At 51.7% G+C, this 136389-nt stretch overlaps 11 protein-coding genes and 1 long non-coding RNA gene across 19 annotated transcripts in view; 6 read left to right on the top strand and 6 right to left on the bottom strand.

The window, feature by feature from the left end:
* The window catches only part of LOC121444092 (actin, cytoplasmic 2), a 2839-nt gene extending 1729 nt beyond the window's left edge, over window positions 1-1110 (bottom strand). Inside the window, exons 1-3 of the mRNA XM_041645849.1 lie at window positions 999-1110; window positions 527-655; window positions 200-439 (exon numbers count right to left, since the gene is read on the bottom strand). Coding sequence (XP_041501783.1) covers window positions 200-439; window positions 527-649 — 363 coding nt within the window. The 5' untranslated portion in view covers window positions 650-655; window positions 999-1110. The remainder of the gene's footprint in view (window positions 1-199; window positions 440-526; window positions 656-998) is intronic.
* Window positions 1111-1289: 179 nt separating this feature from the next.
* LOC121444093 lies at window positions 1290-4480 on the top strand. The gene is made up of 3 exons (XR_005973740.1): window positions 1290-1425; window positions 3548-3785; window positions 4302-4480. It is a non-coding gene; the product is annotated as an uncharacterized LOC121444093 (long non-coding RNA).
* Window positions 4481-16407: 11927 nt separating this feature from the next.
* Window positions 16408-24162, top strand: LOC121444051 (fascin-2). Of its 2 annotated transcripts, none has more exons than XM_041645791.1 (5): window positions 16408-17233; window positions 22731-22887; window positions 23334-23455; window positions 23709-23876; window positions 23957-24162. In XM_041645791.1, the coding sequence occupies exons 1-5, from the start codon at window positions 16408-16410 to the stop codon at window positions 24160-24162; spliced, it is 1479 nt and encodes a 492-aa protein (XP_041501725.1). The 2 variants fall into 2 exon arrangements, with proteins under 2 accessions (XP_041501725.1, XP_041501724.1); XM_041645790.1 differs by having other exon boundaries at window positions 23631-23876.
* On the bottom strand, window positions 23556-34647 carry LOC121444050 (Fanconi anemia core complex-associated protein 100). Of its 2 annotated transcripts, none has more exons than XM_041645789.1 (10): window positions 34483-34647; window positions 34261-34379; window positions 32826-33781; window positions 31579-31735; window positions 30388-31157; window positions 29576-29712; window positions 28698-28814; window positions 26823-26909; window positions 26410-26545; window positions 23556-24133 (listed from the first exon to the last, which is right to left on the bottom strand). In XM_041645789.1, exons 1-9 carry the CDS (start codon window positions 34645-34647, stop codon window positions 26414-26416), a joined length of 2640 nt encoding a protein of 879 aa, XP_041501723.1. In that variant the 3' UTR covers window positions 23556-24133; window positions 26410-26413. The 2 variants fall into 2 exon arrangements, with proteins under 2 accessions (XP_041501723.1, XP_041501722.1); XM_041645788.1 differs by lacking the exon at window positions 23556-24133 and adding an exon at window positions 25521-26221.
* A 1604-nt stretch (window positions 34648-36251) lies between these two features.
* LOC121444123 (nuclear protein localization protein 4 homolog) lies at window positions 36252-84736 on the bottom strand. The gene is made up of 17 exons (XM_041645906.1): window positions 84528-84736; window positions 80191-80271; window positions 76877-76989; window positions 71639-71815; window positions 68691-68739; window positions 67906-68000; window positions 65761-65884; window positions 63527-63706; window positions 61896-61982; window positions 60020-60091; window positions 59205-59331; window positions 54314-54474; window positions 46195-46266; window positions 43309-43404; window positions 42525-42641; window positions 41021-41123; window positions 36252-38333 (listed from the first exon to the last, which is right to left on the bottom strand). The coding sequence occupies exons 1-17, from the start codon at window positions 84540-84542 to the stop codon at window positions 38176-38178; spliced, it is 1827 nt and encodes a 608-aa protein (XP_041501840.1). The 5' UTR covers window positions 84543-84736; the 3' UTR covers window positions 36252-38175.
* A 4211-nt stretch (window positions 84737-88947) lies between these two features.
* On the top strand, window positions 88948-93368 carry LOC121444063 (tetraspanin-10-like). Its single transcript, XM_041645805.1, has 3 exons — window positions 88948-88983; window positions 91013-91644; window positions 93041-93368. Exons 1-3 carry the CDS (start codon window positions 88948-88950, stop codon window positions 93366-93368), a joined length of 996 nt encoding a protein of 331 aa, XP_041501739.1.
* A 1275-nt stretch (window positions 93369-94643) lies between these two features.
* Window positions 94644-98951, bottom strand: LOC121444135 (retinal rod rhodopsin-sensitive cGMP 3',5'-cyclic phosphodiesterase subunit gamma). 2 transcript variants are annotated; one of them, XM_041645928.1, is made up of 4 exons: window positions 98829-98951; window positions 96774-96995; window positions 95632-95672; window positions 94644-95190 (listed from the first exon to the last, which is right to left on the bottom strand). In XM_041645928.1, exons 2-4 carry the CDS (start codon window positions 96917-96919, stop codon window positions 95114-95116), a joined length of 264 nt encoding a protein of 87 aa, XP_041501862.1. In that variant the 5' UTR covers window positions 96920-96995; window positions 98829-98951; the 3' UTR covers window positions 94644-95113. The 2 variants fall into 2 exon arrangements, with proteins under 2 accessions (XP_041501862.1, XP_041501863.1); XM_041645929.1 differs by lacking the exon at window positions 98829-98951 and adding an exon at window positions 98335-98353.
* A 1964-nt stretch (window positions 98952-100915) lies between these two features.
* On the bottom strand, window positions 100916-102111 carry LOC121444127 (oxidoreductase-like domain-containing protein 1). 4 transcript variants are annotated; one of them, XM_041645914.1, is made up of 2 exons: window positions 101903-102111; window positions 100916-101470 (listed from the first exon to the last, which is right to left on the bottom strand). In XM_041645914.1, the coding sequence occupies exons 1-2, from the start codon at window positions 102071-102073 to the stop codon at window positions 101069-101071; spliced, it is 573 nt and encodes a 190-aa protein (XP_041501848.1). In that variant the 5' UTR covers window positions 102074-102111; the 3' UTR covers window positions 100916-101068. The 4 variants fall into 4 exon arrangements, 2 of the variants coding, with proteins under 2 accessions (XP_041501848.1, XP_041501849.1); XM_041645915.1 differs by having other exon boundaries at window positions 101933-102111; XR_005973744.1 differs by having other exon boundaries at window positions 101331-101555; window positions 101933-102073.
* A 37-nt stretch (window positions 102112-102148) lies between these two features.
* LOC121444112 (coiled-coil domain-containing protein 137-like) lies at window positions 102149-106760 on the top strand. Its single transcript, XM_041645892.1, has 6 exons — window positions 102149-102327; window positions 102634-102767; window positions 103481-103706; window positions 104875-104957; window positions 105173-105252; window positions 105481-106760. Exons 1-6 carry the CDS (start codon window positions 102197-102199, stop codon window positions 105694-105696), a joined length of 870 nt encoding a protein of 289 aa, XP_041501826.1. The 5' UTR covers window positions 102149-102196; the 3' UTR covers window positions 105697-106760.
* A 5298-nt stretch (window positions 106761-112058) lies between these two features.
* LOC121444121 (ADP-ribosylation factor-like protein 16) lies at window positions 112059-114352 on the bottom strand. Its single transcript, XM_041645905.1, has 5 exons — window positions 114262-114352; window positions 114087-114145; window positions 113522-113635; window positions 112854-112969; window positions 112059-112721 (listed from the first exon to the last, which is right to left on the bottom strand). Exons 1-5 carry the CDS (start codon window positions 114320-114322, stop codon window positions 112559-112561), a joined length of 513 nt encoding a protein of 170 aa, XP_041501839.1. The 5' UTR covers window positions 114323-114352; the 3' UTR covers window positions 112059-112558.
* Window positions 114353-114515: 163 nt separating this feature from the next.
* Window positions 114516-131180, top strand: LOC121444100 (hepatocyte growth factor-regulated tyrosine kinase substrate). 2 transcript variants are annotated; one of them, XM_041645870.1, is made up of 22 exons: window positions 114516-114651; window positions 115908-115992; window positions 116872-116947; window positions 117506-117598; window positions 119141-119264; window positions 120357-120409; window positions 121481-121549; window positions 122235-122359; window positions 124391-124469; window positions 124549-124647; window positions 124744-124839; window positions 125471-125509; window positions 125809-125952; window positions 126046-126105; window positions 126539-126746; window positions 126999-127171; window positions 127245-127385; window positions 127464-127638; window positions 129796-129929; window positions 130009-130128; window positions 130283-130369; window positions 130637-131180. In XM_041645870.1, exons 1-22 carry the CDS (start codon window positions 114615-114617, stop codon window positions 130745-130747), a joined length of 2328 nt encoding a protein of 775 aa, XP_041501804.1. In that variant the 5' UTR covers window positions 114516-114614; the 3' UTR covers window positions 130748-131180. The 2 variants fall into 2 exon arrangements, with proteins under 2 accessions (XP_041501804.1, XP_041501803.1); XM_041645869.1 differs by having other exon boundaries at window positions 114517-114651; window positions 126536-126746.
* A 103-nt stretch (window positions 131181-131283) lies between these two features.
* LOC121444088 (39S ribosomal protein L12, mitochondrial-like) lies at window positions 131284-136162 on the top strand. Its single transcript, XM_041645843.1, is given in 7 exon segments — window positions 131284-131335; window positions 131899-131954; window positions 131957-132201; window positions 132691-132877; window positions 133106-133195; window positions 135530-135667; window positions 135792-136162. Coding segments are annotated over 7 exon segments (885 nt in total). The 3' UTR covers window positions 135909-136162.
* The last annotated feature ends 227 nt before the right edge of the window (window positions 136163-136389 follow it).

Raw genomic sequence — 136389 nt, 5'->3', positions numbered from 1 at the left:
ATGTGAAGGAAAAAAAAAAAAGGAACAGAACGCAGGCAGAAACACAAACAGAAACCTGGAGGCCTCAGGGAGGAAATGCCAGGAGAGGAGGAACAGAACCCTGGAAACACCAAAGAAACACTTGAATGTCAGGAAATGAGGCAGAACAGAAAATGGCTCGTCAGACGCAAGGACAGCACAGGCCTGGGTCGAGGCGTACCTGCGTCATCTTCTCTCTGTTCGCTTTGGGGTTCAGGGGGGCCTCGGTCAGAAGCACCGGGTGCTCCTCAGGGGCCACACGCAGCTCGTTGTAGAAGGTGTGATGCCAGATCTTCTCCATGTCGTCCCAGTTGGTGACGATGCCGTGCTCGATGGGGTACTTCAGGGTCAGGATTCCTCTCTTGCTCTGGGCCTCGTCACCCACGTACGAGTCCTTCTGGCCCATGCCCACCATGACGCCCTGCCAGAAGAAAGGCGGTCACGCGTGCCCCACCCGCCGCGCACCTGGGGCCCAGGGCGGACTCCGGGAGGTCGCCTCGGCACTCACCTGGTGTCGGGGGCGCCCGACGATGGAGGGGAACACGGCCCTGGGGGCGTCGTCGCCAGCAAAGCCAGCTTTGCACATGCCGGAGCCATTGTCAATGACGAGCGCGGCGATTTCTTCTTCCATGGCGATCTGCACGGAGATACCACGGCGTCAGCGCAGCCCTCCCCGCGCTCCGAGACCCAGCCCGGGAGGGGCGCCGCTCCCTCCCCACCACCCACCCAACTCCCGGGCCCGCGTAACCGTCGAAAACCGGCGGCCCCCCGGTTCGGCCGCGGCGCCGAGGGGCTGCGCACTGCGGCGGGCCCCGCCCTGCCCCCAGCGGGAGCTGGAGCCGCGGATGCGGACCTCGGTCGGTCCACCGGCCGCCAGGGCCCTGCGCTCCGTGGAGGCGCGGGAGAGTATCCCGGGGGTCGAGCGGGCCACGGAGGGGCACTGGGCCCGGCTGCGAGCGCGAGGGGCGCGGGCCGCTTACCAGCGAATGCCGGGGAGACGGAGCAGCGGGAAGACAAGCAGCGCAAACCGGCGGCGGAGTGTGAGACCGACTGTGGCCTCCCCCGCCGCTATTTAAGCGGGAGCGGGCCGCGCGCGCCGGCGGAGGCGCGCGCGGCCCCAGAACATGTCCATATATGGCGATCTTTCCAAAAGCCGGGCGCCTATTGGCTCGCCCGCCAGGGACACGTGGGGCCCGGGGCCCGCCCGCCCCTAGCCCGCGCCTCCGCCAACCGCCCCGCCCGCGCCGCCCCCGCGTGCTCGAGACCCGGACGCGGGCCTGGCCTGCGGGGGTCGCGGTCGAGTGGCGTGCGGGCGATCGGCCCTGCCCTGCCCCGGTACTGCAGCAGGGAGGGCCCGGGCTGCGCCCCGAAACTGCCAGGCCCCAGGGGGCCGTGCCCCGACCTGGGGTGAGTCCCGTGGCCCCCGCCCGCCCGCCCGTCTGTGAATTCTGCACCCCGCACACCCCCGGGCGCTTTCCCTACAGGCTCGGGGCAGATCTGGGCCTCGGCAGCTGCTGCCTGGCTGGGGAGGGGCCGTCAGGGTCCCTGGGGGTCCGGGGAGCGGCCATCGCTTCGCGATCACGTGGGAGGGGGGTCCCCAGCTCTTGCATGCCGGCCACGTCCGCGTAGGCCCCTGCACCGGAGGAGGGTCGTCCCCCACGCAGGCCGGGACCGGTTATCACCAGACATCCCTGTCCACGGAGGGCTGGGGTGGGGGGGCCTGTGTCGTGCTGGTCTCCCGAGGACGTGGCAGGGAAACTGAGGCAAGGGAGGACTTCTGACTTTCAGAACGGTCCAGCCCCGCCCCCCGTCTCGGGCAAGCTGGGCGAGACGTCTCTGCATCGATAATGAAGCCCGGGTCAAACTGGTTTGGGGCACTGGATGCCTGGCCTTAGTCCGCCCCAGACAGGCGCGCGCGTGGGGGTCGGGGCGGGCATCAGTGCCCTTCGCCCAGGCTCTGGGAAACCTGTCACCCTTGGCGGGGTCGTGGACGCACCTTCCAGTGCTCGGTCTTGGCGAGAGCCGGAGGGAAAGCCCCGTAGTTTCCCGGGTTTATCTGTGAGTTTCTGCAATTGTTCAGTGTGGAACTAAACCGAGGGGCGCAGGGAAGTAACGGACCCCAAGGTCACAGGACAACCAGCTTGATCCTAGCGGCTGGGGGCTCTGCCCCACTCCCCACCAGCCCTCTCCCGGGCGCGCTCCGTGCGCCCTCAGTCCTGCAAGGTCAGCTCAGCCGTGGGAGACGTGAACACGGGTCTAAGAGGGCCAAGCAGCCCGGCCAGTTTACCTGCTGTGCACAAAACCCGTGCCAGCAGCCAGTCACCTTGTCGCCAGGCCGAGAAAGAAGGGCGCTAGGCCCGCGAGCAGCCTGGTTTTAGAGGTGGCCAAATGTGAGCATCACCAACGAAGGGGACGCATGGCTGCAGAAACGCCTCCATGACCTGGGTGGAACCATGAGCCAGCGGGGGCTTCCACTCCTAGGTGGGGGTGGGTGGCCCCAGGATGGGACAGCGCACCCCGAGTGGCACAGGGAAAGTGGGAGGTTTCGGGAACCACTCTCAGCCGGTGACCATCTCTCGCTCACACGCCCATGGTACCCAAGTGCTGCCAAGGGCGGGGCGCAGTTAACCCCGGCTCTCTAGAGCGCCTTTGTCTGTGCGCTCAGGAGGCGCTGCGACTCGGGAACGGCTTTGTAAGGCCGGGCGCCTTCTGACGCCGGCGGGGGCGCCTCGTCCCCCACCCCCGGCGGCGACGCGCGCGGCGGGGCCCAGGTGCGGCTCAGGTGTGCGGATGGGGGTAGGGGCGGCGGGCGGCGCGCGGCCTTATTTGGCGATTTCGCCCCGCGCTCCGCCCGCCGCCTGGAGGCCCGCGGCCGCCCTGAGTCACGGGGGCGGACGTAACGGACGAGGCGCTCCTCGCCTTATTTAGTCAAGCAGGCTACCCATTGGCCCGCGGGACAAAGGGGCGGCGGTCCCGGCCGGTGCGCACCGCAGACCCTCGGCTGTGTGTGCGCTGGGGCTCGGAGACGCGGCCCTCCCCGGGGACAGCGAGGGAGGGGCATGCCCCGGCGGAGCTGAGCGGCGAGCGGCCAGGCCTCCTAACGCCGTGCATCCTGTGCGCGGGACGCAGGCGCTCTGTGTGCGCTGTGATTTTTCTGCTTTGCAACCGGGCAGTGTGAGGCTTCACCCAAAGTCAGGTCGGGGCCGTTCTTGACTGCTGCGGAAGTTGGCGGCCCCACCCCTCTAGGAGCTGGAATGGAGGAGGCCTGCCAAGAGCCTGCAGGCCAGGGGCAGCGATTGCAGGTCTGCCAGAAGTGGGCGTGTCCTCCCGTGGTAAAGAGAGACTCAGTCTCGAGAAATGACAGGAATTTTTCCCCCTTTGCTGGCTTTGGTCAGTTTTTATTGATGCATCTTATTTCCTATTCTGGTCGTTTAATGGCTGAGAAAACAGCAGTTCAAAGGGGAGTTGGAGAGTTTTAGTACAGGCTGCCCCGACCCTGAAGCAACCGGTCAGTTCCTTCTCCCTGCAGCCTCTTTGGATGCTCCCTGGACTCCTGGCCACCTGTGTACTTTACCTCCGTCCTCCAGCACCTGCTCCATCACCTGGGCGCTTCATACTTCCTCCTAACAGGCTGCCGTGTTAGGCAAACAGAAGGAGGAAGGAGGAACTTAGTCCTGGGCCTCCACTCTTGGGCTCTGCTATTCCTGCCGTCAGGAATGTCAGCCTCACCCTGAAGCAGAAGAGACTGAAGAAGCTGTGACATTCAGGTCAGGTTTGGAACCTTTCGGTGAGGGAGGGCTGCCACACTGTAAGATGCTAGCATTAGGGGGTAATGGGTGAGCTCCTCCTCTGTCCTTGAAATGTTTCTGTAAGTCTAAAAACCCACAATAAAAAGTAAAGCATTGCCAGGTGGTGGTGGTGCACACCTTTAATCCCAGCATTCCAGCATTCAGGAGGCAGAGGCAGTTGGATCTCGGAGTTGAATGCCAGCCTGGTCTACAGAGCGAGTTCCAGGGCAGCCAAGGGATACACAGAGAAACCCTGTCTCAAAAACAAACAAACTGGCCGGGCTGTGGTGCCGCACGCCTTTAATCCCAGCACTCGGGAGGCAGAGGCAGGCGGATCTCTGTGAGTTCGAGGCCAGCCTGGTCTACAAGAGCTAGTTCCAGGACAGGAACCAAAAGCTACGGAGAAACCCTGTCTCGAAAAAAAAAAAAACTGTATAATGTCTGAGGAAAACAAAATCTAAACACCCTTTTAAACATTTCACTTTCTTGTCCTAGGCCTTTGCGGACACATTAAATGCAAGTGGGTACTTCCTGTCTGTCCAGTGCCAGGACTGGCGCTGCCCCTGAAGGTGAGGCCCAGTGGCAGGGTAGTGAGCCAGGACTCAGGCACGTTACAACCATGAAGGTGAAGGTTCCGCAGGGCATCGGGAACAGGCACCACGTGACATAGTATGTTGGCCAACTGTGAGGCTGCCCTCTCCCTTTGGGGAGGACATCTGCCCAGCCCGAGCTGGTACCCAACTGCTCCAAGATCTTCCCAAGTATTGTTTTCACTTAGTGTCCTTGTATGTCAGACCTGAGGCTAGAGTAGGCAGGGCTGCCCGAAGGATACACTCACCCCCAGCCAGCTGAGACCCCGGAAAAAATTCTCCCCCAAGCCGGTGTGGTGGCCCCACCTTGATTCCATCACTCCAGCAGCAGAGGCAAATGCAGGGGGACATCTGAATTCAAGGTCAGCCTGGTCTACAGTGAGTTCCTGGACAGCCAGGACTATACAGAGAAACCTGTCTCAAGGAAAAGAGAGACTGGTACTCCCCTGGGCCTTGCTCCCTGCTGGCTCCATGGAGTAGCCCTATAGGCCAGATGTTGTCTGCTCTTCACTGCTCTGTGTGGTGTGTGGTCCTGGGGGAGCCCTGCTGAGGACCCGCTGCCCCTCCCTAGAGCTCAGCCCATCCTAAAGCCGATACTTCCCTGTGGTTCTTATTCCCAGTGCTCTCCTTCCGAAAAACAGAAGACACAGTCCTCTGAGCTGCCAGAGTGTCTGGCCCCCACAGTGAGTTCTGTGTACCCCATCTCTGTTGCCAGCACTGCCTCATGCTCTGAGCCCCATCCAAGGGCCCTGGGGCTCTTGTGTGAGGTTGAGGTTGCCAGTTCCATCCCTGCTGACTGCACCTTGGCTCCTGACCACTCTTCCACCTCTGCCCCCAAGTTAACTGACTGCCCCAAGCCCTGGGCCCAGCGGTCTGAGGCTTCCAGTTATGTGCAGTTAGTCTGAGTAGCCACAGAAGTCCTTGATGAAGCTGGACACCCATACAGACGGGTAGGAAGTCAAGTGGAGACGTAGGGTGTCCAACCCGTCTGTCCAGTGTGCCGTCCATCCTGTGCCCCCCTCCCCCACTCTGGAGGAGGCAGAAGTGGGCAGGGCCTGGACAACCAAGAAAATGGGACAGTTTCGGTTTCAACTCCCTGACCTCAAAATGCAGGGATTGGCGCACAGGGAGCGGAGAGCCCCATTCTCCATCCTTTCCCAGGGTCCCTTGCTATTTCCAGTTCATTGCCATCAGCTCTAGTGACCCCCGATAGGCCGAGGGCTGCAGGGGACAAGACAGGCTAACCTCCCCACCGTACCTCTGCTACGACTGGCGGCTGGCTGCAGGGAGTAGCCGCAGAGCTAGTCAGGAGGCTGGGAGCAGCGCCTGACTAGGAGGAGGCCAGGGCTGGACAATGGGCAGAAAGCAATTGCTCTGGCTGTTCTGTGCCCTACAGCTGTTCCCCCTGCCATAGCTGGCATGCACTAGAGGAGGTAGGTGGAGGGGAGGTGGTCCGGAGTTCTGCAGGGCGCTCAGAAGGGGTACTCTGACTACCACTGCCCTCCCCAGGGAAGGAGGGAGGCGTGACCTGGGCGCGGCCCAGTGGGAGTGCGCTCTGCAGGGCGTGGGAACCTGTCCTCTGAGCCCGGCTTGCACTCAGAGGCCAAGTCCAGTGTCTGGCCCACGGTGATGGTGTGCGGACCAATCCAGCTGCTAGCCGCTCTCCATCGGCATCCTTGGAGCCAGTTCACTCTCCCCTTCCCTCTTTAGGGTCAGCGCTGGTATCCCGCGGAGAAACCTGTCTTCAGAGGGGGCAGTGGACCTCGGAAGGAAAACCAATGGGGTGGGTGGTCGGGAATGTGAAAAGGCTGCCTCAGACTTCAAGGCATGGAAAGCTTGCACCCCCTACACACACACACACACACACACACACACACACTCTCTCTGCAGACAGGAGGAGAGCGAGGCACGCTCGGGCTTCACCTCCCCTTCCTGAGACCTCGGCCTGGGGCGGGGCGGAGCGGGTGAACGCTGGGCTTTCCTGGGTGGGCGCGAGCTGGGGGCAGGGACGTTTCCCGGGGGTTCGAGCTTGGAGTACAGAGCCCAGCAGATGGCGCCCCTGGCAAGGGCCATGCGGAAGGCAGGGTCAGTGGCTGATCCGTGTCATTCCCGTGTGAACCGCCAGGTGGGTCCCGATACTGGGACTTACTGAGGTTGAAAGGCGTGGAGCGCACAGGTTCCAAGTCATCCTCACTTCAAAGGCCGAGAAGGACCCTGAAGTTCCTAACCACGCAAGGCTAGGGCTGGCCCGCCGCTGAGTCACCTCTGGCAGGGTAACCACGGCAGGGTTGCCGCCAAGCAACGGATGACCTCAGCTGGCGCTGATGCACGGGGAGGAGGTGGGGCAGGGGCAGCCAGCACCCAGAACAGCTGGGACTCACTGCCAGAGAGGACCAGACCATCGGATATCCGGGAGCAGATGCACACATAGCTGCTCTGTAGACCAGGCTGGCTTCAGATTCATAGAAACGTTAGGACTGAAGGCCAGCACCACCTTGCCTTGTGGTTTTTGTTTTGTTTTGTTTCTTTTGGTTTGGTTTTTCCAGACAGGGTTTCTCATAGCTTTGGAGTCTGTCCTAGAACTCACTCTGTAGACCAGGCTGGCCTCGAACTGAACTCACAGAGATCTGCCTGCTTCTGCCTCCTAGTGCTGGGATTAAAGGTCAACACTACCTTGCCTTGTGTTTGGGTGCGGGGGTGGGGGGGGGTGGGGGGGTGGGGGGGGTGGCGGTGGCTTTAGTTTTTTCCAGACAGGGGTTTTTCAGTGTAACAGTCCTGGCTGTCTTGAAACTCCATCTGTAGACCAGGCTCATTGTCTTTTTTAATGGAGTGGGTATGTGACTGTTTCCTTGACTTCTAGCACTTGGTGGAATTTTTCATTTTTTACAAAGAGTCATTTGTGTGTAGTTGTGTGTTGTGTGGATGCAGGTGTTCTCGGAGGCTGTGTGGATGTGTGTGTGTGTGTGTGGATGTGTGTGTGTGTGTGTGGATGTGTGTGTGTGTGGATGTGTGTGTGTGGATGTGTGTGTGGATGTGTGCGTGGATGTGTGTGTGGATGTGTGTGTGTGGATGTGTGTGTGGTGTGTGTGTGTATGGATGTGTGTGTGTGGATGTGTGTGTGTGGATGTGTGTGTGTGGATGTGTGTGTGTGTGGATGTGTGTGTGTGTGTGGATGTGTGTGTGTGTGGATGTGTGTGTGTGTGGATGTGTGTGTGGATGTGTGTGTGGATGTGTGTGTGTGTGGATGTGTGTGTGTGGATGTGTGTGTGTGTGGATGTGTGTGTGTGTGGATGTGTGTGTGTGGATGTGTGTGTGCGTGGATGTGTACGTGGATGTGTGTGTGTGGATGTGTGTGTGTGGATGTGTGCGTGGATGTGTGTGTGTGGATGTGTGTGTGTGTGGATGTGTGTGTGTGTGGATGTGTGTGTGTGTGGATGTGTGTGTGTGGATGTGTGTGTGTGGATGTGTGTGTGGATGTGTGTGTGTGTGTGGATGTGTGTGTGTGGATGTGTGTGTGGATGTGTGTGTGTGTGGATGTGTGTGTGTGGATGTGTGCGTGGATGTGTGTGTGTGTGTGGTGTGTGTGGATGTGTGTGTGTGTGGATGTGTGTGTGTGGATGTGTGTGTGTGTATGTGTGTGTGGATGTGTGTGTGTGGATGTGTGTGTGTGTGTGGATGTGTGTGTGTGGATGTGTGTGTGGATGTGTGTGTGTGTGGATGTGTGTGTGTGTGGATGTGTGTGTGTGTGTGGATGTGTGTGTGTGTGGATGTGTGTGTGTGGATGTGTGTGTGTGGATGTGTGTGTGTGTGGATGTGTGTGTGTGTGGATGTGTGTGTGTGTGTGTGGATGTGTGTGTGTGTGTGTGGATGTGTGTGTGTGTGTGGATGTGTGTGTGTGTGTGGATGTGTGTGTGTGTGGATGTGTGGGTGTGTGTCGTGCGGATGCAGGTGCTCTCGGAGGCTGTCAAATACCCTGGAGCAATTGTGAGCTGCCAGTCCCGGATGCTGGGAACTGAACTTGGGTCTGCTGGAAGATCAACAAGTGCTCTCTCTCGACAACTGATCCTTTCTTCAGCCCCCTCACCTTTTTTCTCTAATGTTTTTCCTGTGTTGTTTGTTTTATTTTGAAGTAGGGTCTCCCTATGTATCTCTGTCCTGGAACTTGCTCTGGAGACCAGGCTGTCCTTAAACTCAGAGATCTGCCTGCTTCTGCTTTCTGAGTTCTGTGATTAAAGGTGTGCACCACCATACCTGGCCTGAATTTTTTTTTCATTTTTAACATTTGTTCTAAAGTAATAGCAAATATAACTGTTTATAAGCATCTTGCCTACTGTTCCCTGCCTCATTTCTGAGACATTTTACAAGGTTGTCCAGGCTTGATGTCTTAGCATCCCATCCTCTTCACAGCACAGTCATCAGGAAATGATGCTACGATAATCTACAATCTTAAGGTTCCTACTGCTGCGAAGAAACACCATGATCATGGCAACATTTATAAAGGAAAACATTTACAATTTCAGAGGTTTAGTCCACTATCGTCATGGTGGGGAGCATGGCAGCGTGCAGGCTGCCGTAGTGCTGGGGACGGAGCTGCTACACGGTGAAATGCAGGACATAGGAAGTAGACTGAAACACAGGGTGTGGCTTGAGCATATGAGCAGCAAAGCCTGCGTCTACAGGGACACACTTCCTCCAACAAGGCCACACCTCCTTAGAGTGCCACTCCCTTTGGGGGCCATTTTCTTTCAAACCACCACATCTACAGTTTGTATATTAGTGATAAGAACATTTTTTTTTTTATAGATCCAGCCTGGACCATACATTTCATTTTTTTGTTATAAGCATTCATACTTTTAATTCTCAAGACCTCTCATTCTGTGCCTATTCAGAAATTAACTATGACTGGAGAGATGACTCAGCAGTTGGAAGTTCTTGCTGCTCTTCCAGAGGCCCCCAGTTTGATCGCCATCACCCTAAGAGGTGTGACAGCAGCTCCAAGAAGTTCAGTTCTGGGTACTGCCACGCAAGCCACGCACATCGCACACACGGGTCTTTTTTTCCTTTTCAAGACAGGGTTTCTCTGTGTAGCCTTGGCTCTCCTGGAACTCACTCTATAGAGCAGGCTGACCTCAAACTCACAGAGATCCGCCTGCTTCTCCCTCCCTAGTTCAGGGACTAACGGTGTGAGCCACCACTGCTCAGCTATAATTAGATCTTTTAATCCCAGTGCTTGGGAGGCGGAGGCGGAGGCGGAGCAAGCAGATGGAGCTCAGTGAGTTTTTAATTAGTGACTGGTGCGGAGGACCCCGCCCACTGTGGGCGGTCCGTACTACCTGGTGACCTGAGAAAATGGGCTGAGCATCAGCAATGGAGAACAAGCACACTGTGGCTTCTGCTTCATCTGTTGCCTCCAGGTTTCTGCCTTGATCCCTGAACTGACTTCTCTGGATGACGGGCTAAAAGATGTCAGGTGAAATAAACCCTTCCTCCCCAAGCTGCTGTTGGTCCCCGCATTTACCACAGCAGTAGGAATCCTACCTAAAACAAGTAGGTTGCAGCAGTGTGTGCCTGTGATCCTAGATCCCAGCACTTGGGCAGAGGCAGTGGAGGGGGGGGGGGGAATCCCTGGGACTTCCCGCTCAGGAGGGAAAGGCGTTTGTCATGGAATATGCTGACCTGAGGTCGCTCTGCAAGGTGGGGAAGAACTGAATCCAGAGTTGTCTTCTGGTCCGCACACACACATAATAAATAAACAAGTAGGAAGATGGAGTGGTGTGAGACAAATGTCTGTATTCTGTCAATTATAATAATACACGCTGATTGGCCAGTAGCCAGGCAGGAAGTATAGGGGGAACAACAGAGAGCAATGGAAAGGTACCCAGCGTCAATTTTTGTTCAGACCTCCAGATGTTAGGAATATTTTCTAGCACGAGCTCTGCCCATGCAAAACCCCAATCAAAACAAACCAAATGAAAAGATATCCAGGTTTAATTGGACTCCTGTGCTCTCTGGTGGCCCTGAGGTGAACCAGAAAGTTGCCAAAGTGACCACCAGGGGGAAAAGGGGGAAACCATGTTGTTTATTTTGGGGAGGATCATAGCCTGGGGGAGTGGTCTTGACCTTTTCTGGGGAGGGGTCAAGGTATGGTGGGCTACCTTGACCCTCCTCAGGGAGGGGTCAAGGGGCACAGGGGTAGGGCCTCCAGAGACCAGGGATTTACACTATTCACATACAACCATGCTTACACAAAGGACAAATACACACACATTAAAAGTGCATGTGACTTGCCAGACATACCTTCAATCCCAGCAGTCCAGAGGCAGAGGCAGGCAGATCTCTGTGAGTTCAAGGCCAGCCTGGTCTACAGAGCAAGTTCTAGGACAGTCAAGACTGTTTCACAGAGAAACCCTGTCTGGGGGGGAGGGGAAGCACCTGTGACTGACGTAAGGAGGGTCTAGTTTGTGGAGAGCAAGCTGAGCTCGGCAGGCAGAAGTTGCTGTGTAACTGGGCATGATGTCTGGTGGCCCCTGGTGTTGAGGGCTCACCTTATCCACACAGGCACCTGTCTCCTAGGAGCAGACCTAGTCCTCAGTGAATCTCACACCTTCAGGGACTCAGGAATGCTCTCCCTGCCCTGAGGTTTGAGGTTGGGGGATGACCTGTGATCACATGCTTGCTGTGATACCCTCCCTTCTGTCCTTATTCCTTGTGGAGACTCCTAGCCTTGCTGGAGCCTTGGATTCTCGACATGGCAGAGTCCTCTGGTCTCCCCTCTCTTGTGAGGCATCACCACCGCTTTGCGGTTTTAAAACACTGAGAGGTGGTAGATCTCATGACTTCTGTTGGTGAAGGGGGCTGGGGTGGCACAGGAGTTGACACACAACAGATGTTTCCGTCACTGTTTTGTGCTCTGGTGGCACCTGGAGATAAACCCAAGGGCCTCGTGTCTAACAGGTAGGGAAAGAGTCTGTCACTGAGCTATACAGCAGCAGTCGAAACTGCTCTTTTAGCCAGGCATGTCTTTACACGCCTGTAATTTCTTTTTTGTTATCTTAAGTGCATTGGTGTTTTGCCTGCATGCATGTCTGTAAGGGTGTCCGTGTGGGTGCTGGGAATTGAACCTGGGTCCTCAGGAGGAACAGCCGGTGCTCTTAACCGCCGAGCCATCTCTCCAGCCCACATACCTGTAATTTCAACCCTGGCGAGGTAGAGGATTTCCCTATACAACACAGGGAAATTAAAACAACAACAGCAGCAGGGTAGTAGTGGTGCACACCTTTAATCCCAGCACTCTGGAGGCAGAGGCAGGTGGATCTCTGTGAGTTCAAGGCCAGCCTGGGCTACGAGAGCTAGTTCCAGGATAGGCTCCAAAGCTACAGAGAAACCCTGTCTCAAAACAAAAACAAAACAAAACAAAACAAAACAAAAAAAAACCCAACAATCCAAAAAAAGGAGGAAAGGCCATGAATTTGAAAGAGTAAAGGGTGAAATCTGGGAGGGTTGGAGGAAGGCGAGGAAGACATGCTCTAATTATATCATAATCACAAAAATAAAATAAAAAATGGAAAACAGCAACAGAAAGAATCCCGGTGCTTCATGAGCTGCCTAGCTCAGGCAGGGGTCAGGGAGGAGAGGGAGGAGGGGAGGGGCGGGGGAGGTGAGGCACTCCCTGCTGTGCAGGCAAGAGACTCCCTCCCCGTGCTCCTCTGTCTAGCATGACTCCCCTCCCTCACTGAGCAGAGCCTGTCACCCTAAACCAGGCCTGCGGGCCTCAGTAAGTGAACCTAGGAAGAGTCCACGATGTGAGGCCCCTCCCACTTTGCCCTGTGTAAATGGAACTGCAGAAAGCCCAGCATGAAAAATTAATTCAAGAGCCCAGGGAGGGAGAGAACGGCAGGAGGCGGGGCCTGGGCCTCTGCCAAACTGGACCCTGGGCAGGAGCAGGCGCCCTGCACAAGGGTGAGACAGTCAAGGTGTGGGCAGTGTTGGGCAGCATGGGGCCAGTTGGGTAGCCTGCCATTTTTGCAGCGCCAGGGAGCCTGGGAGGCCAGGAAGGGACTGGCTACAGGGGTTGGCAGGACAGAGATCTGAACCTTTGCCACGGCTGAGGGGTGGGGCTGGAGAGCATCTCTGGAAGTGTGAAGTCCCAGGGTTTTCTGGTCTCCCTGAAGGGCTGTGAAAGGCCAGCTCTTGGCCACAGGTCTGTCCAGCTGCTTCCCAGTTCCCAGGGCTCTGGGCCATCAGCGGGGGAACACCCACCCCTGACAAGCCTGTGCCAGCTCACACCACCAGCTTCAGCGCTGCTGGGCACCCAGCCTGGCCCACATGCTGGTTGCCATGGCAGTAGGTAGCACGCTAGCAGGAGACCCAGGTTGAGCTAATCTAGACGGGGGTGGGGATTTATCTGGTTCTGGGGTACTATTAACACTTTCGGGGGCAGGTTTGGGGACTAGGGCAGAGAGGCCCTTTAGTGGTCAGGGAGACCCATCCCCCAGCACTCAGAGAGAGGTTTCCTAAGAGCTAGGTGTGTGGTGAGTACCTTGAGTCTGGGGGCCTCCAGGGTACTCTCTGCCCATGGACTCTCATGGAGAAAGGCATCAACTCAGACCCTAGCCTTGCCATAGCCAGGCTAAAAGCTGAGGTGACCCTTGCCTTTCAGACTCAGGTTAGAATGGCTCCCTGCTGGGTCCCCTCACAGTGTACTGTTCTCTGAAGTAGGGGTTGGGGCATTGCTCACCCCAGTGGCCTCTCAGAGCCCCCAAAGGTGCTCCTCTGCCAAGACATACATCAGGCGGTCATCTGACATCGGGGCCCAGGCCTGGTGCAGTAGCGTCAGGCAGGCACACTGGGCATACTGTCCTCCCTTCTGGGTCTAGCTGGCTCAGGGTAGATAGATGGACTCCTAGAGGACATTCCCAGGGTGCAGCCTGGACAGGTCACGGTGTCAGACACATACACGGACCCAAGATAAGAGGTGTGCAACCTGGGCTGTGGTGGCCCATGCCTTTAATCCCAGCACTTGGGAGGTGGAGGCAGGTGAATCTCTGTGAGTCTGAGGTCATCTGGCCTATATGCAGAGCGAGTTCCAGGACAGCCAGGGCTGCTACACAGAAACTCTGTCTTGAAAAACCAAAAAAATAAAAATAAAGGGTATGTATTGGGGCTGGAGAGATGGCTCGGTGGTTAAGAGCATTGGCTGCTCTTCCAAAGGACCCAGGTTCAATTCCCAGCACCCATATGGCAGCTCACAACTGTCTGCAACTCTAGTTCCAATGGCTCCAACTTTTTCACACAGGCCAAATACGCATAAAAATTAAATGAATAAATAAATAAATAAAAAGAAGGAAAAAAGAAAGGTGTGTTTTTTATCATCTCAGTACCCTGAAGATGGACCAGAGGATCAAGCCTGCCGTAGACTTGTGTGTAGCTGGAATCTGACCTAAACCCTGAATAGGGGAGCCTTTAAGTGGATTATGCCAGCATCCATAAGAGGGTTCTGAGCTGGCCTCTGGGGCAGCATCTTCAGAGGCTGGGCTGGCTCACCAGGTGACCACAGTGACTCAGCCCAGCCCCTCTCCCTGTGAACCTTCACACGCACCAACAGCAGTCTAACTTCCCACAGAACCGCAGCTCATAACACAGGGACAAGACCCAACATCAGTCGGACACCTAGGCATCACCTACTCCGAGATAGAACCCCTGATGGGATCTGGAACTGAGAGACACCCTTTGGAGTCCGCAGTGGAGGTCTGGACGGTGAGACCCAAGAGCGCTGCCTCCCTCTAAGGAGACCCTCCTCACCACCCTGGAGCCCAGGAGGCCCTCATCATCACACAAACGTCAATGCCAATAGCTCTGCTGCATCTGAGACTGTCGGGGGAGTGTCCCCAAACCGAGCAGCCACCTACACTCCTGCTCTGTTATCAGGAGACTGTCCAGAGCCAGGCCACTTAGTGCCTGGCGGCCAGACCTCCTCCCGCTAGGCATCTGATGCCGGTGAACCCTGCCAGCACCAGTCAGGCTAATGAAGCCGTTATGCCAATCAGAGGGACTAGACACCCAGGGCTCCTCTGCAGCCTGGCTGGGCCACACTGAGCACAGCTCTCAGCAGTCCCCAGTCCCCAGTCCCCGTCACAGACCAGCAGAACTAGCCCCTGGGACCCGACTGAAGTGGGACTGCTCCAAGCCAGTGACACGTCTCTGCATGGACATCACGTCACCTCGGGCTGTCTCTAGGGCAGTACCGGCACACGGCCTGACCACACTTTCAGTTGGTGCCTCATCCAGGGGTGTGGTCACAGGGGAGAGTGTGCACACGCTCTGTCGTGAGTCCGATCCTGAGCACTCCGTTGAGGCCAGTTCCCTTCCTTCCTCAGTGTTGCCGTGTGCTGGATGGCTCTGCCTCACCCTCTGCACGCTCTGCCCGCCCCTGTATGAGTCCCCGACCACGGTCACTTGAGGGTGAAGAGCCCAGGAGGATGACAGGACTGGGGCCGTGGCCGGAACCGCTCCACATCCTCCTATGACTGACCCCTAGGAAGGCCTTCACACGCTGTCGTGGGCTTCCCAGTCCACAACAGTCATGCCCCGTTATGAGGAAGAAGACACCAGTTCTGGCTCAGGCCCAGGACAGGCTGCACCTGCTTGGTACTGGTCCCCTGAGGCAGGTGCAGCACACAGGAACGTGGGTAAAGCTAAGCAGGGCCACTGATGCTCTCCAAGTTTCCTCAGATGCCGGATGGAGAGGGTGCAGCCAGGGGGTCCCAGGGTGAAAAGGAGTCAGGGGTCATGGGTGGCCAGCTTCCAGAATCTGAACAAGTGCACGCCCCATCCCCCCTCTTGGATTCCATGCGGCACTTTTGGAAATATGGGGGAGACTGTGCCCCACACAGCCCCCTGTTCTCAAGTCTGTAAAGGCCACAAGTCAAGCCCGCATCCCCCTCTGATCTAAGCAGCAGTAATGGGGTCCCCAGATCTGCTGAAGGCCCTTGAAGCTAGATTACCTTGTACCCCCCTGCACAGAAGGGAAAAACATCACACCCCAATAGTTGGCAGAGTACATAGGAACCCTGGTACACCTGGTTCTTTGCCTGCTACAGGGGTGTGTTCCCGCACAAGGCAGTCCCGAATGTGAGCATCACATGGTCTCCCTAGTGTTCTATCTGAGGCTGCTCTTTCCAAACCTAGAGGACCAGGAACATCAGGGCACACTGCCTGTCTCCGCGTTGCCATCCCTGGTCAGGGTCAGGGTGTCCCAGCCTTACTACTGGTCCTTCCACCCTTCCTGCTGCCTTCTAGTCCACGGACAGGGACAGCATCAGACCCAGGGCCGCACACGAGGGTAGGAACCACGGGCCAGGATGGGGCTGCATGCTACAGGGGGCCTTCCTGCTCCTGGCAGCAGGAATCAGAGATGCGGTAATTGGATCCTGCAGAGGATCTGGCTGAGGGTGGAGGGCTGAGATCAGGTTGCCGCCCTGCTGTGAGTTTTCCACTGGCTGCTTTTTCTGCCTTGGGAAAGAGCTGGGCTGGACTGGGGGTCTGAGCTGGGGAGTGGAAGGCCCTGAAGCAAGAGGCAGTAAGAAGAGAAGCTAAGAGGAGTGGGACCCACAAGATAGGATATAGGACCTAGGCGGCCGTGGGTGAGGACAAGGAGGTGGTCAGTCTTGCTCTTGTCCTCCTGGGCTTCAGGCCCTGGCCCTGGTGCTCTCCAGGAGCCTCTGAAATCCAAGCTGCGGGTAAAAGCAAGAGGCTGCTCCTTCTAGTTGGTGCGTCTCTGATCCGCCCCCCTCACCCGCCCTCGGCTGCCCACTGGCCATGTAAGATCTGCCTGGGTGGCCAAGGCCACAAGACAGAGGCAGCATTGGAGCAGGTAGTATCCATGTCACTGGCTAGGCTTGGGGGCCAAGGGACAGCTAAACAGAGCTGGGCCTCTGTGGGGGCCACAGGGCCCCTGAACACTTAGAGAGAGAGCATCCCAGGCCCCTGAAGCTGCGTGACTAGCCTCGAAGATGCCAACCAACGGGCTGCACCAGGTGCTGAAGATCCAGTTTGGCCTCGTCAACGATGCCAACCGCTATCTGACAGCAGAGAGCTTTGGGTTCAAGGTCAACGCTTCAGCGTCCAGCCTCAAGAGGAAGCAGACGTGGGTCCTGGAGCCTGACCCAGGGCAGGGCACCGCTGTGCTGTTCCGCAGCAGTCACCTGGGCCGCTACCTGTCGGCAGAAGAAGACGGGCGTGTGGCCTGCGAGATGGATCGGCCAGGCCGTGACTGCCGCTTCCTGGTCTTGCCGCAGCCTGACGGGCGCTGGGTACTGCAGTCGGAGCCTCACGGCCGCTTCTTTGGCGGAGCTGAGGACCAACTGTCCTGCTTTGCGACGGCGATCTCGCCGGCAGAGCTGTGGACTGTGCACCTGGCCATCCACCCACAGGCTCACTTGCTGAGCGTGAGCCGTCGGCGCTACGTGCACCTGTGTCTGCAGGAGGACGAGATGGCGGCCGACGGTGACATGCCGTGGGGTGTGGATGCGCTGCTCACCCTCATTTTCCAGAGTAGGCGGTACTGCCTCAAGTCCTACGACAGCCGCTACCTGCGCAGCGATGGCCACCTTGTCTGGGAGCCTGAAGCCCGAGCCTGCTACACGCTAGAGTTTAAGGCGGGAAAGCTGGCCTTCAAGGACTGCGATGGCCGCTACCTGGCACCCGTGGGACCTGCCGGCACACTCAAGGCTGGCCGCAACACGAGGCCTGGCAAGGATGAACTCTTCGATCTGGAGCAAAGTCACCCACAGGTGGTGCTGGTGGCTGCCAACCACCGCTACGTCTCTGTGAGGCAAGGTAGGGTGCAACCGTGTGCAGCTGACGTTGTGTTGTGTGTCACACGTGTGCTGGGTTGTGTGTGTGCATCCGTGTGCAGCTGACGTTGTGTTGTGTGTGCCACGTGTGCTGGGTTGTGTGTGTGCAACCGTGTGCAGCTGACATTGTGTTGTGTGTCACACGTGTGCTGGGTTGTGTGTGTGTATCGTGTGCAGCTGACGTTGTGTTGTGTGTCACACGTGTGCTGGGTTGTGTGTGTGTATCCGTGTGCAGCTGACACTGTGTTGTGTGTCACACGTGTGCTGGGTTGTGTGTGTGCATCGTGTGCAGCTGACATTGTGTTGTGTGTCACACGTGTGCTGGGTTGTGTGTGTGCAACCGTGTGCAGCTGACATTGTGTTGTGTGTCACATGTGTGCTGGGTTGTGTATCTGTGTGCAGCTGACATTGTGTTGTGTGTCACACGTGTGCTGGGTTGTGTGTGTATTGTATGCAGCTGACACTGTGTTGTGTGTCACACGTGTGCTGGGTTGTGTGTGTGCAACCGTGTGCAGCTGACATTGTGTTGTGTGTCACACGTGTGCTGGGTTGTGTGTGTGCATCGTGTGCAGCTGACGTTGTGTTGTGTGTCACACATGTGCTGGGTTGTGTGTGTGTATCCGTGTGCAGCTGACATTGTGTTGTGTGTCACACGTGTGCTGGGTTGTGTGTATCCGTATGCAGCTGACTTTTGTCGTGTGTCACACGTGTGCTGGGTTGTGTGTGTGTACCGTGTGCAGCTGACATTGTGTCGTGTGTCACACGTGTGCTGGGTTGTGTGTATCCGTATGCAGCTGACATTGTGCTGTGTGTCACACGTGATGGGTTGTGTGTGTGTATCCGTATGCAGCTGACATTGTGCTGTGTGTCACACGTGATGGGTTGTGTGTGTTTGTGTGCAGCTGACATTGTGTCGTGTGTGTATCACCTGTGCTGTGGTGGGTGTGTGTCCACTGAGATGGGTGTTTCCACAGACAGGGTAAGCGCACAAGCCCACTGAGGTATGCTGGCTCCAGGAGAGCTCATCACTCTCTGGACGCCTGGCGGATGCCCGCTGGGCTGCCACTGTCTCTAAGACTGGAGGGGTGCAGTGAGACATCGGCAGAGTCTGGGGCAGTGGGAAGGTCGAAGAGGCTGGGGAGGCCCCGCTCTTTCTTGCTCTTCTGCTGCCCCCCTTTCTGCTCTTTGGGGGAGATAAGGGAGGGGCCAGGGCAGGGCAAGGATGACTCTCATATGCGTGACCAATGGGAACCTTGTGGTGCCCCAAGAGCGGGAGAGTTCATGGTTATCTTCAGTGTTAGTAGACACAAGCCAAGGCAACCTTGCCCGGGACCTGGGTTTCTAGGGCAAAGGCGCCATCTCCACCTGCGGGGTGTGGCTTGGCCACTGGTCACTTGTGTGACACCTGAGTAGTTTGGGGTAAACACGGTGTTCCTACTGCCCCAGGAGGAAGCCAGAGGTCTGAGAGGCCCTAGGCTACCGGCATAACCCTGGTCCAGGTCAGAAAGTAGAATTGTTTCCATCATGGGTTCTGAGCTCATGCACCCCAAGTACTGAGACACACCCTGACCTGAGAGCTCTCTATAAGCTCAAAGGAGGGTGTGAGGCAGGGAATGCCCCTCCCTACTCGCTGAGACCCCTTTCATAACAGCACTTGCCAGAGAAAGGGCAGCACCCATGAGCCTGTATGCTAGCTGCTATAGTATGCACATAACCAGTCTCCATGAGCCGATCACGCCAGTGCTATAGTATGCAGATAACCAGTTTCCATGAGCCGGTCATGCCAGTGCTCACTGTTATAGTATGCAGATAACCCGTCTCTTCGGGCACCTTATGACCACCCATGTGGGAGCCCAGCCTGCCGAGGCCCTCTGGCTTTCAGGCCAGTCTGGAGCAATGGCAGACACAGTCACCAGCATGTGGCCCTCTTCCCCAACACCAGTCCCGCTGTCCAGCCACACCATCTGGCCCAGAGAAGGCTCAGATGTCCACGGTCCTTAGCTAAGCAAGATAGCTGGGGCAGTGGTGGTGGAGTCCTTCCTGGGGAGGAGGAGGAGGAGGAGGAGGAGGAGGAGGAGGAGGAGGAGGAGGAGGAGATGGAGGGGCAGACATGGATGGATTGTAACAGAGACCCCAGAAGGAGGGTGCCATTGGTAGTGTCAACACTGATGACCGTGCTATAGGGTTGGTGGTGCTGTTCATGGTGACAGAGGGTGAAAGTGGAAGAGATGGTGATGAGATGGTGGTGGTGAAGACGGTGATGGGGGAAATGGTAAAGGGCTGGAGACGGTGATGGAGATGCTGGTGGTAATAATGGCGACTATAATGATGGCATTAGGAGCTGTGATGGTGGTGGAGATGGTAGAGGCTTGGGAGGTGGTGGTGGTGGAGGTGGTGGTGGTGGTGGAGGTGGTGGAGGTGGTGGTGGGATGCGGGCTGGAGAGATAACTCTGGGGAGCACTGGCCTTCTGTGTACAACACCCTGAGTTCCATCCCCAGCACTAAAGAAAAAAGTCAAGGCACTGGGTAGGATCTTGTCTGTGTGGATTACTTTTCAGCCTTTAAGATAAAAAAGTGTGTGTATATGTGCGCACGGGAGGGGTGCGCGCACAGGAGGGGTGTGTGCACGGGAGGGGTGTGCGCACGTGAGCGCAGGTGCCTGCAGAAGCCAGAGCTATAGGTGGCCGTAGACAACTGGGTAAGGGTGTTGAGGACAGGACTCTGGTCTCTGCAAGAATGTAATGTCCTTAAACCCTGAGCCGTTCTCCAGCCTGCTTTTTAGTCTTTTAGCCTTTATTATTAGCTGGGTGTGGTGGTGCACACCTTTAATCCCAGTATTTTCAAGGCAGAGGCAGGTGGATCTCTGTGAGTTTGGGACCAGCCTGGTGTACACAGTGTATTCCAGAGCTACACATGAGATCCTATTCTGAAAAAAATAAATAAAATTGTGTGTGTGTGTGTGTGTGTGTGAGAGAGAGAGAGAGAGAGAGAGAGAGAGAAGGAGAGAGAGATGGGCACACAGCATGCCATGACACACTTGTAGAGGTCATTTTTCTCCACCCACTTTTACATGAATCCCTGGACCAATCCCAGATTGTCAGGTGTTCGCAGCGAGCACCTTGTCTTGCTCAGCCACCTCACTGACCTCTTTTCCACATGTTGATGAACCTGTTATGAGTCCCTCCCTTTCGTGGGTGATCTCCTAAGCTTCCCTGGGCTGGTGATGCTGCCAGCTGTCCCAGCCTTGGGACGGATGTGTCCGGGTGGAAGTGATTCTGGGTTCAAGGTAGTCTAAGTGGTGGATTTGGGTCTATTTGTCCTGGCCCCAAACTTGTCTCCAAGTCAGGAGCTGCCTGTGAGTCATCAGTGTGCAGCTTCCCCCATTGGACTTTTTTAAAAAATATCTATTTATTATGTATACAATATTCTGTCTGTGTGTATGCCTGCAGGCCAGAAGAGGGCACCAGACCCCATTACAGATGACTGTGAGCCACCATGTCGTTGCTGGGAATTGAACTCAGGACCTTTGGAAGAGCAGGCAATGCTCTTAACCTCTGAGCCATCTCTCCAGCCCCCACTGGACTTCTTTACTGCCCCAACCATAGCCTCCACCTGTCCCTGCCCTCATGGTCACAGCAGGGCTCACGCGCAGCGCAGCTATGAACATTGCTTCTGCTGGCAACAGACAGTCTCAGCCCCTCATGAATCCTATCAGGCATGCCCCACACCCACCGTCCAGGCCGTCTGGACTCTGGGATCGCCCACTGCCGGATCAGCTCCCTAGAAGCAGGTGACCACGAGGAGGAAGATGCTTGGTAGCATTCTGTCTGCAGAGGGTGATATGGGGACACAGCACCTTGGCCTGTGACACGGACATGTGGCAATGGCTGAAGACAATGAATGTGCTAGTTGGCATGCCCAGCTAAGTCCTTTGACCTGGTTCTGCCCTCTGTCCCTGCAAGAGGCTTTGTTGAAAGGCCACTTGTCCTGCGCCCTGTTGCATTCATCCATGAGACTCATTACCCAGACTTTCCCATTGACTTCTGTTCACCATGTGGTTCATGAGGTTAGGGGTGGCCTTGGTTCCAGCTGTCCAGCTCAGCAACTGTTACTACAATGCTGAAGCTGGCAGAGATGGGGACAGTAAAAAAGACAGTTGGGCCAGGTCTGGAGAGACAGCTTAGGAGTTAAGAGCACAAGCTGCTCTTCCAGAAGACCCAGGTTTGATTCCCAGTACCAACTCTTCTGACCCCTGAGTTCACTACACACAAGTGGTACAGACATACACACAGGCAAAACAGTCATGCACATAAAAACTAAACCCTGTGAGTTCAAGACCAGCCTGGTCTACAGAGCTAGTTCCAGGACAGGCTCCAAAACCACAGAGAAACCCTTTCTTGAAAATCAAAAACTTAAAAAAACAAACTGCTGGGGGCTGGAGAGATGGCTCAGAGGTAAGAGCACTGACTGATCTCACATACGGACTCACATACAGAGGTCCTGAGTTCAATTCTTAGCAACTACAAGGTGGCTCAAAACTACCTGTAATGAGATCTGGTGCCTCTTCTGGCCTCCAGGGGTACACGCAGTCAGGACATTGTATACTTGGTAAATAAAATATCAAACAAACCAAAACGAAACAAACTGCTGGGCCCTTTCCTGGGATAGGCTGGCTGCTTTTCTGCAAGGAAGCAGTGATTCAGGATGAATATGCCTGGGCACAGTTTCCGGGAGTAGAGAAAGGCGGTAGATCTCATAGATCTCAGGGTCTCCACTAGGAGCTGCTATGGTTGTTCCCCTTCTCTCCAGCAGAGCAGGGCTGGCTCTGATGTGGGCCTACAGTCAGGCTTTGTCCCTCCCTCCTCACTTGTTACCCCTTGAGCCCTAGGGCTCCTGGAGGTTCTACCTGCCATACTCTTCAGAGTATCCGGTTGCCAGGAACCTGATGGGTTTGTGGGAGGGGGCCAGAGCTTAGGGATGATCCTGAGGAGGCTTTGGTGCCTGCATGCTGAACCAGGACATGGAACACTTGTTCCATTACACAAACCCTGGGCGGGCCCTGGGCAGCCTGCCTTCCCCTAGGGCTCCTGTGTAGGCGGTAGGTAGGCTCCTAGTCCCTGGCTCCAATCTAGGTCACCTCAGGGGGAAGGTCAGAACCCCCCTGCCCCCAGCAGCATAAGAGCGAATTATAAACGGGTTGCTGTGAATCCGGGGTCCAGAGAACAGCAACGAGCAGATTGCTTGCTGATTAGCAGAACGGGGATTTGCCGACATGAGATGCTATCCAGGCGAGGGAGGGAAGAGCTGGGTCAAGAGTCCACCAATAGAGGCAGCGTGTGGGGTGCACTGGTCCCTGGATGGTCCTTCTCTGACACCCGGGAGCTCTAGCTGAGACTCCCTCTGGCTTCGTGCCTCCCAAAAGTTTCCCCATCTCTTGCCTCCCAGGAGTTGTGAGGAGCTTCACTGTCTTCTCCCTCCAGGAGTCAACGTCTCAGCCAATCAGGACGAAGAACTGGACCACGAGACCTTCCTGATGCAAATTGACCAGGAGACAAAGAAGTGTACTTTCTATTCCAGCACTGGGGGCTACTGGACCCTGGTCACTCATGGGGGCCTTCAGGCCACAGCCACACAAGTGTGAGTGCACCTGTCCTTGTCTCTACCGTCACTGCCACCATCACCGCCACTCACAAACATGACCATCACTACCCCTCCCCCTTTTATTATTTTTGAGACAGAGATCACTGTGTAGCCTTGGAACTCACTATATAGACCAGGCTGGCCTCCAACCCAGAGGTGTGCCTCTGCCTCCCGAGTACTGGGATTGGAGGCACGTGCGTCACTGCCCCCGGTGACCTCGACCACTTCTGTCACCGCCTCCACCACCGTCATCACCACTGGCACCCTGAGCTATGAGACTAGCAGCCTAGATAGCAAATGTTCACCGGGGTGGGGAGTAGCTCCCAGTGGCCATGGGTGTTTCTGCAGAGGGCGGGCTTCTGTCTCATCCCTGGAACCCATGGAGGAAAAGGGGACCAAACTCCGCTCCTCTCTCTCTGAGATCTTGCCTGCCCTTCCCTCAGTTCTGCCAACACCATGTTTGAAATGGAATGGCACAGCCGGCGGGTGGCACTTAAAGCCAGCAACGGTCGTTATGTGTGCATGAAGAAAAACGGGCAGCTGGCCGCCATCAGTGACTTTGTGGGTGAGCACTCTCTGCGTTCTGTAAGTTGGGCAACTTTCCACCCCGGGTCAGTGCATCTGAGGTCCCTCCCCATTTCATTCATCAGGGAAGAAGTCAGATCCAGGGTGTCTTCTCCTTTACTGTCTTTGGGGAACTCAGGGTGCTTTCTCAACACCTGTACATTAGCAACATCTAGGGACCCCCGGAACCCCAAGTCCGCAGCCTGCATATGGTAGCCAGGGACGAGAGTGGTCCACGCTGCCATCTCCCTTAGGTGGAGACGAGCTGTTCATCCTCAAACTCATCAACCGCCCCATCCTGGTGCTGCGTGGCCTGGACGGCTTCGTCTGCCACCGCCGGGGATCCAACCAGCTGGACACCAACCGCTCCACCTACGATGTCTTCCACTTGAGCTTCAGGGATGGCGCCTATCAGATCAGAGGTGCGGGAACGCAGGCTGTGGGGAGGCAATGGGGGGCAGGGGATGCCCGGGCCCCCGCCGACCTCCAGCCTTGCCCCCAGGCCGCGGAGCTGGCTTCTGGTACGTTGGCAGCCACGGGAGCGTGTGCAGCGACGGTGACCTGGCAGAGGATTTCCTCTTCGAGTTCCGAGAGCGTGGCCGCCTCGCCATCCGTGCCCTCAGTGGCAAATACCTGTGCGGCGGCGCTTCAGGGCTGCTGCGCGCTGACGCGGACCTGCCTACAGGGGAAGCTCTTTGGGAATACTGAGGACTCACAGGGGCCGACCCCACAGCCCCACTGACCCAGCATTAAACCTTTGTTGCGCAGCTGCCGTGGGCTTTTCGTACCCTAGAGTCTCAGGGTTCCGTCTGCTCAGCCCTGGGACCCCACCCATAGGAAACCCTTTGCCCTTTTGAGCAAGGCTCTCCTCACTTTCTACCGACCTAAGAGGCAGGGCCATGGCTGGAAGCGGGGGCTGCTAGACCCCTCGCCTCACCTCGCTCCAGCTTGCCAGGCTTTGGGTCAGAGATTAAGGAAGACCATCCTAACCTAGGCAGACCTGATCCTGCTTGGGACCCTAACGTCCTCTCCAACCACCCAGGCAAATGAGACCCACAGAGAGCTGCAAGTCTAAGACAAGAGCGTGTGTTGGGGTGGGGAGGCAATGTATAGCTGCCGGGAAAGGCAGGAGGCATGCTGGAAAGGAAGTTATGGCCAGACCCCCACCACCCCTTCGTTTACCCAGAGCAACCAGGGTCACACATCAGGACACACCCCTATTGACTCTTGGAGCTGACCTAAGCGGCTTGCCCGGGTCCAGGCCTGCGGTGTCGCGGACGTCAGGCATTGTCTGGCATGAATGGAGGACAGGTGTTGGACAAGACCGGGGGGCCCTGACTCCATGATGACACTCAGGTGAGATCCTCAGCTAAGCCTGGTGTTTCTTCAGCTCCAGTAGCCGTCTGAGCCTGGTGCCGGGCCCTACCAATTCTCAGTGCCAAGAATAACAAGTCCAAGTCCAGATGTGTCCAGGGACCCAGGGAGGCTGATGAGGTGACATCACCAGCAATCCCTAGGACACGTGCCTCAGCTCCCAACCTGCTGGAGTTTAGGCTAAAGACAAACCTGGCAATTTCTGAGGACTATAACAGCAAGTAGGGGACACCAGAAAAGTCAGCTGTGACAGACAGAAGCCAGCTCAGCCCGGGAGACCCTCTCTGCTCCCAGGCAGGCCGTCCGTCCTGTGGGCTGAGCCGGCCTCTCTAACTTACTCAGAGCAGACACTCATGCACGCTACGACCCAGCTAGAGGCTCCCACGCAGGAGGTGGCAAGGGTAGACTGAGGGACCAGCGAGAGACAGGGCTCTTAGCAGGTCAGCAGATGAGCTAGGCCGGCAACCCTGGCGGGGAGCACCTTGTTACAAAAGACTTGTACAGCGGGCAGTGGTGGTGCACGCCTTTAATCCCACCACTTGGGAGGCAGAGGCAGGCGGATCTCTGTGAGTTCAAGACCAGCCTGGTCTACAAGAGCTAGTTCCAGGACAGGCTCCAAAACCACAGAGAAACCCTGTCTCGAAAAACCAAAAAAAAAAAAAAAAAAAGACTTGTCCAGACTCCGGGCGGTGTCAAGAGAGGGCATTCCATCTCCTAACTGCCTCCTCCATGGAGGACTCTGTCCTGGAGGATGGACAAATGCCCACGTAAATACCCTGTGTTGTGACGGTGGCAGCTCAGTGTCCAGACCTTGAGGTGCAGATCTCGGGCCCCAAGTGGCCACAGGAGCCCCGGGGGAAGGTAGCTGGGAAGGGCTGCCCACCACCGGCACAGAGCGCAGTGGACTCTGAAGAGGGTGAGGGGCGGGAAGGGAGCAGACGCCAGCTGACACGGGGGACATCAGGAAAGGGCAGTTTGCCGGCACACCACGGCACAGACGGCACTCACAGCAGCTCTGCAGACACGCTCTTCCCCCATAGTGAAAACAGCACCAGCAGCAGGGCACGGCCCAGCTGGGGGAGGAGGCAGCTCAGGCAGCGGGCAGTTTAGGGGAGCCCTCCCTCGGTCTTTGTGCTTTGGTTGCAGTGAGCACTCTGCCCCCTGGTGGCTCCAGAGAGACGGCCAGTGCTCCTGGGGTGTGGTGGGGTCAGCAACCGAACAGTCCCACACCCTCAAGTCTGAACTCCAGTAACCCTGTGTCTCCATGGCCCAAGTATTTGGGCACCGATCCTTTCCATCGGAGGTGCAGAGGTTCCAGTACAGGGGTGCAGCCCAACAAGCCCCAGAACTCAGCCTGGAGCGTGTCCCGCAGTGAGGAGAAGCTGGCCAGCAGCTGTCCGGGAGGAGGCAGACATGAGAGGCGGCCAAGCCTTGTGGGTTCAGACACTGCCTGAATCTATCTCACACCCCATTTTTTCAGCCCTCCTGGCTGAGCCGGGGAACTGGGGCATCCTTCCCCACCCGGGCAGAACCACAAAGTTCAGCACACAGAGGACATGTGGACAGAGGACTAGGACATACCTGGTCACAACAGGACGAGGCTAGGGTTGCGGAGCTGCCTGTAAACCTGCAGCAGCTTCTGGGCTATACTGTAGGAGCTGACCTCATCCTCCGTGCACAGCTGGTCACGCAGGGTCTGCACCTCGCGCAGCAGCTCCTGCAGACAGCAGCGCGGCTCAGCCTGTGCCCCACCTAGGAACACCTTGTGCTTGGGAGGTGGGAGATGGGTCACAGGGCCTTAAATATGTGACACACAGCCACGTGGGTACAGCCAGGGAAGCAGGAAGTGGACACGCCCTATACATCTTGACCCCATCCAGAGAACCCAGCCCACACTGAAAACTGGGCAGCCCCACAAGGCTGGTGCCCTCCAAGTCCTGACTTCCCTACACGTCACCTGGGGACACTCCTCATACCCAGGAACTGGGGCTCACCTGGTGATTGGCGTGGATCTGGTGTAGATACTGCATTCGGAGGTCAGGTGGGCTGGAGCCTTGGGCAGCTTGTTCTGTGACCATAGTCTGGGGGACAGAAGGGTTGGGGGGCGAGAACTGGAGGATGCTTCCCAGAGTGGATGCCTGGGTTCAGAGGTCAGGATCTTCACGCCCCTTAAGTAGCAGTGACACGGTGACCACTCCTTATCTGTCCCACCCTGTTCCCCAGGACTTTCCTCCTCAGAGCAGCAACAGCCCCCACCAATAGTCACTAAGAGAGACGTTTCTGGAGTTTAAGTCGGGGCCTTAAATAACTCAGAGGAGCCTCAAACTTGCTATGAAGCTTAGGCTGGCCTTGAATTCCTGATCCTCCTGCCACAATCGACCAACTGCTAGGATTTTGGAATGTACCACTAGGCCTGAACAAAGGGACCTAAATTTTTGTTTGTCTGTTTGTTTTTAAGACAGGCTTCTCTGTATAACAGCCCTGGCTGTCCTCGAACTCATGGAGATCCGCCTGCCTCTATCTCCCAAGTGCTGGGACTGTATGCTACAACGCCCACCTTAAAGAGCCCTTTTAAACACTTGTCTCACTTCTGTGGCTCAGACAGACTTTGGGCTGGGCCTTAGGCAGAACCCATCTGATAAATTTGCTCATACCCTCTGCAGGCTCACTCAGGGCTGGCGTTCATTCTCTCTTCCTGAAAGCAGTCTAGCTTGCTAAATGGCCTTTTCAGATATGAGCAAAGGCTCCCAGAGGCAGACCTGCCTAGGCTGAGCATCCACCTAGGGTTCTAGAGAATGCTGTCTAAGGGGAAGCTAGCATCAGGCAAGGTCCTGGTGGTTGTGGGAGATTCCTGTCTACAGACCATGGTGGTGTTTGGCTGAAGCTGCCCTGCAGTCTGGGGGCAGCTGCGCCATGTGATTCCCTACCAAGGATCGACTGTGTCCCCCTGAAATCACAAACCAAGTCCTGACGCGAGTTCCTCTGAAGGCAGCTGTTTTGCGATGGGGTCTTTGCAGAAGACCACGATAAAGTCACTAGGGTGGCCTTACTCCTACGTGACTGTGTCCTTATCATGGCAGAAGTTCTTGGGGGCTGGCTGGTGGCGCCACTGCTTTGGAGTCTACAGCATGGGGCCTGAACTCCCTACAACACGAAGCCTCAACCTTGCTACGTCCAGTTACTGTTACACCGCTCACTTCACAACTGGCCCATGACGAGGCTGGGTCATGTGCTAGGGCTGACCTTCCAGCTCTGAGAGCAGCTAGCACCTGCACCTGGCTCTCCGTCCACAGAGCACCTGTCGGCTCGGGAAGCAACGCTAGGACACACAGGGAAGGGTTCCAGGGTGAGGCTGGAGGAGGCTACAGCCAAGAGCTAACTGCAGAACTGCCGGTGGCCACTGCAGACCCTGCCTTGAGCCCAGGCCACACCAGCTTCAGGTGGGGGGGGGGGTGGGTGCTCTGGACAGAGCCATGCGGACGGGCGCCAAGGGAGACTCTGTGCTCAAGCGGTTCTTTCTGAACCTAGGACCTCGCTGGGCAGTTCCTTGGCCTAGGATCCATGCACGGGTGGGGTTTAGCCCAGACATGACAGGTAATGACTACAGACTGATCAGACACAGACTCAGCCATTTCTGAACTTCCAGGGGACGCGGGCTGATGCCACCCCTGGAGGGTAGTGTCGTTTGCGCAGAGGTAGCAAGTTCCATGATGCTTGCAGCAGCCGTGTGGGTCCACAGATGAAACCCAGATGGCTGCCTCCACCTGCAGAGCCTGTTCCCGAGCGCCCCCCCATCCCGCTGGCTGCAGTACCTGCCTCCGCCTGCAGAGCCTGTTCCTGAGCCCCCCCCATCCCGCTGGCTGCAGTACCTGCATGCGTCTGATGATGGCGTGATGCGCCCTGCACATGTTGGCCAGAGAGGAGCTCTCCACTTGGATCTCCACGGCCTGGATGGGCCCTGCAGGGCTCAAATCAGTCACAGCTACCTGCAACACATGAGGCCTTGAGCGGCTGCGCATTTTAAAGGCGGGAAGGCTGGGGAACCCGAGTAAGAAGCCTATTTGCTGCAAGGGGCAGCCGTATGAGGACGACTCAGAATCCAGTCCTGTAGGAACCACCTCATTCTGAGCTGCACCAAGACCTAAGCTAAGCTTGGCTCTACGCTAGGAACGGAGTGAGGGCTAAAGTGCCTGTCTCTCAGCACCCTCCAGGGGTCCTGATGGTGCTGACTCCACAGGCTAAGGCTGGGTAGCCCTGGCCTGCTCTTTACACAGTGGCGTAAGACCAGAGCCTGGGGGCTACAGAAAGGTCTTGGCCATCAATGTAAGCATGGACTCTGTCCACTGGCCAGGACCACTGCTCATTCTTAGCCTTGGCCAGTGAGGTAAGGAGTCTGGAGGACAGGGCCTGATAAGTAACATTCCCTGAGTTCTGGGAGTAGGGCCCACGGCTCTTGGCAGACACGGCTTACTCTCCAAGAGTCTCCATTGCAGGGGATCCTGACTGCTAGGAGGACCCCAAAAAGAGGGTGTAAGAGAAGGAAAGGCCTGAGGGGATGGGCTGTCTCACTTAAGGGTCCTCAAAGGGGCCCGTCACCCTCTGGTGGTCCAACAGGTGGGCTGCTACTGGCTTGGGATGGTCAACCAACAATACTGTCCTTATTGCCCACTGTGACCCTAGCGGGGCCTCTGATGGATTAGACAGGGCTGAGGCCCATCCCAAGCACACAGAAGTGACCCCTGCTTGCCTCTCGGACGATGAGGTTGACATCAGTACCATCTGGGGCTACGCCCTGGATAGAGGACAGGGTCTGGGCCCTCACGACAGCTGCGGCGGCGTTCTCGGCAAGGAGCCACTGCAGCGTAGCACTGCACAGGTGGAACCCTGGAAGAGAAGGCGCCCGCTGGGGTGTAAAACGGCACCCGTGTGGCTTCCCTCAAATGTCCCCTTTCCAATCCACCTAAGTGTCCCAAGGGCCCACAGTCCCACCACAAGCAGGGAGCTCAGCCAGTTACCCAAGAGGCAGGGAGGCATAGGGGGTCATCAGGAACCATGGACCCAGAAGCCCACTTAGAAGCCCACTCGGGGAGGTCCTACATGGCACAGGCTACAGTCCTAACTGTGCCCTGGTGCACAGACATAAATGCTGTACAAGACGGCTTCGGCTCTCCCCAGGACAGAGACACAATCCGACATCTACTAGTGGCGGGACAGAGGTGCCAGCAACCAGGACACTTCTGTCACAGACCCAGCACCAAACAATACAGACAGTTCAGCACACTGTGGGAACAAAAGCCCGGCCAAGTGTTCTCGCAGATCTCAGACAGACCGCTTCTGGTGCTCCATGTGTGAGAGCTCACCAAGCTGTTCTTTGGTGGCATCTGCCACCCGCTTAGGTTGTACCTCCGCACAGGTTTTAAAAAACACCCAAGACCTGACACAAGACTCCTACAGCAATCAGGAGGTAGCGGAACTCATAGGAGCCACAGGGAGAGGAACATCCTGCTTCCACAGGCTGCAGGGCCCTGAGGCCAAAGTGAAGCCAGTAGTGCCACCAACCTGAGTGACCGTCCTCCAGGGCGGTTCTGAGAAGCACCGCGGACACCCTGATGGACGCTGTAGATGGAGGCAGGTACTTGGCCCGGAGGGAGGCAGCGCCAGTTGGCTCACTGCCGGGGGCTTGGCAGGCCTTCAGGAAGGTTTCCACGGGCTCACAGGCAGAGCCAGGCACGCAGGGCGCCTGCGCGGGTTGTGAGGCCACGCCAGGGAAGCGCAGACACTGCAGCATGTCCACCGTGCGCTTGCACAGGGGCAGGCAGACACCCTCTTGCTTAGGAAGGTTGAGAGGGAGCTTCTCCAGATAGGGGACCTCTAGAGGGTCGGAGGGGGCCAGGGCCCCACCCACCACCTCCTTGAGGCTATAGTAGAGCCAGCAGGACATTGTCACTGGCAGGTCGAGCATGCCACTCTCGCTAGGACCCAGGGGCAGCGTCACTTCCCGCCGACTGCCTGGGCCAAGTCTGTCCACTGGAATGGTGTAGGTAAAAGCTGAACCAGCCCCATCCAGGTCTAAGGCGGAGGAACTAGTAAGCACCTGGATACACAGGGTCCAGCCCTGGTCCAGGCTGAAGCTGCTGCTATTCTCCAGTGTACAGGTGGCCATCAGCATGTCTCGCAGCTCCAGGCGGCTCCAGGAGGTAGCGATGGTGCACGAGATGGGCCGGGCGCCGTCCTGGCTGGACAGCAGGGCACAGCTCACATTCATGGCCTCGTTGAGACTTGTTATGGCCTTGTTGCGCTGGTCAACAGCCTTCTTCAGGAAGGACACTCTGCAAGGCACAGACACGACACCTAGGAGATTGAGACCACAGCAGAGGGAGCCATATCTGGGTAAAGCTCTCGGAGCACGGAGCATGGAGCACGGGAGTAGCTCCTCGGCCCAAGGAGCGGGTCTTTCCCTGTCTATAGGAGACAAGACAGGATGGAGGAGACACTGAACCAGTTTACGCCTGTTACAGATGAGTTAGCCCTACAAATCACCCCGTGTGCACAAGAGTGGCTCCCTCTTCCCTTCGCGACACTCCACAGTGACAGTATGACAGACAGTAGCCGGTAGGCCTACGGGAATATCCTCAACAAGTCACAAGGCTGTAAGGCCCGCAGACCGCCAAGCCTGGATCAGTGCCACCCAGGATGCTGCTTCCCAAGGACAAGACACAGGCTCGGCTTGAGCCCGAGCCCGCAGCTCACCTCTCGGAGACATCACCGATGTCCAAGAGTAGCTCCTTAATTTTCTGGCCTGCATTTGCCACAGCCATTTTGGCAGGCACAGGCACCTCAGAGTTCAAGTCCAGGACGCAGGAGATCAGGCGCCCTTTAGAAGACAGGGCCAGGAGCTCGGTGCTACCTGATGGTGGACACATGCAGGGCCAGTCAGCAGGTCTGGGGCAGCGGCCACGTGCTCATCAGGGTTTGCTCTGGACTCCAGGAAAGGGGTTGGCAAAGGGCCAGAAATGAGGTTACGGGGGTGGGGGGAGACCAGGGAAGCCAACACCAAGGGGCTGGGCAAAGAAGGTGACCACTGGTCTCCATACACGTTTTGATGTGATGTCACGGTGGTGACCCACACAGGCAGGGCAAAACGGGCCAAAGGACACTGCAAGGCATCTGACCACTCAAAAGTGCCTCAGTCTGCAACAGGCCACAGAGAGCAAGGCCGGTGAGCTTTCCAAAGAGAAGCACCCTGGAGGCTGAGCTATGTTCACCTCATCTTCACTGGCTTTTCCGCCACATCCGCCTGCCTCCTTCTTGGCACTGAGGGGATAGAGGCTGCCCCTGCCAAAGGTCTGCTTGCTTCCCTACTCCCAACACAGCTCTTACCCTGAACCCTGAAACAGGCAGTTTAGAAGCTGAAAGTCAGTGCCCAGGTGCCCTGGTCTATGGCCACACCCACTCCTGCCCCAACCCTGTGGCGGTTTGGCTCTTCCAAGCCTTTTCCTCCAGCAAAGCTTTTTCGGCAGATTTAACATACTAGTAGCTGACCTTAATGGGAAAGCGCTGGAGGGTGGGGAATGTCTTCCTTTCACCCCAGAGTCAGGCAAACCCAGCTAAAGCATTCTTAGAGAACTCCGAGACACCCTCTGAATGGCTCATAAGCAGGTCATCCAGCAGAGAAAGCAGGCTCATCCAGCTCTCAGAGGATGCAGGGAGGCTTGGCCTGACCTGATTTGAGGCCTGCTGTGGGGGACGCTCTGACACCAACCCCACAAGCCACAGTTGTGAGTGGCACTCGACTGAGGGGCCAGAGCACACTCAGGAAGGACACGCATGCAGAGGTACCTCGACCCCGAGACAGGAGACTGGTCTGTGACGGGCCTGGTGAGGAAAGCCTGTATCTGCTGCCTTAGAAAAAGTCTCACCGAAGAACAAAGAAAGGAGCAAGGACAGCTGAGGGAGAGACTGCCCCAGGGCTGGGCGACACCTAAGGCAGCTCGTACCTGTAGATGCCCTTGTAGACACACAGACGGTGACAACACTGCAGATGCTCAAGCTGGCTGGGCACAGCATGGAGGGCAGACCTCCTGTGGCCCCGTCTGGCTTCTCGAGGTTCCAAGGAGTGTCTCTCCGAGCCACGTCGACCACACAGAGGTTTGAGGGGGTGCTGTGGTACATGCGGCCATTCCTGCCACAGGCGGCACAGAGCACAGGCCCCGGGAGGCTGTACTCGCGAAGCTCTGGCACCAGATTCCCCGACTCGCTCCAGCTGGCCTTGATGGCCAGTGTCCGGCCTTGGTGGCCAAGGGCTACGAGGCAGTCAGAATGCACGTTCTCGTCAGACAGCAGCTCTCTTGCCTCTTCCTCAGCATGCGGTTCTGCCCTTAAAGCCCCGATGAAGACCACAGGCTCCTCCAGGTGATGGAGGATCTTGACCAGGACCTTAGGGTCACCGGGAGCTAACTCGCAAGTAACCAAGGCCTTCAGGACCACACAGCAAAGCTGGCCATCAGGGAGACCGCAGAGGATCACGGGGGACTGCAAGAGGGTGGCGTCAGCTCCGAAGAGGAGACCAAAGAGGGCCTCCTCTAGCATGAAGCAGCCACAGCCCTCGGGGTGATCATGAGGCGCCCTGGAGTCTGGTGGGAACACACAGCACAGCACTGGCAGGAAGCTGGGAGCTGCAGGCTTCTCGGGCACCCCACCTGGGGGGGTGCAGGTGGACAACTCCACCTCACCGAGCTGGCTTCCAGGCCGAGGCTCCTCCCCTGGGCAGGGACGCTCGAACAGCTGCATCTTCCACTGGGTGGGGCCCTGGACCAGGGTGACCAGCATGTCATCCAGCACACTGAAGGCACAGAGTGCGGCGTCGGGGAGGACACAGGCATCCGGGTCCACACGGATCACGGGGAAAGGGCGAGCCTCATCCTCTTCGTCCTCACAGGCCTGGGTCACAGACCTTCAGGGACAACACAACCGCGGTCAGTACTGGGTGGGGGAGCCTCATGTCATGTTTAGCAATAACCTGACCTGCTCTGAGCAGGCTAGGCAGAAGGCATCACAGGCATCCATCCAGAGGCCATTCGGCAGGACACACACACACACACACACACACACGCCGTGTGACACGTGGATCAGCCAGAAGCGCGGCTCCACAGACAATGCTCCCAGGGTTGCACCAGGGCTGTGTATTCGAGTTTCCCCGGCACAAGCCAATGGCCAACCAGCCTTTGCTGTCACCACCAACAGGAGACACCTCTTTCTGAGACCCACTTTGAGGTCTTGCCAGACACCGAGGGCAAGAGCGGTTGTGTTCCTGGCTGCGGGCGGCACTACCTGAGCCTCAACAGCTAAGAACTTCTCGGAGGCTGACACTCTGGGGTGCAGGTCCACCCGACGTGCGGACCGGCCGGAGCCGCGCGGGCCACGCCCCCTCACCTGCTCTGCGAGTCCAGCGACAGACAGTAGATGCCAGTCCGGGCGCACAGGACATAGAGCGCCCTGCGGGTGGCCAGGAGCTGCAGGTGCCACACCTGGTCGGGAAACTGGAACACCGCCTGGGCGCCGGGAGAGCGAGGTCAGGCGAGGGCACGCGCGGCCCCGGCTCACCTCGGGAGGCCGCCGCCCGCCCGCCCGCACGCCCGCCCGCCTACCGCTCACCGTCAGCATCCCGCCCTCCTGGTCGTACACATAGACGAATTCGCGCCCCGTGGACAGAAAGACCTCCGCCTCGTGACGCAGCACATGCGGCTTCCCCCCCGCCCGGCCTCCGAGCGGGCAGCAGAAGTCCGACAGGTAGTGCACGCGTGGGGAAGCGCCCGCCATCCTGCGGGCGCCGGGCCAGAGCTCAGCCGGGAGAGGCGGCGCCGCCTCCAGGCTTTACGGCCGCCCACAGCGCGGTGCGGCCTCCGCCGTAAAGCGGCTGCTGCGGAGGCGGGGCCGGTGCTGGGGCGGGGGTGGCGGTTCTGCGGTCCCGCGAGCTGGCGGGAACGCCCTGCTGGCTGCACAGAGCCGCGGTTTAGAGGAACGTGGGAAGCCTGAGGGCGCACAGATGGGTAGCCTCTACTTTCAAGTCCACTCTGGCCCAGGGAGGGGTTCTTGCCTCAGACCACCTACCTGGTGAGCAGAGTAGGGTAAGGTTGTCCGCCACCCCCGGTTTTGTGTCAGCACTTGGGGTGACACCAACATAGCATGGGCTCCTTGGAGTTGGGTGGCTCCGTACACTGAGCAGTTCCGTGATCAGGGTAAAAGGGACTTCGGGCCAGCCAGCCAGAAGCGCCTTTGCAAAGGGATTCTGAATTGGCAGAGGATGCTGCGTGCCCTAAATAGCAAGTCTAAGGAGGCTTTCCATTTTCTTCTATGACAGTTCCACCTGCTGCTGAGGGCGCAGGCTGAGATGAGAAGTGGAAGATCAGGTACTCCCCACTCCTCCAAAACACTCATCAGGAACTAGATGCCTGCCGCTGCCTAGGCTCCAGTAGTGGCAGCTCCGCGGAGGCTGGGGCAGGATTGCTTGAGTAGAATGTGGGGTCAGCTCAGGAAATAAAATAATGCTCTCTTAAAATGATGACATAATAATGTCTCTTAAAATAATGCTCATCTGAAAACTTCAGTGGCCAAATCTAGGAGCAAAGGTGTGTGGGGCATAACCAGGTACAAAAGAAATGTCTGGTGGGCTTGGACATTGTACAATTCTAGCACTGCTGTTAGAACACCGTCCCGAGGCTGGAACGTGGTCCAGCCGTTAAGAACACATGCTGCTTTTGCAGAGGACACAAGTTTGGTTTACAGCATCCACAACCCCAGCAGCTCTCACATCCACTTTTCTATTCATGTGCATAAAAACAATAAACTGGGTGGTCGTAGCACACGCCTTTATTCCCAGCACTCAGGAGGCAGAGGTAGGTGGATCTCTGGGTTCTGAGGTCAGCCTGGTCTATAGGGTAAGTTCCAGGACAGCCAGGGGTGCACAGAGAAAGCCTGTCTTGAAAAAGCAAAAAAACAAAACAAAACAAAAAAAACCTAATTTTTTGGGAGACACTCTCATTGTGTGGTCCTGGCCTGTCTTTGCCTCCAAAGTGCTGGAATTAAAGACATCCACCACCATGCCCAGCTATAAATTAAAAAACAAGAAACAAACAACCCGGACCTAGCAAACCAACTCTAAGCGGCCTTTAGAACTGATCTCTGACGCTGTCCCCAGGCTGAAGACTCCTTGGCTGGAAAGGCCTGGGGGGATGAAGTTGTCTTCTGAGCCTCCTGCAGAGTTGAAGTCCTCAGCTTACCTTCTGCACACCAGGCTTTGACACTCCAGACTGTCTGTGCTGCACAGTGTAGCACACACACGCACGCACGCACGCACGCACACACATATACCACAACTGATGGATAATGGTTCTGGGCACAGGAACAAGGCACTGGGAGCAGGGTGATCACTTCAGGCGCTTTTATTAGGTTCCACTGCAGGGCTAGGGTCAAAGAAATGCTAGTTCACACCCAGCCGATGCACACCTATGAGCCCAACAGAGCCGGAGTGGGAGCGCCCATGGCCCAGGAGCAGGTTGGTCAGGGCAAGGCCAGGGCTGGCCCCATCTCTCAGCCTGGGTTCACTTGGGTAGGTATACCCACCAACATCCCTTTCTGGGTCATAACGCCTGATGGCAGAGGGATTAGAGGTGGGACTGGGGCCACCTCCATGTAGGAGGAGGTAGCTGAGCTGCTCAGGCCTGAACCTTCTGTAGGGCTCGCACCAGGCTGGTGGCATCAGCTTGACTTTCTTTGGACAACAAAATAAAGTGCGCTACTGAACAAAGAGTAACTCAAAACCATAAGCAGAGAAATTACAACAATTTCTTTAGCTGAAAGACAGAGAAAACAAGAATTATGTGGATGTCAGAGCATGAGAAAAAGTAAGTGACTCTGCAGACAAAGATGAGTGGGGAAGGAGTGGCAAGGTCTCCAGGGTTTGTGCTGCCCAGCACCTGCCCAGCGTGAAGAACGGGGCTAGTACAGTTGGCATGGGGACACAGCTGTGCCAGGACGTCCAGTCTACCAGATCTCAAGGACCAGGAAAGACAGAAATGTGAAGCCCTAGCCAGGGAGACCACCAGGAGGGAGGGAGATAACCCTGACCCTCCAGGATGATCCTAGTAATACTAAACCAAACTCAATGGGTCCACAGCCCCAGGGCCTCGGACTACAGATCACCTGCCAGGTGAAACCAGAGACACTAACCCCAGCTCTGCCACAGACCAGTGTGCTGCCTGCGGGGCCGAGGACGTGGAAGGCAGCATGGGTACACTCCACTAGCCGGACACTATGGCCTCCAGCAGTCTGTGGTTGGCATAGCCCTTCCCAGGGTGAGGATAGCCGACTTAGCTCTCATTAAGGCAAAGAGGCATCAAGATATCCGTGTCTTACCTGGGTAAAGGCTGTCACAACAGAGCCACGAGGACACTCAGAGACCATCTTTAATTGCCCTCACTTGTCCAGGCCTCACGGTGGCTGTCTCAACTGCCACAGCACTGTGCAAGGCCTTGGGTAAAGGAACAGTGCTGGGGGAGGGGACCACAATCCCAGGGCTGGCCCATAGACTCCAAGGGGCTGACCCCAAGCAAGAGCCACCCAGGCTACCAGCTGCCAGCATCCTGTGGCGTGGTAGGAAAGTCTCAGGCACTGAGGTTTGCTTCAGAGGAGAACTGATGGTGGCCCCTGCCCAATAACCACCTTAACACCCAGGAGGGCTGCACTAAAGGAGGAAAGAAAGCAGAATTAAGTCGCTCTCGCTCCTGTCTGTGCAGTTTTATCTTAAAAACAATAAATAGAAGTTTTCTGGGCAGGAATTATTGATAACTGATTTCAGGCAAGGGCAGGGGTACAGGTCATACCTAGCCACACATGCTCCCAACGGGAGGGAACAGAGACAGCCAGGAGCATCCATCCAAAAACTGGGGAGAAGGTGGGAGGCAGAAAACAAAAAGCATAGAGGAAGGAAAGATAGCAGGGCGACAGCAGCAACCTCTCTCTGCACCCCAATTTCGAGTGATAGTTCAGAGGCGCTCAGTCCTTCCAATACAGTGGGGAGCTACTAACTAGGTGAGGCATGTGGGGTGCTCTTGGGCAGGGCTGCTCTGCCCTTCCAGTTTGGAGGTTCTGTTCAACCCTAGCATAGCAGCTGGGGCTCTTTCTCTTCAAGATCCGCACTGAGAAGCCTCAGTGTATATCCGGAATTCCGGGGGGGCTGGCTCCGCTGCTTCAGGGTTGTGGGCGTCAGGCCTTACAGGAAACACGTGGCGCTCCAGGCTTCAGAGAGGGCGAGGCTGGCCCAGTCCTGCTCAGCAGAGGGCCAGAGCCCTAGGTCCTGGGGAGGCTGCACATCTCGCAGTGGCCAGTGCCAGGCTGGTTCATGAAGGTGCAGTGCTGACAGGCCCACATGGCAGAGGTCGCAGCACGTGCAGAGCCCCCGACTGCACCATACTCCTGGATGCCTGGGAGCTGCACACCGACAGTGCCTGCAGGGTAAAGAGCAGGGAGAACTCATCACTTCTGCACCGTGAGACAGGGCTCTATGGCATGGGCAGGGGGGCTCACAAATCCAAACTGTTAGCACATCAACTGCTCTGGCTCCAGGTGGCAAACACCCCACCCTGCTCTGCACTAGACGCCTGCTCCCTTGTCGCTAGGTAGAACTGTCACTCCCCTGTGGTGGGCATCTGGGTAGTTTCATTCTTACATCAACTCTTTGTGGACTTGTATCTTCCTCTCTCCTGTAAAGGTCCAGCAGGAAGATGGCCACATCAGAGGCCATTCCTTGTTTTGTTTTTTCCAAACAGGGTTTCTCTGTGTAACAGTCCTTGCTGTCTTTGAACTCACTTTTGTAGACCAGGCTGGCCTCAAACTCAAAGAGATCTGCCTGCTTCTGCCTCCCAAGTGCTGGCTTAAAGGTGTGCCATCACCTCCAGCTCTGTAGCATTTCCTAAGATATTCAAATCCACTCCCAAGTAGAGTTCAAGTCTTATCTGCCCTATGTTCTCAACAGTGCCTGATACTGTCAGGTTTTTTTTGTTGTTGTTGTTTTGGTTTTTTTTTTGTTTGTTTTTTTCATTTTAGCTACTCTGATGATCGTGTAGTAGCAGCCAAAGTTTTCACTGCAATTTCCTGGATGAGAAATGATAGTACATTCCTACGTCTTCTTCTGCGAAATGTGTTAACGAGCCCTTTCTTAAGTTCCTGACTGTTCGCAGTTCTTACTCCTTTAGGTGGGAGGGACACGTCATCTGTGTGAGTTCCAAACACTGTCTCCCTGTTGGTGCCTTTTCAGGGTGCCAACAGTCTTCTTCAAATAATACAACTGTTTAATTTTCAACTTAAATAATTTTCTTTTAGCCGGGCGGTGGTGGCGCACGTCTTTAATCCCAGCACTCGGGAGGCAGAGGCAGGCGGATCTCTGTGAGTTCGAGACCAGCCTGGTCTACAAGAGCTAGTTCCAGGACAGGCTCCAAAACCACATAGAAACCTTGTCTCGAAAAATCAAAAAAAATAAATAATTTTCTTTTGTTGCTTGGGCAAGCGCTATGCCAACAAGCAACAACAGCAGCCAACCCTGAACTCAGTGCATAGCCCAGTGCTAGTAAGTGCTGGGATTTACGGGTGTACCACCATAGGCTGATTTACCAGATTTGGGGTTGGTGTTTGTCTCTACCTGACCTGAAATTCCTGAATCGTCTAAAAGAATTTTTGCCTACTCCAAGATCTTTTTAAGATTTAAGTGTAGGTCTCCAGCCCCCTCCACCCTCTCTTTGGTTTCCAAGACAGGGTTTCTCTGTGTAGCCCAGGCTGTCGTGGAACTTTCTCTGAAGGAAGATAGATGTAGGTCTTAACTAAGCTAAGTGACACCTTCTGAGCCGGTCTTCCAAGTACCCAGTGTGCACTGCAGCCACTGATCTGTTTCCCAGCTGCCTCAGCACACTCTCCTGTGAGCGCCACCCTTCCCTTCAGTCTGCGGTCTGACGAGCTCATCCGCCTTCATGTCAGCACCGTGCTGCTGGATCACTCAAGTTTCACACTGAGGTCGGGCAGTGTGACTGCTCTAGCTTTTACCTTGCCTTTCATATGGTCTTGGCTTTTTTAGATTCTCTGTGTCTCTAAATAAATGTTAGAATCTGTTAATTTTAATTTACTTTAAAAAGGTTGTCAGAGAGCTGGGCGGTGGTGGGCGCACGCCTTTAATCCCAGCACTCGGGAGGCAGAGGCAGGCGGATCTCTGAGAGGCCAGCCTGGTCTACAAGAGCTAGTTCCAGGACAGGAACCAAAAACTACGGAGAAACCCTGTCTCAAAAAATCAAAAAAAAGCCGGGCGGTGGTGGCGCACGCCTTTAATCCCAGCACTCGGGAGGCAGAGGCAGGCGGATCTCTGAGAGGCCAGCCTGGTCTACAAGAGCTAGTTCCAGGACAGGAACCAAAAACTACGGAGAAACCCTGTCTCAAAAAATCAAAAAAAAAAAAAAAAAAAAAAAGTTGTCGAAAACAAGACCCCTGGGAACACCCAGAGTGCATTAGGCAAGCTCTGTGCTGGAGCCGCCACGGCACAAAAGAGTGCTAAGTATAAAGGATGCCACTCTAGCCCGAAGAGTCAGTCTGTCTAGGAGATGTTGTTTTCCCAATGTTAATGACTGAAGTTTCAGTCAAAAACACACAGAAAAAATTTGTTGCTGTTTTTTTGAGACAGGGTTTCACTGTATAACAGCCTTGGCTGTCCTGGAACTCTGCACACCAGGTTGGCCTCCAACCCAAGCGATCTGCCTACCACTGCCTCCCATGCTTAGATTAAAGGTGTGCGTATGTCACCATGCCCGGCCCAGGCGTCTTGTTTTGTGATGCTGTTGCAACAGTACTTGGTTTTCAGTACCAACCTTGTGCACAGGACTGGACAACCAGACACTAGCTTCTTAGGATTCCTAGAGTCTGTCACTGCCGCACTGGCAGCTGTCACATCATGGCGACCCCAGGGCTCACAAGATCTTCAGATATTTCAAGGGTCTATCTGGGGCATACAATATGCAGCCTAAAACGCTGCATACTCATGGATTATCGCTGGGATATACCCAGCCAGAAAGGCTCCAAAGAAGGTCCCTGGGTTAGAGGTCCAGGGTTTCCACGACAGAGCTCATGCTCCACACTGGGGACAGGGGATACTTACTGCACAGCTGCTCAATGGTGGCCCACTGTTCAGACTTTTTCCACGTCTGTGCTAGCTCCTCGTTTCTGGTCCTCACAGCTTCTAGCAGCAGGCTGATGCTGTCCTGCAAGAAGCCACAAAGAAGGTTCCACTTTGCTGATTGAGGGAAAAGACTCTATCTTTTCTTCCCTTGATATCAATAACAACTTTAAAAAAATTGAAAAAAAAAAAACCCTCAGGCTGTCACTGCAAAGTGCAAGATACATACATTAGCTCTAACTGGGGATCCAACTTAAGGGCAGAGTATTTGCCTACTGTGCAAAGAACTGGGTTCATTCCCCAGTATAAAGATAGAAAAAAAAGATATTAAATATATACATTTAAATGCTAAAGTTAACTAAAACTTAAATTCTGCTTAAGTAGTCCCAATAACAAAGAAGACACATCCCTGGGTCCTAGAACCAGAGAGTCGAATAGGAGCCCAAGTCTCTAAGACCTGTTCTCTCCACTGTGCCTGTAAACACTTATGGCCTTTGGGGTCAACATACAGAGAAAGGTCTCTACGATAAGGCTCTCAGTACCTCTCAAAAATGTTTTCTATCAGGTGTAATGGCAAAAACAGCCATGCTGGATGGAAAGGTGGACCTGATGCAGACAGACCCCTTTTGTCACCTTGTATTCAGATGCGGGCTTAGCTTATCCTGAATTCAGAAGGCTGATCACAATCAGAAAACACACAGTCCCTCATATAGAGTATCATGCTAGGTGGTGGACATGTTAATGTATATATACTAATATATATGTGTACACACACACACATATGAGTGTGTGAGAATATATATAAACTCAGCAAGATAGATGTACAATTACATCTAGCTGCTAGACAGAAATATCCTGGGAGTGAGCCTTCTATTTTGTCAACCTAGGGAAAAGGCTGAGTTAGTGTCATCAAGTTCAGAAAGACTGGTTTTCATCTCCCTGGCATTTCTATGGATCTCAGGGAAAGACGGACCATGGAAAAATGGCACTCATGCTATGGATGCCAAGGCACACAGGCTTCCTGGTGGTGCCTGCTGCCCTGCCCTATTAGAGAACATCACCATCTGCAAAACAGTCATCCACTTCCCCGTATGGTGTATATTAAAAATGCCAACTGTGCAATGGTGTGTGCAGGACCTGGAAACTGGCCAATCCTTCTGGGCCCAGGCCATAGACAGTACTGGTTCACAAGGAGAGGCAGCATCAGGAAACAGCAATGGCATTGGCTCTGAGGCTGTGCAACAGGGGCTGTCTGTACTGTGGGATCCCTAAGGCTCCAGGCTAGAGGACACAGCCCACTTCCATCTGCTCTTCAGGTGAATCTCAATAACCAAACTCCCTTCACCTCAAAGGGTAAAGGTCAAATATCTCCATCAACAGTGAAGTTTCCATGTGAAGTGCATCGGGCAGCTATCTCCTGACAACACGCTTCACCCCAGTACTTGGGATCTGAGGAAAGACAGCAAGAGGGAGGTAGAGCTGGTACCTGCAATGGCATGACTTCATTGGTGACCAGAAACAGCAGGAGATGGAAGTCAGAGATGGTATCCAAGAACATGGATGAGGTATTCTGGGACAAGTAGGTGGCCAAACTATGAAAGTCCTAAGAAAACAGTCAAGAAAGAAGGTGGAGAATCAATGTTTTCTCACCACTCCCTGGCACTACCCCGGGGAAAGGCACAGCTCCTACTAACACAGTCCATTAGACAGCAGGGACGCATCACCCTGCTTCAGCATGGGGTCCAGGGCGCGTGTGGCGCTCCAGCCCAGGGGAAGCCTTAAGTACACCTGACCCAGGTATTTAAGTGGGCCCAGATACAAGACATTGGTCAGATAAACAGAAAACATCCCTTTACCTACCCCTAGCTGTCTTGAAACTCTATGTACCAGGCTGGCCTTGAAATAACAGAGGTCGGCCTGCCTCTGCCTCCCGAGTGCTGGGATTAAAGGCGTGCGTGCGCCACCACCGCCCGGCCTCTAACATTGATTTTATTTTTCCCAAAAAGTGCCTTTTTCACACTTCCTCCATTTATTATTGGACAAGTCCCATGAGGCCCTGTTCTGGGTATTGGTCACTTGATGCCTGTTTTTCACCATGCTTAAATCCTCGAAGCCCTTGACCTACAGAGAAGGCTCCAAAGCTACAGAGAAACCCTGTCTCGAAAAACATAAAACAAAAACAAACAAACAAAAAACAAAAACAAAAAAATCAATGTTAGATAAACAATTAGAAATTGCTTTAAATTTTGTCTTTGAAACAAAGAGCTTACCTGTGTCTCACCCAGCACATCCCGGTTTTCAATAGGAAACGGATTTTGCGAAATAGAAAAAGTGTAAACTGGATCCTTAGGGAAGGTGGTTGTGATCTAAAGAAAACAACAACAACAGCAACACTGTGACAGGGTCCAGAAAGAGGACAAGGCATCAGACAGCCACCTGAACCTAGGAGCTATGTGTTGAAGGGAACAGGAAACTGTGTTATCCTCAAATGGGGAAACAAACTAACGAATGTTCGCATCTTAGGAGTGCTACCATCCCATCCGAGCAGCCCTGGGTCTGTCAGGGGCCGACACAGCACCTGACTGCAGCATCAGGACCACTGGGGGGCTCTGCCGCTATGCTCACTCTGCTACAAGGCCAGTTCATCCTGGTCAAGTTGGGGAACTACAGAAAAGAACAGAGAACACAAGAGGCAGACTAAGGGCATAAAATTCTCAACATTAGGCTTGGCGCCAAGTGTAGAGTCCATCTGTGTGGGCCTGAGAAATACCAATTACCTCCAAGAGTCTCTGAGAGGCCATTTCAGGGGACCCACAGTCTTTGCAGACAGGGCTGAGAGTCACTCGTGGGCAGCTATTTTCCTCCAAGGTGAGTGAGCCTAAGACAAGACTTTTCTACCAAAGGTAAGCCAATTCTTTCCTCCATGCAGAGGGCATTTTAAATCTATCACATAATCAATAGAAGCCCCAGGGTCACTGAGCAGTAATCAATACAAACACAGGTTTTAGTCCCCTTGGCAGAGGCCCCTTTCCCACAAAAGCACCTAAGTGCAAGTGACCAACACTTCTGTCGACACACTTCTCTCTGCTCGTGACACTAGCATCATCAGGTCACGCCCCTCCAGATATAGAATAGCTATTCTAACTACCGCGGGACTATTTCTGAAGAACGAAACATTGCTCTGGCCGCTGTGATCTGTTTCCTACATCAGCAAAGGCTATTTCTGGACTCAGCTGTGCCAATGTCAGCACGCTGTAAGGACAAGCTGATGCTCAGAGACGGCTGGTCCTCACACGTGCTGAGGCAGAGGACGGGAGCGGACCCCACACGGAGCACTGAGTACGTAACCAAGAACACAGTTCCAACTACATCTGAACAAGTTGTAAGCAAAAGCCTCTTCTGAGTCGGCACAAACAGGAGTGGGAGGATAGCTGCGGAACATTTGCTAGTGTTTACCAGTAATCCAGAATTATTTGTGGTTCACACTTGTAACCTGGTTATTCAAGAGGCCAAAGCAGGATGAGTCTGAGGGCTGCTGGACAACTAAGGGAGAGCCTATCTATCTCAACCAACAAAAGGGGTGGAGGGTGACAGTGTGCCTGCCTAGGAAATACAAGGCTACGCACTCAAATCTCCAAGGGCGAGGGGTATTTAACCTTGTAGGAGACCCAGGAGAACAACACAATCGAAGTCTGTGGTGACTCAAAGGAATCTACCCCTGCAGAGTGTCCTGGGTTCACACTTGCATTGTAGGAAGCAGTCATCCCAGGACTTGGGAAATGACCCAGGCATGCAAAATCTCTGCTGTCACACAGCTATCCAATCTCAGATTTAAGAAGATACGATGGGTGGGGTGGCTTATACCTTTAATCCCAGCACTAGGAGGCAGAAGTAGGGAGATCTCTATAGGGCCAGCCTGGTCTATATAGTGATTACCAGGACAGCCAGAGCTACGTAAATGAGACCCTGTCTCTACGGGGAGGGTGGTGGTGGTGGTGTCCAAAAAACACCAAACAAATAAGAGTAACAAAAAACCCAGCAGATATGTTGGGCATGGTGGTTCATACCTCTAATTCCAGCCCAGAGGAGGCAGAGGCAGAATTACAAGTTTGAGGTCAGTGAGGACCACATAGTGTGACTCTGTCTTTAAAAAAAAAAAGGGGGGGGGGCCTGTCCTAGTCCGGGTCTGTGCTATCTCCTGCACCAGGTAAAGAGCCAAACAGCACTCTGGGTACCTGCCTAATGCTCTCCCAGGCCTCATTTTCCTACAGACAGAGAACACGGGCAACTCCAGGGCAGACTGTTCCCCAGCAACACAGTGCTGCTGAAAGGTGTGGGGAGGGGCTGGAGGGGGGGGGGCTTGGAAGCTCATCCTAAATCACACTGACTCTTCCACCAATCTGTTTTCATCTTAATTACACCCCAGGTAGTATAAAAACAGATGCCTTTACGGCCTAGGTAATAAATATGTTCTCAGGAGCTGTCAACTGAAATGGAACATCTCTGGGTTAGGCTCAGGGGGACTCTCTGCTCAAATGCCTGAGTCATATACCCATCCTGAGTCCAGCCCCCAGCCCGACACTGGCAGCCATGCTACTCCATGCCCCGTGGCCAGTGACACAAATGTAGCCCTGTGACCATCGCATTCTCTAGTGTGGAACAGAGACTCAGAAGCAGCAGCAACACAGCCAGCTCCTCCTACCTCCTAGGTTTGCCCAGAGACAACACTGGCCCCACTGCTCACAGACACTAAGTTATACATGTGTCCCCAGGACACTCAAGATGGAGTGGGCCCAGGAGCACTACTCTGTGTTAGGCAGGGCAACCTCTGTTAACCTCCTGGGCAGCTGGCAGTTACCAGCCTAGATATACAGAACTCTTCAGATCCCCTTGGGACTCAGCCCCATGAGTCACTGCCCTCCAGAGGTCACGGGGGAGCTGGAGGCAGGTGTCCTTGGTTTGCACTTCAACAGGAAGAAAGTCAATCCTGAAGTTGTTTAAACTATGCAGTTTCTGGAAACATGGGGACTGATAATCAAAAACAATCCTTGGGACAGCATGCTGGTTCAAATCTTCCTCCAGGGCACCACCCAGGAGTCCTGGCCTTCAGGGGCTAGGGAACCAGAGTGTGAGCGTGAGCACAGATGAGTACTCACATCTATGATCAGATACTCCACAGGCAGGGGACGGGCCAGCTGGGTGATCTCATTGCCAAACTTGTCTATGTCCTGAAACAATCAAAGGTCAACACCAGGTCAACAGTGACATTATTCTTTTTCACACCACATTTTTTAATTATTATTATATTATTTTATCATTATTTTTATAACAGTATCTCAGACTGACTTGAATGGAATTTACTATGTGGACCAGGTTGGCATTGAACTTGTGGCAATCCTGCCTCTGTTTTGCCAGGGCTGGTATTATAGGTGTGTAACTCTATGCCCGGCTCTTTTAGGAAATTATGATTTAGTCAGGCACGGTAGCACACACCTTTAATCCCAGCGTCTGGGAGGCAGACGCAGGCAGATCTGCATGAATTTGAGGCCAGCCTGGTCTACAAACCAGATCTACACAGAAACCCCGTCTTGAAAAACTATAAATAAATGAATTAAATTAAATATAAAAAAATTACACTTCTGAAAACCAGACTTTATAAAAAAAAAATCAGCGCATACACAAACTAAAGACATGTACAAAAAGGTGTATATACACACACATGTACACACACACAAACATACATACAAAATCACCACCAGTATGTCAAGGTCTAAACCTGTTTTGCTTTGTCAGATGCACAGAACATAAAGTTTAATTATGGGGAAAAACGGTCAACATATGTTCATTAATCATAAAATGACAATTAGATCTGATTTATGTCAAACATGCTGAGTTCAAACAGAGCTCTAGAAATAAATTCCTAAGGACTGATGCTGTTTACTAAAAATCCTACAGGAGGAGTCAGTTTCTATCTAAATCACCACCTAACATTGAGTCATTCATGTATATAAATTATGTGTCCATAATTTCTAATTCTAAGTCCTTACACAAGAGTTTGTTTATTGAAGCCCTCAGACCCAGACTGTTTGCCAACCATGTGTTCCCAAGGTGTGCCATGGGGCCACTCCCAGCACGCCACACCTGCCAGGGAGGCAGATAGAGAGCCAGGCTGTCTTCTCAATCACTGCAAACTGTTCAAGCTAAGTCAAACTCACCACCCTACTAGGACATCGCTGGCCCCACACCAGTTCTGTTTCTTGTCTGTCACCTACAGAGGCTCCAACAAAGACTTCATCTGCCTCCTGTGTTACCTACTATGCCCCACTGACCAGGGGTAGGGTTACTTGTCCTGTCCTTCCCCACACATGTGACCACAGGGTCAGGATGGCCTCCATGTTACGGCAGTAGTTCCACAGATGTGGCTGGCCTACTGAGGGATCGTAGGCCTCTGCAGAGACAGTTTCTTGATGGAGACAGGGCAGGAATCAAACCCAATCAAACTAAATCACCATTTCCAAAAATACACGCTTGCCCCTACAAGAAACAACCTGCAACAACTCACACATAATGAGCCCATCTGGAATTCATCTTCAAATCTAATTAAGCTCTAATATGCAGAAACACTTCCCAGCACCTGTTCACTTTAATCTTCCTCTCCAGGGAGTTCTCTGGTTAAAGGCCCCCACCCTTTCTTTGTGTTGTGCTATTCTTGTCCAGATTAACTACCCAATTGTACCTTTCCTGCTCACTATGGAAAAAAAGGTGTTGCAGCCCCATTGCCCCACAGCCAATCCCTAGCCCTACACACCATCTTAAAGGCATTTACTTTCAAGGGCTTTAGCAAACGTCAGACAGAATACACTAGAAGGAAGATATCTTATTCTAAGTGTGACAGCTGCCAGGGTCAGCAGTTTTCTCTGCAGTTGGAGCAAGACAAGGAAGAGTGAGCAGTCCCGGTCCCCAGCGCCTCACTGCCTACTGCAGGCCACGTCTGGAAGCACTGGCACCATGGTCTTGACATGAAAGAGAAACACAGATACTGACGTCTTTGTCGTCCCCAGTCAGCCAGGCTTTGTGGCTTGGTGAGGGGCTCGCAGACTAGTTGGTGTTGCTGCTTTAGAGAAGGTGCTGCTCCACTAACCATGCTGGCCATCACCAGTAGCACTCATCTGAGCAGCACTCAGAGCACAAGAACTTATGGGACACGGAAGACCCATCCAAAGAACATCTGCAGGATGGCACCAGAGGCAACAGCTGGTACTTCTCAGTACTTGCCAAGGTGGATCCTGCATGGCCTGGTCTGGCTGACTCCAACTGCACACGTCACAGGCACTGTCCTCGTTCCCAGTGCGTGAGGAACAATGGTGTCAATAGCAGGTGGCAGAGCCAGAGGCATTAACTAAAGAGCAGGCTCGTCTATACCTAGAGCGCAGGCTCGCGGCTGCCCTGGTAGGTATGCAATGCAGGCACTCGATGTTCAGGTCACTTCAGACCTGATTTGTGTGTGTCCTCCTAGAATCTGGAGTGGGGAACAAGGTAGCAAGCATGAAATCCCCCAGCACCTGGGAAGGCAAGAGGACCCAGAGCTCAGGGCCAGCTAACCTGGGCTACATAGTGAGATGTGCTTTAAAACCAAACACTACAACAAACAATTTTATTTCTAACAGATGACGACAGAGATTAACTTTTTTTTTTTTTAAAGACAGGGTCTCACAAGGGACAGTGGGGGTAGAGGCAGGCGGATCTCTATGAGCACTGCTCCTGGGGGTGCCATAACAACTTCCACATCCGACCTCGGAACGGAGCTCATGGACGTTAGAGGTCCTCTTTCCTACCCACTGGAAGGGATGATGTCGGCCTAGTCCTCGCCCAAGCCACTGTCAGCACAGTCCCACATCATTCCTCTGAGGAGAGGACCTTTGCCCCTTTCACGGCTGCTTGCACGGGGCAGCGTCCTAGGGTGCCCACCGCTCCCCTCTGGCTCCTCTGCAATCTCAGCTTCTTGCACTCTTCTGGAACTGCAATCTGCACCTTCTGTGCAGACAAACCCAAGCTTCCCATTATCAGCCCCTATCTCTTGCCTGAGTTTTCCAACCTCACTGAACTGCCTGGGGATACCATGCCAGCCCAGTGCAGCTCCAGACATCAACGTCAGCTGGGCATGGGAGAACACACCTGTAATTCAGGAGGCTGATCAGGATACAAAGAAATATCCTATTTTCAAAAATGCAAATGTTGGTGCCTGGTCTCACCGTCCTCATAAACAGACCTAGCACACTGTTCCAGCAAACCCCTGCTCACGGAGAAGCTGGCTTGTTCCCGCTCTTCACTGTCTCCGCAATGCCTCTAAACCTGCAGCATCTACCGAGCCCACAACTCCACAGTGGACGGAACGGAGACCTCTTCCTCAACCCCACTGGCTAGCCCTATCCAGTGCAGCGTGTGCCCAGGCACAGGCCTGGTCCCACCCCTCTGCTCAGCTGCCTCTTCTCATTAAGGTCCCTGGAATCTGATACTTGACTGCCAAAGCCTCTTCTAAATGACATCTAATAGGAATGGCCTAAAACCCACCTTCCATACCACTTTCTGTGGCCTGCCAAGTCCACCATCCACCACAATGACAAGATGACCCTCCAGATGCAAGAGTCATCCTGGAGAGGTGGACCTGCTTGGCGTCTTAACTCTGGGGTGCCTGTCTGCCTGCCCCACCATGGGCAGGAACAGCACCCAACTCTGCCAGGTATGACCTACTGATGAAGGTGCTCAGCAAACAGTGTCGAGGTGGAGAAGAAGGCAGCCTCCCGGATGTCAATCCACTGCAGTCATGGCTGTGGGTGTGAGGGATGGGGCCAGGGCGACTAAGGAGCCTGTGATGGGAGCTGTGTGCGGATTTCCTCTAAGTCTGTAATTCCTGGTTTGTGTAAGCAGATGTGTAGTATTAATGAAAATGCCCCATCCTGTGCCTGCTCCTCTCTCACCTTCATACACCCTGTGCAGCTGTGCAGATTAGAGGTGCACGCATCTCCACCATCTCCAGGCCTGACGCTCCCCTCTCTGTGGCCAGCCTCACCCCTTACTCTGCTCTGCTCTCCACTCAGTGCTGATTGCTTTGCTGCCCACCCACCACCCAGGACTCCACCCCTCCACGACCAGTTTCAGCCGGACTCAGACAAAACTCCCACTTTTCATGTGGTCACCTCTGCTCTGCCCCTGAAGCAGAGCTCCAGCCAACCGCAGGCTCCTGAGAGCAATCTGCTCCTCAGTCTACTGGCACTAAACACAGCGCAGACCTCCCTCAAGCTTCCCAGACACCTCAGCTCTCCCTAGGCTTGACTTCTGTCTCCCTTTCCCTCTCTCCCCTTTTATGTCCTTGAACAGAGGCCCAGTTTTCAACATTCTTTCCTACCATGCTGTCTAGGCCACTGAACAACAACACCGTGACTCTAATGCCTGGTTTTAAACCTTCATTCTCTTAAGCAATATCCACGGCAGTGGTCCCACCAGGACGACACAGTGCCCTTGACGCCTGGTCTGAAAGTCTCAGGACTTCCTACTCTGTCTCTCCTCTCACTGTGTACTGAGACCCAGGAAATCTAAACCACAAGGCCCTGACAGATTCAGATTGCTCCTTGGCCCACTCCCAGTGTGGGATCTTTCTACACACCAGGCACTGAATCCCCCAGCCAACCTTCTTCTTTTTGCTGCCCCCGCCCCCGAGACAGGGTTTCCCAGTAGCTATGGAGCCTATCCTGGAACTCGCTCTGCACACCAGGCTGGCCTCGAACTCAGAGATCTGCCTGCCTCTCCCTCCCAAGTGCTGGGATTAAAGGTGTGAGCAACCAGCACCCAGCTCTAGTCAGCCTCTCAGTGGCCATACCACTCACTGCGTGTAGCCCTCTCTGTCTCTGCTCATTGTGCTCCAGGTGAGAATCAGGCTACTGCGGGGCTGGAAGAGTCCTCCCCAGACACCGCTGTCTATCACAGCCCCACCCGTGTGCCACTCCTCTGTACTCTAGTTATCGCAGCCCCGCTGGCCAGCCTCACAGACCAGGCAGGGATGACACACCTCTGATCCCAGCCCTAGAGAGCATCATAAAACGGGAGCAGACAGCTCTCAGTCAGCCTCATTCTGAGATCCATGGAGGCAGGTTTGACATTTCAGACTGAGGAAGAGGGAAGAGCCAGTGGCTGACTGCTTTGCTTTTCTGACCTTCAGGTTGAACCCCAATTCTGTCTTTGGTTTTTATTAATCATGCATCCTCCACCAGTTCAAAGTCATGGTTCTCTATCACAAAAGTCTCACAGCGCTAGGGTGCCCAGGTATCCCCAGACAAGCAACTTGAAGAAGTCCATGTAACAGTTGCAAAATCTGAACTGATATTCGGATTTCCTCACCAGTTAATAGAGGTGCTCGTTTATTCTAACGACAATTCTTTTCTTTCTTTAAATTAAAAAGAATCTAGCCGGGCGGTGGTGGCGCACGACTTTCATCCCAGCACTCGGGAGGCAGAGACAGGTGGATCTCTGTGAGTTCGAGACCAGCCTGGTCTACAAGAGCTAGTTCCAGGACAGGAACCAAAAGCTACGGAGAAACCCTGTCTTGAAAAAAAAAAAAAAGAATCTAAAAGCAAAAGTTGTCACTGGGTTAGAGAGACAGCTCGGTAGCTGACAGCCCTTGCTGTTCTTGCAGAGGACTCAGTTCAGCTTCCAGCGCCCACATGGTGTTCAAAACTGCCTCTAACTTGCTATATGGGATGCAATGTAGACCCATGGGCACTATACAAATGAAGTACACATTCATACATGCAGGCAAACACACACAAAAAAATTAAAATAAATCTTTTTAAAAAGTTATCACTACACGTCTTCTTCCCGTTTTTCTGCAGAAACCAAGGGCCCACAGTAACTATGCTCAGGCATTTGCCAGTGGTCCTCGTGTGCAGTGCAGGCAGACCTTGCACCCTTCAGTGCTGGGATCCTTGGGGGATAACTTTCTGTCTACACAGACAATACGCCTCCTCTGCCCGCTTTACGTGTCTTGGCTCTTTCCTGCTTTTAAGTAAACACATGACGAATGGTGTCTCAATCCCGAGGAGCTACACACGTGCACTGCACTCCTGCATGCTTTCACTGACACAGACCAGACAAACAAAGGGATCTGGTGAAAGAGAGAAAAACAAAGAAAGGTTTCCTATCCGGTTTTACTTTAAAAATAAAAACCCAACACCTTTACCAGACTCATAGCTAAGGATGAAATCTGAAAGCCCGACCTGTAAGATGAAAATCAAGGCAAACGCGGGCATGGTGGTGCACACCTTTGACTCTGGAAGGCAGAGGCAGGCAGATAGATCTATTGTGAGTTGAGGCCAGCCTGGTCTACATAGTGACTTCCAGGACGGCCAGGTCTCCATAGAAAGACCCTGTATCAAACAAAACAAAACCAAAAGCAAGACAAAAGCTGGGTCTGTTGTCTCATGCTCATAAAGCCTGTACACAGAAGGCGCACACAGCAGGACTATAAATTAGGGGCCAGCGACATAGTGAGACCCTGTTCCCACCCCTTCCCTCAACAAAAGAAAAAAAGAAAGCAGGCAGACAGGGGTGGACACAGTCATTTGACATTGTTTGGGAAACATCAGCCACCACACAAAACCAAACAAGAACGGAGAAAGTAAACCTCAGTGGACAGTCTACACAAGACACCCAAAGAGCTGCCCGTGCCATAGCAACACTGTCGATAAAATTTTACCCTTTGTTTGTTTTGAGACAGGGTTTCTTTGTGTGGCTTTGGCTGTCCTAAAATTCACCTGCCTCTGTCCCCCCGAGTACTGGGATTAAAGATGTGAGCCACCACTGCCCAGCTAACTAAATCGGAAAAAAAAAAAAAAAAAGCTGGTGTGAGCCGTTATGCACACTGGCTGATTGGCCTGAAGGCCAGGTTCAGTCTGCAGCACCCACACAGCGCTAACGACCATCTGTGACTCGAGTGTTCCAGGGAACACAACAGCCTCTGATGGCCTCTATGGGTAGCAGGCATGCATGCAGTACCGTCATACTTGCAGACAATATCCATACTTAAGAAATATAAATACTGCTAGGTGTGGTGGTGTACACCTCGTGACTCCAACCCTCAGGAGAGGTAACCACATCTACATAGGTTTGAGGCCTGTCAGGTCTACATACTGACAAGTTATACCGTAAGACTCTGCTCCCCCCGCAAACAAAATAAAATACAGAGATCTAAAACAAACAAACAAGGCAGGGGCTGTGACAGTGAGAAGCCATCCCTGTGAGCAGGAAAGGTTGAGAGTTGTCCCAGAGAGCACAGCAACATTATGACTGGACATAGGAACCACAGGAACCACGAGTAAAAGAGAAAGTCAACCAAGCTACTCCAGACAAGGACAACAGAAACAACCTTGTCTTGTCAGCCATGAGGTGCACTACGCTGGGAAAGTTGAGCTCACTGCAAAGCTGGTTTTGTGAGTGAGGTTGCCCTCATCCCACTTCAGATCCGAGCATGTTGTCTCAAAGTATTTTTTAAGGCTTTCTTGTCTGAGGGTGTGTTTGGTGCTCCCCCCAACTCTGTGACAGGGAGAAGAAAACAACAAACAGCCCAAGAGTAAAAACCCTTAAGGGTGAGAAGTCAGCCACTTCCTGAGCTTCCTGATGTCCACCCCACGGTACCAGGGTGCCTGCAGTGGGAAGGGAAGACTCAAGTTCATCGACTTCCCCAGCTGGTGTCTGTTACTGCTGTGGGTACTTGGACACCTCACTCAAGGAAGATACGACTCTGCACAGATAAAGGACTTTGGTTGGACCTCCAGCTGCCTGCATTAAGAGGGCGCCTTAGTCAGTGTCTGCTGGACGTTTGTTAGCTTCGGACTTGGTGTTTCCTTCCTACTGTCATTTGTCCTTCCACTTGGAAACTCTACAACACAAGACTGAGTAGCTGTAGCAGCCAGAATTCCAACAATGGTCAAATGCCTCTCATCTTTACAAAGCAGAAGTGGGCTGCAACAGTAAGATTTGGTGTAACATGACCAAACCAAACACATATGATTCCTTTTCTGACTATGCCATGCAATGCCACCAAAATCTGCGTAAGCAACAATAAGCTCCAGAATATGACAGAAGCTTTGACCCATGAGCCAGGCTCCAGACACAACGCTGACACAGGTGTCACTCCTAAGTATAACAAGATCACAAGAGTCCAAGACAGATTCACATTAACCTATAGATATTCAATATTTTTTGTTCTCACGTATTTTTTACCTTATAAAACACATCAGGAACATACTGCTCACTGCTGGACTCCTTGGCATAGCCGAGCTCAGGGGCATCCTTACAAGGTAGAAGACACTCATCTCGGACCAGTGCCATGCACTGATTGGATACCTGGTACCCTTCAAAGTGAACCTGGTTGTCCGGACCACCTGTAAGAGAAAAACCTTCTAAGAGAATCTACCAAGGGTAATCAGTAGCATTTCATGACACCTATCCTCCAGCTGGTAGGAAGCAATCAGTCAAGACTCTGCTGGGAGGTCTGAAGGATGTCTGGGGCACGAGGCTCACTCCTCCACAGCCTGTTTTCAGAGTCCAGAGCTGTGGGGCGTTTCCTGCCCGTACAGCACACAGACTTTCAGTTTGGAACATCAGAGTATAAAGACAGACACTGTCCCGCATCGCACCAGCCTTAGCGCCGGAGTGAGATTTGGAGGCAAGGAGGCTGGAAGTACAGGTGTGGAGGTAACAAAACAGAAACTGTATGGGGCTGGGTTGCACAGTTCTTGTCTTACATACAGGAAGCCCTATGTTCAATCTCTGGGATAAACCAGGCATAGTGGTGAATCCTAGCCCTGGGGAGGTAGAGGCAGGAGGATCAGAAATTCAGGGTCATCCTCTGCTACACAGCAAGTTTAAGGTCAGCTTAGACTCCAAGACAACAAAACAAACAAACAAAAACACCTCAGCCACAGAAGCCTGAAGACTGGCCTGAGTTTTTGAGACCTACAACCCACCGAGGAAAAGAGAAGGGACTTCCACTCCTATATGCATAGGTACTCCAACCCCACCCCTACATTCTCTCTAAATAATAAAAAGAGAAAACTGATCCTAGCACACAGATCATATATGCAGCAATCAGATTACAGAACTCTACATGGTCTTACAAGTCAGTGCCCAGGATCTCCCACTATGATATGGGATAATGATGGGCACCCCAGTTTCTACAGTCCCGCTCACTCATGACACAAATACTGCTCTGTATACATCCCTCTTCCCGAGCACCAGCCACAAAGACTTAACACTGGGGGCGCTGGAGAGACAGCGAGTAAGGGTGCCTATCGTCTGCTCGAATTTGATCTTTAAACCCACACAATACAGAAGAAATGGCTCCTGCAAGGGGTCTCCCGCCTCGGCATGCATTCCACAGCACACAAGCTATGACACGTCTGTCCACAAACACAAAAGGTACACACAGAAAATAAATACAAATTAACAAATTTATGTATCTGTTACATTGTAATTTATAAAAAAAAATGTGAATATGGTTTTATGAAAATATTAAGGACAAAGAGGGTATAAATGGCTATTTCAGAGAGAGCCTGACATTAGGAGGGTGAGGGCAGAACAAGCGTAGCCTGGGTAGGTGTCCTCCACGAATCAGGGCTACACACCAGATAACTCCAGTGTCCATTGTTCTTTCTGAGCGATGGAGATGTTAAAACTCTACCTCTGGTTCAGCTTGAAAACAGTTACAAATCAGAGACGAGAGTCAGACCCTCTGGGTTTCAGATGCATCTGTACTGCACCTGAGAAACAATCGAAAAGAGTGGAACCGAAGGCAAGGCAGCCCCTGAGCTGAGCGATCCATCATTACATGCAGAAGGCCAACTGCAGCTCAAAGTGCTGATCGGAGCCTGGCACTTGCTCTGCGGCCCTAACGAGCCCATTCCACGTCATCAGCACGGCCAGGCCCAGCTGTGTAGCATGTCTCATGGCAGACAAAAGGCTTCGAATGCAGAGAACCGGGGATGGGGGAACGCAAGAGAAGTCATATAGGTCCAACTACTTGCTCTGGTACTGCAAATTGGGGCTGGTTTTCAGATCAGTCATTCAAATGTGACAGGTCATGAGGGAAAGAAAAGTCTTGTGTGAAGAGAATGGAAAGTAGTATGTATAAAATAAGCATCAGAAACCAGGCGTGGCGATGCGTGTTTCTAATTCCAGCTAGTTTAAGGCTAGCCTGGACCACATGAGATCCTCCCCTCCCCACCCTACCCTCCAAAGAGAGCTCAGGATATATATAGCTCAGTAGATCCAGCAAGTATGAGGCCCTGAGTTCAATCTCTAGCATCAGAAAAGAGGGGGAGGGGTGGGGGAGTGATATTGGTAACCTGAACTACACACACACTCCTTTCTCAAGTGGAGAAGAAACACACACGACAGCCAACGATGAAAACCTCACATGGAATGTGGCATTCACTTGAGCAAAACCACTATACACAGACAAGCCAGAAAAGCTGTGCAAAAATCACAGGGAGTCAGGAAAACCCATGGGCAAAGGCAAGGGGCTATGCCTTGGTACCCAGAAGGTACCTGAGCTCAGCTTGCAGAAGACCAGCCCAGTACAAGAGGCACTAACTGTGGAGGCCGAGAAATGCAGGCCCATTTCCACCTTGTCTGAGGGTCAGAGAATTTGGAGACTGACAGGCATAGTTGCCCGTCCCAACTCAGGTTGTGATTGCTTGGTTCTTATAACATTAAGATAGGTCCATGCCATCCGGACAGGTGGTCAGGATATGCAAACATACTTCTGCTCCTTCTTTTCACCTGGGGAGGGGCGGTCTTCAGGATACATGATCTGGAGCATCTCTGCTACCTAGACTACAGAATGTTATGACTACATGTCTCAGAGTGATAATGTGATTGACTGTGTGAGCTATCCTTTGTATCATGTTAATAAAGTCTTTTGTTACTCCCCCCCACACCCTTTATGTTGGGTATAAAAGCTGTGGAAAAATAAATGTGGGCGAATTTCATGATTTCAGTCACTGGAATGCCCTCCCAATACTATGTTTTCTGTCTTACTATTTTTAGGCATCTTCATATTTGCTATATTTCTAAAATTCCCATGCCCCTACCCTAGTAATAAGTGTTTTTGTTGAGGCCGGTCCTTGACAACCAACTCCCAGGATGTAGCTCCCAGCATCCTCTCCGACAAGGAGATGGGACTGCAGCAGGTATTTCTCAGTACCTCTCCAGGGTCCCTACTTGTTGTTGGCCAAAGACCCTAACACGGGGAAAGAGTACACTTCCCTTTGAGTTAAGAAGCCGTGATGGCTCAGGCCCTGGACAAGGTCTGCAGCCCTGCGCAGCTCTTCTTCAGTCAATGCCCCATCTGGAGGATGACATCAGAAAAGCAGGCTGAGCACAGACCTTCTACAGATAAGGCCAGTCATTACATCATCACTGCACAGCTCCAGGTCCCTTAAGAGAAGGTCATAGATGATCTGATTCCCAAACTCTCAACAAGTAATGTGACTCAGTAACTGAAAGTAACCAGTCTCCAAGATGTAAGCTACTTAACAATCTAAAAATGTGCCAGTTCCTTTGGCCCATGGGACCAATTCCCCATAGAGACAGTAATTTAAGAAGATGAATTACTATGGACGCCCACAGGCGCCCAGAACAGCCATTCTCAGTGATAGTGGCAGTGCTGGATGGATTCTCTGAAGGTGTTTCTGGCTGTCTCAATGCAGGGCACTGCTCGCTTCTGTGGGATGTTGAAATTGCTAGGCATCCTACCAGATACAGAGGTTTCACAAACAGTAAGGACTAACCCATGTCTCCGCCCCTACACGTTCATGTAGGCAACCCCTATGTTGCTTTACAAACCACTAAGAAAACATACGCACACAACTGCAATACCTACTGAGGGGCACACGGCTCAGCTTGAGCAAGATAAAGCATGAAGCATCTCAGGAGGCCATCCATCCCCCTGGCGATCAGGATGGAGCTACGGCGGATCTCTTGCTCAGCCTTGTGTGTATCCAGACCATACAGCACCCTCACACCTGCCATTCTTGTTAGCGCCCTCTGCCTTACCAACCCACAAGAAAGGACTTTCTGGTGTTCTTAATCCTAGCCAACACCTCCACTCACTCCCTTCAGCACTCAACTATAGCAACAATTTAGAAAACTATGTCACCAGCCCATATGTGCGGTAATTAACATGCCTCTGTATCGACATAACAGCAAAGCCGCCACCGTATCTCACTCAGGAGTTCACTCAAAAACAAAAAATCTACACAGGCCATAGGAAAGACAAGCTTGCTAGCATTTAGTAAAGCTTAAAAATCCTGGCAAGGTGACAGTCTCTTCAACCAGTAATCTAAAGGCAGCAGAGACCTGATCTAGGTCCCTGTGCTCAGGCAGTGTGAACTGGTAGGGGCATTCTAAGAAACAGCAGTCTGAACGAGGCCCCTGAATGCAGGCTGTGTGAACTGGGAAGGACACTGTAAGAACCAGAAAGTAGGTCACCTAGACAAGAGGACTGCTGGTTCCTCAGGGAAATGAGACCTTCACAGTCAGAATCCGTGCTTACTTTAAAATCTAGCTAAGTGGATCACATGCTTACAGTTTGGTTCTCAATTTCCAAATCCCTAAACCTTTCAATTCTATGGCCCTATGCCTGACTTTTCTGTAGGGATATAATCAAAGGTCTGGTACATGTTTGTATAGATTACAACCTATTATATAGTTATAATGTGTAAGACATGTATTATTTAACACTTGTGGAAATTGTTATAATGGCAGCCCCATTCACAATATCAAGTGCAGTGAGTCAGGACAGCAGAAGTCTCCTCTGGCACAGTCACTTCTAGCTGCTGAAAAGGGGCACACATCCAAAAGCAAGAGTTACCCTAGACTTGTGATGAGAACATTAGACCTGAAGATAGCCGTGGAGAAGTTCTGACTTGGCCCCCGTCTCATGGATGACGCTAACTCAGAATTTTTATTGTAAAACAAAAGGAGGAATCTATGCTCCCAAAGGTTCACTAAGAAGCTGATTATAACCAAGTTAATGATGAAAAGCTGCTGCAAAGAAGAACAAACATTAGTGGGCAGTAGTACCTATGGCATTACTCTGTCCCATTTATACCTGTGGCCACTGCAGTAACAAACTTGGATCCAAAATGCCCATCAGGAGAGAGCCGGCAAATGTTGGGGTGCTTGTTTTGAAAGTCTCCTGCAGTGATGCATTCTTCTGAACTCAGGAAATAGGTGTCCTAAGCCAAGAGAGGCGGCATATCAAATTCACAGCATGTGTCAAAACAAGCTTCCATTTCTTCTGCAGAAAATACTGAGAGCTGGGCCAGCAAGATAAAAGCAGGTAAAGATGCTTGCTAACACGACTGACTGACCTGAGTTCGATCCCAAGGCCCCCACGGTGAAAGGAGAGAAACAACTACAAGCTGTCCCCTGACTTCATGACACATGTGTGCACACAGGCACAATAAATCAATCACGTTAAAATTAAATAAAAAAAATAAGAGCGCTTCTAATGCCAGCACTTGGGAAGCAAAGGGAGGTCGTGAACCTCTTGAGTTTGAGGCCAGCTTAGTCTATACAGTGAGTTGCAGGCTAGCCAATGCTACATACTGAGATCGTTGTCTTAAAAAAAATAAAGAGCTAAGCTACAGCATCTCAAAAATACCTGAGGCAAAACACTGAGACAAACAGCTGTGATTCCCAGCCATTGGGGACTCATATTAAAAAGCCTGGGGTAACCCACTCCCACAAAGCTGCAAGGGCAGGTGAGTGGGATCTGCTCTGTGGAGCAGAATCAACAGGCTGAGCCTCAACTAGGAAGAGTGTCTTCAAAGTTACTGGCAAGCTGTGCAGAGACGGAAAGATCCAAGTCAGCTCTACCTTAATGAGGTCTTGGGCCAAGCAACATTCCTGTCTCCATCTCACCTTATTCCGACTGTATCGGACTGTACCCTTTCGGGTATCTTCTGAGACAAGGTCCGTGAATATCCATCCAACCTTAATGGAAAAGGAAAGCATCTTTTGAGTATCTCCATACAACAGACGGCTTCTGTCCAGGGAGCATAAAAGCAGTGCCCTTCAGACAACCCTTCTGGCTCCTGAGCCAGGTAAAGCTGAGAGCACAGTTCCTTGACTCTGCTGCCAGGGAGAAACTGGCACCTTCCTCTCACCTTCCTCTGGTGCTGCCATGGCAAACATTCATCCATTGCAAACAGGCTCTGCTCAGGACCACTCAAGCCCACACTTTGTTAGAAGTCAGAACATCTTGTGACTGAGACTGAGACCAACAGGATGCACCAAGAAGGAGTTTAAGCTCCGAAAAGGAAGACAGACAAGAAGCAAGCAGCAAGGTGTCCTGGGGTAGGTCCTGAACGAGGAAGAAACAGACTCTGTGGAGAGAGTCACCTAGGATGAAAGGAATACCACAACAGAGAGAGGGCTGAGGGCACAAGGCCTAAAGCTGCATCACTGGGGCCAATCCTAGAACCCAGGTACTATGCAGCCTCAATGCCCCACTGAAACACTGTCTGCATGCTCTATCACCTAGGCCGCCCTTGGCCTCCAGAGTCAGAAGGCACTGAGAGCTGAGAGCCTGTCAGACTGGAGCCAGAGGACAAGCAAAGCATCCACCTGCATCCTTGGGAAAACCGACAGATGGCCACCACCCTCTCCAGCAGACTGGTACCCTATGGATCACTGCTGTTTTAACAGTGCTCAGATGAGCACAAACCAAAAAGGATGGTGCCAGAGAAAGCAAGTCCTGAGGTCCATTTAATGAGCACAGTCCAAAACAGGCTAAGGCAAGAGCGAGCCGAGGGACTTGGATTTTGATAGTAACTTAAGTAGCTTCAGACTTTTTATTATGTTGTTATGAAACACAAGTGTGGCCCAGTTTCTCTCCAGAATTTGCACCACACCACGACCTGACAATGAGGTGCTGACTCAGGAGGGAAAACTCTGGTGTGACTCCCTCAGTCACGTGCCTAGGTTTCCTGCCCTCTCAGAGAGGTAAGACGAACCAATACACATAGCTCATTCCTCCCTGTCCAAGTAAAGGGCAACACTTGCACGACTACTAATACTGAACTGGACTTCCACAGGGTGAGTCTGTAAATACTAACAAGCCAGGGATGGTAGCATACATCTATAATCTTCACAGTGGGAGTCTGAGGCAGGGGGGAGGATTTAAGTTTGAGATCAGTGCAAGCTACAAAACAAGAATGTGTCTTAAAAACAAAAAGCATAACCTTATCCCTAGACCCTCATCAAGGCATGGACTGGAAGGACTCTTTCCTCCTATCTACCAACTGACGCAGGACCCATGAAAACTTCGGGTTTGGGGACCTACATTAGACACAGGAGATCAACGCTGATGCAGGAAGGGTACCAGGAACCTAGGACAGAAAGTGAAGCAAGCCACATGAGCAGTGAGTACACCTACAGTGTACAATGTGGTAACTGTCCTCGGGTACGGTGACTACCTTTTATGTGGGCTCATAGTTAAGAGTCTTGCTCTAGGCAGCAGGCCCTCAGCCAGCAGAGCTGGGGAGAGGGGAGTCAGGACTCACACACACGCGCCATAAAGCTCACCTTTGTGTGCCAGAGAATGCTCACCTCACTCTACGCCAGAACCATCAAAGCAATTTGCACTAATGAACACAAACGAGGGTTCAAAGGGTTTAGCCTACGTTGTCAGCTAGCGGTTTGGTCCCACACCAGACTAAGCCATTCCACCTGTGGATTCCCCCCAGCATGGAGCCCAGGTTTCCCCAAGGTCGCCTGGCTGGCAGAGGCCTCATACCTTCCTCAGGCCAAGTTTGGCAGCAATCTCATCAACCACCTCAGCTTTCGGATCTTCTAGAAGCTCCAGGCTGTTCTGTGTACCAATCTATGAGGCAGCATAGTTAGAAAACAGAAGACAGAATGGATGGGCGGTGCCTCTACAACTTCCACCTCCACCCACCAGCTCCCCCTGCTGAAGATCTGCAGCTACAAACATAGATGGGCCCTAAGGAAGGCTGGTCTGCTATGTGCCTACAGGAAACCTTCACTTGGGGAATGGAGCTGCTTTCAGAACTCCCGTGGACAGGTAATTCTGTTCTACACAGCCTGGCTGGAAGGCAGACTGCCACAGCAAGGTGGCAGACATCCCAGAACCGCTTCGGTGCACTGTCCCTCTGACTCAGTGTCTTGGCTACAGAACCAAGAAAATAAACGTACACCCCAAATTGGGATACCCAGCTACTCAGCTGGAGCATCTGATGGGCTCTGGCCGTGGCTGGAGCATGTGTCACCTAGACGGATGGCTCAACAAGCCGAGAGCTGCCAAGTCTGATGGCCTGGTGGGGAGAGAAAACTAAATCCCAAAGTTGTCTTCTGACCTCCACTGTGTATACACAAAATAAACCTAAGAAACTTAGAGGAAATCAGGTGCTGGTGGCCCACACCTTTAATCTCAGCACTCAGGAGGCAGAGGCAAGAAGAATTTGAGTTCCAGGCCATCCTGGTCTACAGAGTAAATTCCAAGACAGCCAGAGCTACACATAGAAGCGCTGTTTGGAAACAAAAACAAGAATTAGAGGAAGAGAATTTTTAAGCGGTAACAGATGTCATTTCCTGAAAGGAACAGAGCTTACCAAGCCCAGGGCAGGAGTATCACTCTAAACCAGAACCTTATGGCTATGTTACAGGGACCTAGAAGGCAAAGGGGCAGCCAGGTGGTGGTGGCACACACCCTTAGCCCCAGAACTCAGGAGGGAGAGGCAGGCAGATCTCTGTGATTTTGACTTGCTGTGCAGCTTAGGATGAGCTTACAGTTCTGATCCTCCTGCCTTCATCTCTAATGTCGGGGTTACAGGCATGTGCCACCAAACACAGATTATAAAGTGTGGGACGGACCTGGGACTTGGGACTGCGAGGCAAGTCTACCTAACGAGCTATGTGAAATAAGGCTGTGGTCTTTTTGTTTGTTTCATTTGTTTTTGTTTTTCAAGACAGAGTTTCTCTGTAGCTTTGGAGTCTGTCCTTGGACTCGCTCTGTACTCTGCCTCCCGAATGCTGGGATTAAAAGTGTGTGTCACCACCTAGCAAGGCTGTGATCTTATTCTTTTTTTTTTTTAAGTTTTTCGAGACAGGGTTTCTCTGTGGTTTTGGTGCCTGTCCTGGAACTAGCTCTTGTAGACCAGGCTGGTCTCGAACTCACAAAGATCCGCCTGCCTCTGCCTCCCGAGTGCTGGGATTAAAGGCGTGCGCCACCACCGCCCGGCTGTGATCTTATTCTTCAATAATTTCATGTGCATGTATGTATAATGTGTGCATGCCCCAGAGTGTACAGCAAGAGATAGCAAAAACAAGGAAGAGGATCTGGAAGGCACTTCAGCACCTCGGAAACAACCCGCCCCGTCACGCACCGCCGGTCCTGCACCCATGTACCTGAGGCGGCTCATAAATCGCAGCCACTTCAGCCCTGATGCCAAGGGGAATGTCCTTGTGCTCTGTGTACCGTCCATATAAATACCCGAAATGCTGATTGCCTGTCTTTCTCCAGAAGTCAAGGAAGCGGTCAGCCACAGTGTGGTTCTCAAACATGATGTTGTCCACATGTCTGTATTTCTGCAGAATTAACAAACGCGGGCTTAAGTGAAACATTCTACCAGAAACAATATGATTTTTTTCAAGAAAAAAAAAAAAACTAGTGAAAATGTTAGTTTTTGTTTGTTTGTTTGTTTATTTATTGTTTGTTTGTTTGTTTTTTTTTTTTTTTAGTTTTTCGAGACAGGGTTTCTCTGTGGCTTTGGAGCCAGTCCTGGAACTAGCTCTGTAGACCAGGCTGGTCTCGAACTCACAGAGATCCATCTGCCTCTGCCTCCCGAGTGCTGGGATTAAAGGCGTGCGCCACCATCGCCCCGCTGTTTTTTTTTTTTTTAAGATTTAGTTTTGTGGACTGGAGAGATGGCTCAGAGGTTAAGAGCACTGCCTGCTCTTCCAAAGGTCCTGAGTTCAATTCCCAGCAACCACATGATGGCTCACAACCATCTGTACTGAGGTCTGGTGCCCTCTTCTGGCCTTCAGGCATACACGCAGACAGAATATTGCATTCATAATAAACAAATAAATAAAAAGATTGTTTTGTTTTTTATGTATTTGGGTGTTTTGCTTATATGCATGTCTATGTGCCACCCGCATGCATGGTGTCCTTGTAGGTCTGGGACTGTAGTTACAGATGTGAGATATCATGTGTGTGCTAGGAACAATCCTGGGACTTCTGCAAGAGCAGTAAGTGTTCTAAATCTCTAAGCCATAGCCCAAGACACGTTTGTTTTCATTTCAGCTTTGACCCAGCTTTATTTAGTTCTTTCAACAAGGTAAACAGGCTTGAAATGTAGCTCAAGGATGTGGTCGGGGTAGATCATTGACTTGCCTAGCATGTGCACTGGGGTTTAAGACCCTGCAAACAACAGACAAATCCCAAATCTAAGAGCCTACTCTGACTAGACACAGTGAGTCTGAGGCCAATGTGGACTAAAGGAAACAGTTGGAGACTGCTTCTAAAACATGGGAAGGAAGGGAAAGAGGGAGGGAGGAGAGAGGGAGGGAGGAAAGAGGGAGGGAGGAGAGAGAGAGAGAGAGAGAGAGAGAAGGGAAGAGAAGAGAAGGAAAGTGAAGGGAAGGGAAAAGAAAGAAGGGAAGGGAGGGCAGGTAGGCAAACTGCTTTGTTCTTTAGAGATCAGGGGAACAGGGGAAGGAGGATTTTATCAACCAACAGCCTGAGCAGATCTCTGAAGCTGTACTGCCACCTCCCATGTAACACGTTTTTAAAGGCAAAGTCACAACCGCTGAGCGTCTGAAAATCTCCAAGAAAAATCCCACGTCCCAAAATAAACAACAAAATAACTAAAATAAATTTAAAATGAGGAAGGGCCTGAAGAGATGGCTCAGTGCTTCAGAGCACCAGCTTCTCCATCAGAGGACCAGAGTTCTCTTCACAGTGCTCAGTTACTTGTAACTACCCATAAATCCAGTTCCTCTTCTGGCCGCATGCACACACAATACGTACATACATGCAGGCAAATATATATAAAATAAAAATAATAAATATTTTTAAATGCCTTTTAAAGAAAAATCCCTTCTCTGCACAAGCTAACCAAATGGAATCAAAACTCTAAACCCCACACCTGCAAGCACTAGAAACTTATCTTTCATTTATGGCTGCCACAGAAAGGCAGATCTAAAAACACCAGAGGAGCTAGAGAGATGACTCAGCGGTTAAAAGCACTTGCTGCCCAGGGGATCCAAGTTCAGTTCCTAGCAACCACGTCAGGAGGCTTAAGACTCCCTGTAACTTTAATTCCAGGGGATCTAATATCCTCTTCCACCCCATTCAGGTACCGGCACACACCTTACACAGACACACAAAGCACATGCAACTAATGCCAGGTGTGGTAGCACACACCTTTAATCCCAGCACTTGGGAGGAAGAGGCAGGTAGATCTCTGAGTTCCAGGACAGCCACTGCTACGCAGAGAAACCCTGTCTCAAAAACAAACAAGCAAAAAAAAAAAACCACAACAGAACAAAAAAACATATAATTAAAAATATAAATGGACGGAGGGACGGAACACACAAAGGAAGTGTCCACTTGTCACCAACACTACGGGCAGCCTCACCTGTCTGTTCAGCGTGATGGCACTAGGCTGGCATTTGGTGCAGATACCATTGGGCCATGGGAGGTGTCCCTCACAACCTGACTTAATCTTGCAGCTGATGTTCTCCAGGGCAACAAACTTCCCCCTGAGGGAGAAGACAAGAGACCGAGTTACACATGACAACAGTGGGTTCCAAGGCAGAGACTAGAAGGTTCTGTGAGACGCTTCCACCACCAGACAGTGAGAATACTGCTGAATCCCTGTCATCTACCTTCTGCAGCTCATCAGTGAGGAAATAGTGGACCTACCTACCACGGACCTAGGGGATTTCTGCTAAGTGATGTTGGTTTTCTCAATCACAGAATGCTCCATTAATTTCACTTTGTTGCTTTATACAAGTTGTTTATTACATTATATATATTTAGTGTGTGTGTGCATTCATGTGGAGGTCAGGTCACTTGCAACTGTTAGTTCTCTCCTTCCACCATGTGGGGCCTGGTCAGGGATGGAATTTAGAACCTAGGCCAGGCTTGGCAGGAAGTTCCTTTACCTTGTCATATCTCACCAATCTCCATTTTCTCCCCCAGCTTTATTAAGACATAACGGACCCAAAAAAATTATACATATTTAAATTGTAAAATGTGACATCTGTTTCATAAATAAAAATTGCACCCAGGCAGTGGTGGTGCACAGCTTTAATCCCAGCACTCAGGAGGCAGAGGCAGGAGGATCTCTGTGAGTTCAAGATCAGCCTGGTCTACAAGAGCTAGTTCCAGGACAGGCTCCAAAGCTACAAAGAAACCCTGTCTCGAAAAATCAAAAGAAAGAAGGGGGGGGAGGGGGGACGTGGTTACCTCGCCTGGTACTAAATGCTTTCTCACAAGCCCAGGATGAACCAGCATCTGAGCACAAAAGGTAAAACCTCTGCTCCTAAGCTGTACAAAGCAGCCGTGTCCCCACACGAGTCCTTCCTTGACCCAGACTGCTTCAAAGACCAGAGAACCCACAGCTCCCCTGACAGTCAAGTGTGCAAAAACCAGAGAACCCACAACTCCACACTGACAGTCAAGCATGCATCTTTGGTGATGATTTGCTCCTAGTCTAACCTTTTTTATTTTTTGAAGGTTTTTTGCTTTGTTTTTTAATTTATTTATTTTTATTTTACGTCCACTGGTGTTGGGTCCCCTGGAACTAGAGTTACAGAGAGCTGTGAGCTGCCCTGTGGGAGGTGGAAATTGAACCCAGGTCCCCTGGAAGAGCAGCCAGTGCTCTAACTGCTGAGCCATCTCTCCATTCCCAGTCTAACATTTTAAACAGTCATCCCAGCACTCAAGAGGCAGGAGGATTTCTGAGTTTGGAGACATCCTGGTCTACAGAGTTAAGTTCTAAGACAGCCAGGGCTACAGAGAAACTCTAGCTCAAAAAAAACCAAAATAAATAAAATTAAAAAGTAATTTTGGATGTCAGCACCTTGACTTGGACCCAGTGCCATCTCTTCTTATCAGTGACAGGAAATACAAAGCTACCAGCAGGTCTGTTACTCTCTGGTCAGGTGCACACAAAAGGAGCTACACAGACAAACATTCCACACAGGTTAAAAAGAAAACAAATGCAGCCTGGAGAGACAGTATACATCTGCAATCCCAGCACTCAGGATGCCGAGGCAAGAGGATCTCAAGTTTAAGACTCATAGCAAAGCCTACAGAAAATCAAACAAACACCAGTCTTAGTTCACCTTCCTGGCCACCAGAATTTGGGCAAAGAGGAGGCTGCTTACACCACCCACCGGACCAAGTATGCTAACTGGAGCCCTGTGGTACCAGAATGCAACCCTGAAGTTGTGGCTTCAGCCCCATCCCAGCTGTAAAAGTGAACTTGACTAACAGGAGAGCCCTGGGGAAAGAGCAAGCAGGGCTAAGGTTGGTGAACTGAGATCCTCACGGGGTGGCGCAGAGGTGGTGAGACACGGAGGTTCACCAGGTAACTCCACACCTACCATCAGCTGTGAGTCTGTCTCCTTTCCTGCGCACTATGGACAGACAATATTCAAGACAACTGCTCTGTGCACTGCCCTCCTTCTCTTCTGCATCCCCACGCCCAGAGACTACACAGAACCATCAGACATGCATCAGAGTCTGGATGCTAGGGCCAGGATAGAGTACTTACTTGTCAGCCCCTCCAGTCAGCTTCCGGATGTAGGCATGGAAGGACATGTGCTTCACAGGAGGCTCCAAGTGGTTCAGATAGTCCTCATCAAATGGCTATCAACAATATACAGGAAATGAGTGGTCATGGGTCTGCCAGGGTACATGAGACTTCAATCTTACTGTGCAGGGGATCAGACAGAGAGGGAGGCAAAGCTAGGTATTCACTGGTTCACGGTCACAATCAAGCTTTTCTCTGCATGAGTTACATTTTCAAAATAAAATGCACTCCTATTAAAAACTACAGCTCTAAGAAAATTTTGTAAGTCACAAAAGGCCTGAGGATACAACTTAGTAGCATAGCACTGAGTCAATCCTCTCTCTCTCTTTCTCTCTCTCTCTCTCTCTCTCTCTCTCACACACACACACACACACACACACACACACACAGAAACAGACAAATAAATCAACAGGAGACATAGGACTCAGACACAGTCAATCAGAGCCATGACAAGCAGGAAGCGAGAGCCCAGCCATGTGTCAGAGAATAATCGTCTAGGACAACCGCACACGCTCTTCATCAGCACACAACGCCTCGGCCACTCAATCCCCTAGAAGGTCACTCCCATAAATAAGTCTCAGATTCTCTGTGCCACTGTACTGCTGGGAATACAAGGCCTAAAGACGATAAATAGAAAAATTCTTTTAAGAGCCACAACACCCAAGTTTAGGGACTAGAAAGTGCTGAGCCAGCTCTTTCAGCAGCCAACCACACTGCCCAGCCAAAAGCTCCCTGTACAGACTTACCTCCAGTGGGACACAATGCACACACTTCCCCAAGGGGCCATGGCGACATCTGGAGCGTGCACAGGGTAAAAAAAGGCACAGGGACACAAAGGTTATTTTCTGTTGCTACTTCCCAATATTTTTTTTTTAAATATTTATTTATTTATTATGTATACAATATTCTGTCTGTGTGTATGGCTGCAGGCCAGAAGAGGGCACCAGACCTCATTACAGATGGTTGTGAGCCACCATGTGGTTGCTGGGAATTGAACTCAGGACCTTTGGAAGAACAGGCAATGCTCTTAACCTCTGAGCCATCTCTCCAGCCCAACTTCCCAATATTTTTGATATTTAAAACGTATATCACACTTTGGTAAGTGCTTCCCTACAAATACAGATGTTTCCATTGCATTATCTATTATTTATTCTGATATGTATCAGAAGAAAACTACAGGAGGCATCAAGAAGACTCAAAGCGGGGCTGGAGAAATGGCTCAGCAGTTAAGAGCACTGCCTGTTCTTCCAAAGGTCCTGATTTCAATTCCCAGTAACCACATGGTGGCTCACAACCATCTGTAATGAGGTCTGGTGCCCTCTTCTGACCTGCAGGCATACAAGCAGACAGAATATTGTATACATAATAAATAAATAAATATTTTTTAAAAAAAAAAGAAGACTCAAAGCAAGTTCAAGGCCAGTCTGGCTGACAGGGCTACACAGAGAGGACCTGTCTCAAAAGAGGATGGGAAAGGGGTAGAGAAGAAAGGAAGAATGGTGTGGGGAGGAGAAGAAATGGAAAGGGGAGGGGAAATGAAGGAAAAGGAAAGTGAAAAACCTGACCATAACCACTGCTGCTTAACATGACACTAACTAAAAATAGAGTGCTCCCCAAACACACAAGGTGATGCTCCATCTCCAACATGGAAAATAAAATGTCTTAAGTCACATTAAATAAAAATGTTAAGGAAAAGCTGGGCAGTAGTGGTGCATACCTTTAATCCCAGCACTTGAGAAGTAGGGGTAGGTGGATCTCTAAATTCGAGGCCAGCCTGATCTACAGAGTGAGTTACAGGACAGCCAGGGATACACAAAAAAATCCTGCACCCCCGAACCCACAAAAAAAGCCAATACTGAATGAAAAGGGTAGAAGCCCTGATAGTGCTGCACAAGCAGCCCTAGGTCTGAAATGTGCACATCATGCACACCCAGGAAACACAAGGACGCCAAGGATCTGGGTGCGGGACATCCCAGGCCCCTGGGAAGCGAGATGCTCAGTTATGAGGGCAGCAGTGGGATGGAGAGGAACGTCAAACTGTAGTCCTAAGGAACAAAGAGCTAGACTAGCTAGGCATTGGTGGCACAACCAAGAGAGGCTTAATGGAGTGGTGAGTGTCTTGCCTAACCCTGGCGTGATGTGGCACAACTTTAATCCCAACACTCAGGCAAGCAGATCCTGGGAGCTCGAGGCCAGCCTGGTCTACACAGCAAGTTCTAAGACAGCCAGGGTTCACAAAGAAACCCATCATGGGGGAAAAAAAGAAAGGGAAAAGAGAAGAGGTGGACTCTGTGCTTCTTTATAGTAAGAAAAGAGGTGGACACTGTGTTTCCTCTATATTAAGAGAAGAGGTGGACTCTGGACTTCTCTATAGTAAGAAAAGAGGTGGACACTGTGCTCCTCCATAGTAAGAGGCCGGTTCATTTCTTTTTCTTTTTTTGGTTTTTCGAGACAGGGTTTCTCTGTAGCTTTGGTGCCTGTCCCAGAACTAGCTCTTGTAGACCAGGCTGGCCTCGAACTCACAGAGATCCACCTGCCTCTGCCTCCTGAGTGCTGGGATTAAAGGCGTGTGCCACCACTGCCCGGCTAGGCCAGCTCATTTCTGAAGAGCAAAATTAACACATGGGAGCAGGTGTTCTAAAAATAGCTATTGGAGACATGAAAGCCCAGACCATGGTGAGTTCCTGGGGAGAAACACAAAGGAAAGGCAGCATCTGTGCCTAGTCCACCTTACACACAAGTTGCTGAAGTAGCACTTGGATTTCCAGGGTTCCAGTGTCAGTCCCTGACCACATTTACAGAGTGGCACCCACTGCAGAGACCCACAGCTCCACTCCCGTACATTCACATTGCTGGGAGCCAATCCTCATGTTTCCGGCTGGTGTCCCTGTTTTCCTGTGTGCATGTGCAGTATGCCCGGTGCTCAGAGCCCAGACAGCTGTAAGCTGCCAGGTAGACGCTGAGAATCAAACTGCTAAGCCAGCTCTCCAGTCCCTAACTGGTTTTTGTAAAAAGAATTACGGAAAAGTCTAAAATGAAGGAATGTACAACGCACTACATTCCACATAACTGGAGGGCACACACTGGCACCTAGTGCCCAGGCCGTCCTACTGATGGCCATGCTCCTGCTCCTGAGAAGTCAGAGCCTTAGCCCTTACTGAACCATCCATCCCTTCTGCTACCTCTGTGTGGGAGGGGCCATGTATCTAAAGGCCCAACAGACCCAGCTGTCCCTGGACACCTTTCATTCTTAGTGCTCACATACTCCTAATAGTTTTTGTTTGTCTTTTTGTTTTGTTTTTTTTGGGGGGGACAGATTTCTCTGTGTAACCTCCCTGGCTGTCCTGGAACTCACTCTAAAAACGAAGCTGGCCTCAGACTCAGAGATCTGCCTGCCTCTGACTAAATGCTGGCTAAGGTGTGCGCCACTTCCCCCAGGCTTATACTCCTACTAATCACTTTGTGTGGAATCTGTTTTAAAGTTGCCAAGGTAACACGCAGTAAAATAATGTGAAAATAGATGGCCAAACTCAGATCTTTCACCTTACCAGATACTTACTAACATGGAACTTGTTATGACTGGGTCTCGTGAGCTAGCCTGCCCCCAAGGGCTAAGATTACAAAAGCTCTGAAATATTTCCTCTAATGATCCATTAGGCGCCCTCCACAGGCAGGAGCCCTACGGAGCACTTACAGCTGTGGGTCCCGGCTTCTATAAATCTTCCCGTCCTGTTTGCTGAGATATTGATCGATCTCATCTTCAACCACATTAGGAGCACCAAAGGCCTTTAACCCTACTGAGGTCGATGTCTCCATTTCAGTCGAAGGTCCAGCAAGGCTCGAGGGAAACAGGAACAACAAATCGCCATGCCTGTTCAAAGGACAAACATCAAATGCCATTCTTTCCTCCAAAACCAAACCACACAGTTTGGTGTGGATACATGAATCTGATAGCTTCCAAAGACAAATTCTACAGCCTAAAGCCCTACATAGGGAAGCTCCTGATTTTAAGAGAACAGAATCATTTGTTTCTTGGCATTATACACATCAGTGCAGATTCTCTGAAATTTAACTGCTCTTACCAATTTATTTTGAAGGCTGTGAGACATATCTAGTGTATGACTGTACATGTAACACAGCTTGTGCTCACCTGGGCCCTGATGGCAGCCCTTCTGTTCCTTCTAGGTACGGCTTCTTCTCTGCCACTCCTAAGCCCTGTATTCAGCTCTCCATCCATCTATGTAGCTCACATATAAGCACCCGGACACGGATGAAGCCATCACTGATTCACAAGCACCCGGACACGGATGAAGCCGTCACAACAACTGACTGAGAAGTTATTTCACATCTTGCTCTTCTCATCTACAGCCTCAAACATCTGCCACAGTCAACTCCACAGGCATAATCCTGAATGTCCTGGTTGGTGGTTTTGGTGGTTTTGTTTTTTTATTTCGTATTTATCTTTTTTAGATCAGTTAGACACAAACTAGAGAACTAGGGACACAATTGAGAAAACGCCTCCATGAAACTGGCCTCTAGGGCCAGGCAGTAGAGCCTCATGCCTTTAATCTTTTTTTTTTTTTAAATATTTATTTATTTATTTTGTATACAATATTCTGTCTGTGTGCATGTCTGCAGGCCAGAAGAGGGCACCAGACCTCTTTACAGATGGTTGTGAGCCACCATATGGTTGCCGGGAATTGAACTCAGGACCTTTGGAAGAGCAGGCAATGCTCTTAACCTCTGAGCCATCTCTCCAGCCCCCTCATGCCTTTAATCTTAACACTTGGGAAGCAGAGGCCAACAGATCTGAGTTCCAGCCCAGCCTGGTCTACAGAGTGAGTTTCAGGGCAGACAGGGCTACATAAAGAAACCCTTTTCTAAAAAGCAAAAACCAAAACAACAACAGCAAAAAAAGGCCTGGTCTATAGGCAAGCCTATAGGACATTTTCTTAATTAGCAATGCATGTGGAAGGGTCCGGCCCATCATTGGTAGTGCCACCCCTAGCCAGGTAGTCCTGGGGTGCTTAAAAAAGTAGGCTGCGCAGGTCAGGTCATTAAGAACAGTGCTCAGAGGTTAAGAGCACTGACTGCTCCTCCAGGGGTCCTGAGTTCAATTCCCAGAAATCACACGGTGGCTCACAACCATCTGTAATGAGGTCTGGTGCCCTCTTTTGGCATTCATGCAGACAGAACACTGTATGCATAGTAATTTTTTTTTAAAGGAATGAGTAATTTCTTCATAGTTTCTGCTTCCATTCCTGCCTTGCCCGCCCCTCAGTGGACTGTGACCCAGGATATGTAAGCCAAATAATCAATCCCCTCCCCGCCACTGCTCTGGTTGTGATGTTTTATCACAGCAATAGAAATCCTAACTAAAATAAAGAAAAAACACATCTCACTATGTAGCCCAGGATGGCCTCAAACTCAGAATCCTCCTGCCTCTACTACTGAGTGCTAAAACTACAGATGTGTGCTACCAGCCTGGCTCACCACTCCCCAGGGAGGTGCTCAGTATGCTAAAGGGCACCCCTGCAGGTTTCTGTCACTGTGAAGAACATACCACCAACAGATGCCAACACTTACTCTGTAGGGCAGATTCCCACAAGTCTCCTTGCTGGGCTCTAACTCGACACTACTTGTGGCACTAAATCGGCTCCGGCCTTTGAAGACAAGATGACAGAACATGTGGCAAACTTTCAGCTGCCATCAACAGAATGCACAAGAAAAAAGCTGGAAGAACAGCTGGCTGGCCCAGTGCTGACCAGCAAAGCAAAAGAAGAGCAGAGTCTGCAAATGCAAACACTGCAGGACTCGTGGCCCTAGCAGCACAGCTGCAGACCTCAAGAGCTACTCTCACCTTCTTATTCCTCCATAATTCATAGGCAATAAAACTGCCAAACTGTAACCAGAAGTTCTGCTTCTAGCAGTGAATTAGATATTCCTAAACACCCTCTAGCTATAAACTACTTGGCTCAGACCCTGGATCAATTTTAACAAATACACTGTAAAAACACTGCTGAGCTCTAAGGTACAAAGTACCCAGGGTTCCAAAAGTCAAGTCAGTAAAAACAGAAGAGGACACAGCCACCGTCCCTTGGCCAAGGCCAGGATCAAGAACTTGATCAAGACTGCGGTGTTCACTGGGCAACAGGAGAGGAAGCCCTGAGCTCCCTGCCCCGTAAGACTGTTAGCCTGAAACTCCCACATAAAACCAAATGATCAGCCAGGCTTGCCAGTGCACACCTGTGACCCCAGCACTGGAAAGGGGAGCGCAAGAGCATTACGATCACAAGGTCATTTTAGTTGCACCTCAAGAACAAGGCCAGCCTGGATTACAAATCCAAAACAAAAACCCCCAGATGACTAAGGGAAGTCTGAAAAACGAAAAGAATCCTGGAGCTCAAATGGAAACCAAGAAGAACGCTAGTCTAGTTGCTAGTCCGCTTCCTTCCACCAGATGCACAGCAGGGAAGTCCCCTCCAGGGCTCAAGCAGAGGCCTGCAAAAGGAGTGGGGCCTGGAGACCAAAACCAGAAAGACACAAGGTCTCAGCTCCACAGCACCCCCTTGTGTTCACACAGCAAATGCCACTAAAATCAACTTGGAACAAAGAGAACCTGTTAGAGGCTATGCTTCCTCACACCTCCCCAATAAAAAACCAAAATTCAAGGGAACTAAATTCCCTCAAACAAGAGTAGACAGAAACAAGTGCTGAGAGAGAGGGAGGGAGAGGGAGAATGAGGGAGAAAGGAAGGTCTAGGACTCAAATGTTGGAATTACAAGACACGAACACAGACTTCAGAGAATTCAACAGAGACCTTCCAAGAAAGAGCTAGGAGCAGCGTGGAACCCTGAAGTGCAGTGTGATAGGGAATCAAACAATGTTTCCGCTAGACCTGTCTATAATCAGCTACTCAGGAGACTGAGAGACAAGGTAAAGTCCAGAACGAGCCTGGGCAACACAGAAAGACTGTCCCAAAATAAAGTTTTAAAATGGGGAGTGGATGGGGGGCTGGAGAGATGGCTCAGCGGTTAAGAGCATTGCCTGCTCTTCCAAAGGTCCTGAGTTCAATTCCCGGCAACCACATGGTGGCTCACAACCATCTGTAATGAGGTCTGGTGCCCTCCTCTGGCCTGCAGGCATACATGTAGAAAGAATATTGTATACATAATAAATAAATAAATATTTTAAAAAAAAAAAAAATAAAATGGGGAGTGGAGGGGCTGGAGAGATAGTTCAGCGGTTAAGAGCATTGTCTGCTCTTCCAAAGGTCCTGAGTTCAATTCCCAGCAACCACATGGTGGCTCACAACCATCTGTAATGAGGTCTGCTGCCCTTTTCTGGTCTTCAGGCATACACACAGACAGAATAATAAATAAATATTTTTTTTTTTTTAAGAAAATGGGGAGCGAGCCGGGCGGTGGTGGCGCACACCTTTAATCCCAGCACTTGGGAGGCAGAGGCAGGCAGATCTCTGTGAGTTCGAGACCAGCCTGGTCTACAAGAGCTAGTTCCAGGACAGGCTCCAAAACCACAGAGAAACCCTGTCTTGGGAAAAAAAAAAATGGGGAGCGAAGACCTAGGGGCACAGCTCGGAGGGACAGCACTTGCCTGGTGTTTCTGACAGCACTTCCGGCAAGGTGACAGCGGTGTTGAGAAAACAGGTATTGGAAGCAAGAGTGGTACGAGGGTATGTGTCTAGAGTCTGAAATAGGGACTCCAGCTCAGAACAAGACAGTATGAAAGGGGAAAACAGACACGCTGTACTCCTAGGCAAGGGCAACACCCAGAGACCGTGTGTTACCCAATCAGGTTTCAGGGCAAGGAACCCAGAGAGCAGTTGTGAAAGTATTCCACGGGGTAGGAGGGAGGGACAGCTTCCAGCTCAACTCTCCTCAGCCTCCTAGACTGTGTGAGAGACTCAAGCCATATTCTCTTTCCTTAAGTTTTTTTTTTAAAATAACTTATTTATTTTACTTTTATATGCATTGGAATTTTGCCTATATGTAAGTCTGTGTGAGGGTGTGAGCCACCATGTGGTTGCTGGGAATCGAACCCAGGTCCTTTGGAAGAGCAGTCGGTGCCCTTAACTTCTGACCATCTCCTCAGGCCCTTTTAAAGTCCAAGACCAGGTCACACTGTATAGTTTTAAAGTCCGAGACCAGGTCACACTGTATAGTTTTAAAGTCCGAGACCAGGTCACACTGTATAGTTTTAAAGTCTGAGACCAGGTCACACTATGCCGCTCTGGCTGTCCTTTACTTTCACATACTTTTTAAATATTTCAAATTTTTAAAAGTTTATCTCACCAAGCACCAAGCGGTAGTGACACACACCTTTAATCCCAGCACTCGGGAGAGAGAGAGACAGACAGACAGACGGACGGACGGACCGACCTCCATGAGTTCAAGACCAGCCTGGTCTACAAGAGCTAGTTCCAGGACATGCTCACTAACGCAGGCGCACAGTTTAGAAGAGGCGGAGCATGCTGTAGATCAAAGCCAAACATCTGCGCCTCTGCACACTGCGCACTCAGGTCAGACAGGACCATAAACACGAGATGAGTAGGAGGCCTTTCCCAAAGCCTCACTGACAACTTAAGTAGAAACGGGCCACCCTATCTTGCCTGTCTTCTCAGTAAGCGGGGCTGACGTGGCGTGATCTCTTCCCAAACAGCTGGGCTCTATGTCATCTACCCCGGACAAGTCGTTGACCCTACTTCAGATAACCTTGTCCTAACACCATTCCAGAATCCCAGGGTCAAACCCGCCAACAGTAACTGCTGGTCTAGTACGACTGTTGCACACTGGCCAAGCAACACAGTGGTAACTCACAGGCCATAATTAGAGCAGTGCCCAGAGGTGAAGAGGAAATCCAGACAGCCTCAGCTGGGGCCTTGATCTAGTTCCTCCCACTGCAGGATGCTTACTTGATTTTTAGCAGATGAAGGGATTTGCTGGACGACGCTGTGATCTCTCCAGTCTTGTTCCTATTGATGTAAACCGAGAAGCCGTTGTTTTGGAATCCAAACTCCTTTGCAACCTACAAGCCCCAAACAAAGAAATGGAGTGAAGCATCCCCACGGACCCGCCACAGGCCGCCAGGACCACAGGGGACACTTGGTAAAGTCAGAACGAGCTCATCAGACAGGTCTCTTGTCGCTTCACTCTAAGAAAACCTGTACTTCTCATACCAGGGCCAACTTAGGTAAGAGGTCCACGGGAAACACAGGCCTTGTATAAATAATGTAAGAGCTGAAGCTAAGCCAGGCAGTGGTGGCGCACACCTTCAGTCCCTCTTGGGAGGCAGAGGCGGGCAGATCTCTATGAGTTCGAGACCAACCTGGTCTACAGGGCAAGTTCCAGGACAGCTAGGGTAGTTACACAGAGAAACCCTGTTTCGAAAAGCCAAAAATAAATTTAATTATATTAAAACATGTCAAAAAAACATAAAAAAACATGTTAAAAATGGTCATATAATGCCACCTTGAACACAGACATATCTTGTAAACAAGATGGCCTTACAGCCTGTCTGTATCCAAACTGACTACCTGCCTAGACTGCGTGAACTTGTCACTACCAACAGCCTAACTTTCTACCCCACCAAACACACCAATTAATGAATGACCAAAGAACGGAAAAGTTGGTCGCTGAGCTCTGCTAGTCAAAATGCAATGAGCAGCCAGGGGACTGGGAGTCAGTGTCCTCTGAACAGTGGCAGAAGAGGACCCTTTGGAACAAGACCTGCAGAGAAGCTGACTCAGCAGAGTTAGACCCTGTGAACAGAAAGTAATTTCCAAATAACTTTTTTTAAAATATTTATTTATTATGTATACAATATTCTGTCTGTGTGCATGCCTGCAAGCATACACACAGACAGAATATTGCATACATAATAAATAAATAAATATTAAAGAGAAAAGAAAATACTTCAAGAATGACACTGTGGCCGGGCGGTGGTGGCGCACGCCTTTAATCCCAGCACTCGGGAGGCAGAGGCAGGCGGATCTCTGTGAGTTCGAGACCAGCCTGGTCTACAAGAGCTAGTTCCAGGACAGGCTCCAAAACCACAGAGAAACCCTGTCTCGAAAAAACCAAAAAAAAAAAAAAAAAAAAAAAAAAGAATGACACTGTGAGCTGGGCGGTGGAGGCGCACGCCTTTAATCCCAGCACTCGGAAGGCAGAGGCAGGGGGATCTCTGTGCATTCGAGGCCAGCCTGGTTTACAAGAGCTAGTTCCAGGACAGGAACCAAAAAGCTACAGAGAAACTCTGTCTCGAAAAATCAAAAAAAAAAAAAAGAATGACACTGTGTTTGGTTATAAAATGTTGCTAATAGCGGGTCTGGAGAGATAGCTCAGTGGTTAAGAGTACTGACTGCTCTTCCAGAGGACCCAGGTTCAATTCCCAGCATCCACATGGCAGCTCACAACTGTCTGTGACTCCAAGATCTCACACCCTCACACATGCATGCAGACAAAACACCAATGCAAACAAAATAAAATTTTTAAAAAATGCTAATAGCAAATAAAATTGATAATTATATTACTTCCACTTATTTATATATCATATTAACAATGATAAAAAAAGAGGGGGGCCACAATTTGCTGGCCTTTGGTACAAAGTGTAAAACAAAAGCTACTGTCCCTGCTTTGCTTAAGACTTCCCATACACCTGAAGTCTGACCCAAGCTCTCTCCATCGCTCCCTATACACACATTCAAAAATATGTGGCTTTAATTCTCTAAAAGAGAACTGGAGAGGGAAGGAGTATCCTGAAGAAATGGTTCAGTGGTTAAGAGCACTGGCTGCTCTTCTGAAGGACCCAGGTTCAATTCCAATCACCCATGTGGCAATTGCAATTCACAACCATCTTTAACTCAATTCCAACTGGATCTGAGCCCCCTCTTCTGGCCTTCACAGCCACCTAATATTGTATATGGTACACATATCCTACTGACAGATCTGTGAACATAAAAATGACAAAATTGCCAGAACAGCCCAGTTATGTCTGCTAAACAGGCGTGCAGGCAAATGTCTACAAACCTGGCAACACATGCAGGACAAACACCCATACACATTAAAAACTTAAAAAAAAAAAAAAGATGGGTGGGGGGCAGGGCTGGAGAGATGGGTCAGCTGTTAATAGCACTGTACTGTATGTATGCTGTTGCAAAGGACCCAGAATCAGTTACCAGCATCAACATGGTGCCTCACAACCACCTGTAACTCCTGTTCCAGGAGAATCCAACACCTTTTCTGGCTACCATGAACTATGCATGTATGTGGTACAGGCATACACACAGGCAAAATACTCACACTCATAAAATAAATAATCAGGAGGCTGAGGCAGACAGACCTTTCTGAAATCAAAGCCAGCATGACAAGGCCAGCCAGATCTACACGGCATGTTCTGGGCCAGTTAGCACAATCTCAAAAAAATAAAAAGAAGGAGCTTAGTGTGGTGTCACACGCCTTCAAATCCCAGCACTCAGGAGGCAGAGGCAGACAAATCTCTATGAGTCTGAGGACAGCCTGGTCTACATAGAGTTCCAAAACAGCCAGGACTATATAGAGAAACACTGTCTCAAAACAAAACAAAAATAAGTAAATAGAATGGAATCATTCTAAACATTTCTTTTTAATAATGTCCCTTTAGCAAACTGAAGTTTTCTCCAAATTCTGTTTGTATGAGACATGTTCCTTGCTCGGTGTGTGAGGAGTGTCTCATTCCATGGCTCCGGCTGATCTGCAGTTCACTACAAGGCCTATGCAGGCCCTAAACCTCTCATTTCAGCCTCCTGAGAACAAACCACAGGTGTGAGCACCACGCTCAGTTCTGAATTTTCATTCTCAAAAATTACTCTTGCGAAGTCCTTTGCCATCTCCCCACGGTCTGGTAGATAGCAACCGTGACAGACATATGATTCGGACAGAGTATAGCACGGTGACTCATATTTGTACTCCCAGCAGCACTCAAGAAGCTGAGGCAGGAGAATGGCTTCAAGTCCAAGGCCAGTCTACAGAGTGAGGCTTAGGTCTTTCTGTCTCTGCCTGCCCCATCTCCCTCTCTCCCTCCCCACCTTTGCCCCCACCCCCACCACCAAATGACCCAGCAGGTATCCAGTTCACCCACACAGAGAAAGCCACACGAGTGACAACCTGGTGGCAGCAGTGAAAAAGGAGATGAGAAAAGGCACGGACAGGAACACTGGGGGAAACAAGCCCTGAAAGATGTCACAGGTACCTTCTTCAAAAACGTTGCCGCTGTTTCTCTCTTTGTGGCTGTGATGCGCTTCACTCCATCCGGGGACTGGACGCGGATTATCTGTTGTAAGTGAAGGAAGAAGGTCAGTGTGCCAGCGAGGCACCTAAGACTCATACTTGAAGTTATTGAAACTAAAGGTAAAAGTCACTTTTCCCCACCTTCCTTTGCTGTGTACACACAGGTACGGCATATTCACACACGGTACCAAGAAGCCACAGAGGGTGTCTTCCTCTACCGGTCTCCACTAGCTTTTGGGGGCAGAGCTCACTGAACATTTCAGCTACACTGGCTGGCCAGCGAGCAGCTGGGCCCCAGCCATCTCCCCTTTCTGCAGTGCTAAATTAGATGTGCACCGCTGAGTCCCGAACTCAGGCCCTCAGGCCCGCACAGCAAGCCCTTCACCCACTAAACCACCTCCCTAGTCTCAATGCTTCCCCGTCTCAATCCCCAACTCCATTTTGATTGAAGGGGAAACAAGAGAGGCGGGGTACATCAACACATGAGAAACCGGCTAGAGTACACTCTGACTCACACACCTTATAGTTCCGTGTAGAGCACACATACAGTGTCAAAGCTAAACATGCTGGGAATAGCTGTAATTCCAAGCACTCCAGAGGTAGAGGCAAGAGCAACAGAAAAGGCCAGCCTGGGCTACATGACACCATCGCAAGACAGATTCTTTTTTTTAATTTTATTTTACATGTGTAAGTGTTTTACCTGCCCAAACGTAAGTCTGTACACCACACGCATGTACTGCCCTTCAAGGTCAGAAGAGGGCATCACATGAAACCATTTTTAAAAAACAGAAGGGCTGAAGAGATGGATCAGCCCTTAAGAGCTATAGCTGCTCTAACAGAAGATCGGGTTCAATTCCCAGCACCTACATGGCGGCTCTCAATTGTCTGTAGCTCCAGGTCCAGGGGATAAAATGCTCACTTCTGCTCCACAGGATCCCGCGTGCTTGTGGGCACATAAATTCACGCATGCGTGCGTGCGCGCACACCCACACGTATAAACACATAAACGATAAATTAATTAAAAAATAAAATGAAGGCCCTTAGTACCATGGTAAACTCTATAATAGTCTGGTTTCTAGGCAGGGTTTTAACAAAATGTATGTCCACGGCAAGGCAAAGCTAAACACGCTGGCTGGCCTACAAGACTCCTACACACGGGCCAGTTTATAAAGTCTTGATTTCCACACTGATCCAAGCTTTCCGAGAAGATGTCATTCATTATGCTGGCATGAACTGGCACGCCCTATAAACCAGGCAGGCAGCTGCTGTCCAGTCCCCGAGGGCTGAGAAGGAAGACCTCAGAAGTGGTCTCTGCGCACTTCCTGCTCCAGCAGTAAGCAATGGTGCACGACATAGAAAACGCTTTGCAGATAAAAACTGTGACAAGGCATTGCTAAAACTTTCTCCTGACACACTGAGGACTCACGGTGGCTCACAGGCAACTGAACTCTGTCTACTTCCATCAAACCAATTAAAATTAACGTGGATTTTCTAATGTAGCACAATCATGTCTCTCAATGTTTAGTGGCTTTCACTTGTTCTCCTGCATGCTCAACATTTAGATTCTGGTCTGGGTAATCGCTGTGAATGTGCCAATCGTCAAAGGGCACAAAACTGTGCACATGTCTGCTTCTTAGCCACATCTGTCTCGTTTCCTCACCCTGCTCAGTCATCTGTATTGAGCTCAAACATAAGTGAGTTCTGATTTTCAGCACTCTCCTCTTAGGATTTGCTACCTAGGAAAAACACCTTTATAAGTGTAAGGAAACTATTTCAACATATTTGATTCTTCAATCTGTCTTTAACACTGAGGCATGTCGAAAAGTGAAGCCCTCTGCTTCTTAGCAGAAGGCTCTACAAATGCTCCCTCATCCAGTCACTCAGGATGGGAGCCTGTCACCCAGGTACTGTGAGAAAGAAATCGCAAGAAAGAATCCTTTTGTTTGGTTGATTCTGATTTGGTTGCACACACCATGTAGACCAAACTGACTTCAAACCCTCTATCCTCCATGCCTCACTTCCAAAGTCTGGAATTACAGGCCGATGCCACAACACCTACCTTGCCTAAGAAAAATTCTACAGTGCAAGTCACTTTACCTGATTAACAACATGGCATGGGAGTCTGGGTTTAACAAGAGACAGGCTTGTACTGAAAATGTTCTGGATTAACCTCTGACACAGGCTACAGAGGAGAATACATGGATCGGACAGATGGGGACACATGGAGAACACGGGATCTGAGTGAGGCAGGTGTGAGGAACAAGTACCAGCAGCTCCAATTATCTGGGAAGCTAAGGAAGGTTTGTGCACCGGAGCCGGAAGACAGCCTGGACGTAGCCAAAATGAGGTCACAAAGCAAGAAAAAATAAAAAAATAAAACAGAAAATCTCTCAGAAGCATTGCTCCACAGCAATTCTTTAAAGATCTCCCTTTGAATTAAAAACAAGCAAGGCTAGAGAGATGGCTCAGCAAGTAAGAGCACTGAACGCTCTTGCAGAGAATCCTCGTTCAGTTCCCAGCATGCACACTGCACTGTAAACTGCCTGTAACTTCAGCTTTGGCTTCTACCAACACCTACAGTAATATGCACATGGGCACACACACACATATAATTTTTCAAAATGGGGTTCACAGATGGCTCAGCAGTGAAGAGCACTGGCTGATCTCCCAGAGGACCTGGGTTCAATTCCTACCACCTATAAGCTGTCTCACAACCACCTATAACTCCAGTTCCTGGGGGATCCAATGCCTTATTCTGGCCTCTTTGGGAACCAGGCATTCAAATAGTACAAAGGCATGCAGGCAAAACACCCATACACATAAACACATAAATCTTAGAAGGACAACTTCTGAAATCAACTTTAGAATTGTTTATTAACTCCTCACAACTGAGGCCTGGCGGTGGTGGCGCACGCCTTTAATCCCAGCACTCAGGAGGCAGAGGCAGGCGGATCTCTGTGAGTTCGAGGCCAGCCTGGTCTACAAGAGCTAGTTCCAGGACAGGCACCAAAGCTACAGAGAAACCCTGTCTCGAAAAACAAAAAAAAAAAAAAGAAAGAAAAACAAAAAAAAAAGAAAAAGAAAAAAACTCACAACTGAGAAAGTCAACTTAAGACCCATGGTGCCCATGAGAGCATCTGGAATACCTGAACAAACTGGTTTACCTCAGTAAAGATCATCACAGTGCATGGAAAATTGAAGAAGCAGTTCTAACTGCTAATAACCTCACCTATCTCTAGGCGAGTCACCTAGGATAGCAAATTTTAGCTTTTAAACGGAGTCAGCCTTTCTGAGGTTTCTCTGCACATCTCCAGAATGGGACGGAGAGAACAGAAGACGCCCTACCATGGAGCAGTGGAGAAAGAGAAGACACCCTCAAAGAAAAGCCTGAACTCCAAACCTACCAGAAATGATAGCCCTTATCTGCAATCCCCGTAGTAGAGGAAGCTGAGCAGGAAGATGCCAAGGTCAGGGATGGTGTGGGATAAAGTAGTAAAACTGTCTCAAAAATAAAACAAACGCCTCAAGAACTGGCCTCTCCTGGAAACCCATGGGATCCAGAAAAAAGTGATGTTATTTGGAATACAGGGAAGCACCGCTGAGCTGTCCCAGGCCTAAAGCACCCAACACGGTTCTGTTCGCCCAGAAATTCCAAATAACCCTCAACGCTGACCACAACTCTTCCGTCAGATCGGCCTGTTTCTCACACCATTCCCAAAAGTTAACTAACGGCTATCCGCTGGTTTTTCTCCTGTTTTCCTGACACACTTCATGGAGGGGGTCACAATCCCTACAGTCAGGCTAAAGTGAAATCAGCCTTCTTTATTACAACCTTTTAAACAGGTAGTCAAGTTGTCTCTGCCAAAGAGAAGCCAGCCCCGCCAGGTTGCTGTCTGCCCCCTTGGACACTTCTTTTGTGAGGAAGGGGTTCCCTACTGATGCCCTTCTCCCGACTACTCTTCCGGAGTGAAATCATGACGAGGCAGTGCTGGGATGGGGGAGGAGAAAGCCCTAAGGACAGGAGGAAAAGACGCAACCGGCTTCTGGGCCTGGGAGGAGGTTGGGGTCTGTCCGAGCAACCTGCGGCAACAGAAAGAAGGGAGGCCGCTCCGCTCGGACCGCTCGGTCTCCTAGACGCCAACCTCTCCGGGCTCAGCTACAGCAGGAACCGCCACAAACCCAGGGCTAGTAAGGAGAAGCCGCTGGCGCCGAGCTCCGTCCCGCGCGGGCCCGCCCAGGAGGCCGGCAAATCTGCTGCCTCATCCCGGAGCCCCGCTCCCTCCCGGCCGCCGCACTCACGATGCTCTCGGCCATGGCGGCCGCTCCTGTCTCCGGATTCGGGCCCCGGGTTGCCGCCGCCTGCCTCCCCAAAAGCCTCGCAGTCCCCGCCTCGGCCTCAGCCCCAGTCCCGGCCTCCCGCCGCCGCCGCCACCGCCGCTCCAGCTTCACCTCCCGGCTCCGCCAGCCGCCGACGTACTGTGCTTCGCTCAACGCACTCCGCCGGGCGAACACGGAGGCGAAACAAGGTTCCGGCCTAGTCAACGGCCGCGCGCATGCGCACGTGGAGCCGCGCTCGGCCCCGCCCATCCCAGGCTCCTCTGGGCCGGGCCTTCTAGACTCATCTGCAGACTCAGGGTTCGGAAGAATCCTGTAAAAGAGAGACTTACTTGTTCCTGAACTTTGCAGAACAATGCAGAAAAGCCCCAAGAAGAGAGCGCCTTGAAAAATAGCCGTTGAGGGAGTTCTGTGCCGTCTTCACAATTTTCCAGCAATGAGCTGAGCTTCTTCTTTTGTAACCTCATGCATATGGTTTGAAGAAGACATTATGGAAATCTTTTTAAGAGGCTAAAAGCCACCTGTTTTCTTGTTTGTTTTTGGTTTTGACTTTTGTGGTTTTGTTTGTTTGACTGTTTTGGTTTTTTTGAGAAAGGGTTTCTCTGTGTAGCCCTGGCGGCCTTGCCTGCCTAGTGCTGGAATTAAAGGCGTGCACCGCCAAGCCCGGCTTAGTTTTTGATTTGTTTTGTTTTTAAACAGAGTCTCACTGCAGCAACCGGAACTCACTTTGCAAACCACGCTGGCTTGGCGCTCACAGTGACGTGCCTCGGTCTCTGTACTGGGATCTAAAAGCGTGCACTCCCGCCATTGATTTCAAATTAATGGATCAGTTTCTGAATGCATGTTCATGTAACCTCTTTTTATATTTTAGAATGTTTTATTTGTTTTTTGGGGTTTTATGTTTGTTTGTTTGTTTGTTTTGTTTTGGGTATTTTTTGTTTTGGGTTTCTCTGTGTAACAGCCCAGATACCTCTTTGTAGACCAGGCTGGCTTCAACTCACAAAGATCTACCTGCCTCTGCCTCCCAGGTGCTGGAATTAAAGGCGTGTGCCAATCCTTCTGATTAAACTTTTTTTTTTAGTTTTTAAGACTATGTGTCTTATGTGTATGAGTGCTTTGCCTGCATATATGTATGTTAACCATGTTCGTACCTGGGGCCAGAGAAAGACAGAAGAGGGAGTGGAACCCTTGGAACTGGAGTTTCAGATGGTTGAGACGCACCATGTGGGTGCTGGGAGACAAACCCAGGTTCTCTGGAACAGCTCCAAAAGTTCTCAATTGTCAAGCCACCTCTCCAGCCCTGACCTTGAGCTTTTTATTCTCCCATTTCCCCCTCCACACACCTCCTAGAGCTGGAATTACCGAGTGTGCCACCACACCCAGATTTATAGATACTGGGATACAACCAGGAGTTTCACACGCGGTAGGAAAGCGCTCTACCAAGGAGTCCACATCCAAAGTCCATTGCTACTCACGGTCTCACGTAGCCCAAGCTGGTTTCAAGTTTGAAATCTTCCTACCCCTGCTTCCTAAATTCTGAGATTATAGGTGTGCGCCACCATACCTGGTTCCCCTCCTGTTAAATTCATTGAATCCGTCATCATTGCCAATGTTAGTGCTGGCAACACCTGTTCTTTAACATCTGTCATTTAAATTTTGGAGTATTCATTCCATCAACAAATTTCACTGCATGCTAACTTCGTGTTTGGCGTGGCTTGGCGTGGCTCTTACCCTGGGAGCATGGGGAAAAGGACATAGGCTTGCTTGGTGCAGCTACCCCATAGGCAGATCAATTGTGGATATGGAATATCAGGTGACTGTTAATGATGAACACACAACCAAAGAAAGGACCGATACAAAAGGTTTCTATTGCTGTGAAGAGACACCATGACCATGGCAAAGCTTATAAAGGAAAGCATTTAATTGGGTCTGGCTTGCAGTTCAGAGAGTCCATGGTCAGCATGGTGGGAAGCATGGTGGCATACAGGCATGCATGGTGCTGGAGAGGTGGCTGGGAGGTCTGTGTACAGATTCAAAGGAAGATATTGTGAGTCACTAGCCTGCCTAGTTTGAGCATCTGAGATCTCAAAGCACCCCCACCTGTGACACTCTTCCTCCAAGGCCACACTTACTCCAACAAGGCCACACCCACCCCAACAAGGCCACACCTACCCCAGCAAAGGCCACACCTACTCCAACAAGGCCACACCCACCCCAAGGCCACAACTACCACAACAAAGCCACACCTACCCCAACTAGGCCAAGCCTGAGAACTTGAGTTTAATCCCTTGAACTCACAAAGTAGAAAGAAAAACAAATTCTTGGAAGTTGTCCTCTGAACTTCACACACACATTATAGCAATATGCACACATGCACACAATTTATTTTTTAAGATGGGCCTGGGCATGATGGCACTCACTTATAACCCCAGTCCTTTGGAAGCAGAGAAGGGTGGTGCTCTGAGTTCAAGGCCAGGTAGGCCCAGGCTCTTTAACAAAGCCGTCTGAGATTGGGCCAGAAAATAGGCCAGTGAACAGTATTTCTCTGTAGCCTTTGTCTCCATTCCTTCCTCTAGGTTCTTGCTGTGAGTTCCTTCTTAACTTCCTCTTTGGTGGGCATAGTCCTCATTGAGAAGATCTTCAAAACCCTTAAACAACAATGCCTGAGCTGCTTTTTCATTGGCTGCCAAGTCCATCAGGAACTTGGTGCAGCCTCCACCCTGCTTCATGTCCTTGTCCATATAGGGGTGCCTCAGGTGTATACTAAATGCCCTGCCTGAAGGTCACACGCAGGAAAAATTGAATAAGGCATGACGTTTAAAGGGTGGAGCACCCCTTTAATCCCAGAACTCAGGAGGCAGAGGCAGAGGGATCTGTGAGTTCAAGGCCAGCCTGGTCTACAGAGCAAGTTCCAGGACAGTCAGGGCTACACAGAGAAACCCTTTCTTGAAAAACAACAACAAAAAAAATGTGACTTCTATATCTGGCTGATATTGCTTTGCATGTTTTCAAGGTCACTCACGTTGTGGCACGTGTCAGAACTCTGTCTCTGGTATTCTTCCCCTTCTTCCTCTTCCTCCTTTTTCTTCAATGTGGGGAACAGAATCAGGATCCAGAGCTTCATGCAAGAGTAGTAGGCTAATGCTCCCCCACTGAGCTACAAACCTAGCCCAACAGAGAACATTTTGTTTGAGTGGATTTATACAGTGGCAGGCGGCTGTGCCCTGAGCCGTGGCAGGAGCCTGGAAGGAAAAGGCAGTCTGAACTGCCAGAGACGGGTAAGGATAGAGCTCTGTGAGGTCCTGGATTCCATCCTCAGCATGAGCTGGGAAGAAGAAGAAAAGAAAAAGAAGGGTTGTTGATGATGGAAGACATTGGGGGCTCCAGGCAACGGGGATGGTGCAGTCGGGGGTGGCAAAGGCCAGGACACACAGGTGCTTGCTGACCACTGGAAGCCAGCAAATTGGTCTGGATTATAAAATCATAAGCCAGAACAATGGAATATAAAGCTAAAAGTAGAGGCTGGGCCTGGAATGTCCATCCAAAGCTGAACCCCAGGGGGTCTGGAGTGGAAACAGGACAGGGCTTGTGGCAGGTCCAGCAGGATCTTTCTCTTGCCCTAAACATGTGGATAGTATCTACGAAAGTCCTGTGGGCCTGCAGCGACACTAACAGACACACCCACATTTCATCCGGATCCCAATCAGAAGCAGGAAGACCTGTGGAGGGACACAGGGCCGTACAGATGGTGTCTGATAGGGTCCAGTGTTGACAGCCATTGAACATGCTTTCTAGCTCCATAACCTGCTGCGTATCTCAAGTCCTTACACAGGGACTGCATGGTGACCATAACAAAACCCTGCTTTTGAGAAGCTCAGAGGGGGCCATCTCTAACGTGAATGCTGGTTTGTTTCTGCACTGGATAAACTAGGGGAATAAACTGGCATTTGCGTTGTCCAGTGGGTTCCTGGCAGACTGCACTGTGAGCCGATTGGCAGAGATCTGCTCCCTTGAGGGCGCTGATAGAGCAGCCTGTGAGCCAACCAGGCTGAGGACAGATGGGACTCACCAGTGACGGCCACGAGGCCAGCACCAGAGCCACCTTATCAAAGTCACGGTTGTGCATCCTAGAGCCAAGGCCAAGAGTTAGGGTCTAAGAAGAAAAACCAACTGCTCTACAGAAGCAGAGGCCCTGCCTTAAGCCCTAAAATGTGACTCCTCACATGATCTCACTGTGATGGCTGGGTGGGCGGAGTCTGCAGCTCTCCAGCTCCAAGGTGGACAGTTTACAGAACAGTCAAGGATACCGTTACACCGGGACTACAACCCGTCCAGAGAGGCCCCGGGCCACCTGTCTTCGTGGCTTTCTCAGTTCACGTGGAGGATGGAAGAGGGAGAGAGCAGCCCCTTGCTGTCTCAGGTGAGCCAGCTCTAATGGCCTAGTTCAGGTTGGAGATGTTTCTTGGCCCTAAGGTCCCCCAGGAGGCCCCCGGCCAGGTTATGGACTACCCGACTCCTGGCCCCACTCCCAGTCTGGTTGTGTGCTAGGATTTGTCATTAAGTGATGACAGTGGGTGATTCTCTCAGGTTGGGGTGGGGCTTCACTATCAGATGTCTCCCCTTGCCGACGGCTAAACTCAGGTGCTAGCTCACAGGGTCTCCTGTAGGTCTGAAAGAAACTCTGGCCGGGCAGTGGTGGCACATGCCTTTAATCCCAGCACTCGGGAGGCAGAGGCAGGTGCATCTCTGTGAGTTCAAGGCCAGCCTGGTCTACAGAGCAAGTTCCAGGACAGGCTCCAAAGCTACGCAGAGAAACTCTGTCTCGAGAAACCAAAAAAAGAAAAGAAAGAAGAAAGAAACTCTAACGATGGGCTCAGGAGCAGGGAAAAACTGATGTCCTCAAATGTCCTTTGAAGTTGAATGGAGACTCGACGGCCTCAGACAGTCTTCACGCTGTCCTTTTGCTCTGACAGACTCCGTCTGACTAATAACCTTCGCATATTCCACTCCAGATGTGGGGTTAAAGAGCCATCCATGCAGCTGGACTCGCACGGGTGGAGGGACTGAAGGAACAGCTTCTTCCTGGTGGGACCCTTGCCTAGACACCTGGTTGGAGTCTCATCCAAGTCAAACCAGGTGGTGGCTGGGCAGTGGTGCACACCTTTAAACCCAGCACTTGAGAGGCAGAGGCGGGGCGGAGCTCTGTGAGTTCAAGGCCATTCTGGTCTACAGAGTGAGTTCCAGGACAGCCAAGGATACACAAAGAAAGCCTGTCTCAAACCCCACCCGCAAAATAAAAAGAAAGAAAAATCCGGTCATGAGTGGGTTTTCCCCCACCTCCCTGTAAAGGGCCTCTCTCTATCTACTGTTCAGCTGGGCTGAACAGAGGGCCTGTTTTCTTGCCTTCTCTAGATTGCTGCCCCAGTTTTTTGGTTGCCCCTCTCCCTGCCCAGGAAGCCAGGCAAGCAGGACTCAGTCCCTCCCTGTATCCTCCACACCAAAGTGTCCAAAGGCCTCGGTGCAGGTGGCGGGTGCGAAGTGACGCAGAGAACCAAGGGTGCTCCAAGGATCAGCTTCTCTGTCCCAGGCAGCCTGCACTTCCGGCCAGGGTGGGAAAGTCCCTCCTGGGACTACACAAAGTTGCCGCTGGGGCACTGCAGACTGCGTCAAACAGAGAGACCATTCTAGATGCGGGGGAAGTGGACTCACCTGCCACTATTCTGCCCTGTGGGAGGAGTGAAATCCTGACCCAGGAATACCACACCTCAGCAAGACCACAGAGGGTGTGGAAGAAAGGAAGAGGGTACTTTTTTTTTTTTTTTGAGACAGGGTTTCTCTGTAGCTTTGGTTCCTGTCCTGGAACTAGCTCTTGTAGACCAGGCTGGTCTCAAACTCACAGAGATCCACCTGCCTCTGCCTCCCGAGTGCTGGGATTAAAGGCGTGTACTGCCACCACCTAGCACGGGAACATTTTTTAAAAATATTTATTTATTTATTATGCGTACAATGTTCTGCTAACGTGTGCACAGCAGAAAGAGGGCACCAGATCTCATTACAGATGGTTGTGAGCCACCATGTGGTTGCTAGGAATTGAACTCATGACCTCTGGAATAGCAGTCGGTACTCTCAACCTCTGAGCCGTCTCTCTGGCCTTTTAAATGCTGTCCTACCCAGTTTTTACCATGGACCTTCCAGGGCACTGCCACCCGGACAGGCAGTGAGCCAGGACCCCTCACTGCCCTTTTGCTTTCTGCCTAAGCAGGATGAGGTCACAGGTTCCCAGGCCCCTAGCTATCCAATTCTTCAACTCTTTGCTTCCTTCCACAAGCTTCTTCCAAGCCCACCCCATCCTCTTAGCTCCCCTCTAACGAGGCCTCACCCCTTGCTGGAAGTCACAGACTGAGTGGCCGAGGACCAATGCATCCTCTAAGTTTTCCCTCCTTCTGCAGGGTACGGCTGGCCAAGAGCGGTCGCCCACCAGGAACAGTCCACCTACTTCAAACATCCTAGGCCCAGAACTCTGGAAGGATCAGGTAGGGGCCTGGGGCTGCAGATGCTGTCCCGGGGCAAAGCACCAGGCCTGGAAGGAAGGCCAGGCCTCCTCCCGCCCACTCTCCATAGGAAGTAACTGTGTCAAGTATCTGACTTTCCTCTCTAACTTCTTCTTCTCCCTGCTGGCCCTGGTGGCCCTGGCAGCGGGGCTCTGGGGGCTGGCTGTCAAAAGGTCTCCAGAGAACAGCTGGGGTGGAGCCCTGCCGGCGGACCCCATGCTGGTGCTAGTGCTAGGAGGCCTGGTGGTCAGTGTGGTGAGCCTGTCTGGATGTCTGGGTGCCCTCTGTGAGAACAGCTGCCTACTGCGCTTCTACTGTGGAGCTGTCCTCAGCTGCCTGGTGCTGGAGGCTCTGGCAGGGACGCTGGTGGTGGCCCTCTGGGGCCCACTGCAGGAGGGCCTGAAGAACGCCCTGCATTTGGCCATCATCCACTACCGCGATGACCCAGACCTGTGCTTCCTCCTCGACCAAGTCCAGCTGGGGCTGCAGTGCTGTGGGGTGGTTTCCTACCAGGACTGGCAACAGAACCTGTGAGTGTCCCTCGTACCCCTCACGGGCAAGAGAAGGGTGGTCTGGATGACTCACTCACCTGCTTGAGCACGGATGCATAGACGTGTGTGTTCTTGTGTGCGTGTTCTGGCGTACACACACAACCACGTACATGCCTTGCACTCCTACTTCCACGTGCCTGTACACAAATTTCCTTGTGTGCGTGCAAATTCACTTTCACAATCACCTCCTTTTATGTAAACACAAAATGAAGCCCCATACTGGAGCACACACATACATCACATACGTGCAAACATACATGCAAACGTGTGCACTTACCCTTTGCTTAGGCCATGGGCCTTGAACCTGAATGAGCCCAACTTCTGGCCAACTCTAGAGCCCAGACTCAGCTTCCCCATGATGTCCCCTCCATTGCGGGGTTCCAATGAAGAGGCCAAGGCAGAAGACACCAGAAAAGTACTTTTTTTTTTTAATCTCAGGATATCTCAGTGTGAAGAAAAATACTTTAGCTTAGCTCAGGCTATCAGTCGGTGACTCCACAGGTCTGTATGCATGTGTTCCTGAGAGTATGATTAAACTTCCAATTTAGGCATGACACGATATTTTATGTTCTTGTTTGAGGGTCCCTGTTTTGCCTACATCCTCCACTGCACAGATACCCTGAACCGTGCCTGTCCTCCCTATGACACGCAAAACAAACATTAGGTTCCCTCCCTGGAGCCTCTGAGGCCAATTAATATTAATGGATGGAGACAGAAGAGGCTCTAAAAACATAGTTTCAATATGTGGTGCTTACCAAAATTCCGCAAAGTCCCCCCAGGGCTCCTTGGAAAACCTGGTCATAGAGAGTAAGCACACTCTGTGGGTGGTTGTCAGAGCCCCGTGTGTGAGGTCTAGACCCATGGAAAGCTGCAGCCCAGCCAAGGCTCGTTAGCCACCAGGGGCTCCTCATAGCTCTGAGCCTTTTGCTGCCGACCTCTGACCCCTCTTCTAATTGCAACCCAATCTAGAAGTTTCTCTGGGAAGTCAGTCGACTTTCTCTCTGACACTGCCTGCTCAAATAAACTCACAGGCAGTGTCGGAGAGAAAGTCTGCAAGCCAGGTCTTCTCACCACCTTTCCTTCAACTACCTCACTAAACATTTCCTTGCCTGCCAAGATAGGCACAACACCCCACCGACCCCCATCCCTGTCCACAAGAGGGTGTAAGCACTGTACAAGAAACTGAGGGTTTCTATGTGTGCTTGCATGTGTATACACACATATGCACTTCATATGTATGCAACTGTGTGTGTGAGAGAGAGAGATTGAAAGTTTGAAGGCAGGCCTCTGAGAGAGAGAGAGGAGAGAGAGAGAGAGAGAGAGAGAGAGAGAAGTTTGAAGGCCTCCTCTCCAGGACTAACCTTGTGCCCTGCAGGTACTTTAACTGCAGCTCTCCCGGGGTACAAGCCTGCAGCCTTCCTGCCTCCTGCTGCATCAACCCCCAGGAAGGGGGAGCTTTGGTGAACACTCAGTGCGGCTTTGGGGTTTTGCACCTGGACCAGAATGCGGCAGGACAAGTGGTGCACCTGCAGGGCTGCTGGCCTGTGCTGCAGCAGTGGCTGCGAGGGAACATGCAGACCATAGGCGGCTGTGTCATCACTGTGGTTGCCATCCAAGGGGTTGAACTCCTGTTGGCCACCTGCCTGCTAAGGGCCCTAGCTGTACCAAAGACAGCAGAGGACACAGAACCCCAACCTCTGTGAGCTGAGAAGACCCTGATACAGGCCAAGTTCCAAGCCTCTCCTCATCTTCCAAGGAAACTCACTTGGAACAGACCCCTGGGCTCCGCTCCTGGCCCATTGCCTCTTTGCTACATCTGTCAGTCCCCCAAGGCCCACCTAGACTGACTCTGTCCTGCCCCAATCTCACGATTTCACTCCTGAGTTCTCAGGACCCATCTAAGCCCAAAGGCTACCATAGTCTGTTCCTGAGCACACCTGCTTCCCACTAGGCTGGCAGGAAGATCAAGGGCTGAGGGCCCCTGCTTCGAACCTCAGCCCCCTGCCCTGATCTGACTCATCCTGACTGGCTCTAGGTCCCCATTTCTGCAGAAATGGCTTCTCTCGGGTCTACTCCTACTTTCTGGCCTTTGGTGAGCTGAAGGATGCAGCCCAGGCCTCGCTCTGTAGAAAGCTGTTTTGGAGGAGGAAGACTTGTGTATTGCTGTGTGCATTCATATTTGCATAGTAAACTACAGGTCTCACAATGACTGGGACTTCTTTGAGTCAAGATGGAGACAATTCCTCATTTCCCAGCTAGGGCGGATGCAGGCGGAGGGCGGCCCCCCTCTGATTTCACCTGTAGAATCAGCACGGTCAGTCTGTGGCTGTTTCAAAAGTGGAGTCTTTTTCTTGCCTATTCTATTTCTTTTTCATGTATTGCAGGCTGGCCTTGAACTCCTTACGTAGCTGAGGATGACCTTTACCCTTCTGCCTTCTGCTCACACTGGGGATTCCAAGTGTGCACCACAATGCCTGCCACATAGAGCCCTTCTGCAAGCCATTTTCTGAACATTGAAAGGAGTAATCATACATTTACTCTAAATATTGTGCGTGTTTGGGGGTGTTTGCCCAGGTGTGTGCCTATATGCCTTACCTCTACATGTGGAATCCTCAGGTTACTGGGGTGTGCGGTGGGTCTCAGCTTGGTCTTAGGATGGACTGCTGGGCCGTGGGGCTGCTCATTGGGTGTCTGTGTTTAGGGTTCTAGTTTTTGTCCTTTCCTATCTTCTTGGGGAGTCTGCTTCACTGACTACGGCCACCAGGAGTGAGGGGCAGGGCCCGGCTCATATACCCAGCACCTCTAGGCCAAGCCTCTGAGGAGTATTGGTTAGTGGGAGTTTTCTGTTTCTCTTTCTTGCCAGTCTCTCCCACTTTCACACGCTCTGAACCCTCCTCCATGGTGCAGTTAAAGCAACCCTGCTGTAGGGACCATACTCCATCAGTGCACCTCGGGTAAGCAAGAAGATGCTAATTTTATTTAGAAACAGGGACTAGGACAGAGTGTGTTGGGAAGGCTGATATAAAGAGTGCAGCCTCAGCCTCTCTCACCAGAGACCCCAGGACAGTGTCCCACCTCCAGACGTCCATCTGGAAGGGTTGCGGGGCAGAGGAACTCCTGTCCACAGGAGGCAGTGTAGGGAAACACTTCTGGGGAGCTCATCCCTGTACTCTAGACATAAGAACAGGAGGTGGTGCTGGGTCCCCCTCCCTCCCTTCCTTCTAACACATGAATTCAGGTCACCAGAGTGTCCTGTGGGAGGCTGTAGGCTCTTGGTAGCTAGTATCAGGGCATGAAGTTGCCCCCCTGGAGGCCGGGAGCAACCTGGCTAGGGACTCAGGCTGGGATTCAGGCTTGGGCAGGGGTCCTGGGTAGGGTTTATAGAAGTGGTGGGGCAGCGTGGGTCTTCATCAGGCCTCCTTCACAGGACTCTCACAGCTGGGATTGACTAAATGATGCCGTACTGGGCCAGTTCATGCAGCTCCAGGTGGTTGAAGGCCTCCCATGGGCAGATGACAGTGATGTCTGCAGGAAAGGTGTCATTAACGGGGACTCCATGGCCCCAGGACCACCCCATTCCCTGTCGCCTTGCTTTCTACTCCCCAAGTAAAAGACACGTCTGCTTAGGACGAGAGGCCAAGCTCTGGCTGCAAATCCTCCTAGGCAGGAAGCACCAACTCTGTCTTCTGGGTCCTGGCTCCAGTAGTGAGGTCCTGATAGAGAGCTCAAGGGACCCTTTGCTGAAGTTGGAAGGACCAGCAAAAGTTCCTTCTGTGTCTGGTGAACCTGCCTCATGGGAACAACCCCTCTCAGGGGGATCTAAAACTTGATGTTGGGAGAGAAATATGGACAGGATGGGAGGCAGGCTAAGCAATAGAGGGGAACCTAGGGCCTGTGGGAGTATGTCTGAGGGATATAGGGGACTTAGGAGGACTGTCCAGTTGCAACAATCCTGGGTTGTCATACCTGTACCCAAGCCTTCCATTCCAGGGATGTCATCCCCAAACCTGCGAAGACAGAGTGGTCAAGGATGATATCTCCAGATCTAGATGGAGCCACCCCTGGGTGCCAGAAGTCTCCCCAACATCTGCTACTGGGTAGGGACTGGGGGCTCCCTTTCACCATCGTGGGGCAAGTGTGCTTCCCAGAGATTCACAGGCCGAGGACCGGGAAGGGAAGAGTGAGCCCAGGTACACATGGGCAGGAACCCATGCAATGTTGCCTGAGTATGGTCTGTAGGCCTCTGCAGGAGTGTGCTAGAGGGTGCTGTGTGTGTCTCAGTGTGTCAGCTGTGACTTGTCCCTGAAAGGCACAAGTGAGCCGGGTGGTGGTGGCGCACGCCTTTAATCCGAGCACTTGGGAGGCAGAGGCAGGCGGATCTCTGTGAGTTCAAGGCCAGCCTGGTCTACAAGAGCTAGTTCCAGGACAGCTTCAAAGCTACAGAGAAACCCTGCCTCGAAAAAAACCAATAAATAAATAAATGAATGAATAAGAAAGGCACACATGCTGGACACTGGTCTCCAGGGTGCAGCAGTACTGAGAAGTGTGGGTCTCTGAACCTCACGTGGGGAATCGTTACTATGGATAGATGCCATCCTCACAGGACAAGGTTATGACTCTACAGAGGAGGTGGCCAGAACGAAGAGACTCGTTCCTCTCTGCGATACCATCCTCCAGGTTGTGGTATAACTGTCAGGTCTTTACCAGAGGCCAAACGTTGAGACCACCCTTCCTGGAGCTTTCTGTCTCCAAACCCAAGGGCACACAAATCTCTACGTAAAGCATAGAGCAACAGAAAATTGGCTAAAGCCATGCTTGTAGGTGTTCACACGCAGGTGTCTGTGTGTGCACAGGGGAATGTGGTGGGGTGCACACACATCCCTGAGGAGATTTGGGCAGCCTGCTTTCCAGACCTGCCTGGCTGCAGCACCTGGAGTAAATGACAGGCCCTTGGTTCCCCCAAAACTCCCGAGGCCCTGGTCATCGGGATGAAGATGTACCACAAAGTACCATGGCCCGAGCTCCACACCAGCCCCTGCCTTGTCCTCCCATGCAGTCTAGGAACAGTGTTCCTTCTATGAGAGGTTCTCCTCTGTCGTTCTGCTTACCCTTGGACGCCTTTCTTGGGGGGCTTGCTCTTGAACTGCCTGGTTTGCCGTTGTTTAAACTTAGGTGGTCCTTTCCTGGGTGTAACTGGTCCTCCTATAACCCGTGTGGCTGACCGAATTTCGGCCTTGGGTGGCTCCAGGTTCATGGTGAGGCTGGCAGAGACACTGCAGTGACCCTTAGCTTCTGGGCTCTGTCAGGCTGGTCTGTGTTCCTCATGCAGGCTGGGGAAGACCAGACAGATGGATCCCTATTAGCCCTTACTCCTCCTTTCCAACCTTAAGAACAGAGGGCCTGACACCCACGAGCCACCCTGAGACATTGCCTCCCCTCCAGAGAATCACCTTCTGGCTCCACCAGGGCTTTCCAGCATTCTCCTTCTGATACCATGAGGCACCTCCCACTGCTAACAGCCACACACAACTCATGAACTACCTTGTGCCCATCCCATACTCCTAACTAACAAACACACCCTTTTGACCCCCCCATGTCCTAAACCAGGGCTTTTTATTACCTCCCCTTGAACACCTTGATGTTGGCCCCCACACTGGTGCCTGCTCCCTCCCTCCCTCCCTCCCTCTCATCCACTGGAATCTGATCTCAAGCCTGTCACTCTGTGGAAAGCCTTCTGAGGACACCTAGGAGGGTAAACAAAGAACACCCCTTCCTGATCCTGTACATGAGCCCCACAGCCTCTTCCCTTCCCTTCCAGATGATCAGCCCCAGGTTGCTTTCATTGGCCCCTTCTCTGACTCTAGGGGCCTCTTCTGACTCTACGTCATGGCATTCTGTATTTCCAGGTCCTAATTTATTTCTTCATACCACAATCTAGGGCTAAACTAGTTAATTTACACGCATGTTTTTAAAGTATGTTTGTTCGTATTTATGTACTTGTTGGTTTTGGTTTATTATCTGTCCCTGGGGGTTAGACTTGATGCTGATAAATAACGCTCCACAAAATGGAACACAGCGATGCCCTAAGGAAGGGGCCTGTCCTTGAACCAGAAGCAGCTGAACTGGGTACTCCTAACTTTCATGGCTCCATTTCGGAGGGCCAAGCCAGAAGCAGGTCTCAGGGAGAGCAGTTACACTAGGATTCTTCCCTTAGGCTTCTCCCTGGCTCGTTAACTTGAGATTGTTCTCAGTCAGACGATGTATCAGGGCTCTGGAGAGACTGAGCTGGCCTCTGCAGCCCTGTATCAGGCTGCAACCTAGAAGACACTACATAGGATGGCCCCTCCTCTCCCTAAGAGCTCCAAGCCCCAGCGACCTTAGCCAAGGACAGCACAGCTTCTGTAATCCTATTAGCACCTGAAGGAGACTCCTAATCTCCCAGAGTTCTAGAAAGCTGCCTAAATAAACCTCACCTGCAGCTGAAAACAGGTGACCCAGACAGGAGGCGTTGCTCCGACCCTTAGCTGTCCAAGAGACCAACTGCATCTTAGGGTCCCCTTTCCTGCCCTAAGTCCTATGTGGTATAGTACTGGAACAGCCTTAAGTTACTGCCAGTGGTCTGCAGAATCATCAAGGCTGAAACCGATTAGCAGAGTAGGCGATGCTCACTTCAATCTCAGCGGCTTCCCTTGCTCTTCTTAAATTCAGCCTCTGTTCCTGAAGCCAGCACCAGCCTGCGAACCAGGACTCAAGAGCTTAGGAAACCAGGATGCTCGCTTCTGAGGCACCCATCCTTACTTCCCAGTAGTAAAACACTTCTCTAGTCAAAGGCCATAAACCCCCGACAGAGCTCCAATAATCAGCGCAGTCTCTATGGAAACCATGCCTGAGATGCCTAACTGCGGACTGACCTGAAGCCGGTACCACTTAGCTGTTTGGTCAGGTGGCTGGCCTTGGTAACAGGCACTACCATTTGACATTGTGGAGAAGCAGAAGAGGTGATTGGCAGGATGTCCTCTCCACAGGACAGGGAAAAGGGATGAACTCTTAAAGACCCAAAGCTTGGCAGAGGTGGTAAAAAACTATTGTTTTTCCCCAACCCCAACTCTGAATGAGCAGAGACCTGGCTGTCAGAAAAGGCAACGGGATGGGTCGCGACTCACCAAGCACTGGACAGGTCTCAGCGAGCCACAGGTGCCAGTCGGCTGGAGCTGGGTCAGCAGAGCAGTGGCCTAGGGATTTATTCTTCTCCTGGTGAGTGGATTATGACTCTGCTGGGATGCCACACTAATGAGATTGCTGGGCCTTAAGGGAGTCACCACTGGCTGGGATGCTGGGGTGGGCAGAAGAAATTCAGGAGCAGTCAAGGGCCTGAAGGAAGGACATTCCCTTTCAGCAGATGGTCAAGAAGGGAAGTTTTATCTTCACCAGTCGTGGGATGATACCTCCAGAAACAACAGGGCCATTTTTCAGACAGTTCTTGCTTGGGTTTACCCATTCCCTTTCTCTCCCATCCACCGAGGAAACCGTGGACTTTGGTGCTTTATGTGACAGCCCCTTTCCCCCCCTTGCCTTTCAGTCCTGCCTCTTGCATTCCAACCCCAAGGTCTTTGCATCTGCAACTCTTGTGTATTCCATTTCCTGTGCCTGTTTCCTCTAACTTTGGATAGAATTGGTTTTCTTTTCTTTTTTCTTTTTTTTTTTTTTTTTTTTTTTGGTTATTTTGAGACAGGGTTTCTCTGTGGCCTTGAAGCCTGTCCTGGAACTAGCTCTTGTAGACCAGGCTGGCCTCGAACTCACAGAGATCCACCTGCCTCTGCCTCCCGAGTGCTGGGATTAAAGGCGTGCGCCACCACCGCCCGGCTTGTTTTTCTTTTTAAAGACATGGTCTTATGTAGTTCCATGCTAGCCTCAAACTGTCATGGAGCTAAAGATGATGCCCTTCAAGTACTGGAATTACAAGCATGTGCCAACACAGGCAGCTCCGCATGATTCTGTTAACCTTTGTCTTCCGCACGGAAGTGCTGGGAGGAGGAGGCACATTATACTACTGGTGTCTGGGCCACTGTGGGGCATTTCACAGATGCATGGTGGTAAGTATAATGGTGGCACGGTAAGATACAGGCCAGCATGGCAGAGTCTGAGAACTTGAGTGTCACTACCCAGAAGCAGACCTGGGCCCACTGCGAAGGGCTGGCCAATGAGTTTTCTTCAAGGGCATCTTATACTGCACAGCCTTACTGGCCTTAGCCACAATTGTCAAATGCTGGAGATGCTGACCACTGGTGTTAACATTTCCTGGAGATGTGAACAGATGTCTACTTACAATAGGTATGGTGACTCCTTTAATCCTAACTCGAGAGGCAGAGGCAGGTGGATCTCTGTGAGTTCGAGACCAGCCTGGTCTACAGAGCTAGTTCCAGGACAGGCTCCAAAGCCACAGAGAAACCCTGTCTTGAAAAACCAAAAAAAAAAAAAAAAAGATAGAGAAGTTCCAGGGCAGCCAAGGCTATACAGAGAAACCAACTATCTTTAGAACCTCTTTTAAGGAGGAGATGCTTTACAGGAAACAGCTATACAAAAGTCTGGGGCCTCATAGGTGTGGTCACCATTATCACATTTATTGGGCCCAGCCCCCACTAGCTATGTTCTTTGGATAGCATGAGTCATCTGTCCAAGATGCCAGCCTGAACCGTGTTCTGTCCCCCACTAGCCAAGTGCCCCGACTTTCTGGTCTTAATTTTGTCACAGGTCTGTGTAAAACACCAAACACGGAAAAAGTCCTATTTATCAGCTCAAACCCAACAGAAGTCACTCTATAATCCTTTTATAAACTCTTTCCCATTTAATAAAGTAGGTGGGCACAAACACATTTAAGTTCAGCCCTTGCTAGTGCCATGCAGTTGGTTCTGGAGCTTGATACCCCAGCTGCGTCTAGCAGGATTCAGAACTCTTAAGGGATGACCCTAGGCTACTACACGGTAGAAAGAAATCCCCTCCCATCAGGACCCAGCAGGAGACAGGGAGCAGCTAGGCCCCTCCCACATGATGGTTCTCCTTTACTGCACAGTTGGAAACCAGAGCTGACAGTCAGCAGGGGCCTGAGGAGATCCTGTTGTAGGATGTTCATTGACTGAGGGCTTTAGTTCATCTTCACTGGTGAGGAAACCTGTGGCTGCTCACCGGAACACACAACCAGCCTTGGGTATGCTTCCTTTGACAACGCAGGCAGAGGGACCACACAGTTTGGTTGGCGCAGAGAATTTATTCAGAGGTGAAGTTCTTACACATTACTTCCTATTCCTGGCAGACTTGTCGCGTCTTCCAGGCTCAAGAATAAAAGTGGTCCTGTGCTTCTAAAGGGTGGCATCCCTCCACGGCCCAGAGTCCTACGTACACTGGCTCAGTCTCCACTCTGGGTGCGGAGCCGGAGCCGGATCTCCATCCTGAGGAAGGCCTTGAGGTTCTCATCCTTCACGTGTTCCTCTAGAACGGCCAGGGCCTGTTCCCCCCCATCTTGGTAGTGTCTGAGCAGGGCTTCTGCATAGTCTACCCACACACAGTTAGGACAGCCGCTCATGCAGCAGTTTGTGGGAGGCTCAAGTGACAGAGGGTCTGGGGGCTTCTCCCGGGGCTGGGAGGTCTTTGGCTCCCCGTCATCCTCCGCACCTTCTTCCCTGTGGTCCATCCCCAACTCTCTGTGGCTATCAGTGGCTCGCACTGGAGCATGGTGTCTGTGAAGAACACTGTGTCTTCCTCGGGGAAGACTCTGGCAGCTGCCCCAGCTCGAGAACTGTTGTGAGCCCTGCGAACACGGGATAAGCAGTATGACTCTCCAGGAAGCTGGTAAGGCACTGGGGAATGTTCACCCTTCTCGGCCTCCTCACTTCCTGCAGGACAATAGACAAATTATTATATTTCACTCCGTACACTGTTTCCCTATCTGTGAAACGGACACATTGGTTGGTATGAGAAGAAACGTGTTAAGGGCCTGGTTCAGTGCCAGGAACTGGGTCTGAGTTCCAAACGATTGCACAGAACTGGCTGACCCTCTCCAGCCACTAAACACTCCTCCGCTGACCACGCGGACTATCCGCGTGGTCCTCAGTCCTGTCGGTCTTCCGACATCACAAGTGAAGCTCAGAGGACATCGGGTCACCCCAATCTCTGCCTCTAACGCCTCTGGTGTTCACCCGTGACCCCGGTCACTAACTGGTATTTGGTCTGGGGCCCAAACCTGAAGAAAGCTCTCAGGGAGCGCGCTGACCGTGAATCTTCCAAGGGCTGGCTGGCCTCCCGCAACCCAGCGGGGGCAGTGCGGCCCACTCGGCCCGCGAGAACTGGCCCGGTAGCAGAGCGCAGCTCCCACCCGGCCTCCTTCGGACAGGCTCCGCAGCAGTATTCCCATAGCCGGTGCAGACTCCGAGGCCAATGGCTTGGGCAGGAGCACGGGAAGCGGAAGTGATGCTCACGGGGCGGGGTCTCGCAAGAGGGCGGAAATGGCTTCGTGCAGGGAGCTCCAGGAGTAGTAATGGCAGGGCCCGGGCGTGCAAGAGGCGCCCGTGCGGTGGGTCCTGGAGGCTCGGGACAGCCGCACGCGCGACGGCGGCAGCAGCAGGCGAAGGGACAGCAGCGCTTGGCCTCACGGCCAGGACAGCGCAGGTGGGTGCCATCCCTGGGAGAGGACCCAGTTGGGAGCTTCTCTACCTAACTCAGCCCGGGCCCATGCTCAGCCATGTGTTGAATGAACGGAGGTGAGTGCCTCAAGTTTGTCGTGAGGCACGTTCCCGGTACGAGGCCACGGACTTTTGCCTTAGCATGCGGAGAAAAATCCAGTTCAAGGCAGCTTGGGTCAAGGGTGAGGAGAGGACCGTCTGTATGTTCATGGATCCGGCACCACTTCTTCCTTACTTTGTTTCTGCTTATGTTGTCCTAGGGAAGGGTCTCACTCCCGGGTTATCTTTCCAGCAAAGAAAAGAAGAAAGTGAATTGCAAGCCCAAGAATCAAGATGAGCAAGAAATCCCTTTCCGACTCCGAGAGATTATGAGGAGCCGACAGGAGATGAAAAAGCAGCTCAGCAACAAGAAGAGAAAGAAGGAGGGTATGCAGCAGCCCTTGCTGGGTGGCAGCGTAGCCTTGTCTGAATCTGTCCAGTTGCCCAAATCCTTCAAGGTGTTTGAGGCGGGAGTACACAGTTTGAGGTGGGGAGGACAGCGTCGTACTGATTTTACAGCAGTGCTCTTTTGTAACTCACCACGCTTGGACTTTTGAGATCTTATTATTAATTATGTATGTGCTAGTGTGACTGGTCAGCAGGAATGTGCATGGGTGTTGGCTCCCCTGGAGCTGGAGTTACAGGTCTTTGCTGCCCAGTGTGGTTGCTGGGCAGCTAAACCACGACCCTGAGGAGCACATATTCCTACTGGTTGAGCTATCTCGCCAGTCACACTGCCGTATTTTTGTTTTTGTTTTTCGAGACAAGGTTTCTCAGTGTATCCCTGGCTGTCCTGGAACTCACTCTGTAGACCAAGCTGGCCTCGAACTCACAGAGATCTGCCTGCCTCTGCCTCCCAAGTGCTAGGATTACAGGTGTGTGCCACCATGCTGGATACTCCGGCTTCTTTGCTCACTTGTGTTGGCTGGAGCCAGTGGGTCATGAGATCACATCTGTAGGGCTGCCCTGAACTGAATGTTGTAGATCTGTGCTCGTCCTTAAGCCTGATCTTTGCTTCTTGTGGCTGTAGGAGGGGAAATGGTCACGGGCTGCTTGCCGGTCACCAACCAACCACTCTGTCCTGTGTCCTTTGTCCTCAGCCCAGGCGGCTTTCAAGGAGACACTGGAAAAGGAAGCAAAGGGGGAAGAAGAGACAGACATCGTTGTCCCCAAGTTCAAGCAGAGGAAGGGGGAGTCTGAAGTGGCCTACGTCCAACGCATGGAACAGGAGGCCCAGCATGTGCTGTTCCTTAGCAAGAACCAGGCCCCTCGGCAGCCAGAGGTGCAGGCAGCTCCCAAGAAGGAGAAGTCTGAACGGAAGAAAGCGTGAGTTGAGCCGGGAGGCCCAGGGCTGTGGGTCCTGGTGACAAGAAGGGACAGTTATCTGCCTTGCACACACTGCTGTAGGAAAAGCTCCTGTAGCTTGGTGTCTGCTAAGACATTATCCCCAAGGGAATCACCCTTGTGGAGTGGCCCCTGGGAGGCTGGCATCGGCCTGTCACCTGTCCTGTAGTGGGTTTCTCTCTAGTCTGTCTTGTTTGTGCAAGTTCTATACCTTCATCCCTGACTGGGATAAATAAAAAAAATTATTTATTTAGATGCACTAACCTCAACTTTCAGAAAGAATCGGCCTGAGGTTGCTTTCTTTCTTTTTTCTTTTTTGAAACAGGGTTTCTCTGTACCTTTGGAGCCTATCCTGGAACTAGTTCTATAGCCTCTGTCTCCTGAGTGCTGGGATTAAAGGCGTACACCACCACCACCCGGCTCTTTTTTCTTGTTAGTTTTCTTGAGACAGGGTTTCACTGTAGCCCTGGCTGTCCTGAAACTCATTCTGTAGACCAGGGTAGGCTCAAGCTCACAGAGACCTGCCTGGCTCAGTCTGGGCTTTCACTGAAGTTGAAGAAACATTCCAACCCTGTATGGTCGTTTGTGGCTACAATTCCACTATCCAGGAGGCTGAGGTTGGGGGCCTGTTGTGAGTTCGGGCCAGACAATGTTGCAAACAAAAAGATGACCAACAAGAATGGCTACATTGTCTTCTTTTCCTCCTCACTAGTACTGCAGACATGTGTCCTTTCTGTTCTTTCAAAGATGTAAAAAGATTGCTTTCTACTTCCTTCTAATACTATAGTCAGACGAGCCAGAGCCATCGGGGTCTGCAAATGCTCACAAAGAGGTGTGGTGTGTCACACATACAGTACTTTGCAAGGCCTGTGGATCCAATCTCATAACTGACATTCAGTATGGGAGGGCATTGTTCCAGTAGATACCTTATGGGCCCAGGCTGTGTGGGCAATTCAGAACGTCTAGACTTTGTCATTGTTCCCTGGGGCTGACAACTACTGACTGGGGACCCATGGGGAGCCTGTTGGGTGCAGAGCATGGGTTTGCCTCCCACTTCCATATCTTGCATCCCTTGAGGTCAGGCTGACCTCTGCTGCCCCTAAGATGGAACCAGCACTTAAGAGTCTGAAAAACGTGCTTTTCCCCCCAGGTTCCAGAAGCGGCGCCTTGAAAAAGCCCAGAAGAAAAGGGAGGAAAGAGCAGTGGACAGGCTGGAGCAGGAGCTGCTGAAAGGTAGGTCTTCCCACAGCAGGGACAGAAGCTGTAGTCCACACGGGGCTACCTGTTTTCCCCTAGACCTCCTTGCTGGTACCTCTGGCCTCTTCGGGGCTCACCACTCGTAGGCCTGAGGATGAGTGAGTCCTGAAGCCCTCAAGAAAGGGCGGACAGGCAGTGAGTCAGAAATGCCACTGGCTCTGAACAGCAGCTTCTGTTCACTGACTTTCCAGATACTGTGGAGTTTGGAGAGGTTGTGCTACAGCCCCCGGAGCTGACGGTCCAGCCTAGACAGAGCATTGGCAGAGATGCGGTACGTGGGGACCAAGCATGCAGGGAGTGGGGATGGTTAGGTCATTCCTGAGTCTGCTGGGGAGCAAGTGTCCTGGACTATGAGCTGCAGGGAGTGGGGATGGTTAGGTCATTCCTGTGTCTGCTGGGGAGCATGTGTCCTGGACTATGAGCTGCTGAACCAATCAAAGCCCTTTGCCACCTTCTTTCCTAGTGAGTGTGTGCTAAAACCTTCTCTCTCTTTCCTCAGCCTGGCAAGAAGTCTCTAATGTTAAAGATGCTTTTGGGCACTGGTGGTGGGTCCCTGACTCCAGCTACCTCACTGGCCCGCCAGCGGATTCTGGGGGAAGAGCGGGAACGGGCTGTGCAGGCTTACAGAGCCCTGAAGAAGCTACAGCGACTGGAAGTGACATCTGCACACCCGCTTGGCTGCTCTTCTCAGAGGAAGCTGCAGACTTGTCTGTGACTCAGAGACCCAGGGGACCAATGCGCTGGAAACTGGCCCGCTAGCTGCTAGACCTGGCAGAGGGAAAGACAGCAGATGCTTGTCTCTGGATAGGGGCTTGAACAGTATGGGGGTGGGGGTGCTTTTCTTTCCCTGTCCCCTGAAGGTTATCCTTTTAAAAGTGACCACCAGTGAATCCCACCTCATAAAGGGCAAGTTCCCCCAGCACTTGCCTGAGACACAGATGGAGGGGGCTAGTGTTTTCCTGAGCCTGGCTTCATTCTGAAGCAAGTCTCAGGAAGACAAGTCAGGACTACTGTACAAAGGACTCAATCCCTTAATGCAGCTGATTACTGAAGCTGCTGTTGTAGGTCAGCCTGCTGTCTTAAGAGGTTCCTATGGGTTCAGTGCCATGCAAGGCAGGGTAACAGTACAGTGGGAACAGATGTACCCAGTGCAGGTGTATCAATCCTTGTTTGCCTGCAGGGGTGTGTACAGAGGCCAGAGTACCCATCTAGGTTTGGTTTGGATAGAGATGGGGTGTCAGTACTGGCTGAACGCCTTGAGGTATAAACACCAGACTTCAGTGATAGGAAGGGCAGAGTGGTTATACCGAGAGAGTAGAAAAAGGTCCATGTCCTGCGTAGCAGGCCTCTGGGAAATAGGGGCAGGCCTTCGGAGAGGACCAGGGATGGAATCTGTTTGAATGTGTCTCCCATAGTATTAAAGGAGGGAGGACCTGATGCTGGCTCACAATAGTGAAACCTTGAAACTTTCCAAACCTTGGGAGTGCGGTCCTGCCCTAGAATCCTGGCACCTAGGACGTAGAAGCAAAATAATTGGGTGTTCAAAGCCAGTCATGACTACATGAGACCATGTTTCAAAAAACAAAAACCGCCCTCATGTTGACATCAAAAGAGCTATGCTTGGGCCTTGCTTCTTCTGGCAGACCTAGGGGCATCTCTCATAGTTGTAAAAGGAGACTGCTTGTTCGTTTCCCAGCTGCCCAGACCCAAATAATCACACAGAAACTATATTAATTACAACACTGTAATAAATAAATAAATAAATAAAAAATAAAATTAAAAAAAAAAAAATAATTACAACACTGTTTAGCCAATGGCTCATGCATATTTCTAGCTGGTTCTCACAAATTAACCCATTTCTGTTAATCTGTGTATTACCACAAAGCTGGTAGGTTCTGGAGTTGTCTTTCTCCTTTGGCAGCTACATGGCATCTCCTTGACTCTGCTCTCTCTCTTTCTCTCTCTCTCTCTCTCTGAATTTCCTGTCTGGCTACTCTGCTAAGCCATTGGCCGAAACAGCTTTATTCATCACCCAATAAAACAACACATATATGACCGTATATGGGACAGCCTGCATCATCCAGAACAGCTGGTGAAGGAGCCCACACGGAGTGCCTTGACTCTTCCAAGTTTGCATTTTCCAGAGTCAAGTTTACTGACATTAAAGTTTTACTCTCTTTGAAGTCTGGGTCCTTGTTCTCTGACACACTTGGTCACAGTCCAAGTCCGTGCATGTCGGTGACTGGGGGATGAGTGCTTAGACATGCACCCAACATTAGCAGGGGCCAATAAGTTGGATGCCTTGGCCATTTTGTTTCCCACTAAGCATCAGAACTAGAGCCAGGGCCCAAGGCTACTGTTATTAGAACTGTAAGTTTTTGTGTTCTTTTCAGAAGCCATGTAACCACCCAGTTAACACACAACTGGCTAGTTCTGTAGCCAACTGTGAAGTGTATCGAAGAACTCTGGATAACTCTTGTTTAAAGAGCCCATACCCAGTTGGGTGGTGATGGCATGCGCCTTCAATCCCAGCATTCAGGAGGCAGAGGCAGGCAGATTTCTGTGATTTTTGAGGCCAGGCTGGTCTACATAGTGAGTTCCAGGACAGTTTGGACTTTTACACAAGATTTCTCAAAACCTTGTCTTGAGAGAGAGCCCACACCCATATTGCTTTGGTTATGTTTTACTTTCAACTTTTATTAAAGATGCCCTCATCCATGCTTTTAGGTATTATTTTTTTAAAAAAGATTTATCACATTCAGCATTCCATATGGCTGTGAGCCACCATGTGGTTGCTGGAAATTGAACTCATAACCTCTGGAAGAATAGCTAGTGCTCTTAACCTCTGAGCCATCTCTCTAGCCCCCAACAAACTATATATTTAAAAGAACAAATGAAGCAATGGAAACACTCTTATCTCTGGTGATGTCAAACCTCCCCATCTGATGTGGGAGTGATTTCTTATTAATAAAGAAACTGCCTAGACCCATTTGATAGGCCAACCCTTAGGTAGGCGGAGTAAACAGAACGGAATGCTGGGAGAAAGAAGCTGAGTCAGGGAGTCGCCATGATTCTCCCACTCCAGACAGACGCAGGTTAAGATCATTCCTGGTAAGCCAGCTCTTGGGCTACACAGATTAATAGAAATGGGTTAGATCAATATGTAAAAGCTAGCCAATAAGAAACTAAAACTAATGGGTCAGGCAGTGTTTAAAAGAATACAGTTTCCGTGTAATTATTTCGGGTAAAGCTAGCCATGCGGGCGGCCGCATGCCAGGGACGCAGCCCTGCCGCTCGTAACACAACAGAGTGGCGCCCGACATGATGGACTAAATCCACTTAAAAACCTGAGAAGGCTTAAAAATAAGGAAGAGAGACTTTAACACAGATTTTTGCTGTTTGTTGGTGGCGTGCTGTAGAGAGATTTCCTGATTCGGCAACAGCAGCAGAAAAAAAAAAAGCTGCGTCATTTTAAAGTGCGGCTTCTTGGGACTGTGCCGCCAGTGCAAACTCTGGCTTTAAAGCATTTCAATGGATTTTATGGGACTGGATGTTTGTGTTCCCGCTTGGGATCGGAAGGAGAGTGCTCTCAGCGCTCCCTGCCTGCACCTGGGCAGATGGCAGAATCAGGCTTAGGCAGGCGGAAGAGCATGGTAAAAGAGACGTGTTTTCAGACTGCGCAGTGCTCTGCGTGTCAGATTTGGTTGTAACTTGGATAAAAAGAGTTTCTGTGCTGCATGCTCAGTCTCAAAATTAAACTACTGAGTGCGGCTCCAATGAGGACTTGCTGTGTGCCTGGAACTGTGCACAGCTCAGGGGCACCAAATGGATCTGAGGCAGGAGTGGCTGCTCCTTGCTGAACTGTGCTGGTTGGCAGGAACTATCGTAATTACCATAATAACAGCACAGTTAAGGTTTAGACTGGGCAGGACACAGGTGGTACCGTATTACCTGTACATGGTGCAACTTAAGTTTTTAAGAAGTGCTTAACATTTTAAAAAATGCTCCTGGATAGTAAAAATATTACAGATTCACAATAAAACAGATTCAGACATAACAGACCTCAGTGGATCACAACATTGGATGAATGTACATAGGCTTGAGAGAGAGAAGAATAAGAATATAGAAAATAAAGCAAATGTCTTAAAAAAAAGGGTAAAGTCTTTAAAGAGACAGAGTACAGATAGTTAAAAGATTAAAAGAAATAAAAAAAAATAAGCCACGTAAAAATGGAAAATTCACAGAGAGTCTGGATTATGTACATTGTGTTTTCTTTAAAATTTTTGACTGTAAAGGAGCTAAGTACAGACAGACATTTCATTACATGGGCTGCCAAGCTAAACCATAATGGATATAAAGGTATTACGATTTCAAAATTTGGGTCTAAGGATATGATACTTTGGAAAGGGTCTTCTTTTGTTTTCACAGAGGACCAGACCCTGTGGATTTCTTCTATCCCAATTTGGTATGATAGACCACGACCTCCCGAAAAGTTGCTGTGAACATCTTCACAAAATTACTTCACTCAACTGCCAACTGAGATGAACCTGACACACAGGTTACACCCTAAACGATCTGATTAACAGCGCCCCCATTCAGCAGAAAGTAGTTTGGAGAGAAAAAACTGCGCCCATGTTCCCAAAATATTGTTTGTAAATGTTCTTTTACATTTAAAGGGGGAAATGATATAGGTATAAGTAATTTGCATTGGTGTGGATTTTACAGTCAATTTTGTTATATGTATATGTATTTCTGATCTTGATTGGGGTATTGTGATTGTGTAGTTCATTTAAAAATGTAATGTATAATTAAAAAATGTAGGTTAATGGTTAATCATCAATAATGGTCAAGCTTGTAGTCATGTTAATTGGATTTTCTAGATATATAGAGATACATTTCAGTTAGACAGACATTCTTCATATCTTTCAAAGACTGCAGAATATGGCATTTAATGTTTTAATAACTTAGGACTTTTCATGACAATGAGACATATCTGCTCCTGGTGGCACCAATCTACTTCGAGAGGAGGATGGGCATCGAAGAGGATCCTTATGGAGTTGGATGGCCATTTGGGCAAGAGACTGCTCTTGCCTGGACTGTTACATAAACTGGACACAGAGAACCCGCAGAGAGAGGACTGCTGAACTTGCCTAAAGGTGAGACGGTCTTTTGGGGTTCATGACTCATGAAAGAGTCTGCGAGACATTCTGCAGGACACAGCAGATAGTGACTAAACTGTCTTTGAAATTTCCTGCTTCATGGAAATGTCTGCTGGATACTATGGGTCTGAAGGCTGAAGATGGATGCCCCAACCATACAAAAGAACTTTGGGTGACTGTCCAGGCAGCAAGATGTCTCTGTCATTTCTAGAGTTTTCTTATTTCTTGTTTACTTAGGTAGTATTATATCCTTCTGGAGTCTTTGATGGAGTTGAAGAATGAATAGATAGTTATAGTTTTCCTTAGTTATGATAAAAGATAAAATAGATATAAATATTGTAACTGTAATTCTTGCTTGATAACTGTTTTGCTATATGTAATTTTACTATGTTAAAGTTAAAGCCTTTCTTTTTTGTTTAAACAGAAAAAGGGGAAATGATGTGGGAGTGATTTCTTATTAATAAAGAAACTGCCTAGACCCATTTGATAGGCCAACCCTTAGGTAGGCGGAGTAAACAGAACGGAATGCTGGGAGAAAGAAGCTGAGTCAGGGAGTCGCCATGATTCTCCCACTCCAGACAGACGCAGGTTAAGATCATTCCTGGTAAGCCAGCTCGTGGGCTACACAGATTAATAGAAATGGGTTAGATCAATATGTAAAAGCTAGCCAATAAGAAACTGAAACTAATGGGTCAGGCAATGTTTAAAAGAATACAGTTTCTGTATAATTATTTCGGGTAAAGCTAGCCATGCGGGCGGCCGCATGCCAGGGACGCAGCCCTGCCGCTTGTAACACAACACCCATCTTTTTGTTGTTGCTGCTGTTGTTTTCCTTATACAGTTTCTCTGTGTGGCCCTGTCTGTCCTGGAACTTGCTCTGTAGACCAGGCTGGCCTTGAACTCAAGAGTGCCTCTGCCTCCTGAGTGTTGGGATTTAAGACATGTGCCACCACCGCTGGGTTCATCTTTTTGTTTTTTAGACAGTGTTTGTGTAGACCAGACTAGCCCAGAACTCAGAAGTCCTCCTGCCTCTGTCTCCCAAGAAATGCTCTACCACACCTGGTCCCTCACCCCTATCTTTTTGAGAGAGGCTCTCCTGACCCCAGTGTTGCCTGGATTCTTCAATCCCTGAGCTCAAAATGATCCTTGCACTCTGGTCTCTTGAGTAGCTCAAGCCATGGCCCTGTACCACCACATCCTGCCTGGTTTTTGTTTCTCATTGAGACTTTTTTTCATGGTGTTTTGCCTGCATGTATGTCTGTGTGAGAGTGTCAGATTCCTCGACAGGAGGTACAGTGTGAGCTGTCATGTGGGTGCTGGGAATTGAACTCAGGTCCTCTGGAAGAGTAGCCACTGTTCTTAACTGCTGAGCCACCTCTCCAGCCCTCTTCAGACAGTTCTTATACTCATTAACTTTATATTGTTTTTTTCTGGGGAACATGGTTAGGATATCAGAAACTCAGAAGGGCAGAGCTTATACTAGCAAAAAAAAAAAAAAAAAAAAACAATCATAGAAACCTCAAGGTCCAAATCAGGAGCAGAAAGAGAGAGCACGAGCAAGGAACTCAGGACCGCGAGGGGTGCACCCATACACTGAGAGAATGGGGATGTTCTATCGGGAACTCACCAAGGCCAGCAGGCCTGGGTTTGAAAAAGCCTGGGATAAAACCGGACTCGCTGAACATAGCGGACAATGAGGACTACTGAGAACTCAAGAACAATGGCAATGGGTTTTTGATCCTACTGCACATACTGGCTTTGTGGGAGCCTAGGCAGTTTGGATGCTCACCTTACTAGACCTGGATGGAGGAGGGTGGTCCTTGGACTTCCCACAGGGCAGGGAACCCTGATTGCTCTTTGGGCTGACGAGGGAGGGGAACTTGGTTGGGGGAGGGGGAGGGAAATGGGAGGCGGTGGCGGGAAAGAGACAGAAATCTTTAATAAATAAATAAAATAAAAAAAAATCTGGGCTCAGTGGGGCAGTAGAGTCCAAAGCCTTCAGGCACAGGTCCAGAGTTTCCTGGTGCAGTCCCAGCAGCACTTTCATCTGGATAGCAGGAAGACATCCAACCACCTGTAGTTCTGTCCTCTCCCAGTCTTGGGGACATTCTCCAGAGATGACATACTCCAGATGACAGCAGTGTCTGTACACGTGCTTGCACAGATCAATGCACAGATCCCTGTCGGTCACTCAGGGACACACTGGGTGGGTCTGCTTCAGAGAACGCATCTTCAGGGGCCAGATGACAGCAGTGTCTGTACACGTGCTCACACAGATCAATGCACAGATCCCTGTCGGTCACTCAGGGACACACTGGGCGCGTCTGCTTCACCAGAACGCATCTTCAGAGGCAGTCACGTCAGTCTTTGTCTCCAGGCACCGGGTCAGCCAGAATGCTCCGTCCAGCCGTCAGCTGCTCATCTGTGCTGCTCCTGGAGCCAGAGCAGTACTGCTGCCAAGCCAGTGCCGTCCCTGGCACTTATTTCTGCAGAGGCGATGTTCTGCTTGGCACAAGCAATGATGTCTGGAAGCCTGATTATTGACTTCATCTCCTCCACGGTCATGTAACAGGGAAGGTCGCTGTGGTTAAAGAAGCACTTCATCAAATTTGCCCCGCCTGCAGCTGCACCTCCCCACTCTGGATCCCATGTTCTAGGCTGCACTCGAGGAGGTAACCCCTTGGAACATCATCATCATCCCCTAGACACATACATTTTATTGAAGAGTATCAGGACCGAGGCTTTTGCAAGTTCTTCTGCAGAAAGGAGACCCAAGAGCTGCACACAGGATGCAGAGAGTTGGGTGGGGTTAGAGGCATCCATCACGAACTAGGAAGAGGAAACATAAGCTAAGGTTTTCCTGGCCAACTCTCCACCTGGGCACCACACACATGACTCAGGAAGAGCACACACAACTTTTCTAAAATGATCATCTATGATGCTTGAGGTCAAACCTAGGGCTTCGAGTGAGCTAGGCAAGTGGCCCCAGAGTGGCTTTTAAGCCAAAGGTTTTGGAAACAGGCAGCAAAGGGAAGTTGTATGAGGATGACTTGGGGGTCCGTGGTGTCTTTAAATGCATAAAATCTACTCTTGTGGCCATTAATTCTCCATCTCAGAATTTGGAACTCCTTCCTTGTGGGGATGGGAACGACCATGAGGATGTAGACAGGTTGGATACTCAGGTACCAAAGCATAGATTAGATCTCATGGAGGCTGAACCCTGTTGAGGAGCTCAGACCAATGACTAAGAGCAAGCAACGCAACCCAAATACTATTCCTTAGAGCAATCACCAAAACCCTATCCCATAGCAGGATCCGCTACTCGATGGCTCGGGGTGACCCACACACTGCTCCCAAAAGAAGCTCGAAGTACTGACTCACCAGGAGCGAATGACAGTTTCCATAGTAACTGGACCAGATGGGACTCATGCAACCCCCGAGCTCTCGAATGGTGATTTTCCTGTGGGCCACGATGTCAGTGAGGTTGGTGCCAACCTGTGTATGTGGGAAGGAAACACGACGCATGAGATCAATGTAAGCGCTGTGCCGTTGTGAACTCCTGGGTAGCAGCTCCGCGATGTGTATGTGTGTGTGTCGGGGGAGATAGATGGTGGCTAAACCTCGATGGTTAGTGACAACTGTTCAAGCAGAGCTCGCCACCAAGAAAAGCAGCTCTCTGGGGACTCCAGGCCATGGTCAACATCAGAGCTGGGCCCTGAGGGTGACAGTGAAATAAGTCCCTGGGGAGAGGAGAGAAAAGTGCCCACACGAAGGCGGGCTTCGGGTTCCCCGCAGGCTCAGCGGTTCCGTGCCGGAAGGCAGTACCCACAGTACCCAACCCACTGACCACCGGCACCGCGGGTTCCACCTGGAAAAGCCCGAGGAGGCCACGTCAAGTCGCCAAGGTAACCCGTGTGAGTCAGACCCGAGAGAGGCGGACACCTACTGTGGGCCGCGTCGGCGGAGGGTCCCCCAAGTCGCCCTTGCCATCTCCCGAGCTCAGCTGTTCGGGCGGTCAAGGTCCTGAGTGCGGCAGAGGACGGGTTTCCCGGCCCGAGGAACCCCGGTGCGTCCCCAGCCCTGCCCGGGGCCCGGCCCACCCACACGGTGCGGAAGGATATTCTGCAGGCGTTTCACCAGCAGGGTCTTCCCGACCCCCGCAGCCCCTAGCAGGAGACACATCCCGGGTCCTCCGGGCCCCGGTCCCTCGGAGCTGCGACGCCGGGAGGCCCGCCTCCGGCGAATTCTCATTGGCTAGACCCCTCGCCCGAACGGTTCATTGGTTAGTCGCACCGACCAATGGCCGCTCAGAGTCCGCGAGCATGCGCAAGGCCTCGGCTTGGGGGCCGGTCTCGGCGCGGCGCGGCGACGTGCGCCTGCGCGCGCGGACCCAGAAAGGCGGAAGCGGAAGTTGGGGGGCGCGTCAGCTCCGAAAGAGGGAGCGCCCGCGGCGTCGGTCCGGAGCGGGGTCGCCATGGGGCGAGGCAGCGGCACCTTCGAGCGTCTCCTAGGTAACGTGTCCACCAGCCAGCTCGCCGTCAGCTCTCTCGCGCACCCGCCAGACGCTGCCTCTATAGGTCTCAGGGGAGCGGGCCGGCCGCCCTGCTCGGCCTCCAGCCTCCCTGGAACACGACACATTCCCGGGCCTCGGGTGTGGCCTCCGGGGCTGTGCACCGCGGCCCGGGGGTCCAGTGAGGGATGCTCTTTGGGAGTCCGCGAGGACCTCGCCCCCTCCGGTCCGACGGGCCGGAACCGATTGGGCCAAAGTCCTGAGTCATGAAGTGTATGACTCAGGTCCTAGCTTCATGTGGGTCGTTTGACCCTAATGCTTGGTCGAAGGCTGTGGAACCGATACTGCCCTCCTTAAACCTTTGCGAGCCCCTTGGGGGTTGCTTCCTAGGACCTGTTTATTCCTTGTGTTCTAAAAGTGTCCCTGGGTTTTGGAAGACATTTTCTCTCCCTGTTGAAGGAGCTTGTTGATCCTATTTGAACCTCCTGGGAAGTGTAAATTTTAGGAGGGAAAATGGGTTTGCCTTGCATGCCCCATTCCCGCAATAAAAATATAGTGTGTCCCCGAACAGGCGCCAGAGTGCCTCCATAGTCTGCTCGTTTGCTTTCCGAACTAAGGTTTTCAAAGGGGATTGTGGAAACATTTTTCTTATTCTCCCCTCTGGGGAGGTTCAGCACTTCAGGTACCAATCCAGTAATTTGCCGAATCGGTGACAAAGTTGGTGTGTCTTTGGATAGCTCATCCTTGTAGAAGAGAGGGGATGAAGATGTGAAGAGTGTTAGCTGGGGAATCCAGAGGTCTCTCCAGCGCCTGCCCTGCTAAGAGCTAATAATATAAAGGACAAACCATCTCAGTGATGGGGCTCTGAGAGCCAGGTGACCCTGTTGTTGTACGTACTGTTTCGAAGTGCCCAGCAAGCTGTGATATAGGGTATTCATGTCCCTCTGTTTTACCTTGAAAAGGGATGGAGGCAGTGCCTGTCTCCTGAGGGTCTGTGGGAACTCGAGTGATTCAGAGTTTGAAATGACAGCTGATCGGAGCAAGCACAACAGCCATGAGTCTCTGTAATTTTCACATTATTTGCGTCTTGCACGGGGTGTGTGTGTGTGTGTCTGTGTGTGCCATTTCCAGGATTGTCACTGTGCTTCAAGAGGATTGTCTGTTTGGTTCAGCTGTTTAAAAAGGGGAAATTGGTAACCTGGGAGCCACCTAGGAAACAGCACAGTGGGTCCCCTGAGTGACATCTCTCTCCTTTAGACAAAGCCACCAGCCAGCTTCTATTGGAGACGGACTGGGAGTCCATTCTGCAGATCTGCGACCTGATCCGTCAGGGGGACACACAGTAAGTGAGCAGGGCCTGTCCTATAAAGCGAGGGGAGGTCACATACAATGCTGACATCTTTTTGTTCCCACTCCACTTCAAAGGTTAAGTTGACCACAGGAGCTTTTTTTTTTTAATATTATTTATTATGTATACAATATTCTGTCCGTGTGTATGTCTGCAGGTCAGAAGAGGGCACCAGACCCCATCACAGATGGCTGTGAGCCACCATGTGGTTGCTGGGAATTGAACTCAGGACCTTTGGAAGAGCAGGCAATGCTCTTAACCACTGAGCCATCTCTCCAGCCCCCACAGGAGCTTTTTTGTATGTTTGTTTTTGTTTTTGAGACAGAGTTTCTCTGCGTAGCTTTGGAGCTGTCCTAGAACTCAATCTGTAGACCATGCTGGCCTCGAACTCACAGAGATCCTCCTGCCTCTGCCCCCTGAGTACTGGGATTAAAGACATGCGGCACCACCGTCTGTCTCCCCAAGGGTTCTTTATGTAGACAATTGCCTTATCTACATCTGGGTATTTTGTTATGTTGGGACAATTAAAACTGTACAGTTTGGAGATATTTAGAGGTCTGAAGGACCAAGATGGTGTGTGGAAGTCTGGGTGTGGAGTTTAGTTGGTAGAGTATTTGTCTAGTGTGTGTAAAATCTTGGGTTCATCCCCAGCACAGCATAAACCAGACATGATGGCACTGCCTGTAGTCACAGCACTTGAGGTGAAGACAGGGTCTTTTTTAGTTACACACTGGACTGGAGGCCAGCCCGGGCTATATGAAACCGTGTCTCAGAAAACAAGGATGGCAGATTGCTCTCCTCACCTTATGGAGACATTTCCCCTCCATCCCTCTTACTGGTGTCTTTAGTGCTTTTATTTTTTTTTTCTTTCAGAGCAAAATATGCTGTGAATTCCATCAAGAAGAAGGTCAATGATAAGAACCCACACGTAGCTTTGTACGCTCTGGAGGTAACTAGAGCCCTGCTGCAGTGTCTTTTGGTTCCCATACTCAAAGATTCTCTTCCTCCTGCTGTGCGGCAGCCATGCCCACTTTGCTGGGCACAGATCAACTAGTGGATCACTCTGGCACTGAGTACAGTTGGAGCCCTCCTATGGGAATAGGGAAAGTATCAAAAATGCTTCTCTATCTGTAGTCCGAACATACACACATGAAGGATGGGATGGCCGTCACCTTTGACCACAAGATATTGTCAGGGCCTGCAGCCTGTCTTTGAGTGCTGTTTGGGGTTTCTAACAGGTTGAGTGGACTCAGAGGCCTGTTGCGGCCTGTCTTCCAGCAGGAAGAAGGCCCTGCCCTAGACACAGCTAGGCCTTTTTTGTTTGTTTGCTTTTTGAGACAAGGTTTCTCTGTATAACAGTTTTGGCTGTCCTGAAACTCACTCTGTAGACCAGGCTGATCTTGAACTCACAGACATCAGCCTGTTTCTGCTTCCCGAGTGCTGGGATGAAAGACGTGTGCCACCACCACCCGGCAAGCTAGGTCTTTATCTTCCTTGTGGTTTTCAGGTGATGGAGTCTGTGGTAAAGAACTGTGGCCAGACAGTCCACGATGAAGTGGCCAACAAACAGACCATGGAAGAGCTAAAGGAGCTGCTGAAGGTAGGTTTCCTAGAGTCTTGAGGGAAGACAGAGTCAGGTAGAGTGCCAGCTCTTCTAAGTGTGTGTCGCCTACAGAAGGAGGAGGTGAGGGTAAGAGTAGAGGTCCCATGGGGCTGAGTCCTCAGGGCTGTGGGCAGAGGTGGTCATGGAGTATCGTAGGAGCTGGGGAAGAGGTCTCAGGGCTGTGGGCAGAGGTGGTCATGGAGTATCGTAGGAACTGGGGAAGAGGTCTCAGGGCTGTGGGCAGAGGTGGTCATGGAGTATCGTAGGAGCTGGGGAAGAGGTTTGGAGTCGCACATTCAAGAGTGGGAGAAGTCTGAGCCATGAAGGTGCAGAAGTTAGAGTTTAGGTCTGTCTGTGGCACGCCAAGAGGGCAAAATGATAGAGCAGGAGCTGCTCCACGGAGGGTGGATGAGAGCTTACTGGAGCCTTGTGAGATTGTCCCCAGGAGGACCTGAGGCGTTGTCATGTGGATGGTGATGCAGCAGGGTTGGTGGGCTGGGCAAATGACGCTGTTTCATGTGAGACAGCTCCAGGCTTTGGTCTCATGGGAACCTTCACCCTCAACCCATGCTGCCGAGAACCTGTCTCGGGCACTGAGTTGTTAGCTGACCCTTCTAACTTGGGGCCTAAATCAGACTTTTGTTGCATAGCTGGAGGAGGGCAAAGCGTCAGGTGACCTCCCTGCTCTGCACCAGGCTGGTCTGCTTGGAGAGAAGCCCGGATCCCAGTGTAAGAGCTGTTGTGTCTCCTTGAAGCTGCTTGATCTGTGTCATCAACAGAAAGTGTTGTGACCTCCCTCAGAGGGTGCCAAGCGTGAGGCTGTGCTGTGGTTCTCAGGGCCTGAGCCTTGTGGAGAAACATCTGGAGAGGACATCCCTGCCTCTTTCAGACAATGGCTGGAGGGAGATCTGACTCTGTGGTGTCTGTGTCCTAAGACCTAAGGCAATGCTTCATGTCCCGCCTGGTGCCTCTAAGAGGCAGTCGGAGCCCCAGACTTTAGTGATGATGCGGACAGAGAACTATGTTTCTGGCCAAGGCGCCATGCAGAGATGGAGAAGGAGTCATGGCTGTAGGTCAAGCAATGTAGCTTCTGGGGATTCTCTGATTTCTCTCAGGATTAAGAATTGTGACTCCAGGCTGGAGAGGTGGCTCAGAGGTTAAGAGCACTGGCTGCTCTTCTAGAGGTCCTGAGTTCAATTACCGGCAACCACACAGTGGCTCACAACCATCTGTAATGAGATTTGGTGTCCTCTTCTGACCTCCAGGCACACATGCAGGCAGAACACTGTACATAATAAATAAATAAATCTTAAAAAAAAAAAAAAAGAATTGTGACCCTGACCCTGCACAAGTGTAGATTCTCAGGAGGGTCGCTCCTGAGATTAGATGGGTGCCTGGTAGCCACCCAGGGACTCTCTCTGGTCTTTGTGCCAATTGTCTCTACTCAGGGCACTTGGTCTTGCAAGCTGCCTCTTCCCTCTGAGACCTCAGACACCTCGAGTCTCCCGCAGCCCTTCCCACTTTCTTCTTGCTCTACAGAGGCAGGTGGAAGTTAATGTTCGGAACAAGATCCTGTACCTGATCCAGGCCTGGGCACACGCCTTCCGGAATGAGCCCAAGTACAAGGTGGTCCAGGACACGTACCAGATCATGAAGGTTGAAGGTAAGTTAGAACTGCACAGCTCCAGGCTGGGAAATTGTCCGAGTGATGAGGGGCTCGGGGTAGACTGGTCTTCCTGAGTGACTGGCAGTGAGGCTCTGACAAGGTCCTGCTTTCTACACTTCCACCCACAGGGAGGCAGCGGGCTATATTAAGTCAGGAAACAGTAAAGTCTGCGGACAGGCACACACATTGTGCTTCCTGGGGTAGCACGAATGAGCAGTCTAGGAAGACCTCTCAAGTGAATTTGATGGATTCTAGGCGTTCTGAACACCAAGAGCAACCGCAGGGCCTTGGCACCTTTTTTATTTTGTTTCGCTTTTATGTTTATGGGTGCTTTGCCTGCAGTATGTGTGGACCACATGCTGCCTGATGTCCCTGGAGGCCAGGAGAGGGTGCGGGATCTCCTGGGGGCTAGGCTTACAGATGGTTGTGAGCCACGATTTGTGTGTTGGGAATTAAACTGGGGTCCTTTGGAAGAAACAGCCAGTGCTAAACCACTGACCCGTTTCTAGCTCTGCCCTGGCACTTTTTGCAGAGGACTCTGGTTCAGACCCCGAGGTCAGAGTACACTGTACCTGCTGGAGGGGACAGAAGGGTGGTTCATTCCAGAGGAGAGCAAGGCCAGAATGTGCTATTGCTGTGTGTGTGGCAGGAAGTGATTCTCAGGTTTTTGGCCAGGGCATGATGTCTGAAGGTCTTTTCTCAAGTCCCCTGTCTGCATTCCTTGAGATGTAGCAGCCCTAGAGAGCTGTGGGGTTTCCAGAGAGCGGGCAGTGAATTAGGATATTTGGTGATACTTTGGCTTTGGGACTTGGAGAACTCTAGTGTTCTGTCCTAATCCTGTTAGGTTTTTTTTTGAGACAGGGTTTCTCTGTGGCTTTGGAGCCTGTCCTGGAACTCGCTCTGTAGACCAGGCTGGTCTCGAACTCACAGAGATCCTCCTGCCTCTGCCTCCTGAGTGCTGGGATTAAAGGCGTGCGCCACCATCGCCTGGCCTAATCCTGTTAGTTTTATCTGATGAGGCAGATGTCAGGAGTTAGGAAGTGGTGACCCGAGAAGGAGCCAGTGGTAGCTAAAACCTTTTCTTCCTAGGACACGTCTTCCCGGAATTCAAGGAGAGTGACGCCATGTTTGCCGCGGAAAGAGTGAGTCCTGGCTCAGCTCTGCTGATCAGTTCAGGAGCTTTTGGGAGGACAGAGGAGGGAGGTCCTGGGGCTCTTTCTTGTTCGGGGTTTGGTAAGGATGGCTCATGCCTTTTTTTTTTTTTTTTTTTTTTTTTTTTGGTTTTTCGAGACAGGGTTTCTCTGTGGCTTTGGAGCCTGTCCTGGAACTAGCTCTGTAGACCAGGCTGGTCTCGAACTCACAGAGATCCGCCTGCCTCTGCCTCCTGAGTGCTGGGATTAAAGGCGTGCGCCACCATCGCCCGGCTTGGCTCATGCCTTTAATCCCAGCTTTCCAGAGGAGGATTGCTGTGAACTCCAGGACATCCTGTGCTAAGTATATAACAAAACCCTGACTCAAAAGAAAGAAAATGTCAAGCCTTGGGGATTTCGCTAGTTGTAAAGCCCTTACCTGTCATGACCCGAGGTTCAGGGTTTAGCACTCAGCACTGTTTAAAAAAAGGAAGGAAAGAGCCGGGCGGTGGTGGCGCACGCCTTTAATCCCAGCACTCGGGAGGCAGAGGCAGGCGGATCTCTGAGTTCGAGACCAGCCTGGTCTACAAGAGCTAGTTCCAGGACAGGCTCCAAAACCACAGAGAAACCCTGTCTCAAAAAACCAAAAAAAAAAAAAAGGAAGGAAAGAAAGAAAAACAAGAGACTGAATTTCTTTACACACCCTAAAGCTAGGCTAACTGCAGTGGCCCATACCTGTAATCTCAGAGCTTCAGAGGCTGAGGCAGGCAGATCTCTGAGTTTAAAGCTAGCCTGGTCTACACAGTGAGTTGCAGGACAGCCAAGGCTACATAGAGAGACCCTATCTCAAATATACAACAAGAGAATCCACATCCACAAACCTGGGAAGTGTCAGGAAGCCTGTTAGGAGCAGGTTCCTTTTTTTTTTTGAAGCAACTTAATCCTGGGTCATGTGGTTGGTTTGCATATCACTAATTTGGGACCCTCTCTAGGTGCCTTTCCTGTCTGGGATGTGGGGTAAGTTGTGCCATCTCTGGGCACTTGGGACGGAGAATGTTATGTGATTGTGACTATTGTCCCCAGGCCCCTGACTGGGTGGATGCCGAGGAATGCCACCGCTGCAGAGTACAGTTTGGGGTGGTGACCCGCAAAGTGAGTATCCCCAGGGACTTGAGTGTTCAGTTCATGCCCCTGCCTCTTCACAAAAGCCATGCTCCTTTTGTGTGATGCTATCTCTTCTGCTCCAGCCTGACGGTTTTGAAGTAAATCCAGCTCAGACCTGGGGTGCTTGAGGCAGGAGTTTGGTGTTTGGCATCCATGATGATGAATGAGTACCTTCATCTGAAGTTTGCCTGGTGGGCAGGGTCCAGCTTCACCTTGGGGATCTGAACATCCCAAGCTTAGACTGAGGTCTGAGTCAGGGCCATTTTAGTGTTTCTCCTGGGTTGGGCAAAGATCCTTTCTTTCTTTTTTTTTGTTTTTTGTTTTGTTTTGATTTTTTTTTTTTTTTTTTTTTTTTTGGGACAGGGTTTCTCTGTGCGCTCTAGCTATCCTGGAACTCAGATCTGTAGACCAGGTTGGCCTCGAACTCACAGAGATCCGCCTGTCTCTGCCTTCCAAGTACTGGGACTAAAGGGGTGTGCTACCACCGCCTAGCCTGTTGTTTATTTTTAATTCCTTCAAATGGTGGCTGAAATTGAGTGTCCTGTAAGCCTCCCATCTTTTTTGCTCTACTTGTCCCTGTCCTGGCTCCCACTCACACAAGGGAGTTCTGGCTGGTAGGCAGTCAGCGTAACCGTAACCAGCATCACTGGACCTGTCCCGCTTTGTCTCACAGCACCACTGCCGGGCATGCGGGCAGATCTTCTGCGGCAAGTGCTCTTCCAAGTACTCCACCATCCCCAAGTTCGGCATTGAGAAGGAGGTGCGCGTGTGTGAGCCCTGCTACGAGCAGCTGAACAAGTGAGTGTAGACTCCTGGGCCTCTCAGGCTCCTGAAGCCGTCACAAGTATTAAGGCCAGCCCGTGTAGCCTTCTCAGGCAGCCCCACCACCCCAAATTCTGGGACAGATGGTGGACAGAATAACATGACCCCACAGTGGCCTAATCCACATAGCAGGTTGCAGACCAGCTAGGTCTACGTGAGACCCTGTCTTAGAAGAACCAAAAGCAAAGGAAAGAACGCTTGCAGAAGAGGGGCGCAGGTGATAGAGACGTGTGTATGCGCGTATGCATGTGCACAGGGGAACACGTGCAAGCCCCTCGCTTGGATTTCTCAGTTATGGTTCCCCTCCCCCTCATCCTCATGTCCCCGGATGTTTCTGTTTTATTCTACATTTTTAGAATCTGTTGGGGTTGGGAAGGAGACATAGGTGGGCATGAGTGCTGGTGCTGTGTGTGCCTGTGGAGCTCAAGGGAAACTGTGCAGTCGATTCTCTTCCTCTGGGGGCCAAGCTTAGGTCTGCCATGCTTGCTTTCAAAGGAACTTCATTCCCACTAAGTGGTTTTGATGGCCCTAACGTGAGTTGTGTGAACTTCATGGTCTTCTATGCTTGAACATGCCTAGTGTCCATTCCAAAAAGGCAGATGGTCTAAGAAGTCGGTGCTGTATTGTCACAGGACATGGGACGTTGTGTTGCCAGCACCTGTCCTCTGGGTATTCCAGTTTGACCACTGCCCTAGGAAGGTCCCTGTTGGGATATGCCAGGGTTTCGGAGTATATTTTCTGTATTATCGTACCTCGCCAGTCTCCTTAACCAGGACGGTGTTTTTAGCTGTTAGTTGTGATGCACCCGTCTCCAGGGTCCGTTCCTCCATTGGAATCTAAGACTACTTGGTGCTTAGCTGGAGAGCCCCAGGCGTGAGGCTGTGTCCCTCCCCCATCTGTCACTGATAACCTTTGACCAGTTGGGTGAGGAGGCTGCTCCCAAGGACACCCTGGTTTTTTGTCCCCTCCCCCTTTCTGTTTCAGAATACACTGACATTAAATTGATAGAATTTGCTTTCCAGTGAGATCTACAGTTTTGAGAAGCTTCACATCTAGTCAGAGCCAACATCATAGAAGCAGATAAGAGAATGTGCTCCCAATCACAGTTTATAGCGGGATCCTTTCCTTTTCTTTCTTCTTTTTTTTTTTTAGATAAATTTCTTTATTTTTAATTATATGTGTGTGTCTGTGTAGAGAAGGTACAGGTGTGTGAAGGTGCCTAAGTAGGTCAGATTCATCCGATCCCTCTGCAGTTTGAATGGCAGGTAGTTGTGAGCTGTCCCATATGGGTGCCAGGAACCTGATCCTCTGGAAGAGGGAACAGGCCCGTAACCCCTGAGCCGTCTCTCCCCTAGTGCAGTGGACTTCTTGCGTCCAGTTAGTCACACTGAACGTGGCGGCACATCACTTGTACAGGACACAGGTCTTGCTGAAAGGAGCTCTTTTGTCTTGAAATGGGAAGTGCCTTGATCGCACATGAGGCTGGGCCTCGGCTTTGCACAACTCTTTCCATCGGTGAAACCCAACCCTTGTTCCACAGAGGTCCATTCCTAACCATGTCCTATCTTCTAGCTGCTCGGCTTCCCTCCTCCTTTAGAAATCCTGAGTATCCTATATATATGTGCCCCTCAGCCACACTTGTGGAGAAATCTCTGCTCTATATCACACTCCAGAAAATTCCTGGCTTGCCTGGACCTTGATGCCCTTTCTGGCATCTTCTGAGGGAAGGCCCATTGCTGGTCATGGCAGGTGCAGTCAGCAATGTCTAGGTGCTATAGAGAGCCCCTTGCTCAACTCAGCCAGGAGAGGGCCGACCTAGGCCAAGTGACCCACTCATGCTCTGCAGCTGGCTGAGGGGCCAGGGTCTCTTCTGCCATTCCTCGGATGTGGGCATGGAGCCACATGTCCCTGTCAGACCTGCATTGTCGGTCTTTGGAGATGGTGTGAGGAGTCCCTGGGAGGCTGGTGTCAGTGTCTGGTCACTTACAGCGTCTCGTCTTGCTGCAGGAAAGCGGAAGGAAAGGCTGCCTCGACCACAGAGCTGCCCCCAGAGTACCTGACCAGCCCTTTGTCCCAGCAGTCTCAGGTGTGAGGCCCCTCCCATCCCTAGAACACTTTCTCAACTCTTTCCGGGGCCCTTCTCATTTCGCCCTGTCTGTCTTCAGCTGCCCCCAAAGCGGGATGAGACAGCCTTGCAGGAAGAGGAGGAGCTGCAGCTGGCGCTGGCCCTCTCTCAGTCTGAGGCTGAGGAGAAAGAGAGGATGGTAAGCCATGGGGCGCTATGAAGGTCACCTTGAGTTTCCACAGCCACACGCTCCCGCTCCCTTAATGATGTCTGCTCCTTCCTGATTCTGCCTCAGAGACAGAAGTCAACACACACAGGGCACCCAAAGGCAGAGCCCACACCCCTGGCCTCATCTGCACCCCCAGCCGGCAACCTGTATTCGTCCCCTGTGGTGAGTTGTTTCTCACTTTCCAGGGATCACCAGGGGGGTTCTGCTGGTTTGGGGCTTTGTTGTAGGGGTACAGAGGACACCGAGAGAGGCCCCCTGCCAGGGAGTATTACAGATCTGACCTCTGGAGACCCACCTCACTCCCACCCTCAGTCCTAGAACTGAACTCTCCTGGAGGCTCTGTGGAGCTCTTCACTGTAGCCAGCCACGAATGGGGCCCAGAGCTGGAAACAGCCCTGGTACCTGCTAGCTGAGGACACTCTTCCTCCTCCTCAGATTGTGAGCACGGCTCACACACTAGGGCTTCACTGTCTGTGTAAAGTGCCGGCACCTGCCCTAGGAAGTCAGTAAGGCCTGGGTGCTGCCCTGTACCTTAGTAAAGTTAAAGATTGATGCGAAACGTGACAGTTTCATGACTCAAGATCTTAACACTGTATTGCCAGAAGGAAAGTGAATGCCAGGCCCAAAGGCCCTGAGAAGGAAAGGGCTGGCAGGTGCCAGACAGGGTTAGACCGTTGGCCAGCCCTGAGAGCTGCCGTCCTTTGGTGCCATCTGGGTCCCTGTGGGATTGACTGCTTGGGGATCACATTACCCCTTCAGCCTGTTGCTCCTCACACTCTGTTTGTCTCCCCAGAACTCATCAGCACCTCTGGCTGAGGACATCGACCCTGAGGTGAGTGGCACAGTGTGGAGCTGCCCTGTCCTGTTCGCGACCACAGCCTTGATGCCCTGTCCTGTTCGCGACCACAGCCTTGATGCCCTGTCCTGTTCCCGACCACAGCCATAACTCCCTCTCCTGTTCCCGACCACAGCCATAACTCCCTGTCCTGTTCCCGACCACAGCCATAACTCCCTCTCCTGTTCCCGACCACAGCCATAACTCCCTCTCCTGTTCCCGACCACAGCCATAACTCCCTCTCCTGTTCCCCGACCACAGCCATAACTCCCTCTCCTTTCCTTATTGCTTTGCAGCTTGCACGGTACCTCAACCGGAACTACTGGGAAAAGAAACAGGAGGAGGCGCGGAAGAGCCCCACACCATCTGCCCCTGTGCCCTTGACGGAGCCAGCTGCCCAGCCTGGGGAGGGGCATACAGCCCCCAACAGCATGGTGGAGGTAAGAGGCTCCTCTGCACTCTTGACTGCCAGTTCTTAGAGCCAGGTATGAAGCTGGCCAAAGATGCCCTTACTTAACTCTGATTTCTTCCAGGCTCCTCTTCCAGAGACAGACTCTCAGTCCATAGCTCCCTCCAGTGGCCCCTTTAGTGAGGTAAGCTCTGCCTCCTGTCCTGGTTGGAGGGCTATGTCAGAGCAAGGAGTCTCAGGCTCCAGCTGTCCTGCAGTCCCTAGTGTTCCAGAGCAGCTCAGAGGAGGGCCTCCCTATCCCCCAACTTCTGAGCTGGTGCCAGCCATACCCAGGCAGAGGTTTCTCCCCAGCTCTGCGCTGGTGAGCAGTGTCCTGGTGGACAGGAACCTCAGGTTGTCTTTGTTGCTTTGTGCGTAGAGCAGGATGCCGCCGCCGACAACGCTCACTTGTCAAGCAGGTTAAGGACTGGATCATTTGTCCATGCCAGGCCCTAAACACAGTGGGCCGTGCCTGTCTGCCAGCCTAACACCTTTTTAGGGACACTTCTAGGCTTAGCGGGCATGGTGTGCACCCCTGATGTGGTGTTGCTCAGCCCCCTACTTTGCGTCTCCAGCAGTACCAGAACGGGGAGTCAGAGGAGAGCCACGAGCAGTTCCTCAAGGCCCTACAGAATGCCGTCACCACTTTCGTCAACCGTATGAAGAGCAACCACATGCGGGGCCGCAGCATCACCAATGACTCAGCCGTGCTGTCCCTCTTCCAGTCCATCAACAGCATGCACCCGCAGCTGCTTGAGCTGCTCAACCAGCTGGATGAGCGCAGGTGTAGGTGTCCAGGTGCCCTGCAAGGGCTGCTTCAGCTCCCAAGGCAGTAGGCTTGTGAGCCCCATCCGGTGGTTAATTGTTCCTGGGGTCTTGTGAAACCCTGGGCTCCACTGAAGCTCTTGGGAGGTGGTCCCATTGGTGGGGCCTGCTCTGCTCCTTTCTATCTATAGCCCTGACCAAGCAGAACAGAAACCCATACCAGCTAGGCCTGAAGCTGTGAGAGGGCTGAGCTGCCCTGTTCTCTGCACACAGTGTACTACGAGGGGCTTCAGGACAAGCTGGCACAGATCCGTGATGCTCGGGGAGCCCTGAGTGCCCTGCGTGAGGAACACCGGGAGAAACTGCGCCGGGCAGCCGAGGAGGCCGAGCGCCAGCGTCAGATCCAACTGGCACAGAAGCTGGAGATCATGAGGCAGAAGAAGCAGGTGTGGCACCCGACCTGGCATATGGGTAGGGGAGGCCCAGGCTGGCCTGACCGCCTCCTGTCTGTTGCTGCAGGAGTACCTGGAGGTGCAGAGGCAGTTGGCTATCCAGCGACTACAGGAGCAGGAGAAGGAGCGGCAGATGCGCCTGGAGCAACAGAAGCAGACTGTCCAGATGCGCGCCCAGATGCCTGCCTTCCCCTTGCCTTATGCCCAGGCATGTGCTGCCCACCCCACTTTGCCCCTCCTGGGCCAAGGACAACCCCTCTGACTGTTGGCTCTTCTTTGTTTCTAGCTCCAGGCTATGCCCACAGCTGGGGGTGTGCTCTACCAGCCCTCAGGCCCAACCAGCTTTCCTGGCACCTTCAGCCCAGCAGGCTCAGTAGAGGGCTCCCCAATGCATGGTGTGTATATGAGCCAGCCAGCCCCAGCCACTGGCCCCTACCCCAGCATGCCTGGCAGCACAGCAGGTAACCTTGCCAGCTTACAGAAGGTCATGACAAAGCGTTGTCCAAATTCTCTAAGTGAATATTTTTCTATAGTTGTTTTTTCCTGTCTATATGGAAACACGTGTTCATATACACACACAACTCCTTTCCTGATCTGTTCTAGAGTGAGGGGCAGGTGAAGCTCCTTCTTCACCCACAGTGCATTTCCTAAAGTCAGGATGTGCTCACAGACAGGAGACATTGGATCACACACTGCCCAGGGAAGACGTCTGTGCTAACAGAAAATCCCCTTGTTGCTGTCAGTCAGGCTGCTGCACCTTGTTCTCCCAAACTTTGCCCGTTCTGTTTGTGCCACATGGTGCCGACTTGAGCCCCTCTGAGCACGGTCCTGTAGTTGGCAAGTTGCCTTCAATTTGGTTTGTCTGGTGTTAGTACTTGCTGGGGCCGTGGACTACACCTTTAGTCAGAAAGGCACCAGATGGAACTTTGACATGTGGGGTACACTGCATTGCTTAGTTACATCCCTGCTAACTGGGGTGGGCTCAGCAGGCATCTCGTCACTTCTGTGTGACTGAGGCGGGTTCCACGGTCATCGCATCTGTTTCCATTATCGCCACGTACCATTTTAGAAAAGACCTTGAGACTGGAAAGGCCCTGGTACTCAGACTCCTGCATCTTCTAAGTTTTTCTTGAACTTCTGTTTGCCAAGTAGTGCCTTTCTCTTAGCCTCATCCTTCCTCTGGAAGGAGGTGCTTGCCCTTTTCTGCTCTTGTCATTTATGTAGGTGTGAACTTTCTCTGTGTAGCCCTGGCTGTCCTGGAACTCACTTTGTAGACCAGGCTGGCCTCGAACTCACGAGATCCTCCTGCCTCTGCTTCCCGAGTGTGGGATTAAAGGCATGCGCCACCACGGCCCCATTATTTATTTTCTGAGATAGGGTTTCACTATGTAGGCCTGGCTGGCCTCGAGTCAGAGGTCCCCCTGCCTCTGCCTTCTGTGTGCTGGAATTAAAGTGTGTGACATGGTTTCATGTTTTTCATTATATGTTTGTGTTTCTGTCTGAGTGTGTGCATGTGAGTGCAGGAACCTTCAGGGGTCACAGGAGGTCTCTGGAGTCTTTAGAACTGACATGGGAGCTAAGATCTAAACTTGAATCCTCTATAAGAGGAGTGTGCTGTGAGCGGTGGTGCACACCTTTAATCCCAGCCCTTGGGAGGCAGAGGAGGCACATATCTGAGTCCCAGGCCAGCCAGGGCTACACAGAGAAACGCTGTGTGGAAAAACCAACCAACAGAGGAAGAGTGTGCTCTTTTAACTGCTGAGCCATCTCTCTGTCCCCATTTCTTTTGACTTTAATACACATATTATCGTTGGTAGGACCCGTGTGAGTCTGCCAGCCACTTCTGTAACCTTGACTGGCCTGTCACTTTCTGACCAGGGTAGCTTGGTACTCTGCTTGGCTTGTCCATTCTTCAGATCTCTGGGATCCTGCTTCCTCTTTGTGGGGACAGCCATTAGAAGCAGTATCTCAGGCTGCGCATGGTATGTGCAGCTACAACACAACACGAGAGGTCGAGTCAGGAAGACTCTAGTTTAAGACCTGTATTCCGCACAAACAGTGAAGCCGTGGGTTCCTAGGATGTGTTGACAGTTTCTCAGTCACAGAGCACACTAGTTCACGCTAGTTCTTCTCGTCCTGACAGCTTGGGGTGTCCTTCGTTTCCCCTGTGTATTGGTTCGTTTCTGTCCCACGGAGTCTTTCCTGGAATATTAGCGTGTTTGTCTTTGTTCCTCTCATCTGGAATGTGAAACTCCCAGTTATGAGCGCCAGGAACCTCATGTCAGCTCTCCCTGGCCCCTTCCCTTCTCTGCGACTGCCCCGTGTTTCAGTGCAGTTTGAAGGGAGGGGGTGTGGCTCAGGTAGAGTACCTGCCTATCATGTTCAAACCCCTGCCTTCAGCCCTCAGCGCTACAAAAACAAAAGTAATTAGGGTCATTTTTTTTTTCTGCTTTCATTTTCTTTTAGGATCTACTTCCCCTTGTTGGCTTTACCTGCCTTTTATAAGTGAAGCATGTACTTGGTTCTGAAAGTCACAACAAAAGGAAAACCCCAGGAAAGGGCATTGTCTCCCCCCTCTGTCCTTCCTGACCTAAAGCAGCTCATCTTTCCTGTTACAGATCCCAGCATGGTCAGCGCCTACATGTACCCAGCAGGCGCTCCTGCGGCACAGGCAGCCCCACAGGCCCAGGCTGGGCCCACCACCAACCCTGCCTACTCCTCCTACCAACCCACTCCAACTCCAGGCTACCAGGTATGTGGGCAAGGTCGCCCCCTCTCCTCTGCTCCCAGCCCTTGTCTGTTCCCTCACTCCCCCCCCCCTCCTTCCATAGACTGTGGCTTCTCAGGCCCCGCAGAGCCTCCCAGCCATCTCCCAGCCTCCACAGACCAGCACCATAGGCTACATGGGGAGCCAGCCAATGTCCATGGGCTACCAGCCGTACAACATGCAGGTAAAGAGGCCTAGTTTCTTCTGGGCATAAGATGGGTTAGCAGAGGACAGCTCCTCCCCTACTGGGCCCTCAATTTTTCTTTCTTCAAGCAGAAGGGTCTGTGTCTTTCTGGTCACAGACTACTAAGTGTTGGGCTCAATCTTACTCTCCACAGAATCTTATGACCACCCTTCCAGGCCAGGACGCATCTCTGCCAGCCCAGCAGGCCTACATCGCAGGGCAACAGCCCATGTACCAGCAGGTGAGCCGTCTTCAGGCCACTTCCCTGACCCTCGAACCCTTGCACTAGGTTTATACTCAGGGGCTTTTCTCATTCATCAAAATGAGGACATGCAAGTCAATGCAAACATGTATGTGCATGTGCTTGCATAGCAAAGACAGACTTACACCAGCCTCTTGAGTGCCTTGGCATTGTGGGTTACTCTGTGGTGCAATGAAGCTTGCTCTAAACAGAAGCTCTTGTGTGTGGACAGAAGGGTGATGGGACTTGTCTGCTCTTCCTCTCCAGATGCCACCTGCCACTGGCCCTCCCCAGCAGCAGCCCCCTGTGGCCCAGCCACCGCCTGCACAGGGACCGCCAGCCCCGGGCAGTGAAGCCCAGCTCATCTCATTCGACTGACCTTGAGTCAGGCACTCACCACCCAGAGTAACACTATGGTTCACCAGGAACCACCCATGTGTCTAACTAGCCATTTCCTCCCCGTGACTGCCCTGTAGTGTCCCTTCTCCTGTGAGCAAGGGGTGGGCCTTCCCCCTTGGCCCTCGTCCCTGTCCTCAGTGGTCTGGCTCCTTGTCACTGGCTCCCTGCTTTGATCCTGATGCAGTCTGCCTTCCCCAGGGCTGGGACTCTGCAGGGCAGGTAGGACCTCCTCTGGGGAATGCTGCTGTGTGGGGCCTGCCACAGGTGACTGCTGTCCCAGAGTCTGATGTGAACTGTGGTGTCCAGGCATGGCTCCAGCACAGTGCGGTGGAGGCGTCAGGCATGTCTAGCTTCCCTACTCCTCCGTTGTCATCTCCAGTGCAGAACAGTGCTAATAAAGTGTATTTCAGAAGCTGTCGTGAGTGTCTGGTGCGGCACTGTGAGGGTACTCTTCATTGCAATAATCTGCATCAGTCCTGGAGCTTGGGAGGTCTTCTTGCTGGTGGGCACTCTGTATGGACTCCCGTGGCACAGAGTATCACCCAGCAGTTGAAAAAGGGCGCAAAGGTGGGCTTTTACAGCCTCAGTGGAGTCTAACCACTGCTTACGTTTTCAGTTTTCAGTATCTCACCCTGGAAAACACATTTCAGCCTGGTGTTTGGTGAGGATATCCAAGCCGTAAATGTCGTGCTTTCCCTCCCAGCTAAACGTCTGCTTTGGGTGTGCATTCAAACCTGGGGGAACAGCCGGGCGGTGGTGGCGCACGCCTTTAATCCCAGCACTTGGGAGGCAGAGGCAGGCGGATCTCTGTGAGTTCGAGACCAGCCTGGTCTACAGAGCTAGTTCCAGGACAGGCTCCAAAGCCACAGAGAAACCCTGTCTCGAAAAAACAAAAAAAAAACAAACAAAAAAAAAAACCTGGGGGAACAGCATGCACTCTGCACGTTGGGGAAAGGGTGACAGGTTTCTAGAACAATGGATTGGCCCTTCGTTTATGCTTGGCACTAGATCCCTGGATTATAGCGTTAATCTCTTGGACGTCTGAGCTGAATTCAAGGGTCTACGCGACGGTCTCCTTAGGTAGGGGTCGCTGGCGCATTCCGCTGGCAACACAAAGGGCTGCCCTACAGGGCTTTCAGACACCGCTAGCCCAGCACTACTTCCGGGCCAAGACTGCGTCTGCGCGTCGCGTCGCGTCGCTTAGTGCGTAATATCAGGCGCCGACCCAGCCTAGAGCAGCGGGCTTCGGCTCTAATGCTTGGAGGCCTCGCGGCTAGAGCGGCCCGGTCAGCTCGCCTGCTCCCGGCTAGAGCGCCGCTTCCGCACAGATCCGCGTGTGACCTTCCCGCCTGTGGAGCTATGCTGCCAGGGGCGGCTGGCCGCGTGTGGGGGTCGCGGCTTGGGCTGCGGGGAGCAGCACTCCGCCTTGCCAGGTAGAGTGGGAGGCTCTGGAGCGCTGTGGCCGGGGCGGCGGGCCGGAGCAGGTCCGGAGGGCGCGGGTGGCGGGCGCATGGCCACCTTCCGCGGCCCTGCTGGTGGGGCGTGGAGAGGACGGCTCGGCCTGGGCGACCTTGGGCACAGGTAACTTTCGTCCCAAGCTTCCCGCCCCTGCGACCCGGCCGTGCACGGCTGCGTAGCTCGGGCCCGGAGCCTTGGAATGCTTGGTGCAGTAGAATGCACCCACTAGGCAGATGTGTTTCATTCAAGCAGAAGCTTGCAGTTTCCGGCAGGATTGCCGGCATAATCTTGTGGGGTTCTGAGACTCTTTGGGAAACGTTGGGAAGCTTGGAAGGTCCCTTTTAGCCTCGGCTGGTGAATTCTGTCCCCAATGGTGGAGGACTGAGCACCTGTATCCTTTGCGCTCTCTGGTCTCCGCGTTTCCCCTTTTCGCGGGTCTGATGTCTGTCTGCATGGGGGGCTAGGCAACAGGTCCCCAGCGTCTGCGCAGCGCGGCAGTTGAGGAGCAGCAGCCACAGAAGGAGTGAAGCCCTCGCGGGTGCCCCTCTCGATAATGCTCCCAAGGAATACCCTCCCAAGATCCAGCAACTGGTCCAAGACATCGCCAGCCTCACGCTCCTGGAGATCTCAGACCTCAATGAGCTCCTGAAGGTATTGGGAGAGCTCTCCACAGACCGGGACTAAGGTCCCTGTCTTCTGTTTGTATTTTGGGAGTTTGGTATTTTGCCAAACCAGGGTCAGAGGTCCGTGTCTCTTCTAGATGTGTCCTGGGAGTTTGGCAAATGTCAGGTGTGCTTTTTCTAGATGCCAGGGCCAGCCAGTCTTGTGCCTTCATTATGAAGAACAACCAGCCACTGAAACTTCTCTTGTGTCCCACAGAAAACGTTGAAGATCCAGGATGTTGGCCTCATGCCAATGGGTGGCATGATGCCTGGTGCCGTCCCTGCCGCAGCAGCAGCAGCCCCTGAGGTGAGCCTAGGCAACAGAAGGAGCCATTTCCATGTGCCTAGTTACTGCTGACCTCAGCATGTGGCACGTTTTTCTAGCCCCTGCTTGGGTCTGTAGCTGTCATTAGTGTGTCCCCCTTGTGCGCTCCCCCGCAACACCTCTGGGAACGCCACTCTGTCAGAGGCACTCGAGGTCTTGTTTTATTTATGGCTGTATGTATGTGGGTGGTGTACACGTTACAGCTCGTGGGGAGGGGTAAAGGGGGACACCTTTCAGGAATTCTCTCCTCCACGCTGGGTCCTGACAGTAAAGCTCATGTCCACAAGTTTCCCCTTCACTCTGCGCTAGGCTGGTGGGTAGACCTTACCTCATAAAGACACGGTCTTGTGACTAGTTCGTCAAACAGCAGTGCGGTGAGTGCTGTTGACGGAAGTAGGCAAGGCGCAGGGATGTGGTCCTAGCGTGCCTGCTTCCTGTGTGAGGTGCACTTTGGCTTGGAGACCAACAGGCAGGCCGCTGAAGTTGGGTAGCGGCTGGAATTTCAAGGAAGGCCTCCACAAGCTGACAAAGAGAAAGTGAGACGTTCCTCACAGCTCCAGCTGATGGGTTTCCAAGCAGTCTGTAAAATCTGAGTAGGGTCCGGGCATGGTAGCCTACACCCCTAATCCCAGCACTTGGAGATAGAGGCAGGTGCATGTCTGTGAATTCTAAGCCACCCAGGACTAGATTCAAGCCTAATGTTTTGTTTTGTCATAAGGATTTATTTTTATTCGTGTGTGTGTATGTATGTCCGTGTGCCACATTTATGTGGGCACCTAAGGAAGCTAGAAGAGGATGTTGGATCCCTTCAAGGTGGAGTTAAAGGCCCTGTGACCAGCCTTATGTCACATGGGTGCTGGGACCTAAACTCATGTTCATTTGAGAGAACAACATACCTAACCCCTGAACTTCTGAAGCGAGGGTTGGATTCATTGTCTAGATTGGAGTACTATTGCCATTTGGTCCTATATCAGGAAGCCGACACCCAGGCATGCCCTGGATGGTAGGACTGAGCTGGGGCCATGAGGTCTCCGTGCATCAGATCAGGAGTACCATGGGCTCTCCCGTCCCACTGTGAGCTAGCTTGGAAGAGTGGGGTTTAAAATGGTTGTCATTTAGCCGGGTGGTGGTGTCGCACACCTTTAATCCCAGCACTGGGGAGGCAGGCAGGCGAATCTCTGTGAGTTCAAGGAGAGCCTGGTCTACAAGAGCTAGTTCCAGGACAGGCTTCAAATCTACAGAGAAACCCTGTCTTGAAACACACACACACAAAGAAAAACAAAAGAAAAAAGCTGTCATTATTGACACATAGGTTTTGTTGGTTGAAGACTGAGATAGTCCTGATTTTTCTATATCTCCAAAGCGTTTATTCTTCCTACCTCATAAGTACAATTGCTTGTTACCTGTGCATGCTTGCGTGTGTTCCCTTGGGAGCCTCACCTGTGCGTGCTTGCGTGCTTTCCCATCGGAGCCTCAGGCGCCACTCACCTTATTTTTGAAACATGGTCTCAGTTGGCCTGGAGTAACAAGACTTTTTCTGTTTTGCCAGTCAGCTCCCAAACAATGACACGGAGAAAGTTCAGCCTTAGATTAGGCTTGTCAGCCTAGTTCTTTTAACTAAATTAACCATTTATATTAATCTGCATTTTGTCGCATGGCGTTACCTCTCTTCCATCCTTCGTTTACTGTTTCCTCTTCACATTTCCTGTGTGCCTCTATTTCTCCTCTTTGTTTCTGTCCCCAGAAATCCCGCTTATACCTCCTGCCTAGCTGTTGGCCAATCAGCTTTTTATTGCTCCAATCACAGCAGTGCATCCTCACACACTGTTCATATATCCTACGACAACGCTAGGCTGGCTAGCAGTGGGCCATTAGCACCCTCCTATTTACCTTAGCAGTGCTGGGGTTACAGGCACAAGCTGCCATGCAGGAGCTCCAGGGGTCGGGCTCAGGTCTTTACTGTTGCAAGGCAAACCCTTCACCAACTGAGCCATCTATTCAACCCACAAATTACAGTTTAAAGAGAGGTAAAGTAAACCGGACAGTGGTGGCACACACCTTTAATCCCAGCACTCAGGAGGCTGAGGCAGGTGACCTCTGAGTTCTAGAGAGGGCTGGGGTAAAATGTCAGGAGATAAAAGGAGTGTGCAGCTTGTTTCAGGGCCTTGCCCTGTGGGAGGTAGAAGCAGAGCTGATTGAAAGGGGTCTGGTACAGCTTTGTAGAGGGCAGAGCTCAGGATCTGTTGATCTTGCTGCAGGTCCTGGTGGGCAGCCTTTCCTCATCCTTCCTCACCCTACCTCTTTCCACTCCCTAAGGTGGCTGAGGCAGAAGACATCCCCAAACAGAAAGAACGGACACACTTCACCATCCGCCTGACAGAAGCAAAGCCCGTGGACAAAGTGAAACTCATCAAGGAGATCAAGAACTATGTCCAGGGCATAAACCTTGTGCAGGTGGGACCCCATTCTGAGCCTTCGCCTATGCTGGGGGTGAAAGTTCTCGGGCTCTAGACCCTTTTAGGATGAGCTTCGTTATGACTATAAGTGCCACAAGCTCCTTACTGCTGTCTCTTTTTAGGCCAAGAAGCTAGTGGAGTCCCTGCCCCAGGAAATCAAAGCAAACGTAGCCAAAGCCGAGGCTGAGAAGATCAAGGCAGCCTTGGAAGCCGTGGGTGGCACTGTAGTTCTGGAGTGACACCCCCGTTCTGAGGACTTTTGGACTGGGGTCCCTGGGACCTGGGCAAGGCCGCTCACCCCTGCTTCACTCCCAGGTGGGGTGTTGGGAGCAACAGCTACTGACACTGGAGACCGAGATCTGGGAGAGAGACAGGACGGACCTGCTGTGATGGGGAGGGCCGCCACAGCTGTGCAGAGCTCTCCAGATTGCCTTGAGAACTTACAGAGTGAACACGCCCCTGTGGCTACTGAGAAAATACACTGTTGAGGCTGGGTGTGTGTGGTGAGTGGTGTGTGCCCGCCGTTGGTGGCGCAAAGGGTCATCTAGAGGCATGTGTTCCCCGGACCTTCCTCAGGTTGTCTGCCCCTGCCTCTCCTCCCTGTTGGCAATGTTGAGGGTCTACAGCCATCCATCACTTCTGTTGTGCAAGGACCCATCCTCTGATCCCCACGGTTGGCAGATTTGTGTCCACACAGGCTTAGCAGGGGCTGGTGTGCAG

This window comes from Microtus oregoni, unplaced genomic scaffold (assembly GCF_018167655.1).
Source record: "Microtus oregoni isolate MIOR12 unplaced genomic scaffold, Mior012 000117F_ref0000505, whole genome shotgun sequence".
Lineage (NCBI taxonomy): Eukaryota > Metazoa > Chordata > Mammalia > Rodentia > Cricetidae > Microtus > Microtus oregoni.
Note: the sequence above shows the minus strand (reverse complement) of the source record. Positions and strands in the feature narration are given on the sequence as shown.

Bases quoted from the DNA above. Each gene is read 5' to 3' on its own strand.
- LOC121444051 (XM_041645790.1), top strand. From the start codon at position 16,408: ATGCCAACCAACGGGCTGCACCAGGTGCTGAAGATCCAGTTTGGCCTC. The intron at 23,456-23,630 runs GTGAGCACTCTC...AGCAACATCTAG, and splicing joins CGCCATCAGTGACTTTGTGG to GGACCCCCGGAACCCCAAGT. The intron at 23,877-23,956 runs GTGCGGGAACGC...CCTTGCCCCCAG, and splicing joins TGGCGCCTATCAGATCAGAG to GCCGCGGAGCTGGCTTCTGG.
- LOC121444050 (XM_041645789.1), bottom strand. From the start codon at position 34,647: ATGGCGGGCGCTTCCCCACGCGTGCACTACCTGTCGGACTTCTGCTGC. The intron at 34,380-34,482 runs GTGAGCGGTAGG...CCCGGCGCCCAG, and splicing joins AGGAGGGCGGGATGCTGACG to GCGGTGTTCCAGTTTCCCGA. The intron at 33,782-34,260 runs GTGAGGGGGCGT...TTGTCCCTGAAG, and splicing joins TCGCTGGACTCGCAGAGCAG to GTCTGTGACCCAGGCCTGTG.
- LOC121444123 (XM_041645906.1), bottom strand. The intron at 46,267-54,313 runs GTAAAAAATACG...TGATTGTTTCAG, and splicing joins TTCCTGATGTGTTTTATAAG to GACATAGACAAGTTTGGCAA. The intron at 41,124-42,524 runs GTACCAGCTCTA...GGCTTCTTGCAG, and splicing joins ATGAAGTCATGCCATTGCAG to GACAGCATCAGCCTGCTGCT.
- LOC121444063 (XM_041645805.1), top strand. From the start codon at position 88,948: ATGGAAGAGGGAGAGAGCAGCCCCTTGCTGTCTCAG. The intron at 88,984-91,012 runs GTGAGCCAGCTC...CTCCTTCTGCAG, and splicing joins GCAGCCCCTTGCTGTCTCAG to GGTACGGCTGGCCAAGAGCG. The intron at 91,645-93,040 runs GTGAGTGTCCCT...TGTGCCCTGCAG, and splicing joins CAGGACTGGCAACAGAACCT to GTACTTTAACTGCAGCTCTC.
- LOC121444135 (XM_041645928.1), bottom strand. From the start codon at position 96,919: ATGAACCTGGAGCCACCCAAGGCCGAAATTCGGTCAGCCACACGGGTT. The intron at 95,673-96,773 runs GTAAGCAGAACG...CTGTCTTCGCAG, and splicing joins CCCAAGAAAGGCGTCCAAGG to GTTTGGGGATGACATCCCTG. The intron at 95,191-95,631 runs GTATGACAACCC...CCTTTCCTGCAG, and splicing joins AATGGAAGGCTTGGGTACAG to ACATCACTGTCATCTGCCCA.
- LOC121444127 (XM_041645914.1), bottom strand. From the start codon at position 102,073: ATGGGAATACTGCTGCGGAGCCTGTCCGAAGGAGGCCGGGTGGGAGCT. The intron at 101,471-101,902 runs GTTTGGGCCCCA...CCGTGTTCGCAG, and splicing joins TCCCTGAGAGCTTTCTTCAG to GGCTCACAACAGTTCTCGAG.
- LOC121444112 (XM_041645892.1), top strand. From the start codon at position 102,197: ATGGCAGGGCCCGGGCGTGCAAGAGGCGCCCGTGCGGTGGGTCCTGGA. The intron at 103,707-104,874 runs GTGAGTTGAGCC...TTTTCCCCCCAG, and splicing joins AAGTCTGAACGGAAGAAAGC to GTTCCAGAAGCGGCGCCTTG. The intron at 105,253-105,480 runs GTACGTGGGGAC...CTCTTTCCTCAG, and splicing joins AGAGCATTGGCAGAGATGCG to CCTGGCAAGAAGTCTCTAAT.
- LOC121444121 (XM_041645905.1), bottom strand. From the start codon at position 114,322: ATGTGTCTCCTGCTAGGGGCTGCGGGGGTCGGGAAGACCCTGCTGGTG. The intron at 114,146-114,261 runs ATATCCTTCCGC...GACCGCCCGAAC, and splicing joins GCTGGTGAAACGCCTGCAGA to AGCTGAGCTCGGGAGATGGC. The intron at 112,722-112,853 runs GTATGTGTCTAG...CTTTAACCACAG, and splicing joins CTGATACTCTTCAATAAAAT to CGACCTTCCCTGTTACATGA.
- LOC121444100 (XM_041645869.1), top strand. From the start codon at position 114,615: ATGGGGCGAGGCAGCGGCACCTTCGAGCGTCTCCTAG. The intron at 124,470-124,548 runs GTGTGAGGCCCC...GTCTGTCTTCAG, and splicing joins CTTTGTCCCAGCAGTCTCAG to CTGCCCCCAAAGCGGGATGA. The intron at 125,510-125,808 runs GTGAGTGGCACA...ATTGCTTTGCAG, and splicing joins CTGAGGACATCGACCCTGAG to CTTGCACGGTACCTCAACCG.